At 42.5% G+C, this 119,719-nt stretch overlaps 2 protein-coding genes across 4 annotated transcripts; one reads left to right on the top strand and one right to left on the bottom strand.

Moving 5' to 3' along the window:
- The first annotated feature begins 4,631 nt into the window (after positions 1-4,631).
- Positions 4,632-80,469, top strand: VOPP1 (VOPP1 WW domain binding protein). 3 transcript variants are annotated; one of them, XM_030971365.1, is made up of 6 exons: positions 18,035-18,271; positions 59,470-59,577; positions 62,373-62,431; positions 75,536-75,613; positions 77,626-77,762; positions 80,009-80,469. In XM_030971365.1, exons 2-6 carry the CDS (start codon positions 59,569-59,571, stop codon positions 80,188-80,190), a joined length of 465 nt encoding a protein of 154 aa, XP_030827225.1. In that variant the 5' UTR covers positions 18,035-18,271; positions 59,470-59,568; the 3' UTR covers positions 80,191-80,469. The 3 variants fall into 3 exon arrangements, with proteins under 3 accessions (XP_030827222.1, XP_030827225.1, XP_030827223.1); XM_030971362.1 differs by lacking the exons at positions 18,035-18,271; positions 59,470-59,577 and adding an exon at positions 4,632-4,717; XM_030971363.1 differs by lacking the exon at positions 59,470-59,577.
- Positions 80,470-84,778: 4,309 nt separating this feature from the next.
- On the bottom strand, positions 84,779-117,187 carry LANCL2 (LanC like 2). Its single transcript, XM_030971729.1, has 9 exons — positions 116,920-117,187; positions 106,812-106,929; positions 102,162-102,369; positions 99,822-99,969; positions 99,059-99,205; positions 95,310-95,492; positions 92,908-93,084; positions 89,563-89,635; positions 84,779-87,857 (listed from the first exon to the last, which is right to left on the bottom strand). Exons 1-9 carry the CDS (start codon positions 117,118-117,120, stop codon positions 87,742-87,744), a joined length of 1,371 nt encoding a protein of 456 aa, XP_030827589.1. The 5' UTR covers positions 117,121-117,187; the 3' UTR covers positions 84,779-87,741.
- Positions 117,188-119,719: the final 2,532 nt, after the last annotated feature.

The raw sequence follows: 119,719 nt of genomic DNA on the forward strand, positions 1-119,719 counted from the left end.
TTTGGAATATTTCCAAGACATTGTGGTTTATGGGGTTTTTGTCCTTTTTTTTTTTTTTTTTGAGGCATTACCTGGGGAACGCATTCTTTTGTCCATGCTAAAATTTAAAATTTTAAAATGTGTTGATGTGGGAAGGTAATATTTCCTGTTCCATGGTAACCTGCCAAGATCTGGCAATATGGAAAAAATATTTTTAAAAAACTGTGGAAAAAAGTATTTTAAAAAATCAGAACTGAGTGCTGTCCTTCCCCTGCCAGCTCAAGGGTAACGGGATGTTGTGCTCCGAGAGTAATTGAGCAAATAATTATGTGCTGTTTGTTTGCTGAGACTGCGGTTCAGTTTTCAGGACAAAGCTGGAGGATTTCTGTGTTTCTACACGTGTTCATGTGGCAAAAGTGAAACCAGCTTATTAGATTCTGCTCCCAATGCAATAAGGAAATATTTTCCTTTGAATAAGAACTGCAGGGTTTGGCCTTTGAGTGTGTAACTCAAACCTCTCCGTCTCTAATACAGGATTGTATTTATTTTTGACAGACCTTGGGCAGGAAATAAAAAAATGGAAATCACCTTCCACTCTTCCAGAAAAACACAGCAATTAGACAAAAATAATAATTCCTATAGAATGTCACATGTCCAGGTATTCCTCTGGTTGCAATCATGTGTCATTAGCAATGCAAGTAAAATCTTGTGTTTTCTTCTGTTTGGATCAAGGAACCTAGAAACAGTGACAGTCTATTTATTTCTTTATGGTTGCTGAACCTCTATTAAGAGGTATTATTCACGGTGTTTGATTTTTCTGCCTTTACATCCTCACATCCCCATGGTTACTGTTTGATTAAACTTTGATCAAAGAAAAGACAAATTATGTTGTTAGTTAGTTGACCCTTTGTGGAAAGGGCTCTGTGGGTAAATAAGTCAATTCTAATTCATATGGGCACAAATTCTGAAATATTTTTCAAGTAAAATTCCCACTCATAGAGGAAAAATTAAAGTAGTTTTTAGCAGACTATGCATGATATGGTCTTTTATTTTGTTCCTGGTAAAAACTTGTCATTGCTTGTTTGTTCATCTTTTGACTAGAGCTGCCTGATTGAAAAATGAAAGAACACTACAAGGCTGAAAAAGCACCCTTGTGTTCAATGTTAGTGACATTAGGCAATTGATGCTTGATTAGAAAAGCAAAGCCCCTTCCTTTTCATTCTTTGAAAATGTTTGCTTATTTGCATCTGTTCAGGCTGACCATCAAAGGTGGAATGGGTTGGTTATGTCCCTGCAATGCTGAGCAACTTCAGTGTGCTAGAGCAGAGAGAAGTGACCCCCTGGTAGCAGCAGGGTGTGTGAGCAGCCCGGCACCCTTCATGTGCCCATATATACACATAGTCCATATTGGGCATCTCAGATTGGACCAGCTGAGAAGTGCTCAGATGGATTTGAGCAGCAGCAGCATGTTTTTCTGATCCATGAGGAGCCAGCTCAGGTTCAGAGTTTTGCACTGTTTACAAGGCTTCATCGAGCAGAAGCGCATGTGTCCAACAGCACCAAGTACATGGTCAGGGAGAGATTCCCTGGGGGCTTGGGAGTCCTTCCTCTGAGGAGACCTGTTTGAGTGTTTGGCTGTGCCTTTAGAAGTCCATCTTACAGTGAGACATGGCTGGTTCTTACTGTACAGGGATGAGTGGGGCAGTTTCAGACCAGCCTAGGGAGTGACAGAGGAATTGCGTGCAGTTTAGCAGGCAAATGTAGCTGGAGACAGGCTGTGGAGCTCGGTGTGGGAGTCATGACAAGTTTGGTTTTAGAAGCCTGGGATATTCGTCACAGTATTTTCACTGGCAAGAGGAGAGGAAACTCCTGTAAAAGTAAGGAGTATGGGACTCCATTATAGTCGATGCTGTAAGCACAGGGCTGTGCCAAGCTGGGTGGAAAAGAGGGATTCTCATTTGTTTAATGGTGCCTGAGGAGGCTAGGAAGAAGTGTTAAAATTGGTTAAAACCAGGAAGCTGGCACTCAGAAAAAGCAGAAATAAGAAATTGAGGTAAATACTTCTACTGTGACAAAATTAGTCACAGTCAGGAGGATTGCTTGAAATATAAAGTAATCCTGGAATAAGCATCACAAGCAATTAGGGAAAAGTCCTTAAAAATAATGTGGAAAATGGGACAGAGAAGAAAATAAGTCTTGCTTAAGCTGAGGCAGCTAACAAACTAATAGCAACCCGGCTAGAACTTGGAGCCATGAAATGCACGGGAGTTTTGGAGTTTTATACACATAGATTATTGTGACAATATTAGGAAAACTAGAAACAAACAACCTATTTATCTGCAAGGGGAAAGAGTGAGTGGGGATTTGGAGTCTGCTTAAAAAAAGGAAATTGAGCTAGGACTGTAGGCCTGTGTGAAGTGAGAAAGAACACTTGACAGACAAACAGTTGATCTGGACTTCATTAAAAGTGAAAAATGTACAAAATAGAAATGCACTTGAGAACCATATGGTTTGTGGCAAGTTATGATAGCTCCCTTGATCCTTACACAAATCAGGAAACAAATGCTTTATGCGCTTTTACATAACAAGCTGAGATTCATAAATCATCTTCTCCAACAGCAATAGAAGACAAAAGTATGTTGCAGGTGTCTCAGATGAATTATAGCTGAAATTTGCTATGAATTCAAACACAAGAAAGTTGTTAAGATATGATTTTGATATGGACAGGTGACTCTCGATCTTTCTCCTTTGCTCCTCTGTCCAGATCAGCTATGGATTATTTCCCAGGGATGATAGACAATGGCATTTGATTGCTTAAGAACTAACTTGTGGGGTGACTCAAAAAATTAATCAAGCAAGGCCAAGCCCTCTAGCACCCTCAAACCACTAATTTTTAATACCACATGGGATGTAGTATCCAGTTGTCCGCATGATGAATTTCTCTCTTCATGCAACCAGAGGCAGGGCATTAGGAGGAAGGAGAATACTGCAGCATTTAAAAGGGGGAAAGCCCCCTTAAAGGGGCCATTTTAGTCTAACTCCAGAATACAAATTGAAATGAGTGGAACTTCATAATGTTCAGCTAAGGACAGAAATGTATCATACCAGTTCTATCACTCGTTCTTACTGAACCATTAAAGTAATGCTTTTATCCTCTCTTTCTCCTTTTCCCAAATCTAAGGGCATAAACTTGCTGAACTAACAAAAATGCTGCTCAGTCAAAAGTGTGTCAGAAAGATGTCTGGATTATCTGTGTAGCTACTCACCAGTTCTGGTCATCAGGAACTGAAAGAGGAAGAATAGGATTTAATTTTAGAGACTTTGACTGATGTTAGAACTTCCTGAAATTTTTGTAACTGCAAAGTACTTTATTAAGCCTCTAAGCTTCCCACCCAGGTGTCAGGCAGTTCAGTTGCAGACTCTTACCAGATGGATTTGCAAGTATTTCTTGTTGGTTAGCCAAAGGAAAATGATGGAAGAAGTCAGTTCATAAAAATGGCTTAGGCTGATTGTGCTCTTCCGTTCACGCCATGGAAAAATGTGGGAGAGAGAACAATTGAGAAGTAGTCAGTAAATGATTCTCAATGTCAAATAAGGAGTTGAAATAAAGATAATGAGAATTCTTGGTAATTACTATCCTCTACTCCAAGAGTTTGATGGTTATATGCACCTGGAACTACAAAATATGTACATTCAAAATACACTTACAAGGGCTACTCTTGGCTCTCTGGACCATGGCCTCCTCCTGCTTCATTGCTCATCCACTTTTCTCCATCCTCCTAGGAAACTTTTGCGAGTTCCTCCACTTCCCTCTGCCATATCCTGATTCACCTGTGCTTTAACACTACATTTGGGTCTCTACTTCTTTCCAGCATCCTGAAAAGCTTTTGGTCCTTCCTTCCAAGCTCAACACTTGGATATGCTGCTAAAAATACAGAAATGGTCCTTAAGGGGACGTTGCCAACAGCTCCACAGCAGAACCAAAATGCTTTCTTTCTACCTATATCCTAGCTCATGCTACAGCTGGGAGTAGGAACAGCTATATTTACAAATGGTGAAAAAAAGTAATGGAGTTCTTCTGAAAATGAGATAAGACATGTGAGAACTGGGACAGTAAAAGTTGCATATCATCCATGATCAGTAAAGAGAGACTTTCCACCATTAGAAAAAAATGCAAAAAGGCACAAATTGCACCAACTCCTCAGACACTCACAGCATATACATACAGGGCTCACATCCTACCACAAGACCTTTGCCAGTATTGCAAAGAACATTGTAATGGGTTACAAAAAAAAGGGGAACCCCGAATTTACCACAGTGAAAAAAAGCCGCTTGAGAAAGTTTTTATTTTTGCTTACCCATAGTGAAGACTACTGGGTGAAGATTCTAGAAAAAAAAACTTAACAGACTGTAGGAAATCTCAGTGAAAGACCTCAAACATTTCCAGAAAATGGAAAATATTTTGACTTCCTGCAAATGAAAACTGATAATGAAGTGATGGCAGCTCAGATTGAAAGCGGGTATGATAATAAGGAATTCTTTCAGTGAATCCTGAAAGAAATCTTGAAAGAAACCCTGAAAATAGTGGATGTGGATGAAGAACCCAGAAAAGAATCTTCTCTCAGCTATCTGAAGCAAGGTTATATGCAACTGCTGTAACCTGCTGGGTGGTGCTAACACAGGTATGCTCTGGACTGTGGACTACAGCCCACTTATCCCCACCTTGGCTGCAACACAGGTTGGTAAAATCACAAAAAGTTGCAGGATATTAGTTTTGAAAGATAATTAAGATTTGACATGGCTTTCCTAACAGACAAACATCAAGCGATGAGTTTGTACAAGGTTTTTAAATTAAATTTCTTCCCTGTTTTTCAACATAATTTGATTAGAGGAAAGATGTATTTTGGTAAATTTATGGTTGAACTGAGTGAGAGTCTTGAAAAAGCAAGAAATGAGGTTTGATGACTTAGGAGATCCCTTTTAGATTAATGGTTGTAGCCCATACATATTGGTAAACCATGGCACTTAGATAAATGAGTTCTGGTTGATGTATGGAGCCGTGCTAAACCTGACAGTGAGTTGTCTTGAGAGCTCCTTCATTTGGTGGATGATGCACCCTGAAGACCTGTAAGGGCAGACAGCAGGTCTGCTGATGTTTAAAGCGTAAGAGCTGCAGCTTATTTGTCTCATTGGGGCTAATGTGGGGTGCTGTATGTAGAGGTGGCAATGGAGACCTTAGAACCAGAGGCCAAATGGGTGCTCTTTCAGGCCAAACAAGTCCCTTTGTACAGTAAAAACAGCAGGGGCTGGGAGAGTACTGGCTAAGAGCTGACCTAACCAAAGCTGTCTGGGCTGAGGATGACTGGATACAGGTGACTGTGATGGAGAGCAAAGGGCAAGGATGGTGTGACCTCGAGAGGGAGCAGAGAATTTCTTGTTCTCAGCATTGATGGAGTGATAATCAGTTGTGACACCAAGCACACGAGAGGAGGCAACTTTTTCTGCTTTGCTCTGGAAAGCGATCTTGGCATGCAGGGTTGCAATAAGACTAGATTGAGAATACTTCTGTCAGGTAGAAATCTGTTCCTTCAGGTCCATCCCCATGACACCCATATGGAGTGGCTAACCACATTCAGGTGAAATGAGGCAACAGCGCCTTTCATGTGTACCCAGACTACAAAACTATATATTTTTTGATGACTATATTTCTCTGTTAGAGATGAAAATCTAAAAAGTGTGACACATACTGTGTTTGGCTGCCAGGACATGGTGAAATTTTCTCTGCGGTGCCCCTCATGTGGTTTCCACATAATTTCTCTGGAGAGTGTGTCCCCTCACAGAGACAGATTGCAGGAGCTGAATACCTTATGAAGCCTCAGCAGAGCACCAAGCATCTTTCTAATTACTTCACTGCGTACATAATAATTACTGCAAAGAAGAATGAAAGCCCAAATGAAGTACAGAGGCCCTTGAAAAAATGTCACCAGGTAAAACACTGCTGCCATCTCCTTTTCCTGTTGACCTGTCCTTTCATCTCAGCATTAAATGTCCACTTCCTTTAAACAGCTTTTTATCCTAACCAACTCTCGTAATTCACAAAGCTTCTTGAAATTCATTTTTGTTGACTGCCTGCAGCAGAAAGCTTTAATGTTTCATTCCTTATAACTAAGCTTTCTGTATTCTTCTTGCATTGTGTTAAGCAGTCAGGCAATGGTCACCTGCCCTGGCAATGCTAAATTGGCATCTTCAGCCAGAAACAAAACAGACTCCATGAGTTTTGGGTGTAAGAATTGTGAAGAATAGTCACAGTAAGACATGGTCTGTAAGGGAGAGGGCATTTCAGTAAACACAAACAGGGAGAATTTTGCCTCATCTATCTGCAGACTGAGAAAGCTGCTTGATATTCTCCCTCCTCAGCAACAAATGACAGCACAAAAAGTGATCATGTTATTAATTCAGATGAATAGCACCACACATCCCTGCATTATATAATTATTTCATTAAAGTGAAGGATCAGTTTAAAACATCATTAAAATCTAACCAGCCGAAAATAATATGATTCCACTGACTTTTGATTTAATTAAAATCTGAAAGTTAGGAATATTGCAATAAGTATTAGCTCCAGAGAGTCTCTGGAAGAAGCAGCATCAGGTACCTTACACGTTCTTCTCGGAGAGCAGGGAGTAGAAGAAGGAGCCAGGAGTTCTTGGGGAGCCCAACTCAGCAAAGATCAGTGAAGCCACCATTAGAGGTGGGCTGCGCACAGTTTTTCTAAACATCCTCAAGTCAGTCAAGCAGGCTTTCCAGATTATCAGAGTAAGTATTACTCATTCAATTCAGTCTCAAGAGTCAAAGAACCAAATTGATTCTCTGAACTGCGAGAAACAACTGCTCCAAGCCAAGCCTGCTGAAACCAAGACAAAGATCCCCCGCTGAGTTCAATAGCTTGCTGGATCTCACCCAATGCAAGTAATTCCCTTTTTCTTTCTAAAGTGAGTTTCTTTTTCCTGTGGCAGCTTCACACAATATTTCCACTGTGGCTAGCTTTATTCAAACACTGCTCTTCTCTTACTTACAAGTTCAGATTTGTATTGTTTCCAATACTTATAATTTTACATTGTCGGGATACTTTTCTCCATGGTTTCAGAGAGTGAACTGACCTAGTTAAAATTAAAGGTTGCCAGCATAAATTAGATTAGGATGGTCTAGTGGTCTGAAAAAGTGCTGCAACATGTTGTGCTTGTCTTCATTTCCTTCAGTAAGAACAGCTGGGTGAAAAGAGTTATTAGAGTTACTTGGTTTACACTGTTAAAATTGCAAGTCTGATGATATCCTATTAGGATGCAACAAGATCAAATTATCAACTATTTCAACTGGAAATATAATAATTTGGTTTTAGTTTTAGCTATCAGATTTCACATTTCATTTGAAATGCATATTAATCTAGTTAGTTATAAAGTAATATTGCTTACTGGCATCAAGAATATTTCTACCTTCTTATGACTTTTTATACTGGAAACTCTCAAACCTGAGATAAAAAATATCTTATCCCAAGCTCTGGAGATCGCAAGCAGTGGATAACTTGCTCACCATATCTTAGCACAGGCTCAAGGTCTCTGTCAATGAACTATGAATACAGCAGACATCAAAGAGTGATTAATGTTACCAGCCTCATCTCCCAAAAACATCTTAAGTCTGACTCTTTCTAGGCACAGTGCAAACAGTTTGATGCTGAGCTACTGCTGGAATACCATCTGGCTCAGACTTCTTATGCTTGCTCTTAAACCTGTGCAGATTTTTGTACAGTGAAAGGCAGACTAATGTCTCCCTAAGAAGGATATTGTCTCCTGTCAGTCCTATTGTTCCTGTAAATACCTCTCATCACTACTAAAAAAAGGACAAGAGGATAATGGATATGCACCCTGAATGGAGCCCAGAAGCACTTCACCCTGGGAGCTGCATCACTCTGCAGGCAGAATCCCTGCAAATGTCAAAGCCAGTACTATTAACAATAATGCATAGATAATAATTAGTGAATAATTGATGTTGACATTGACATTTGATGCTATGTATGGCTCTGCTGTGTGTATGGCAGCTGAGTGGTTGGCTCCTCTGGTAAAAGCTGCATTGCTCTTTGGCCTGTTGATATCCAGCTGTCTGTCACTCCAATATCTAATGGATGGGTGTGTAGTGATTGTTGTGCTGAGCTGCAGAATGCCGACACTTCTCTGATATGTGGGAGCAATTCCCCACAACTCTATATGAGACCAGAACTCTTTCTAATCAAGTCAATTTTTAACAGAGCTGCAGCCTGAAGAGACTCTTTGGATCCATTTTTCAATGTGTAAACTGCTATTGTTTTAAACCTATTTTCTGCTCTTTTGCATGCTTTGCTGTTTGTTACTAAGAATTCAATCTATTGCTCAAAAATGCACCTCAGGATGGTTTTTGCATGGATTGTGGGATGGTTTTGTTATTTTGGGGGCTATGGCTGCATCTTAAAGGTATATTTGGGACACTTCAGATCTGTTATTCTGTTCCTTCCTGGTGTATGGTCAGCTGCTGTTTTGAAAAGAGAGTAGGGAGAAAGGGATGGGATGAGTGAGGATGGAAAGGCTTGTGCCAGTGAACAGGGAAGTAGTTTTTCTTGCTTTTTCTTTTGAAGCAACCAATCTTGTGTTTGTACCATTTCTATATGGCTGCAGAAGAAAGTTTCTGCTTCTCTGTACATTATGTATGTATCATCTTGGGTTTCTGCCTCAAGTGTTCCATGAATTTATGCTCCTGGGATATCTCTGTGTGAATGCCATGTAGTTCTTACTATCAGAGAAAAGCACTAATGAGCTACTCATCCCTCTTAGCATCCGGCATTGTGGAAGAGCAGTTGCTACCGAGTGCCTAGTAAGATTATCAGCTTCCCTTGGCTTTTGGAAGGACCATTTTGTTTTCATGCCCCTATCCCAGCAGTGCTATTTATCCCCACCATGTTCCGTCCCTTATGCTCCAGAGCTTGGTTTCTAGCGATGAACACAAATTTCCTCTTCTTCAATACAGCAAGCCTAGAAAATCCAAGTCTTCTTCCCTAAAACGCAAAGACACCCTGAAGCATGCTCACAGAAGGGTTTCTCAAGCTGGGCTAGCTGGGAAAGGAAGCATTACAAGATATGTGTATGGGAGCACAAATACAGATTTTAATGAGGGGACTTGAAATTGACTAAGGGTCGGGCAAACGTGTGCTAACACAAGGCAAGTTGAGAAATCTAACATAGGTGAAAATAGAACAGCTTGAAAGTTATTTAACAATGCAGAGCACACTGCAGCGGTTCAGAACAGCCAGGAAGGAGTGTCTGAGATAATAAATGCTGTAGTGGAGTTTAGGTAGGTGTGAGATATTTGTCCGTGCTGAATAGCATTAGCAGCTTGTTAAGGCCAAGCAAAAAATAAATCACTGACTTCAACAGACTTTATTGTTTACTAAATCCTTACATTTAGATTTACACAGGGAACCAGACTGCCAGAGTGCATCTTGAGTTAGTGAGCTGGTGCTCCTCAGCTGAAGGAATTGTCTTGATTTATGTGATAAGCAGTATGCACTCCCAAAGAAAACCAAGGTAGTTTCCTCATGCAGGGCCTTACAAGGGTCAGTGCCTGCACACACATTCCCTTTTGCACTTTTGCCAGGGGGGAATTCTTGGCTCTGGCCCTCAAGTTTCCTGAAGAAGTTATAACAGATGGGTTGGAGTTATTTATTCCTTTTAAGGGTGAAAAAATCATACTATCTAGTATTTCCACTGAAGAGATGTTACACCTACTGAGTCTACAATCCTTAGGGCTTCTTTCTTCACTCTTGACATAGAAACCTCGCTGTTCATATTCCAGAAAACCCAAAACCTTCTTGTCCACAGCCTCTCAGGATCCATTTAGACAGTGAGACCTATGCCAGCACTCATATCAGTATTGCATTTTGTGCTTGAATGGTTTAGCACTATGAAACTTCACTCTGAGACAAGTACTTGAATACTCTGCCCAAGGGACAAAGCCTACATTCAACCTCCTGCATTCCACATTTGCCTTCCTTGACTTATCATCTCTTCTGAAAATTTCCTTGCCTGTCAGTTTATTACCTCACACAAGCATATGGTGGATAACCCTGTACAGAGTTTAAAGAACATGAGTCATGACTCTGCTGTACCTCATGCTGTCTATGTCAGCCAGCTTTGCAGATCTGTCTGCCCTAAATTTTTATTTAAGCTATGCCATCAAGACTGCTTTACAACTTTGGTCGGTAGTTAGATTTTGTATTATTGAAGGTCTCAGGGTCACCCCATGGGCACGCTTGCAGACCATCACTCGAGTGAGGAGGAAAGTTTATTCGTCTACCACCAGCAACTTTCTGTCTTCTATTATAGTCCCTGAGGATTTTTCAGGAGGGCAGGAGATACACTTGATCCCCTCTTTTGGATTTGTATGCAACTGTGGTAGTGGAGCTGATAGAATTAGAAGTAGTAAAACATGGGAGCATATGGGCATAGAGATGGCACTGGGGTACCAGTAAGACAAGTATTTCCTGCCTAGCCATGGTAAGTGTGTGTATGTGTGGGGGCTGTAGATGGAGACAGCACATCTCCAAGAAGGCTGATGAAAGGTTAAATAATCTTTCTTTTAATAATGGCCCTCGTGAGGCTCTCTACAGTTACTACACCAGACTAAGTGAACAACATCATTGCACGGTTCTTTTAACAACCCTTGTATTTTCCATCACTGAAAATTATTTGTTTTACAGGTCAGATGCCCTATTAGTATTAGTATTTCTTGTCATTCTGACATCAATTGCATTTTATCCCTTGTGATTTCTAGAATATATTTAGTGTTGATTTTATTTTCGGTACAGCAACAGCTTAATCCTCTTGCTATCTCATTACAGTATGAGAAAATTGAGATTGCTTGGAGGACATTAGTTAATAAACTTGTTGCCTATAATTCCCAGACCGTTGATGCATTTTTCCATCTTTATTTAATGGGATGCTCTTTTTCACATTGAAATATCCAGGCTCTAGCAGTGAAGAAATGCTACAGATACATTCACACTGAAGGAGAAAAAAATCCATCCAGAAATGGTTACTATTTTAAATGAAGAAAAAACCCCTCACTAGGCAACTTCATCTTTTTGTTTGACTTAAAGCTGAAATCTAAAACCTGATTCTTCACTTGCACTAGTTTTATATTTGTCTCATTGACTTCAGTGGAATTAATCCTAATTTACACTGGTATGAGAAAAATTGGATTGCTGAGGTTTCACTATTCCAGACTGTAACCAATGACCTCAGGGAGCTTTTAATTTTCTAGCTAGGGGGATGCTGTAAGAGTTGAGAGGTTGTTTGTTGCATGGACAGGAAGATAAGACAAAGCAAAATAAAGTGTTTTAGACTATCTCATTCCAGAGGTCTTGTCATCATGGGCCACAGGGGATGGCTTTACATTTCCATTAAGCCACCATATTCTTGGAACTGCATTTCCCAGGCATTTTCTCCAGAGTGCTAAGAGAGCTCACGGTCAGAGTCCAGATGCACAACATACTCCTGACAGTGATCAGTTCTTGTTCTTAGTCTCTGCCAACATCCCTTTCCTCTCCTCATCCCTTTTATTTTAACACTCAGGGAGGATAACAATGTTTTTAAATCAAGTGGCTTCTCTGCAGAAGAAATTAGTGGTGAGCAATGCAGGAAGCCAGCAAGCAATGATGGGGACATATACACATTCAGCCAGACCATCCTTTTTTCCATTTGCAGTTTACTGTGCAGATTGACAAAGACTCTGGAACAAAAAGCAGCTTGGTATATGACATATTTTCATATAAATTACAGCTGGCTATTCCACTGCAGTGATGGCAGGTGGTAGCTCTTGGCTCTGTCCTTGGCCATAATGGGAGAAGCACTATCTCCTCTTCCCCTGCTCTGCATGGGAATGTGAATTCTCACTCTGAATGTGAGAGCAGGCTCTCACATTCCCAAGAGAAGACACAAAGTGCATTTATCTGCCCCACACCACTGTCTCTCTAGGGCTTGGAGGCCCTCAGTGGTACACATATCACCACAAGGAATCTCTGTCTCAGTCCTTTTCCACCCTTGTCCACCACCACTCTTCTTATGTTCACTGTGCTCTGTTGCGCCGTGTATTCCTCTTCACAGTCCCACCCTGCTCTGTCTCATCCTCTCACAGCTTTCAGATCCTCCTGACAAAATTTTACTTGATTTCTGTCTCTGATTCTACCTGGCCAAAGGCAGGTTTCTTCATCTGATCTCCCTGTCCCTATATGTGCAGCTCAGCCCTTTCCTCCTCTCCTGGCAGGTCTGATCGCCTGCCCAGACGATCTTTTTCTTCAGTCTCCTTACAAACTGTCTGCAGGTGGGTTGGAAAGTTACTGCTCTAATTAAACAGTGTTTGGTACTCACCATGCTCAGGTCTGAGGTGGTGCGCACTACACCTAGATTCAACAGCATGTGTTTAGACTTCCAACTATCCACTGAAATCTATAACAGGAGCCCAAAAAGGAATTCAAAGCCTAAGTGTTTCATTGGCGATGAGCTTTGGTGCTGTAATGATGCTCTGAATGAACTTAACCTTCCTTAATCCTTCCAGCAAGCACGTTTGTCATCTCACCATGGATTGCAAACAAAGAGTTTGCATTTACAAATGATCCATCTTCCAGGAAAAACATAATTCCCCTCAGCTCCTGAGTTCTCTAAAACAAAGCATTAATATCTTTGCTGAGGGGATAAAATTCCGTTCTTTATTGAGAAAATGGAACAAAACCGCATTTGATCTGATTGACACAGCTATTCTGGTTGAATTGGGTAGTATGTTTAATCAATAAACTTTGCCCTTCAGAATACTAATGCTTATCTTGTAGTTGCTGCTTCTCAAAATACTGTTCCCTATAGAATTATTTTTTTAATATGATGGACAAATATTTGACTCCCTCAAGAAAGCCTGAAAGTCACAGTGTGTGACAGTGGGGCTGCTCTTTGGGAGCCCAGGTAGAACAGCTTACAGAGAACCACTCCACCTTCATTTCTCAGCATATCTGTTAAATGTGTTATATTTTCTTTCAAATGGACATAGACTTCCAATGTAGTAGTGACTATGGCTACTGTGGACTTTTATTTAGAGGTCTCAAAGCATAATCCAGTAAGCAGCCATTCTGTTTCAGTTCAGGGAGGTGTACTTAATGTCATTAGTTATGGAAAAGTGACTTCTACATGCAGTTTTCAGATATTAATGAAGATCAATGGATGTAATAGAATCCTAAAATACGAATCAGGCACTTTTTTTTTAATCAGTGCCAGGTAGCTCAGTAATAGCCTTCCACACAAAAAATAAGTTGTAGGAGGTATAAACTCTTACATTAGCACTGGTAAGAGGGCTACTACATCTGGATCATCTCTCTAAATCTCCACAGACTCTTACTGGAATATAATTATTGAAGATAGAGGCACTGGTATCAATATGCTACTGAATTTGGAGTAGGTTGTTGAAACTTCAACAAGTCCTGAGTCATATTCCCTTAAAGTTTCATTTAAAGTCAATCACAATGATTAATTACTGGTGCAAACGATGAAAAAAATTAGCCTTTATTCTGGGAAATTGGACTATAACTATTATTCTGCCAAGAAACTACACCTTTGCATAAGCTGCTTGTTAGTTAGAAAACAATGGTGGTGGTTTTTTTTTCTTTAAACACACCCTGTATAAACAAATTGCTTTGAACAAGATATGGAAACTGCAGAAATATAATGCTGTGTTTGTCTTGGCTGGCTATTGCTGCATTCATGAATATTTTTCCTACCTTTTTTTTAATGAATAATGCTAGTGTAGGTTCTTAAAAGATACCAGTGATAATTTTCAAAGGCTTTAGACATTTACTGAATATTTTATGCATTTTAAAAGGGGTTTCTTTAACTTACTGATAAAGGCTATTGGCATTTACATAATCATAAAAAAACCTCCAAACTCTCAAAATATATTTAAGGTGATCCTACACTTAAAATAGAGAGTTTGGAAAACAATTAAAGATTTGGCTAATTTTTAACAGCACCTGTGAAGAAGGTAGTGAAATATTTTAAATACAAAATTGTAGAGGTACATAATTATTTACAGCTCATACAGGGAAGCAAATGAAAAGAATGTATTTGTTTGTTCATAATAAAGTGGTTACCTGCTTCACACACAGCCCTTGTGGAATTGAATATTTCTCAACAGTATTAGAAACAACACAACTGTTTCAACAGAAACAAGGAAGTGTTCAATATAACCAGTTTATTTTTTACTTATTTAAAAATATTCAAATGTTCACAATAAATAAGGTCTACAAAATACACATATCCATATGCACTATGAGTGCCCCCTAGGAATTTTTATACCTGTTACTCAGTTTGAAAAAGAAAAATTGACAAAGCAGTGGCAGTCTCAAAAAATAATGTATGCTCTTATGTTTCAGGAAAGAGAGGTAGCTGAGTAAAAGAAACATGTTAATATTGGCAACCGCTGGTGAGAGAATTATGGCAATATTATTGAGGAACACCTAAGATTCCACAGAGAAGCAGCATATTATGAATATATCAGCTGCAGTACAAGCCTCAATCAGGTAAAATAAAGCTTTGTTACTGTTGCTGCTCCTGAAACAATTTTATTTCATTGTAAAGTATAAACTTTTGTTTCTATACAGAGATTCTGTAAGCTCTGGAGTTTTAAGCTTTTTGGACACAGTAACTGAAGAGACACTTGAATCAGGATGTGAAAGAAGGGGCTGGTTTTTTTTAGCTAGGCACCTTGCCTCCCACAAAAGCCTTATCTTGTTTCTCTGTTGTGTCAAGCTGCAGCAGTGTGGAGGGAAAGTGTTCATTTCTCGCCTAGACAAGCTCTAAGGGGCTGTGCTGCAGCTCACACTTCTGTTGAGAAAATGCCACATGCTGAGCCAAGCTCATTTGTATTTGAACTCCACTGAAGCTAATGGGCTTTCCCTGGGGATGTAGATGGCTTCTTGAAGCTAGGTATAAATGAAAGAAGACATCACTAAGGGGAGCTGAGTTATGATTGAAACAGAACATGAAACTGTTTCTTTTGAGGCCAAGAGATGTTTTTCCTTTTTCAGCTTATGTTGGCCTGGAAAGAATTTTATAGCATGGAACATCCATACGTTTATCTAGGCTGGATAATAAACTATGCACTGGGAAGCACATGCTTCCACACTGGGCAGCTTCCTCTTCCTCCAGCCCACTGCTTCTCCAATCTCACTCTTGCTAATCTGTCTATTGATTAAAAGCTGTTAATTATTTCAGCCTTTCTTGCCTTAGCTGAAATCTTTTTTCAAGAAAAAAAAATTCTAACCCTTTATTAGTTCTCAAACTAAAGTCAGTAGTTATATGTGTATTAATAATTAACTGAAATGCATTTTAGAGCTTGCTCTTGCCCAGGCACATTTGATAGTGGGTCATCAGCTGAAAATTTTGGCAGGGTCAGCCTCCAAGGGTGGTAGTGTCTTAAGCTGCAAGACTCCAGACTTCTTTCTGAAGTTTTATTTATGTCTTAGTACTTTCTCAGTTCTCCCAGAATTTGTGCTGTCAGGATTTCTGCCTGTCTCTGGACTGCCAGAGAACCCTTGGAAACACAGCAGCAGCACAGAACACTTGTGCTCAGCACGGACATTCAGATTAATTTGATGTCCCTAAACATCTTTATGCTCTTCTCTATCTTCTCTATGAAGAGTCATTGAGTGTCTCCAAAACACTGTCTCCTAGGTCATGCAACACAGAAATTAGGAATGGGAAGAGAGTTTAGGGTTAGCCACACGTCAGGACAGAGCTCTGAAAGCCATCCTTTTCAAACTTCTATAAATTGGAGCCTTTTTGAAGTGATGCCTGACTTTGAATTGTTATGTTGAGACAATATAAGCTGATCCCTCTGAGGTGATACCCAGTGTAGAATGTGTCTTTCTCAATATGCCAGATGTAAGAAAGTGTAACCTTTCAACTGAGATTATATAGACACCTGTGTGTATAATTTCCTTATTCAGATTTCACTATTGGACAAAGCGATGGCCATGACATTTCCTTAGGGACTTTCCAGCAAATTGAACTAGAGACGTAAGCATTCATCTGAAAAAGCCATCTCACAGCTTCTGATTGGTTGGCATCCAACAGAGACAAAAATAAGTATCAAAATGAGTGGCCACTTGTGCAGGCTGCCTCTGAGTACACAATGTCATACAGTGTGCAGGAACCTGTACACAGTTACTCCTTACTTACGGCATATGACCCAGGCCTGAGAGCACGTATGATTAATGGTGCCAGCTGGAAGACACTCGTAAACTCACCCAAAGTTCACTGTATGGAAAAAATAACCAGCTGATGATGTATTGCTGCAATGTGGCATCAGGAGATGGCAAGTTTCCTGCTTGAATACTACAATGACAGGGAAGCGGCAAACAAAGGAGTTGTGACTTATGAGGATGCGCTAGTAGTTTTTTAACAGGTAATCCACAAAGGACAGTGAGAGGTGTATCTCCTTCAGAAATGCTACTGGGAAATGTCTGCCATTCAAAGGGAAATGGGGCAGTTCTTCCCCTTATCTATTTTGATTTTCCTCTGAGTACTAAGTTGCTAGCTTACCTACAAAGCAAGAGCAAGAGACCACTAATCCTCCTAAACTCAGAGAAGACCTGTGCCTTCCCTTCCTCCAACTGCACGCAGTGTCCACCTGTGGTAAGGGTGCAAAGGGCTTGGAACAGGAGGCTCAAAGCACCAGGACAAGATGGTCACGGCGAAGGAAACACCCAAGGCATAACTACACCAACCACCTGCAGCTGGAGAGATCAGCACTGGAGTTGGAGAGTATCTCCACTCCAGTTTAGGATTTGTCATGAGATCTTTACAGGTAGATATCCCAGGGCTGTTACCAAGCATACTGAGGAAATGAAGGACCAGAACTCTTCTCTGAAATGCCAAAGGTTACCGCATGGGCACACAACTCATGTTCCCACTCGCCAGGCTGGCAGAGGAAACACCTTATAGAATCACAGAACCACAGAATTATTTGAGTCGGAAAGGACTCTCAAAGATTATTCCATGGGGAGGGACACCTTCCACAAGACCAGCTTACTCAAAGTGCCATCCAACCCAGCTTTGAACATTTCCAGAGACAGGGCATCCACAACCTCCTGGGCAATCTGGTTCCAGTGTCTCACCAAACTCATAGCAAAAAACTTCTTCCATGTCCAACGTAAATTGACTCTCCTTCAGTTTCAAATCATTGCCCGTTGGGCTATCGCTACAGCTAAAAAATCCTTCCTTATCTTGCCTATAACCCCCCTTTAGGTACCAGATGGCTGCTTTAAAGTGTCCCCAGAACCTTCTCTTCTCCGGGCCGAAGAGCTCCAACTCTTTTGATGTTCGTAGCAGAGATTCTCCAGCCCTCTGGGCATCTTTGTTGCCTCCTCTGGATTCACTCCAGCAGATCGCTCTTCCGGGGAAGGGGTGGCGTGGTCACGGGCGACCCGCGAACAGGTGCGGGGGCGGTGGCAGGGGAGATGGGGGCAGGGGCGGATGCGGGGGCGGTGGCAGGGGCAGGGGGAGATGCGGGGCAGGGGGAGAAGCGGGGGCGGTGACAGGGGCAGGGGGAGATGCGGGGCCCGGGGCAGGTGCGGGACCAAACGCGGGGTCACGGATCCGCCACCACCGCCCCCTCCCGGCGGGGCGGGGCCGCGGGGCGGGCCGCTCCTCTGCCCGCCCTCAGTGGCGGTGGTGGCGGGTGGCGGCGGCGTTCGGCCTCTTTGTGCCGCCTTCCCCAGCACCCCGTGGTCGCTGCCTCGCCTCGCCTCGCCTCGCCTCGCCCCGACCCTGCTTCGCTGGGCTCCGGCCGCCGCCGCTGTCGCTGAGGGGATCGGCGGGTCAGCCCGCCCTCGCCCCGCTGCGGGGCTTCCCCGCCTCCCTCCCCGCCCCGCCGCCGCTCTACCCCGCCTCATCCCTCTACCCCGCCTCATCCCTCTGCCCCGCCTCATCCCTCTGCCCCCGGTGCGGGCTACTCGCGACCGCCTCCCCCGGCTGCTGTGAGCCCGCCGTGCGCGCTGCCGCCGGAGCTCCCCGCCGTCGGGGATGGCGCGGCTGGCAGCGCCCGTGCGCGCCTGAGGCGGAGGGGCGAGCCCGCCGCCGCCGCGGGAGGAGGAGGAACAGGAGGAGGAGGAGAGATGAAGCGCTTCCACCCTGGGGTCGCGCTGCTGCTCTCGCTGCTGTGGGAGGTGAGGTGGGCCGTGAGGGGAGCGCTGCCCTGCCCTGCCCTGCCCTGCCCTGCCCAGCGGCGCCTGCGGCAGCCCCGGGTTCACCCGCGGGGTTCCGCCCTCGGTCGCGACCTGGAGCTGCGCGGCTGGCGAGGGGAGCTGCAGCCCGCACCGGCCGGGGGCCGTGCGTGGGAGGCGATTTATTTCGGGGTTAATGTCTTTGCCGAACGAGCTCGGCTCCACAGGCGGTGCGCGGTCAGGAGTGCGGGGGAGCTGCGGGAACGGGCTGGGCGAGACCCGGCGCGGCTGCGGGCGCGGCGCTCACGGGCGTTCGCGACGGCCGGGCTCGCCGGGTGTCCGGGATCTCACTGCTGGGGCACAGGATTATTATTATTATCCGCGGTGTGATGGAACAGAGTAACACGGGACCTGTACGCGGGGGCACGAGCTGCTGGAAGCTGCCCATTCCCAGCAGACTGTCAGACTGTCCAGGGGACGCAAAGCCTGCCCCTGTCAGTAAGGGTTAGACGGAAGACTCCTCTCTTATTTTCATTATCCTCTTATTTTCATTTCGTGGGCGAAGTGTCCATTGCGAGGTAGGTAGAGGTGCGGCGACATCAGCTCACGGGGAGCCGTGGCGGCACCGTGCAGCGTGGTTAAACTTCTGGGAAAACCTGGATAGCGCAGCTTTCGGACTTACAACAACCAAACAAGCAGTGAATTAGGAGCTTTCATTAATTGGAGGGGGGATTTGTGCCACGCAGTTCTAGAATAATGGAATAGTTTGGATTGGAAGACACCTTAAAGATCGCCTAGTTTAAACCTCCCTCCGGTGGGCTGGGATGACACTGGATCAGGGGGTTGGGAAGGCAGCTCTTTATTTCAGCGGGCGGATGGGCAGATGTTTTCTGGGGGCGAGCTGTCTCTCGGTGTGTGGTTTACCCTTGGGGCTGGGGGCGGGCAGGGGGGCAGCAGTGTCCCGCGGGACAGAGCCGTACGGGCGCGCTGCCATGTGCCGCTCCCGGTGGCAGCTTTGGCAGCTTGCGGGGGTCACTGCCGCCACTCCTGCGGTGGCAGCGTGCCGGGGTGACTTCGGAAACACCCGTGGGCTTGTCTTAGGCACATCTCCACGTTCTTAAAGCCCAGAGGCAACGTAGCTGAAAGTGTCAGAGAGGTGAAAGAGCTGTGCTGCGTCTGTGATAGAGGAGTTTAGACAGGAAATTAATTAATTTTTTTTTTTAAAAACGGCATGCCGCCAAACCCATACATGGAAACAGGAGTGCTCGCTGTGTAGTTACTGCTTTTGGTAATGGATATAATTAATGCAAATGATGTTTACTACATGTTTATGCCACCTACGTAGATGAATCGTTTCTGGTGTGTTGCCCACTGTGCCATCCAGCATCATGCCATTAAAACACTCAGATCAAAATCATTGCTTAATGTAAATAAGCGTAACTCTTTACAGGTTAATTGATTTGCATCTCTTTTCCCTGGCCGTAAACCTGGCCTTGGTTCTAGTCCTCAACTGCTCTTGACTCCACAGCAGCTCTTCAGAAAGCAGGAATAGCAAAATGTCGATTAAATGAAACAAACACCACCATTTCCCTGAGGGATTGTGTTCATCTGAGACGCTGAAAGGTTTCACCCCTCCAGGATCTCTTTGATTAGATGTGTCTGCTCTCTTAACGTGTATTCTGCTGAAAAAGATCATTCGTGCCTGAAAAAAGTAATTTGCATAAATCCTCATTGGATCTAGCCAGCGTTGCTGTTATTTAAGCTTTTCTAGTGGTTTTAATTGTGGGGTGTCCCCCCCCCCCTTTTCCTTTAATCTTGAATGCTTGTTTTGCCATCTGGTTTTGTGGATTTTTTTTTTTTTTCTGTCTTGGGAGTTCTTAGGTTGCCTATTAAAATGAGATGGCTGTGTAAATAAGGCAGTATTCTACATGCCCAGAAACAGAATGCTGGGGGTTTAAATAACTTAATTGGAGACATCTGGTTGTTTTGAAGGTTTTTGGTGCATGAAACTTTCGCTGTCTTCTGTACAAAGTTCTGTGCTGGATATTATCTGAAATAACATTGTTGCAATTGTTTTAAATTTGTTTGCAGCTTCAGCATGACCTTAGTTATTATTGAACAGCGCGTGAGCTGAGAAATAAGGTTTTCATTCATCATTTTGCAAAAGGCTCTGACTATTACCCAGGTACTATGGGGAGGAACCCATTTAGTCTGTCAGAGCACTCTGTGCTGGTGTTACTGGTTCTAGCTAGGTTTTCCTTGGGTAGATTACCCAAAATACTTGTTGTAAAATGTTTGTGTATTGCAAAACCACTATTTCTGGTTATGTTGATGAGAGGAATGAACTCCTTCACGGTTAAGTATACACCAGGTTCATGGTGGGTGTGAGTTTGGATGTGGGCAGTGTGTGTGTTGGTGGCTTTCAGGCTGAAGCCTAGTCAGTAGCTGGCTGTGGCAGTCTCCCACGAGCAAGTGAGAGTTTGCTGTTCCTGATGTAGAGGCAGAAGATGCAGAAGAGGGTCTTGAGGGGCAGGGGAAGGAGCTTCCATGTGCTGGTGGCTGGTTTCATGAAGGTGACTAAAGGCATCACCATTGAAGCAGGATTTACACATAAGAAATTGCTGGCTCTTGGTGCTAAAATGCCTCTCCTTGTTCTAGACAAGCTTGAGATGTGCTAATTACAGAAACACACTCAGAGCACTGTGATGGTGGGAGAAGGGAATTAATTTTGAGTTTTCTTGCGTGACAAGGGTTTTTTCACTGCAACCACAAAGACCATGGTGGAAGAAAAATCTCCAACCCCAGGACCCTGAAAGCTCTGCTCTGTGAAGACATTATTAGGGGAGAAAAGCTAAAGATGTCATGTGTTTTGCTCATGACTTAATTGCAGTTGAACAGTTTAGCAAGTAAGGTAAAATGAGGTGGACAATTTGGCAGGTAATTTTGGTTCTCGTAGGATGAAATGAAGACTGTTGAATCGTTATCTGTCTTTTTCAAATTAATTTGGCTACTTGGAGCTAGCAGTGTGTTATTAACTGCAGTTGCTTGAAATGCCCTTTTTCACCAGGAGCCTGGATGACTTGGATACCCACAGTACTGGGCTGTATGGTTTCTGCACTCACAAATAACCAGTAGTCTTGCTTGCTAGCTTGGCTCGTGGTTCTGACAACAGGACTGTATTTTGTCTCAGTTGGCTCTCAGTTTTATAGAAAGATTTGAAGAGGTCCTTGAAGTGATGACTGTTTGGGGCATATATGTCAAAATTTTTTGCTTCTCTTTTATCAGTGATCCCAAGGGCTTTGGTTGTCTGAGCTTAAATGTGACTTTAATGAATAGTGATATCTTTGGAATGGGGAAAAAATAAAACTAAACAGGCAGTCCCCCCAACCCCTGATGAAGCAAGCTTATTTTCAGCCTGAATGAGGGCACCAGTGTCTCTGTGGGGCTTACTTCTCAGACTGAGTGCTTGCTTTCTCTCTCACAAGCTGTGGAAGTGCTGGATGGAGGAGAGCTCAGTAGCTGAAGCTCAGCTCAAGGATGGGGAAGCTGAACAGAGCTGTTGCAGGCTGACAGAGGACCCTGTCTGTGCTGCAGTGGTAATATTGGTGTTTTATTGTTGCTGCTGCAGAGAAGCTTGCTGGGTAGCCTCAACTTTCAAAACTGTCAAGTAATTTTAGATGCCTAAACCTCTGATTGGCCTCTATATTGTATCCAGGAGAATCTAGTGATCAGTAGAGTCCTCTTGTTAATTTGTCAGATGAAAGATACTATGAAAGAGTCAAGGGCCTTTTTTAAAAAGAACAAGAAAATGGACATGTCATAGGAACAGCGAAATGTGTTATCTTGAAAGAAAATTCAAATACTCCCGACAGTCTGTCATACAAGATTTGTTTAAGTAAAAGCAAAGTTGGCTGGTACTCCTCAGTTGGTTAACTGCTGTGTTGAGCTTTTTAGTATTATTTTTGTAAGTGGGCTTCAACAGGAGAGATTTTATCAAATCAGAGAAACCAAAAAATTCTGTCCTTTTGAAGAGGTTTGTTTCTAGTTTTAGTTTGATTGTTTGTGTTTTGGGTTTTGGGTTTTTTTTTCTTTTGTTTGGGTTTTGTTTTTTTAATCTTTGTAGGAACAAGAACATTAAGATGAGGAAAGCCACCAGTCTTAAAGAAAAAACCTACACATTTTAATCATGGTAGGCACAGGTGGAGTTCAAGAATTTGTGAGGATTATGGGGATCACTACATCCTCCCCTTCCCCCTGTTTCTGGTATTTTTTTCTATCCATTAGTGGTCAGGTTTTCCTTTATATAAAGGACTATAAGAGTGTATGCACCCTTGGACGTACAAATGTGCATGCACACCAGTGTTGTTGTCTCTGAGCTGTCCTTCCCTGTTGATGTTTTAGCTCGTGTTCTTTCAGTGGTGTCACTGTCATGTTTTCTGAAAAGTCCCTTCGCCAAGATTTCTTCTCCTGGGAAGCTGAGAAGCCTCAGATAGAAATGAAAGCAATAATTATCTGATTGCTTCTCCTGTGTTTGCTGCTTTGGAATGTGGTCCGGAGATTGTTTACCAACTGGTCATTGTTTGATTGGTTTCATGTGAATTGTTTTAACTTAATGACCAATCATGTTCAGCTGTGTTGGCACTCTGAAGGCAGTCACGAATTTTTCATTATTATTCTTGCTAAGCCTTCTGTAAGATCCTTTCTCTATTCCTTAGTATAGTTTTAGTATAGCATTTATTTAATATAATATAATATAGTATCATAAAATAATCAATTAGCCTTCTAAGAACATGTAGTCAAATTCATCAATTCCTCCTTTGTCCTGGGGACCCCAGCAAATACCACACCATGGGGGCTGGGGGGAATAAGGGAAAAAATCTATCCCAAAAATTCTGCTACAGTTGTTAGTGTAGATGTGGCCACTAACCCTCTCCTCCTTTTTGGTTTTGGTTACATAACGGATTTAACAGCTTAAACAATTTCTGGTGTGTTTTTTTCCTTACCCTCCTGCAGCTGGTTGCAAAGCAGCTATTGCATTGCTGAGTGAAGGCAGGAAAGAGCTTTCTTAGGATTTATAGTTTGGAGATCCAACTGGTGCTGGCAAGCCTCTCCTGCCTCTTGACAGCAGCGAGATGGGCTGTGATTTCCAGGCGGCAGGACTGAGCTCACACACTTTTCTCACTTTGCTCCTGCTGAGGAGGAGACAGATTCGTGTTGGTGGTGGGTAGGAAATGGGTGGCCGACTGCCATTTGCATCCTCTAAGAGGAGGTGCAAATGGGGTTTTTTGGGCTTGGTTGGTGTGGGGTTTTTTTGTTTAAATTAGAAGAAGCATCTGTAAAATCTGTTTATGTTTTCTTACGGCAGTCAAAAATATTTAGTACTTTCCGTTATGCTTTCTTCATAAAAGGGAAGTTGTCTGACTGTTTTTCCTCTTGCTACTTGCCACTCAGCTAGTGCAGGTGGCTGGAAGGTTAAACTTGGCCAAAGCAAGCCCTTAGACTTCAGGTGCTCTTTTGAAATGGATTTAACTAAAATCAGTAAAAAAAAGGGGTCAATTGAAGCTCTTTGGTTTAATACAAATTCATTTTGGTTTTCTCCAGTAAGAAGAGGCTTAGAAAAACTGCAATGAGTATGCCCATATAGAGGCTTGATCTGGTCATCATTGTGCGCTGAATTACAGGCAGAAAGAGATTAATGCTTAGGCTTATGCTACAGAATTTAAAATAAATAAATTTTAAAAAAATTAAAAAATATCTCTTACTGGGGCAAGGTGGCTACAAATTTACTTCAAATTTGTTGTGACATCAAAAGTAAAATCCATATGAAAAACCATTACATATTTTACTTTTTTGGTCTAATTTTTGACAGCACTGTGTTGCTTTGTATGCTCAGGAATGCAGCTGAGTTTGTTTTGCTGAAGGTTTTGTTGAAATCCTGTTAGAGTTTGTTATGGCACATATAAACTCTCCTTTGGACTAGCAAGAGGCAAAGCCTTTCTAAAAGCTTTCTTTTATTTGCTTGAATAGTGGTTTTTGGGAAATGAATCTTAGGTTTGTCTGAAGTCTGGGGACGCAGCCTGGGATCTTGGGCATTAAATAGCAGTTTAAAGACAAGAAAGCTAAGGTCTTAAATAGTGGATATTATCACTTTCCTGATACCAGAACAGTAAGATATGAGATGAAATGCCATGCCTAATATTTCAGAAGGGCATGAGAGGACAATCTGGGTTTTTTGAATCTTTTCTTCCTTTTTGAGAACAATATATCTTGACAGGTTTCTCACATATTATATGGAAGAGTTATCACTGCTGAGTTAAAAATGTCTTTCTTCAGAAGTGTGTCTTCAACTTCATGCTAAATAGGTGTTAGCTACACCTGTGTTTCAAATAGCTCAACTAAAAATCTCTTCCTTCTTTCTCAATGACTCAGCTTTCAGTCTGGTAAACTTTTTAAAGGACAGGTACTAGCAAGAAGTGGTTTCTCATCTGTATCTCATGCCGTGAAAGTGTGGTTGTTACTGGCAAGGGTGGTCTCTAATCCTTGGTTTTGGCAGCTCCTGCAGCTCTAGTAACCCTGGGACCACTAAAGGATCATATCAACCCACTGATGCCATGAATGACTAAAGCCACAAAAAAGGGTCTGGGGGAGAAAAGTGAGAGGATATCGTTTTCCATTGGCTCAGCAGAGGTTTGTGCCTTGGTATAGCATCATGGAACTTGCTGCAAGGGAGGAGACAGAATGTATGGCTTGGAGCAGGACTGCTCATTTTGGTTGCACACTTCTTGTTTCCATACATTAGGTATCTCCTAATGGGAATCATAAAATCCTTTTGGTTGGAAAAGACCTTTAAGGTCATTGAGTCCAATGGTAAACTTAAAACAGCCACATCCACTGATAAATGGTGTCCCTAGATGATGCTGCATTTGTACTGGAATGAAAGGCAATCATAGAAACCTCTTCTGTGCACTGCTAAAAGGGGAAACAAACAGAGTGTGATTTTTTTCTTATCTTTGCCTGAAAGACGCCATTAGATACTATTTGGAAAAAATTAGTCTTACCATTTTCTCAGATCACCTGCCACATGTCTCTTAGAGCAGAAGTGCTCAACCAGGAGCTGATGGCTTCCCCAATCTTTTCCATCTGTGGGGCAGGAGAGGGTCATGGATGGAGACTGTACTTCTGAGGAAGGTTCAGCATCAGTTGCAACATGGAGGGACTGTTGTCCACAAGTCCTGCCAAGGGTAACTACAAACACAGCACTCCTCTGCTGCACCCTTCACTCCACCACTCTCATTTGGAGGTCTAAACAAACCTTGGCCTTTCATTGAAAGTGACTGTGAAGTGATGTGGGCCTCAGTTTCCAGGTTCAGAGGAACTTTCCAGAGGAGTGGAAAGTGGCCATTTGTGAAGGGTGATGAAGCAGGGTGATGGGAGCATACTTAGACTCCAGTCCTGGCTACACACGAGCCCTCTGTAAGGCAGCTCACTGTTTCCAGCTGGAGTAGGAAAGATGCTGTGCCAGCTGGCTTGGTCTCCCACCTCTGACATTGGTAGGCATCAGGCAACTAAAGAGCTGGCAATAGTTTTGAGGATGGATCCTTCCTTCCAAGGTCTTGTGCTGCTGGAATAAGATGGGAGGGCTGTGGACTCCAGGAATGTAGCCAATACCTCTAAAGATTTGTCCTTCTAAGGTAATTACATTTTATGTTTTCTTGTGTCTTTCTAGTTACATGCATTCCAGTCTGTTTGGATCTTCCCTGGGAGTGTGAAGAAGTGGAGAATCCTGAAATGAAATTAGTATGAGAGGAATATGAGCGTGTGGGAAGGTGGCAGGGGTCTCACAGATAGCAGGCTGAAGGCGATGGGTAGCACATGTTATACTTGATGTGAAAGGAGAGTTTTGTTGTGCATGTTCATCTTTGTGGGCCTCAGTCAGTGGCACTAACACCCAAGGGAGCATGATGCTTTTGGAGGCCTACTCTGCTTAGCTTGGTCTTGCCAGCAGTGTACTTAGAGTGATAGGCTTGTGCTGCTGTGGGGTTAAGAGCAGGTGTGCCTGTGATCCAGAGGGTTTGGTTGGCAATAAATTAGGAGCTCTGTCAGGGAACATATACTAGCAAAAAAAAAAAAAATCAATGAGTGTAGTAGCAAAGATTGTCTTCTTTTGAATTGCTGCAGACTTGGGGTGTTTTGGCTGGCACAGTTGTGTCTTGCTGCATGCACGTCTGATGGCTGTAGGTACACCAACAAAATTCTTCTGTGTGTCCTGGTCTGACTCAGTTTTTCTCCCCTTCTGGACAAGAGATGCTCCTTGTCTAACTAGAAAAGGCCAGGTGTTTATACCTTGCTGGTTTTGGTACAGTCCCTTTAGTGTCAACACAGGAGATTGATATCCAACTGTGCAGCACTGTTTAGACATAGTGATACAACAACAGACAGGTCTGTACCTGGGCAATTGCTCAGGTGTTGCTCAGTGTTTTGTTTCGCCCAGTTTTGTTAAATCTCTTCACTAAAGTGGATAGAAAACCTGTTAACTTAGTGAATTCTTTTCTGATTTCCTCATTATATCTGTAAGTGTAAATTATATCTGTAAGAGTGGTATTTCTCAGTCTGGTTGGTGGGTGACTGTAAGTGCTTCAGCTTTTGATGTAAAAACCAGGCAAGGATGAGTCAAGCAAGTGTTTTCTTTCATTTCTGCTCCTTGGAGGGGAAAATACATTGCTCTTTGCTACAGATAATTCTCTCAATACTGGTGTAAGTGAGATCCAGGAATTTGCTGCTGGCTCTCTTACAGTGTGAGTTCCCAGCTCAGGGCCTTATTTCCCTGCTGCAATTGGAGGCAGGGGTTTAACCTATTACAGGAAGGGTAATGGGTGTAAAAGTCCACCTTCAGTTGTTCAAGTGCCATTAAGTTTGGCAGAATCTCAGTCCAAAAGAGAGGACACATGATCTCTGAACATGCTGCTTTCAAATGGTCAGACAATTGTCTAACCTAGAAAAAAAAAGTGGGGGAGGATGGGTGGGTAAGAAGTTTTAAATCTACTTTTTCGAGGTCTGCTTTTCTTTTTCAGGCTGACATTAGATCCTCCTACCTTGAGTGCTGTCTTGCCTATCCCAAATGTTTATCAGTAAAGATAAGCATGATTTTCAATGTTTTGAGCAGCAGTGGTGCAGAGGATGCCTGCTGATCCTGAACTATCAAGCAGTGCTGCCATGATGGTCTGCACCCTGTGCAGTGGGTTTTGCATCAGGGACTCCAGTTCTGCTCTGATCTGCTTCTTGACTAAAGTAATTCACATCTCTCGGCTGTGATACAGAAATACTAATAGCGTATGGGATTAGGTTTAAACTCTTCAGAACTGGGTCATCCTGCTGTTTGAGATAGCATAAGATAATGTTAGACGTTAGGCTGCTTCATTTCTTTTTGTTTCTGTAGCTGAAACGATAGCGGTCTCTGTTCCTAAACTTGTGTGCATGTGTCCCTGCATCAAGTATGTTACAGTGCTACTCTAAGGCTGCATATGTTTGCCTGCATATTTCTTAGGATGACCTGTATTTCTAGGGAAGCTAGGGAGCAGGAGAGGCGCAAGTGCCTAATAATAGCGAGCTACTACAAGTTGCATAATGTTGAGGAAAACCTAAGGCAGTTTGGGGCTTTCACATAATGCCAGCACCATGCAACCAGCTGAACTTAGTACTGAACTTGCAGCATGGTGATAGAAAAGTGTTTCAGAATCTGCAGGTGATCTGTAGATCTTGGAGCTTCTGTTTTCTGAAATCCAGGTCTTAGATTTGTTTTTTCATGTGCTGTGGGTAATACGTCTGACGCTGACTCCTTAAAGCCCAGGGTGAATATTAACAAGTTGGGTCTCGCTATACCGTGTATGTGGCAATCATTTGAACAGCTATCTTCAGTGTTCCTAGAAGGCATTGCATGGGATCCTGAAAATGTTGTAGGAGACACATTTGAATATGCCCAAAACCTGGCTGCTGAAACTTCCTGGCATGGCTGTGCTGACCCACACTGCCAGCTCTGTGTGCACGTGTGCCTGTCACAAGGCATCCTGTGGGAACACGTTTATGTTGCAGCTTCACCTGGTTTTCCTTGTGGACAAAAACCATGGGCACAGCTGTGGCACAAAGCCAGGGGGATTTGGATTAAGCTTGTTTTAATTCTGTAGTAATCTTGACTTCCTATTTTTATTAAAGCCCTAATCCTGGACTCCATCCAAAGGCCATTAAAAGTCAATGGAGACATCCCACTTGCTTCCAGTGAGTGCTGGGATAGGCTGCCTAGAGGGTGCTGGGTGCCTTTGGATTTGCTGTCTGAACCAGCCTGAGGTGCAGGTGGCCTTTGCTCTGTGCAGCTTGTGGAGCCCTGTGGGCAGGGATGGTGGTGTCTGCCCCGGGCTGAAGGCACACAGACTGAAAAGTTTGGTTGCCTTGAAGCAGCCCTTGGTGTCACTCCTCTGAGCACCTGCACTGTGCAGCACTGTGTCCACCCACGGAGCTGCTGCTGCAGCTCTCCTTGGGGAAGCAGCAGCTGCTTCAGCCAGCCACGGCCACTGTCCATGTTGCATAAGGAGAAAAGCATCATAGTGATTATATAAAAGAGATTATGTAACTGGGTAATTTGGTAATTGCCTCTCTGGTGAACGCTAAGAATAGCTTGTGAATATGCATTTATTTCTGTGATAGCCATCCACAGTGATGAGGCGCTGGGAGAAGTGGGTGCTGGGCAGTGGCGCAGGGTGAAAGACTTGTGCCTGCTGTGTGTGTTTGCAGAGACTTTGCAGCTCTGTCACTCCTGTGCTGCTGTGGTGAGACACACCAGCTGCTGGTCCCCCTGCCCCCATGTTGTGGTGTGACCTGCTCCACAGGTGCAGTGAAGGTGTCCAACTGCTTTTGATAAGCCTGTGCCACCTGCCTGTGGCATCTGTACGAGGCTGTGCAATGCATAGGCAGAACAGATGATGGAGGAAGGAGCGCATGTTGCTTCTCCGTGAATTGGGGCTGTTTTTGCTTTCTTTCACTTCCCAGAGCTGTCTGATTTTCATGCTGAAGTTGCCAGTACCTCTTCCCCCCACCCCACCCTAAGAAGTGTCTGGGAGGTGCTGGACAATTTCCAGGATCCTGGTGAGGAGCAAGAAGGCTCATTGCCTGCTTTGAGACAACTGAGAAGACCATGTGTGCTTCAACCCCACTCTTTACTTTAATCATGTTCATGGGTTTATTCCTCCTCTCTTGCAGAAGGGAAGGTGACTCATAAAAAAAAAAATCAGATGCTGCCAAAGCCAATGAGAGCTCTCTGATGCTAATTGAAGTCAAGGGAGAAACTGTGAGGGAGATGGGTGCTGTTCCTTGTAGTCTCTTAGTCATGAGAAGGCTGTGCAGGGGTGAGCTCAGGATAGCTTGGGAGAAGGCAGGAAGCTGGATGAAAGGCTGTGGCGAGCAAAAGAAGTTCTCTAAGCACCAGTGGTTCATTTGGGAGCATCGGTCCTGGCTCCAAAAATGTTCCTGCAGTTTTCAGATCAGCTTCTGGAGTCTGGGTGGCTGCTGCCTTTTTGTTGTGGGTGTGGGGTTATTTTTAAGTTTTCTTATGTGTGGTTTCAGTTTGCCTTCCCATTCACTGTCCTGAAGGTACAGTTTGCCACCTTTTCTCATTGCTACAGCTACGTCTTCTCTACCTTGAATTGCTTTTTCATCTCCTCCTCTCTTGCTGCCTGAAGCTCAAGCTCTTTAACCTTATCATCAAGCTGCCACATAATCTTCTCTCCACCTACGGCTCTGACCTGGTTTTCTCCTCCTCCTCCCAGCCTTGCTCTGGACTGCTGTTCCACCCTTCTTGGCTTAGGATGGCTTTCCTCTCTCTTTTCTGCGTTATTGATTTCATGATTCACAATAGTTTCCAGTTCCCTGGCTGCTGCATTCCTGTTCTCTTTTTAAAATGTTTTTTTTTTCCTGTGCTTTCCTTTTTTATTTCTTTTCTAGGCATTCTTCAGTTCCATCTATGATTCAGCCCTGGCACAACCACTTCCCATGTGGGTTTTGCCTCTCCTGTCATTTCTTTACTTTTCCCCACTTGCAGAAGGAAAGGCTGTACCATCTGCCCTTAAAAGTGCCTTATAAATCCATTTTCCACATATTGCAGTGAGGTGTTGGATGCAGATTAAAAAAATAAATTAAAATCCTTTTCCCTTGAAAGAAATGCAGCTTTCCATCCTGTACCTTTTGCCTGAATATCTGTTTCCTAGCATGTTTTTTCTCATTTTTGTATGTTAGGCTAGAGATTTGAGGGCTCAGTTTGCAGCTTCACCCCAAAATTCCCTTCGTGGAGTGGGTGATTCCTTGTTGCAGTTGGCTGTCTTGTGCAGAACCCTTCTCCTTGGTATTTATGCCTTCTCCTTTTAGTGGAGTATCAGCCCTGGAATATGCTGCTGCTGTTGTTGTCAGGACAAAAGCCTGTTAGGGGAATGTTCTTAATAAAATATGGTTGTTGCTTAATGTAGATGGAAAGTAGGCAGAGGAGACTGCATGTGCAGCGCCCTGTGAACTGTAGAGGACAAGGGCATGCACAGACCATGGATAATATGAAATTATTTTGATGCCATGTAAATTCTGAGATGTTTAATGGACTTAATTTTTCAGTCTCAAATCACACATCTGGGAAAAAATGTGACTAAAGTTGAGAGTTTTTGTGCAAAAGAATGTAAGGATGTGTTAGAGCTGTTATGGGAACTTTTGTAAAGTGAGAAGTGTTTAATTTGTAACTGTACAGATGCATTAAGAATAATCCTATCTGGACTGATAGGCAAGTGTCAAGTAGTGAAAAGATAAGGAAGCCAAAATTCATGTACTATGTTAACTTTTTAAAACCAGTGAAACTGAAATGGTATCTCATTTGCATCAATTGTAATGAAAGGTATGTATGTAAATTCCTGCCTAGGATCAAAGAAAACCATTAATTCTTAGTTTCATGTGGATAAGATGGTTCAAGGTGTATAAGTACTGTATAAAAAGGTATGAAGGCTGTCTTTACATTTGGTGCAGAGACACCATACAAGATTTTGCTGTAGTTTTGTCTGCTTTGCCAGTGTCATGTGCAGCATGTATAATCTGATTGATTTTAGTAGTAATGTTACCTTCCTTGTTCTGGAACCTCCAGGTGCAGGCTTTCACCATGTGGGTTGTTAGTGTGTGACAGAGACCCTGGGGTTCCTCTGGAGCATACCAGTTGTACTGGATGTGAAGGCAGAGCTCTCACTGGTAGGAAGGAGCAGAACAGGCTCCATGTTTTGGAGTTTGAACTCCAATCCTAATTGGTCCCTTTGAAGAAAATAGGCTGCGAAGATACTAAATTTCTTACGGAGATCCAAGTTCAGTTAAATAGATTCAGTTAAAGATATTTCCAAAAGCAAGTCCAATGGAGGAAAAAAAATGAGCAGTGTCTGCAAATATCCCGCTGTCAGGAAGTGCCTGATGGAGACAAATTAATAACTTTAAGAAGTTCCCCTTTGAAATGTTCCTGCAGCAAGCTTTTAAAAAAGATCTAGAGAGGCTTGAAAGCAGGAACCCTTTGTAAAAGGTCTTTCCTTCAAGCAAGAATATTTTGACATGACATGAAGCAAGGTTACGAAGGGACAATTAGTACTGGGTTTCCTGATACTGCCTAGAGAAAACTTGCCAGCCTTTTTCCTGTGGTAGGGATATGCTTAGGGATACACTTGTAATCTCAGTGTCAGTATTTGCAAGTGTTACTTTAGCCCTGCTGGTGACTCCCTCGACGTCTCTCTGAAGGTGACTGCTTCCTTGTGTGCGAGGGTTATAAACATCCAGATCTTGAGGAAGGACTGAGGTCTGACTCTGAAGCCATCTGCAGGAACAAGTGACTCTTCCAAGGGAATTGATCTCATGTCTATGCCAGATGTGTCTGGATCTGACTCTCCCTCAGCCTGACAGGTGTTTTTGCAGCCGTTTGATGACAGGGATGTAGCACCTTTGTGCCTGTGACACTAGTATGCTGATGACAGCTGGCAGGGCTGGCATTTTGCAGGGCTGGATGCAGCTCCTGCCCGCCCGCTCTGCCTGCTCCTGCAGGGACAGAGGTGCTCACACTTGCATGCTTGTTCCTAGAACATGGGCTGAAGGTGGCAAAACTGCATCATGTGCCTGACTTTGATACCTGGCTCTTCAGCTGCTGAAAAAAAATCACCGTTCTTTTCTCTTTCAGTGCTTTGTGTTGTTCTGGAGGAGAAATTCTTTCTTAATGCTGTCCTAGACTGATATATGTTCTGTATTCATGGTAACAGCTTCTCCAACTATCCATCTTCCAAATTAGATTAAATCCATTTGTACATTTATGGTATTTCTTCATGCTTTATTCAAACACAAGTAATCAAATAAAGAACAATTCATGCTGTTATGCTTCAGAAGTCCTTGCCAGTACTTAGATTTTTATGGGAAGACAGAATTTTGCAATTGATTGTAATGGCAAAAAGTGTGCTTGTCTGCCATCTCTCACAGAAGGATTTCATAGTACTTAAGCAATATTAAATGTCATAGCATGTTCCAGTCACATCCAGTCCAGATGTGTAGCCTTGTAACAGATGAGTAAGTGGGCAGAAAGTATTGAAAATGTTGTGCAGGGTGTTTATAGTAGAATTAGAAACTTAAGATTTCTGATTCCTGGTTTCCTAGCCCAGTTCAGTATAAGGCAACTGCTTTGACTTTGCTATAAAGACTTTGCAACAAGCCCTTCTTTTTCATGAAGTTATAAACATTGGATTTTTTGGACGTTCCAAGCAAGGCATCTTGTCAATGGCATGAATCTCTACAGGCGTGTGAGTGGTCTGGAGGAAAATTTCCTGGATTGGACTTTTCTCTATGTGGAATTAGTAAATTGTAACCATTGTGTTTATTCGGTGTGTCCTGTTAGTAGTGAATCTGAGATCAATAGATGGCTCCAGATTCTTACCCTTAGTCTTTTGTTTTATGCATTTGCACATTTACCACTCAACTGTACTTGTATTGGGATTGTCTTCTAGACTTAATGACTTTCTCATGATCTAATTAACCTCAGCCTGATAGTGATGCCAATATTTATTTGTGTAGAAAATGAATTAATGAAAGTGTCCACCTGCATCTCACCTCTTTGGATAGCTGACTAAATCTGTTTAACTTATTGTTGTCTTCATAGTGCTGCACTCTGAAATACCACAGAAACTAATGCTTGTATGGGGTTCTTTGTTTTCCCCTTTTTTTTTTCTCTTTAACCATTCATTGACAATGCAGTCCCAAGACACTCTAATATTTTACAAACTTGGGTCAATGCCACTGAGTAGATTAGGTCAAAATAGAAATAAAAGCACATCAAAACAGTATCAAACTTCCAAAGGCTGTTTTTGTTTAAGCACTTCCAAAAGCTAGGGAATTGAAAGTCCAGGTTTACAATATGTGATGTGAGTGGAACTTCTCAGAAAAGCTTGGCATTCGCCCAGGGTGTGGGAGGCCAATTTTGTCTCCATTGTGTTCTCTGGATGAGTCCTTGAAAGAGTTCCTACCCTAGATGGGGTATACTAGAATTGATATATGTCAATTGTTGACATTATCTCTCTTTTCCACTTATAAAGGAAATATGTGCTAAGCTACGTGGAAAGCTTCACCATCACTCAGTGGTTTAGATGCTCTTTGAAGAGACACCTGTGTTTGCAGCATTTATTCCAATTATACCCCTTCAGAGACTGAATATAGAAACTGAAAGACAGAAAAGGGTAAGACATTAGGTCTGTTGGTTGCAATAACACAGCATGGCCTTGTCTTGCGAGTGCTTACATAGGGAATTTGAGGCATCTGCTTGTGTGTGTTGGAGAAAGGGATAATTCTGTCCTTGCTGCTTTTTTACACAGTATCCCAAAAAATGTTGCTCCTATCTCCTGATAGAGATAGGATGCTGGTGAAAATAGATCTTTGTACCTATATTTATGCATTTCATGCAAATGCATAGTGTGCATAAATATATGCACTCTGTTTCAATGTTGAAAAGAAATGCTGCCAGCACAAAAGTTTGAGGTTCTGTCTCCTCCAATTGCCTGAAGTTAAATTTTGTTCACTTCCAGGAGAGTGAGAGAGGCTCGAGCCCTTATGAGTGGGAGATTAGAAAACAGACTTGCATATCCTGGCAGAACACATTAGCTGGCCTGGGTGGATCTTGACTGCAATTGCTACTGCACCCTTCCCCTTATACCTCTCTGTTCAGCAGATCTGTCCTTTTGGACACCTAACAGATGCAGAAAACCCCAAAGGAACATGTCGCCGGTTGGCCACAAGGTTTTCGGGGTGAAGGAAGAGACGAGATGGGCTCCATGATCAGAAGGCTTGATTTATTAAGTTATGATATATACATCTATTATAACTATACTAAAAAGAAAAAGAAAAGGAGAGTTTCCAGAAGCTGCTAACTACCTAAGAATAGAAAGTAAAGAATGATCCACAAACCTTGCTCTCTCGGACTGTGTCCGAGAGAGCTCAGTTCCGGATTGGCCATTACCTCCAAACACTCAATCTGGGCCAATCCAGAACTGACCTGCTGCATTCCACAGAAGCAGATAACCTATTGTTTATGTCTGGTTGCTGAACTTCTCAGCTTCAGCAGGAAAATCCTAAGAGAGGATTTTTCATAAAAGAAATATCTGTGACAGGAACATTTTTGTTTTGTTTTTGCTTTAGGAATGCAGGAAGCACCATGTCAGGATCTGAAAAGTACAGTTCTGTGCCCAGCCCCCTAATATGAGAGGGCTCTCCAAAGATTTCTCTAAAAGTTGCATATCAAGCTGGCCCTATCTGGAGTTTACCTGCTGCTACATATGTAATTCATATAATGACATGAAATATTTGTATTTAATAAACAGCTCATAAGAACCATCTTCCCTCCTTTTTGTATTGAGAGCATCTCATGGCAGTGTCCGGAATGTTGCACATCCAGGCAAGGACTGTGGCAGTACTGGAGAGATACATTTCAAATAATCACCATTCCTCTCCAGTAGCTAGGGACATGGGCAGGTGGTGCAGTGCAGGATGCAGAGAGGGCAATGCCTGGTGTACCTTTTCCAGCCTTACAGACTGTTCTAAAACAGATCCATACAACATTTAGGCTGAGAGTATTGGTGGTATCTTTTCTAAGCGTCAGATTTTTTGCAGGGCTGTTGTATTCCTGACATTGCTGTGCCAGTTCATGGTACCTTCCTCAGCTCCTTTCTGTCTGACAGGGACTAGGTTAGGGAATTCATGCTGAGGCTGGTTTTGCTGCTGTCCCTTTCCTTTAATGAACATCTTAAGGCAGTCATAGATACTTATTTCAAATTTTATTTATGTGAACTGATGAAATGTCCATGGAACTGGATGTTTGCTACATTAAGTGGTGAGTTTATATATTTCTAAGTCCGTCTTATGTCTGCTGCTCTAATTTGCTTTATTTGGGTTTTTTTTCCTGAATATTTTTAAATAATCCAATGATTTAAATTTTTTTTCTTGATAGTTCAATTTTCCAATTTTATGTTTCTATGGCTGGTGACAGGGCTGGCAAATCCAGATTGATTTAACACTTGCCACCTCTTTTGGTAAGAAAGATCAATCAAGTGCTCTATGCAGTGAAACCAAAAGAAAAAAAGATGAAGAGTTTTCAAATAAAAGCATGCATATCAGCAGCATCAGTCCTGCAGTTCCTTCTACCAATGTGTAGAATTGGCAGTCGGGGTTTCTTGTTGCACACTGTGGATTTAAGCTTGGAGGAAACCCTGCATCTTGAGCCTCTGATCACAATTTTATGTGCATAAATAGTGCTGGATTTTATAGTGTCCCACAAGAATTCTCTGTTCTGCTATCAGGCAGTCTCAAAACAAGCTGCCTACATGTGTGCCTTGCAAATAAGCCTCAAACCTGACCTGGAGGGAATACATCTGTGGGTGGATGCACAGCCCAAGCTCCCCACCTCCTCAGAGCTCTGCCCCTCAGATAAGGCTGTTGGCAAAGTTGATTATGAATCCTGGTGATGAGGATGACTTTCTGTTTGATGCAGAAGAACTCAGTTTTTACTGTCGCTAGAAAAAAACCCCTTAGCTCTTTAGAGCTTGTCTTATGTTAGAAATAATCAGTTTCCTCATTTGTGACTTTATGTATTTAAAGATATTTTTCCATCCAGTGTGTTTTTGTGATCTACTTTACTCTATAGGATGCAGTATAAAAGTATGGCCTCATGGCTAAAGGCAGCATAACTTAGAAAAGTGGGATTCTGCTGTTGGCTCTCCTGTCAGGCATGTTTCTTTGTGATTTTTGTCCCATGTTCTTCTTTTAGTTTAAGGAATTATAACTTCTATTCATAGCTAGTCTTGGAAGCTGTGGAGTAAAGCCATTGATTAAAAGCCATAGGAAAGACAGGTTTCAGTAGATTGAATTAAGCAGATCCCACCATTAACAGAGATGAGGAAGAGGGATATCTGATATCCTTTTACTGAGTACTAAGGGTCATGACCAAGTACCACAGAATTATCTCTTGCCATGTAACATGTTTCTCACATTGCGCAATGCTCACTCTGACTATGAGCTGGGGGCCCTCAGTCTGTAGTAGTTCATAGTCAGGAGGGGGTTTTTAGCTAGTGAACTTAAGGCCTTCAATAAAAAAAAGATCTGGATATCAGTTTCACTCCCTCTATTGAGAAAGATTAACTTCTGGGATTCTTTTTTCTGCTTTGTTTAATGGCCTTGATCACATCTACTTTCCTCTTGGCCTGAGAAGCCTTAGGCAGTGCTTGACTTGTGATACAGTTGCCCTTGTACCTTAACGAGCCACAGACATTGCCATTGTGTAGTGTTAAACTTTCATCCATTATTTGCCAGAGCTGGGCTATCCTCTTCCTCCTGCACCTTGATTCTGGAACCTGGGTACATAATTTTGCAGTGAATAAGTAAGTTCTATTTAAATCTATGCAGTTTTGATCTGAGATTTGTCTTCAAATGAATTGTAACTCCAAGCAAAGTTTTCTAGAAATGTTATCACGTTATCTAGAAATTATGGATTCAGCATGGTTTTCCAGGTGTTTGCCTAAGTTTGTCAGAAAATGTTATGAATGAGAGATATCTTCCAGAGGTTTTTATTTGTCTGAAAGCCACAAAAAGTGTTTTCCACGGTTCAGCCCTAGCTGGCAGCTCAACACCACACAGCTACTTTCTCACCCTCTCCTGATGGCATGGGGAAGAGAATCAGAAGTGTAAAAGCTGGAAAACTCCTGGTTGGGATAAAGACAGCTTAATGGGGAAAGCAAAGTGAGGAATTTCACTGCTTCCCCTGGACAGGCAGGTGTTTAGCCATTCCCAGCCTCCATCACACATAACAGTTACTTGGGAAGACAAATGCCATCACTCTGAGTATCTTCCCTTAGTCCTTCTTCCCACAGAAGGGATATTCTGAGCATGACACAATATAGTATGGAATATGCCTTTGGTCACTTGAAGACAGTTGTTCTGGCTCTGTCCTCTCCCTGCTTCTTGTGCATCACCAGTGTCCTTCCTGCTGAGAAAGTGTGAGGCACAGAAAAGGCCTTGGCTCCATGCAAGCACTGCTCAGCAATAACTGAAACATTCCTGTGTTATCAACAGTGTTTTCAGCCCAAATTCCAAACATAGCCCCATAGCAGCTACTGTGAATCAAATTAATGCTACCCCAGCTAAAACCAGCACATTCTGTACTGCTGATTCCATCACATTTACATCATGCTAGGTCCCACACTATCCAATACATCCTCATTAACCCCCACCACCCTTCACTCACATCCTTTGGTATAATATGTAGATATCATTCCATTAGTCAATGAACTTTGCGTTCATTTAGTCCACGACTTAGGCGTTCCATCTCTTATAGGGGGCACTCAGGACGGGAGAGATGGTGTGGAGTTACTTGCATGGAATTCCTGGGCCCCACAACCAGCTCAGGTCAGGTCACTGCTGCATTGCACTGTTTCCTGTAAGGTTTGTTCTCTGTTGGTTCAGGGGGTTTCTGCAGTTGTAATTCCCATAACATAATTCTGGTCCTTTTGGACCAGATCTTGGGGTTTAATAGTGCAGTGAACTTGACCCTGCTACAGCTTGGATTTATCCATGGACTGCAGTTCCTTAGGATTGTACTTGCTCCAGGTGGAGCCTTATCTGTGAGCCAGGGTCCTGCTGTGGCATGGACATATCCATGGGCAGAGTTGCTTTGAGATGTGCCTGTTCCAGCCTGGCCTTTTATCCATTGGCCACAATCCCTGTGGAGGTACACCTGCTGCAGCCCAGACATAAGCACAGCCCAGTACCTGCTCTGGCATGGGCTTATCTGCAGCCACAGGCGCTCTGGAGAGTTCTGCTCCGGTGTGGACTCATCCACAGGTGACAATCCCTTTGACTAGGGTCAGACTGGAATTCCAGCCGGTCCAGCACAGCAGTGACGCTCTGGTCATCTGCCAGCCCAGGCACATGGCCACAGCTGTTATCAGGATGTTCCAGGCACAGCAGGGTAGGATGATAAGAGCACAGCACTACAGGAAGCAGTGAGAGCAAAGAGCAGCCAGTGATGAGCACCAGACCCTGACATACAGTAAGGCAAGCAAGCCGTGCAGGCACAGGGTCCTGCTGATTAATGGCCAAACAGCAATAATTGTATCTAGAATTCCATCTAGCCTCTTCCAATCTAACCTGTTGCTATCTCCAAATGTTCAAACCCCAGACTACCAACCAAAAATGGCTGTGGTTTAACTCCAGCCAGCAACAAGGCACCACACAGCCTCTTCTTCACTCTCACCCAGTGGAATGGGGAAGGGAATCAGTGGCAGAAGTCAGAAAAAAGCATGGGTTGAGGTAAAAGTTGTTGAACCAAAGGTTGGGCACACAAACAGAGCAAAATGAGGAATACATGCACAGCTTCCTGTGGGCTGGCAGGTGTTCAGCCATCCCCAGGAAGTCAGGGCTCCATCACACATAGTGGTTGTGTGGGAAGATAACTGTCATCACTCTGAACATCCCCCTCTCCTTCTTCCCCCAGCTTTAAAAGCTCATCATGACTCTGTATGATGTGGAATATCCCTTTAGACAGTCCTGACTGTATCTTCCCAACTTTTTGTGCGTCCTCAGCCTTCTTCACTGGCATGGTGGTACAAGAAGCAGAAAAGGCCTTTTGAGGCAGTGTAAGCACAGCTCAGCAATAACTAAAACATCCCTATGGTATCAGCACTGTTTCCAACACAAACCCAAACTAGCTACTGTGAAGAAAATTAACTCTACCCCAGCCAAACTCAGCACATTTTTTCATGATGCTATCAGGAAAAGCACCCTCAGTAAACTACCATACAGATCCATCCATGCTTGCTCTTTGGGAGGTGTTGGTCAAAATGGAACACCTTCCTGAATCCTCATCTAGCCAGCTCTCAGGCCATAAAGTTCAGTGGGACATTTGCAGGGGTGAGAGGAGATGCTCTTCCTACTTGTCATGGTTTTGTGTTTGATTGGATGGTCTGTGTCTTGCAGGCATATGATGATCTTAGTGTTTGTTTATGGTTTTATAAATCTGCAGAATCATGGGGTTTGCATTCTTTGGCTGCAGCTATACAGAGGAAGTCTGAATATTTAATGGAGTATTGAATACTGCATAACTTTGCCATGTATGAGCTTGGAGAAGGTGTTTTGATGGATTGATTGGTTTGCTTTTAAACTCTGTAGGGTCAGAGATCATGTGTCTGAAATGTTTTATAGATCTTGTGTAGGTTTTAGGTAATTAATATTTCATGCTTGCCCCCAGATATGTGGTAGTGGTTAAAACTCAATTAAGTGGTGGTTATACAGAATGATGAATATTTCATTTATTTAATATGAAATAGGAAAAAAGTTATGGACCACTTGGATCAGAGATATTAGGGTGTAGCTCCCTTTTTACTGGGTTTAATTGCTGGTTTGGATCTGCCTTCCATGGATTTGTCTAGTTCCTTTTGAATCTGTCATCTTCTGCAGTTTCCTGCAGCAACAGATTTCAGATTTTGTCTGTGTGCTGTGTAAAAAAGTACTTCTTAATGAATTTCCTGCTAGGAAAAGGGACATTCATTGAAACTATTGTTAAAGGGCTTGGCAAATAATAGTTCTGTACTTGGCCTCATTTAGCTGTGCATTCAACCTTGCTTTTCCTCATCCCCCAGGCATCTGTTTTCCAAGTTGAAGGCTCCCAAACCTTTTAAACCCTTCTTGAAAGGCAGCTGCTTCATTTGATTATTCATTGTAGTTTTCCCTCCCTGTATGTCTGATTTCTAGCTACAAGCACTCCTTGGAAAGCAGAAATAAGAAATAAGTGATGCGCTTTAAAATAGGGGAGAAATTGGTGACTAGTATCTGCTGAAAATTTGGGATTCACCTCCTGTAGGGAAAAAGAGCTCAAACTGATCTTTAAAATACAGCTAATTTTAATTTCTAAGCTTTTAAGGAACTGTAAGGAAAGTAACTCATTGTTTTGAGTTGGATTCCAGTAGCGTTACTGACTTTTAATTGCCCTTATTCTGCAAGGAGTTATTAGTGGAGTAAAGAACTTTTCAACAGAGAGCTAAAGAGCATGAAACCTTCCAGAAAAGCATGTATTGGCTAGTGCCTCCTGAAGCTTCACTGCTTTTGATGGGGCTGGCTGAGGGGGAAATTATTATGTGCTCACCTCCTCTGAGAGAAACTAGTCTAGTTGAATTTTCAAAATTCAGTGCTCAGAGGCTTGCTGGAGTGTACCTGTAGGAGGAGATGGACAGATTTTAGCCTGAAGGAGTGTGGATAAGTGCAGCTGTCAGAAGACAGTTGGAATACACGTCCTGCTTCTGCAGCCAACGCTCAGCTCCCTTCTGCAGCATGGGCATAAAGGCTGCTCATCATCACAGCTGGCTCTTTAGAGCTGTGTTACATAATGGAAGTTTGATTATGTGGTTTGTAGCTATTATTTAGGATTAAGTTTTGTCCCATATAGCTGTCCTGTCACTGCTGTGGTGGTGTCTTCTTGTGTAACAAACAGCATGGCCAATATCTGTTCTGGGTCCTCTTCCAGTGAGCTGAGTAGATTTTCATATAAGAGGCTCAGTTTCGTATCCTATGAAACTTTGTTGTAGACAAAGGAGAGAAAGTAGGATTTGTTTTGTTATGTTTGAGGTGGAGAGTGTGTGTGGGAGTTTGGGGGGACTCAGGATGAGGTGTTGGTCTTCTTTTCTATCTTTTAGCCTGTGTTGTTGAGGGAGTACAGTTTGATGCTTGGTGCCTGTTGGTTTTTCTGAGCCACTGATGCCTTTATGGTATATCAGAAACATCTGTTAGTGGCACAGCTGGACTGAGAGATGGCAAAGGCACCCATGCCATGACACAGGCCACAAGATGAAGTTGGGACTTCCAAGCTATTAGTGTCTCTTAATTGTGCTCTGCCCTTGAGATGGTAGGCAAATTTGACCACTTGTGGATGTATATTGCGAGTCAGAGATTAATGGGAAATCCTCAAAACACATTCCACTCTGCATTTTGCCTTCCTTCTCTAACGCTGTCATCCCAGTAGTGCCACTGTGGTCAGAGTGGTGAGATGCAGAGGGAACTGAAAATTCTGCAGGTTCTTAACATTCATATCCATGTCATTTTCATCCATTCCAGTGTGGCTGTAAATAAAGAAAATAGATTGATCCTTTTGAGCATTAATTTGGTTATCTGGACTCAAACTGCTGGTGAAGGAACTGGATTGTATGCTTTGTTCTGTGTTGTAGCAGTGAGATTACATAGTTGGGCTGTTAACAGCTGATGCTTGAGTGTGTTTTACATTAAATACTGCAAGTCAAATTCAGCTGCTATGGATCTTACCTGGTGGGTTTGGTTGCTTTTTTTTCAGGTGCGGGCCTATAGTAACTCTAAGTTTGTTTATCAACACAGAGGTTTTTTGATAAATCATATGCCCGTGATTTTAATGTTCCTTATGGAAAACGACAAGGACTTTGGGTGCTGCTTTCTCAGAGACATGTTGCTTCTCTGATTTGCCCTTTCTTTTTCAAGTCAAATGCATGCAGCCTGGTTCACATAGGTCTTTGTACCTTTTAGTGTTACTACATTTTGCTGATGTATGGCTAGTCTTTTGGGTTTTTTTGAGAAAGGCAGTTTTAAGCACATCTGATACTTGGAGTTGGTGATCTGTGCTTTCTATGTCATATCAATGAATAGTGGCTTAATGCTGTCCCTTAGACCTGAGCTGGTTGAATGAATGGCATTTGAAATTCAAGCACAGTAATCTTGGTTCAGTTACAGCTCTAAATTCTTCTGAGAATTTGAACCATTGGTACACGTACTCTTTTTATTTTGCTGTGAATGGAAAATAGTATTATACCACCAACTGTCTTCTTAGTTCCTAGGTTTCTTCAAAATTGTTCTACAAATTCAAGGATGTTACTTAATAGAGCTTAAAAAAAAGAAGAGGAGAAATTATTATGTGACAACCTGATGCTAAAATAATGTTCTCTTTACATGGGGCCAGAAAATCAAGTTGCAAACCTGTCAGTGTAGACAGAATATAAAAAAAAAAAAAATTAAAAAATAAAATTTGCTGTTCTTGTAGGAATGTGAGCAGTGACTTGTTGAGAATGAAATCCCAAATAAAATATTTGTAGGCATGCAAGGCTAATGCAATTACTGTGGGTACATAGTATTTCTTGACTCGACACTCCAAGGAAGACTTGCAGAAACACAGGGACATGAACAGTTTAGTTTGGTTGTTTGCAAAAGAAACGGGTGTGAGATTCCTTGATACATCTGATGGTTTCCTTGATGTTCATGATGCTGTAAGATGGTCTTGCTTTGCTCCTTGGATGAAAATATAAATAGGAAGTCAAAACAAGACTTTTTGCATCTGTGTACTATTGTCCTGTTCCTAGTGTTTTCTTCCTAAATCCAACCTAGCCTTCAAATAAATCTGTGAAATTCTTGATAAGCCTCCTTCATCCTGCCTTTTTCCCAAACACTGGGGGAGGCTTTCAGTAAACACCTGCAGTTTCCTCCCTTGTTTATCTGCAGCTCCTGCCATGGACTCCCTGCCATGAATGCAAAACATGGCAGCAGTTAAGTGGCTGTATCGAGACCAGTTGCTGTCAGGACAAGAAATATTGCTTCATTGCTTGCTTTTACCCTCTCTTTGCATCGTGCTTTCTGTTGTGTCTTTTGTTTTATACTTTGATAGTCCCTATTCCTTTTCTGTGTAGTGATTGTGCAGCCATGTCCTGGTTCCTGATATGGGCTTCTGGATGCAGCCAATGTAAATGTGCAATAGCAGTCACCCTGGCATACTTTCTGTCAAACTCTACTTCTGGTGAATTTATTTCCCTTTTTTTTTTTTTTTTTTTTGCTGTGGTGCTAAGAACAGCAAGCAGCTGTCTACCAGCAGAAACTCTGGAGAACCAACTTTCCCACTGTTGATTTTTCCTTCAGTCCATATGGATTTCTCCTTTAGAGTGAGGGGCAGATGTACTTTGCCTGCTCAGTTGTGTAACACACCATTGGTTGCTTTTCTGCCCTGAACTCATAATGAAGTAACCTAAATGATTATAAAAGCTTTAGTATCAGCCTCATTTCATTTTAATAGACCAATAAAAGCAACCAGTGTGCAAGCTGCTGGCTCCAGTACTCCTGCATAAACCATTAGCAAAACAATATTACTGGCTCTCGACAAAAGAAAACAGCAGTGACAAATCCAAGAATTTGCTCTGAAAAGAAGTCAACCAAGTGCCAGTGAATGCAGAGAGCCACTCATATACACACTGGCTGCTGTGAGCTCTTTGTTTGAGGTTGAGGAGTCGGCACTTTCTCATAATTTGTTTTACATTCTGGCTTTGTCTTCTGTAAATATCCTTTGCAGTGTTTCCAGCAATGCTGGCAGCTGCCTATGCACCAGAGGAGCTTTCCCAGTTAGCTTGCAAGCACAGAGTTCTGATGAGTTTTGCATTTTATGCATGAGACTGGCTCATCTGGCTGCCTCCTAAGCTCTCCCCCTGCAATGCTAGCAGATTATGTATTTGCAGCACTATGCCTCATGTGCCAGGTATGGTATGTTGGCTTTGAAAAGCAGGAGTCTTCCCCACAGGGCCAAAGGAGCCTCAGGATGTCTCTGCTAGAAAGCCTCTCTGGTTACCTCACTGGTTGTGGGAGTTGGGAAAATGAACATCTCATGGGACCCAACACATGGAGCTTTTGGTACTGAGCAACAACATCAACAGCAAAAATCCTGTGAGCCTTCTATTCACCTAACGTTTGTAAAGTGTGCCTTGAAGGATGCCTATACAGTTGTTATACTGTGTATTTCAAAGTATGCAGAATCTTTAAGACTACCTACAAACCCTCAACAGACAAAAACTAGTACCATAGTACCATCTGCTTATATACTATCCTCTAGTGTTTTGCTGTGCCAGATAAAGAAAAGCACTGCTCACGTTTGGTTACCTGCATGGGCAGACAGTGGTCTGGTTTCAGACACAGCTACCTGCGAGGGTGGCTGCACCCTGGCACTTTCCATTGAATGGTAAACCTCATAGCTGGGCAGGTCAGAAGGCCTCTGCTCTGCTGACACCCTTTTTCTGGGTGCTTTATGTTTGGCCTTTGCCTGAGACCTCTGCAAAAGGAGTATAAAATTCTGAGAACTTTGGTCTCCTCTTTGTGGTCTCTTGCTTTGTTTTCCTTCTTTAAAGCTGAAAACAAAAAAAACCTCTGCCTTTTTAATTTTACTTGCTGAATTTAAAGATGTCATGATCATTCTTTTCCAGGAAGAACTCTCAGCCCCTCAAACTTTCTTAAGATGTAGACTGAGTGTGGGTGCTCCCCAAAACCGCCTGGTCAACTGAAACAATGTTAAAATGTAGTACCAGCTAGAACAAGTGAGTGTGGGTGCTCCCCAAAACGCCTGGTCAACTGAAACAATGTTAAAATGTAGTACCAGCTAGAACAAGACAGATGCTGGATGAGGGATGTAGATGACCTCAGGGACAGTGACAGGACAGGAGAGAGGATTAAATTTTCCTAAAAGAGAGCTCAGAAACGATTAATCTCTCTCTGTTATGTGCTATGTTCTGGTAGTTGTGCATTAAGTGTAATAAGGGGACTGAGGCTTCTTTCTGTGCCCCTGTAAGCCAGAGGAGCACTTATTAAGTTCATATGGACTTTTCCTTTACATCTTTCTGCATTTGCAGAAGTGGGTGAACAGCACAGCATCATCACCTTTCTTGCTTGTCCAGATATAATTTCTCTCTTAGGATTTGTTTCACTGTCCCTGTAGCACATCTCCCAGTCATCTAGATGGATGTGGTTGCATGTATATATTTTTTAAATGTAATTATTCTTTGGTTCATTTATGTTCATCAGTGTCATTGGCTGCAGTCTGAGAGTTCATGGTCTGGTGTCCTGTGCTTCTCTTCTTGCTTCCTTTGATGGATCTTTGTATTTCTTCTATTATACTCTGAAGAATGTTTGTCTTGTTGTTTCCAGTCTCCTGATATCTGTTCTGGTTTAAAGCAGATGTTTCTAACCCATTAAGAATGCCTTTACTGTGATACCTAGGCTTAAATTTGCAGAGCTGATCTGAAATAGAACAAGATATTCCAAATGATCATCCTTAGTGTCTTGGTGCATTGTGGGTTTGTTATTTTTAGTAATCTTTGCCATTTAGTTGTCAGTGTCACATTGGTGATCTTCCTTTCCACTGTCAAGATCAGCTGCTGGAGTCAGGGGGTTATGATTGCTCTAACAAATGAGCAGGGAGCTTTGTAGTCTCATGGTTGCAGACAAAAAAGTTTGATATTTCATTCTCTTTGAAGAGAGTTACGGAAAGTCAACACAAAAACATATAAAGGATTTCAACAGTATATCACTGCAAAGCCCTGTTGATTTCAGTTTCAAAGTGAAAAGTTTCAACTGATGATGTTTTCTTTCTTCTTGTTTAAATGGACATTGTACTGTTCTAAGAGAAGTCCATATGGAAGTCATGGAATCATCTCACAGATACAGTAATTCTGGATGTAGAGTTTCATTTTGGCTTTTCCCCTGCAGTGAGGTGTGTTTTATTTTCTGTCTTTTTTTCCCTACCATTTCTCCTACTGCTCAAAAGGAAACACAGTTAGTCCTTTAGTAGTTACCTGGTGATGTAATTGCAAGCCCTGAAATCTCACTGGAAGCTTCTGGCTGGATGAGGTTTGAAGTGTGAAGCACATCCTCTAGTCCCTTGGTTTCCAAACTGTCATACAAGCACTACTTGTGCATGTTCATACTGGTGTAATGCCAGCTAAGTTCTCTTTCCAAACCCTCTATATTAAGTGGTTTGTCAGCGATGAACAGGGTCTTGTTTCACCCATTCCACACATCACCTTCATGTTGCAGAGTGTGCACGAGCATTGCTAAGGTGCCAGGTGTGTGATTCTCTGTTTCTGGAGGTTTCTTCAGTTTCCCTTATTTCATCTAGTTTTGCAATTTCTCTGTGGCCAGGTAGTTGCTCACTCTGCTGGTAGCTTTAAGACTAGATTTGAAAGCTGAATAAAATAACTTCTGTGATCTAGTTTCTTTCTTTGTAGAGAAAATGAAATATGTCAGGAAGCTGATACCTTCTCAGAGAATATACAGTAAATGATCCCTATCAGGGACCTCTGAGTAGCAGCCACTCCTGCTTCAAACAATGAAGGCTCTGTCTTTTATGGCTGGGGACTATATCCTGGCAGGTCTGTACCTGGCTGGATAGGTGCCTGTATGCCTTGATGCATTTACTGTCCTGTGATGTGACCTATTATGTGCAAATATCATCTGTCATGGGAGCAGCCATACGTGCAGGGACTGAGCTGTGGACAGCCAGAGCAAGTATCTAACATGAATAACGAGTTCAACCGTGTCACTGCTGTCTCTGTGGGCACCAGAGGCATATGGCTTTGCTCTGTTAAACAGCAGGGGGAAGGGATCAGGAAGGACACTTTCTATGTGCAGGATGAACTCAAAAGCCTGGGGAACAGCTGGACACCAAGCTCTCTCCAATGGGTTCTCCATAGCTCTCACCATTGCTTTGTCCCTTTGCAGAAAACTCCCCCAAATCCAGCTGGTTGCTGCTCTGCACCCTGGGCTGAGGGCAGGAGCACAGTGCTGCTGGCCCTGGGTGCTTGCTCCACCTGCCTTCAGGCGCTCCGTCACAGACATGTTTTATGAAAAATCCTTTTGTTAGGGTTTTTTCTCCTGAGAAGCTGAGAGGCCTCAGGAACAAAATGTAAACAATGATTATCTGCTGCTGTGGAATGCAACAGGTGCATCTGTGATTGGTCCATGTTGGTTGTTTTTGATTATGGCCAATCACAGTCAGCTGGCTTGGACTCTCTGAGAGTCACGAGCTTTTGTTATGATTTCACTTCTTTGCTTGCTAGCCTTCTGATGAAATCCTTCCTTCTATTCTTTTAGTATAGTTTTAATATAATATATATCATAAAATAATAAATCAGCCTTCTAAAACATGGAGTCAGATTCTCATTTCTTCCTCGTCCTGGGACCCCTGCAAACCATCACAGTGCTCAGCAGTGATGGCTTTGCCACATCTGCACTGTCAATTGCCTTTTTAAACGGGATTTAAGCTAATCCCATTCTTTACCTGCAGGAAGGCATGGGGCTATGTGTGAAACTATTATTTATGTCTGCTTTTCAACCCAACCAGGCTGTTTTCTTCCCCATTTCAGCAGTTTATTCATATAGAGCTACCTGAACCCAAGTCTCTGATCTGTTGAGTGCTGGATTGAGCCTTTGCTTTTGTGATTGTTGGGGCCTTTTTGTTCTCTCCCTTGAGTAGATTAAAATCATATCTGAGCATAATAGAAGGCTCTTGGCAATGTTACAAGCTTTGACTTACTTTAAAATTTCTATTTCGCCCCTCTTTTAAAACTGTAATTTATCATGTTTTAAATTTTACTTTGTCAGTGAGCCCTTAACAAGAGGAGAATAATTTTTTTTTCCACTAGATATTAAGTCCTAAATGCTTTGGCTTTATGACCTCTAACTGTGCCTTTTTGCATGGCAACGAAGCAAATGAAGCCCAACAAGATGGAAACTCTGTATTTCCAGGAATAATCAGCTGTTTCCCAATTTCCTTGTCACTTCTGAGCTTTTGAATGTTAATCCTATACATAAAGTCTTAATTTTTCTTTTGTACTTCATTGCTGTTGTGTGTGAATTTATAGGCATTGTCTCTGTGCTAATTCTGCTCAGCCTGGTTTGTGAGTGGGTATGCATGAGAAGATGCTTAGCAACTGAAGGCAGAGCTTCAAGAGGTGTAACTAAGAAAGCATTTCTGCTGCATCTGACTTCAGTGTTTCAAAAGTGGTTTTAGTATTTAGATTCTCCTTGCCAAACTTAAGATACATGTTTTGTTTAATTTCTTTTCTTCTACAAATACCAAGTTCTTTATTGCTTTGTTCTGTATGAAATTTGGGAAATCCACTCATCCAGACCATACACAAGTTGGTTTATTCAGGGAGATAAGTGAGCAAAGCTTCCCTGTGTAAATCATTTCACACCAGAAACACCATATATTTAAAATAGAATAATCAGCTCTTCAGCTGTAAAAATGTTCTCCACTTCATGAATTTTTATTAGACACATTTTTTTCCTGCTAAGTGTGCTAGTAAGTCTGCAAGCCTGGTCTATCCAGCTAGGGAGTCAACTAATAGCATTAAATGAGAAACAAAAAGGTGGAAAAAATGTTTGGTGTGGACATCCAGTGGTTTACATCGTGTCCTCCTTCCATTTCTCTACTTGCTGTAGTCATTGACTTGCCTTTGGCATTCACATCAACTAAAATATCTGCCTGCTGCTCAGATAGCCTTGTGCCAGGACTGAAACTGGAGCATATTGTTCCATCATTAAACAGGCAACGTTGAATACTTTGGAAATTAACAACAGCTGCAAGTTCTTCAGCTATTTTTGTTTGTACTGTGGCTCTAATTTTTCTAGTGTGTTTGTGCTGAAGTCAGAAGAGGAAAGGAAAATAGATCCCCCAAGAGGCTGATTTTTTGTTTTTAATTAAAAAAAGGGCAGTGCCTAACAAAAGCATCCATAAAACAAATAGTACCAAGGGTTGCCTAGCAGTTTTCTCGGTGTTGTGTGGGCCCCTTAGTGTGGTTGCTGGTACGAATTTCTGAGGACTTTAGTGGCACCTTAGTGCATGGTGAGGTAATTGGCACTTTCCATAGTCAGCCCTCTCCTTTAAAAGTCCTGCTACTAATAGCATCTGTCTTAGGCTTTAGAAAAGATTGCTGGCAGCAATTTTCCATTTTATTTATGTTTTATGCTCCTAGTCAGAGATATAAGCCTCAGTCCCCAAAAGCCACTCCGTTTGGTGGTCTTGGATGAGGCCCTGAAGTCAAGCTAGGAAAGCTTTAGAGGATGATTGTTAAACAGGATTTCTTAAGTATCCTTCAAGAGTACAGTGGCTTGAATTTCTTCCCATAAGTCTCATGATCATGTGTCAGGAATGACAAGGCAGAGCCTTAGCCTTTCTGAAAGTTCAAGAAAATGCTCCTTAGAGCAACTGTAGGAACCAGGCATGAGTGCATTGTTTCTTTATTTGAAAAGCGATTTAGCAAAAATATATTTTTTCCCTTTGACTGAAGAGAGAGGTGGTCCAGTTCTTTGCTCTGGTTATGTGACCTAACTCATGGCCAGAAATCTTTTCATTGGGCTGGACATCATTTTAGAAAACTGCATACCACTATGGGTATTCATAGGCATTCCTTTAAAAATGTTGAATATGTGTTGGTATTTTTCTGGATTTGAGTGGAAATTAATAAAGGCAGTGGTTTGCTGTTCATATCCAGTAACTTAAAACTTTAGGGGAGAGCTAAACCTGTTCCCCCTAACATGGGTCCACTGTGAATAGTAAAAAGAGTCTTCTTTTTATATGGAGCCCTATTGACATATTTGAAGGACTCAGCCTTTGTTCAGTATCTGGTGTCTGATTTGGGAGTCTCTAAACTGGTGAAAATTTCTGCTATTTTAGGTGAAAGTGGCTTTATTGACAGGAGTTAGCACCCTTGCATCTGAGCTATTAGAAGTTTTCGTCTTCTCATTGAAGAAGAACAATGGCAAGCATGAGCCAAAGGCAAGCAACCTCTCAATGGTGAGGTGCTAGGCTTTTCCTTTCCCAAATTAGAGACTAAGAACGCTACACAGAAAATGAATTTTTTTTTTTTTGCCTTGTGCTGTGGGAAGGTCATAAAAAGATTTCTGCCCTGGACTTGCACAAGGAGCTGTAGCTAATTCATGGTGTCATGCTTTTGTGTCGGAAAGGGCTCAAGGTACAAAACTTGGTTGGAGGTAAAAAATTGGAGCTGCTGCCTTGCATGGAGGAGAGGTGCACCAGGTATCTGTCTGTAGTATAAAAATGACAAAGCCAGTGGAGTTGTCCCTTTATCAGTACCTTTGCAAGTTGTTGTCATTCCTATATAGCGGCCAGTAATTCAGGGACTACCTCTGTGATTTCTTTGGCTGCCACCCTGCTGGTTTCTGTCCTCTGAAGCCTATTGGGAAACATGCTGGGAAGAAGGTTTGGCTGTGGCTCAGTCAGTGCCATTTATTCCAGTTAGCCCTAGATTTTATTCCACTTCATATTTTTCTGGTTTTCATGGGCATATCATTCTCTTCTTTGCTTCTCTGCCCTGCTGCTCCTATTCTTTCTTTCTTTCTCTCATCCACGAGTTTGCATTTGTAGTTACAGTATAAAGGCTCCTTTGCCTGAGCAGAATTGCCCTGGAGAAATGTAGGAGCATTAATGCCTTTGTACTGCAGTGCTCTTTCCCCACTGAGATGAACCCAGCACTTGGAAGAGCAGCTGGCAGGCCTGTGAAGAGAGGGGCAGCAAGCCAAGCCATATCCTGTGAAAGCAGAAGCAATGCCCTTGAAATCTCTGGAATTGCCCACTACATGCACAGGGATTAAATTTTCTCAGAAAGTTCAGTTTATGCAACATTATCAACACTGACCAAAATATGCAAGTATGTCTGTGCTCATGTCTGAGCTCTTGGTGCTATTTCCATCTCTTAGTGTGGGCAGACACTATTAAAATCCTCAGCACTTTCAGTCTAGATGAATAATTTTCTAGCTGCTAGGTTTATAAATTAAACATTTATGGCCATATCTCATGCTATTATCCATCCATAGCAATACCTCCAGGCAAGGATCTTGAGCTTTTTTGGAGTGCAGGCCATGTGTTAAAGAAGAGAGAATGTTTCATTTATGCCTCATCTTACTCTTGCACTTCTCAGTTGCAGAACATCCCTGAGGTAACCTCAGATATTTCTTGGGAGGAAATAACCTTAGTAAGAAGATTTTTGATGTCTGTGTTGTCTGTGTCAAAGGAAAGAGCAGAGTTCACTGCAGCATCCCTAATTTTTTTTATGTATTTTCAAGTAACTTCCCAACACACAAATATGATCTATCATCTGCAAGCTGGAAAAAAGAAAAGCATCACATGAACCACAGACCACAAGGGTGGTAGCAAGAGGTCCAGCAGTGATAACTAGGACATTTGCATTTTAACTGTTATTAATGGAAGCTGAAAGCCTGATGGTGTCCCAGAAAAATCCGTGTATATGGACAGATGTTTGAACGAGGGGCATGCACTGGTTAACAGAGAGAGGAGGCATGTAAAAGCTACCCACATCGTGCATGTCCTTCATCAAGTTGTGAAGGGAGTGGTTTGAAGGGTGAAGGGAAGTGAGAGCCAAGTTGTGGCTTCTATACATAACCAAAGAGGTTGTGCAAATTTGTCTGGTTGTGTGTATCCAGTATCTCTTTCTAAACAGTCATCTTAAGAATATATATATTTTTTTCTTCTTCTTCTTCCAGGAAGCTATTTTGAGTGTGATAAAACTCAGGTGATAACTCAAAGCAAGGAAATTATCCATTTAGAAAAATGCTGAAGCTTGTGTACTTTTGGTTTAAATGAAGAGCTTTGTCACGCTCTTAGTGGTTTATGTTGAAATTGGACAGTCTGGGACATTGTAGATTTTTGTTTAGGTACATTTAGACTCCTAATAAAAGAAAAGCAAATATTAAGGTCTTATGTAGGAAGTTAATTAATTTGGAAGAATGCTTTGCCATCAGTAGTCATTGTTACTTGCCTGAAAGGATTATCTCTTTATTTGCTATTTTGGTCCTTTAACAGGAAATACTTCAAGGACAAATGTTTAGTATTTCTTCCTGCTCAAATAAGTAGTTCTGGGGTACAGCTGTTAGATTTGTCTCACTGGAATTTAATAATCTTATGCTATTGCTATGGTAGTGTATATTGGACTGTCTGAATAGACATCCATTTAGGTTCTTATTGTAAATTAAAAGGCATTGATGTTTCAGTCTACCTGGTGAGTGTCTACCTAAAAGTCACAACACAGCATCTCCCAAAAAGCTTGAATTGACTTATTAAACAAGTACAAATTACATTGAGTTAACTCTTATGCTGTGTGTTCCTGTGAGGAGGGTTTTGGCTTGAGACAGAGATGTGTTTGCCGCTGATCAGTAGGAACTTCAAGAGACTGTGTGCAAGAACAGAAAAATGTGATTATTAGCCTGGATGAACCCAAGCCCATACTCCTCCCCATGCACCAGTGACTGAGTCCCAGAGCAAATGGGTTTCTGGACTGTGACATGGAGATGATTGTATGACAGCCCTGTTTGGTGAGCCAGCCTTGCAGACCAGACCATGCCTGCCTTTGCTGTGTTGCTATCTGAGTACCAGCATTTACTGCAAGGTAGTTAGTCTAATGTAGCTGGAACAAATGAACTAAAGTTTCCTTTAGAACTGTTTCTCCAGTCCCGGTATGGTCATTAAGCCAGATTGGACCTGTACAATCAATTATACATCGTTGCTCTTCCCTTGAGAGACTGAGTGGCCTTGTGAGGGCGTGAAGGACACAGTATTGATGGCTGTTATTTAAGTGTGTAGGTAATAATTGACTTCACTGGTAAGCAGGTGGGAGTTGTCCAAGTATGAAGCTTCCCCCAACAAAGCATTCAAGTCGATGCTTCTTCTCAAAGAAGTACCTGGATTCTCACTTGGCAGGGTTTTTTAGAAACTGCTTTTCAAATATTAGAATGTTTCCAAGGTAACCTCTTTAATCTCCACTGTGTCCAAATGCTTACTAATTTAATATACACATGATGTGTGTAATCTGATTTAAAATTAACAGATGCTCCTAAAAATAATCCAACACTAAACATGATGAGGTTCTAGAATAACCTCTTCAAGGTGAGAACTTGCCTTGGCATTTCTTACCTTCCAGGTTATAGGAACAGTACTTAGATAATATTTCATTATTATTGATTTCTTTTGTTCTCTGCACCACTGGGTGTGTGATTGCTCATGGACTCTGCATCTTTTTTTTTTTCTTTTTTTTTTTGAGGCTGGAGATTTGATGTCTTCGGTGTTACAGATGTTTTCAGGACTTCTAAGCACAAAGCATTTCTTGATCCAGTATTTGCAGTTTTGGAATAAATACCTCAGAAAACTGAAAAGATAAGAGTCTTAGTTGAATAAAAAAATGTTTTGTTTCCCAATAACTCCTCATAAGAGGGATCTGAGGAAGGTGTGTGTCCCTGGATTAAATGTCAAGAATGAAAAATAAGGGTATTAGGGTGGAGAGCAAGAGTTGCCGTGATTATGCAGCTGCACTCTGTCCTCTCAGCTTGCGCTGTCTCTGTGGGACAAATGAGCACCTGGAGACTGCATAACATCAACAGAACAGAGCCTGGGAACTCCCAAAGCAGCTGTCCTATGTCCTAGGGACCATCCAAGAAATCAGTTTTCCTACATCCTTTGAAGAGCTGTCATAACTTAACTAACCAGCATCTGTAGTGCAGTGCTTTTAAGCGCCTTTGTCTTGTCTGCACCGCAGATGGCTAAGAAAATTGAGTCTGAATTCATCTTCTTTTGCTCAGTCTTTCTTTGCTTTGGTTGTATTAGTTTGGTAGATGAAAGACACCCCCTGAGGATTTAAGTACTAGGTAATTTAAGGGCTGTTTTCATTCTTGGGGTGGTAAAGTGGAAGAACAAAATGCATGTAGGAAACAGGCAAATTTGCCAGTTCAGCATGGACTGGAGTCATTTTAGATAAAAACTGGAGGAACCTAAAACTGGACTTTTCTCTTAGTAGTGCTCTAAGTAGCATCAGTTCCCTTCAGCAGGAAGTACCCATTCAGGGTCGAGGCTGGAGATGGACCAAACTTCCAGTTCTTACGCAAAGGAAAGTCGGTTGGTGTCTGTGTTCATAGTGCTCATTAGAGGCATAAAAGTAAAAACATTGTATCAACAAAAATTTCATGAAGGTTGAAAAGTTTCATTTAGGTTTGTTTCATTTTTAAAGAGACTGAGGGTGGAAACAGTGATGTCCCCACTCTTGGCATGGTCTTCCTTTCAGTTCCTGACAAGCGATCCCTTCCTCCCATGCACCCTACTTTGTGGGTTGTTTTATGATGTGACTTGTTCTGTAGTTAAAGAATGCAAATAATAGTACCCTTGGTTTTATTTCTCGTGCACGTATAAAAGGAAAAAGAGTAATTGCAGAAGCTAAATTCAATTTTGGAGCTGTGGAAGCTGTCCAGTACCATTTGGAATGGATCAACCTCTGCAAGTGGAGTTGGTAAAATGTTACATCTGTTTCCTTGCAGTTGGAACAAAAAAAGTCTGCCACTACCCCCTGGAAGCTGCAGAGACTCCAGTGGAATGCAAAGTCTGTTTTGCTTTTCTTGGCTGAAAATGCCTTCAGTATGTGGCATGGCTCATTCTTTCTTGCAGATCTAACATTAAAACTTTCAGTGCAAGGTCAATTCCACCAGGAAGGTTTAAATGCCCCCACTCCCCACCTTTTATGTTTGTGCAATTATTGCTGCATTCATGAGTGTAGAAATGAAAGAAAGAAGGTAAAGCAAGTCCTAAACCTCTCTGATATTGAGGCTCTCTTGGCACTTTTGTAAGCATCTGGTTTGACATTCTGAGGTAGAACTGAGCTGGCTATTTCACACAACTATGACAACTCTCATAACTATGCTTTCCAAACAGTTTGAAAAAGACTGAGTACAGCTGTTCCATCCAGGGCAATCTGATGGTGGTTTGGGTTGATGTGAAGTTGGATATGAGTCAGCAGTATGCCCTGGAAGCCAAAAGGGCCAGCTGTGTCCTGAATGCATCAAGTACAGCAGTGGCAGCTGGTCCAATATCCTGCACTGCATTGAAAGGTGTGGCTCCACCTGGAGTCCCGTGGGCAGTTTTGGGTGCCACAATATTAGAAGAACATGAAATTATTGGAGAGCGTCAAGAGGAGGGTGACTGAGGTGGTGAAAGACCTTGAGGGCAAGACTTAATGAGAAGCAACTGGGATCACTGTTTTGGTGGACCGTGGAGAAAAGAAGGCTGAGGGGTGATCTCATGTCTCTAACTTCCTCAAGAGAAGTAGTGGATGGGAGGTACTAATCTCTCTCTGGTGACCAGCAGTAAAATATGAGGGGATGGAATGAAGTTGCATTGGCAGAAGTTCAGACTGGACATTAGGAAAAAGTTCCTCTCTGAGAAGATTGCTGGAACAGCCCATCCAGGGAAGTGGTTGTGGCACCAAGCCTGTCAGAGTTCAAGGAGCATCTGGATGATGCTCTCAGCCATATGGTGTAATGTTAGATGGTCCTGTGAGGAACAGAGACCTGGATTGAATGATTTTCATGGGGCCCTTCCAAGTTGCGATGTTCCGTGATTCTATGGTAGTTGTGCTTATTAATTTCTCATACAAGTGCTCCCACATGCAAAGAGACAATTGGTAGGTGTGGCTACTGTTAGCAGGTGTAGGTGAGAACGGAGAGGGAGGTGGGAACTGTGAGAGGTGGTGTGTGTGGGTGAGGTTTGGTACAGGTGATTTATTGCCCCGGCCGGGCTGTGGGGAAGGTGCAGCGGCACCGGGGCACTGCCGGCAGGGAGGACGCTGTCCGCGGTGCTGAGCGCCCACCCCGCACCCTCCCTGGCGTGGGCTCTGAAAAATATGGGTGCCTCGCTTTGCCTTTTATTTCTTCCTTTTTCCCTTGTATATGGATGAAGGAATTATATTCAATTGAAATTGTATTGTTCTGGGACCGAAGCGCATTTGCAATTTGCTGCATAATGTCAAAAAAAAAAGCCAACAAAAAAGCAAAAGAAAATGAAACAAATAAATGAGTCAGGTTCCTGAAATGAAATGGTAAAATGGAACACAAGGGATATTTGTATTTCCTCTCTGGGAAAGGTTAATAGATCTAAATGTAAAATAATTCTTTGTGATGGGAAACTATCTAATGCTAAACTCACATTAAATCTAAGTAAAAATATGATAATTAATACATGTGCTCTGAACAGCACAAAAAGTAATAAGAATTAGATGCTTGTGCTGAAATTTTTTGCTGTTGCAAAACACACACTGATTAATTCAAGGTGGAAAAGTTGTTTCTTTTATGAATCCTATTATCAGAAATATTGTCTTCTTAGAGAACAGACAAAAAGTCTAACCAAAACCAATTGGCTTAACCAAAAAGTTTTAAGCAAAACCGTTTAATTTCCTTATGAAATATATGAAAATCATTATTTATACTGTGAGTATGTATAATCATTATTTATACTTTGTAATCTTGGTGTTGGTGAAAGAGATGTATAGCCGAAATAGTATTTGTTCTGTTTACTGTTAAATGGGAGGGAATGCTTGATAAAGGATTGGCATCCTTTTATACAAGAGCTTCCCGATGTGTTGTCATTACTTCATTAAATAAAAATACCTTAACATAATCCTGAGTTTTAGTAAAAGTTGCTCCTGTCTTTCGCAACAAGGGTATATGCTGAAATCACTGGTAACATGGCTTGCTAGCTCAGTGTCTTGGAATAGTTTTGCAGATGGGCAACTTTCACCCTCAGCTGTTAGCATCACCAGGGAAGAAGTAGGGATGAATTTTGATGGATTCAGGCATGGCTAAAACAAAATATGTTTTCTCTAGCTAACTGTTTTCACCCTTAGGCTGCACTTTCCAGATTCAGGATATGCTGTCTCTTACTTTAATGGATAGTTTGCCCTTTTCTTGGCAATAGAAGAACAGGATGCCTCATATTCTTGTGTCTGCACAAACAGTCTTTCAAACTTTCAGCCACAAGTTTCTTCTGATACAGCCCAGCTTGTATCTCATAATGCTTCCAGCTCTTGTCTAGGCACTGAAAGGGATAGTGTTCTGAAAACTGATGTAGTTTTAAAGGTCAGATCCCATAAAACATTGTGATTCGTAGCCAATAATGTGCCTTCTGGAACTGCTTATTTAGTCTGGAATTGCATTGTAGACTTTATCTTCATTTTGTCTGGGCTTCATCAAGTATTTGCCACATGCAGTGACCAATAAAACCAGGGAAGAGCTGAATTTTGCAAGTGGCCTTCTGTAAGAGAGGCAGCAGGTATAGATAGTTGTTTCTCAGATGCTGTGGAGCCCTATGGTGAGAAAGGTGTTGTCCTTCCCATTTTATCAGATTTTAGTTTGATCCAGCAGTATGGAAGACAGAGTTCTGGCTGTTGGAATAAGATTGTGTGATGCTCAGAAACAATAAGATACTTCTCGCATTATACTTGTCCAAGATACTTCTAACTCTTTCTTCCTGTTCATCTGTGTATTAATCCAAGCAGAGCCTCAGAGGCTGTAGCCACAGAACTGGCATGTGGATGGATCATCTTGAACCCTAATGAGGTATAACATGTACCCAGCTAAGTGGTAGGTCACAGCCACTAAGCAGGTCACCCCAGAATACCAGGTCACTGATAAATACCTAGTTTTGTTCTTCTGAATCGACCTTGGATCCTTGTAAGCGTAATACATAATGGAAGAGAAAGGCTCACCCTCAGTTGCTGGTAACTGATAGGTTTTCATTGGCCTTGTGACTGATAGCAGCCTCCTACAGAATCTGGCTTTGAGCAGATGTCACCAATTCTCTCTGGATGTCCCTTCAGCATACAGGTAGCAATCGCCCTCCATCTGCCCTCCACAGGCATGGCTGTCCACAGCAGGCTGCTTTTTCCATTGGTACCCATAACAGAAATGGACTGTACTCATGCTGGAATATGCACATGGGGCTTTATTTGCTTTTACTTTTTTGTTATTAATTTCCAAACCTCCACTGAAGGCCCTCGCTGTGAATCCCTTGATTACAAAGAGTAATTAATTGATCAAATCTATTTTCTTTTTGTTGTCCTGTGGGCTGAGAGATAATGATGTGCAATGTGAAGGATATTCCTGCTAGAGATAGGATTTGCAGAAATACTATCTGTGGAGTACCACCTGACATTCAGTGAGCAGCCTGCCTGCTCTAGCATCCCCCACACCATGTGCATACATATGTATTTTGTGTTCTGTATTTTATGATGTGATCAAGACCAGTCTTTGGATAATGTTTTAGGAACTCCTATTTCTCATTGTTCTTACTAGCAGCCATAACATTTGCAATATCAATCTGTGGCAGGAAGCAGGTGTCCTTTTTAAAAGGAAATCTGTAATAATTTAGAGGCCACAGAAAAGGACAGCTTGCAATTCGCATTGCTACAGTCCTGCAGAGAAAACAGGCTACAAGACAGATGCTGATTTATTTAAAATCAAACGAACAAAAAAACAAGTCTTGTGTTTTTTCTCTTTCTCTCCTTTTCTTTGCAGACTTAAGCAATGTATTCAAGCATCTGGCTAATTCACATGCCATTAATTCTCTAAAGATTACATATGCACACCTAATTAGACCTGCATAATTTGTTTTAAAAATGAATGTACTCTCATATTTATATTTTATAGCTGTGCCAAATTCTTAAAGGGCATAGAAGGGAAAATTTTATAAGAGAAATGTGCAGTAATCCTTTCCCTAGAAAAGCTGGAAGTATCAGTAGGGCTGTACCTAATCTTAGTTGCAATACCGTAGACACACTGTTTTGGGTATTAGTGAATGAGTAAATGGCTTTTTAAATACATGAATGAGTGCTTGTAAGAAAGTCTGAGATACAGCCTGTCTTCATATGGGAGCTGGCAGAGTGGGCACCCCTCCTGATGTGTGAGGTCCTATTGTATGGCAGCAATATGACTAATCTTCCCTTTGCGTTTAGTTTGTGGTCTGCAGCGAGTTCCTGCCAGCTGTGCTTTCTTGAGGATTTAATAGTCTCAAACAGCTACAAGGACATGGCTCTCCAAAGGCTGAGAGTCCGATGCTGATGGTATGTGTCTCCTCTTACTCTTGTGTGGCTCTCTACCAGCTTAGCTCTTGAGGCCAATACCACTCAGAAGAATAATTTGGGTCTTGGCAGGCGGTGGATTATCATAGCCTTCTTCAGAGGATGGATGTGGGATGGCAAAAGCTAATGTGTTCCCTGACCCCCGTTCATCTCTCTGGGGCCTGAGTGCTAAAGGCACTCGAATCCTTAGCAGCAGTGACATTCTCCACTTATTCTCAGCAGTGAATTCCTGCAAAGTCTGCTAACCAGCAGTAGAGAGGGTGGTTAGTAGCCGCCTGCTTTGTGTCAGGCTTTCCTGGAGTAGAGTTGCCATGGAGATGGGTGGGAGTTTAACAGAGCAGGGAGCTCGGCGCTTTGCCCTTGTGCGTGTAAATCTGTCTGACATGTCATGTGCATCAGATTTGGCTCTGATGCTCACATTTGAGGTCCACTGGATTTTTTTGCCCAATTCCCATGTAGGAGAGCTGAATAACTGCCATGCAGTATTTGTAGCACTGTGATATTAAAAAAAGGCAGAACTGGGATTGGTGTCTGCTCTTCCAGGGCCAATTTAAAACTAAATCTGGACACCAAAGGATGTTTAGAGCAGGTATCTGAGCTCTGTAAGCTGGAAGGAACTTTCCCAGGCTGGAGCCTTTCTTGTGGCAGCAGTAAGCATATTGGCCATCTGAAAAAGAGAATTATTTAGAGGCAGAAACAGAAATCCTACAGTTAGGGGAGATGTTGGAAGGTGGAATCTTTACAATTAATTTTAGAACTTGTGAAGCAGATTAAAATATGGGGGGAGAGTACTGAATATAAATGTCTGCTTTACACTTACAAAGGGTGTGCAGGCTCCACGTACTCAGAAACATTTCTGGGAAAACATCAATTAAAATGCTTGAGACTCACAAAAGGCTTCCAGGCTGTTGAGGTAAATGGTGACTCATACTGGCCGAGAAGCAGGAAGGAAAAACATTTAATGGCAGCACCACCCCAAGCTGTACTCTGAAATGAGGCTTCCCAGTGGGGTGACCTGCAGACACTGGATTTTAGCCAATGTCTGCTGATCTACAGCCTTCAAAGGTGAAGAGCAAATGTATTTTTGAGTGACTTGGCAGCATGCCTACTGGGTTTTTCAATGCATGTAGGTTTGCATGGTGTTATGGAGAGAAACTTGACAGATTTCTAATTTTAGAATAAGAGGAAACAGCCGGGTGGTGAAAATATTTGGAAGGAAGGGTTAAAAAGTTGGAAACTTCGAAGGAAGGGGATAAAGAGTGAATTGGGTAAATACAGAGATGGATCACTTGCTTCAGTAGAAGCTAAAGAGTCCTCCTGAATATGCTGCCCAGGCCATGGCATCAGTTTGAGAGGGGAACAAGATTTCTTCTGTGTTTATCCTAGGCAAAGAGGACTGGTCCTTCCAGCATAAGCTAAAGCTTGTGTATCTCGGAGACTGGTGTGAGCCTGTTGTGTTACTGGAAGAAGGCCTCAACACATGCTTCAAAAGCATCTCCTCCTCCTCCCCCAATCTCCTGTACCACTCTTAACAATTTAATCCATAGCAGTTTGTCTTCACAGGCTGTAATTGATCTGTCTGTGATTTAGCTCATCAGACACTCATTAAAGAGTTTGCAGCCTTTTTTATTCATGAAGAATGAGACTCAAGGATCTAAAACCACCTTGTCTTTGTCTTAACTGGATTCATTTAGTATTCTGGGATTTGGGAAGGCTAATAAACTTAAACGAGCTATTATTTAAAGGTGAACTGCCAAGTGAACATGAAGAATGATCCAAATGCTGGCAGTGTGCCAATGGCTCTCTGTTGTCAGGTGTGAGCAGCAGAGGGAATTGTTGCTAAAACCCCAGATATTCCTCACTGCTCTGCAGTGGGTGTCCCACAATGCCCTGCCCATGAGTGATGGGATGATACAGCTTGCAGGGGAGCTGCTGGAGCTGTGTCTGCAGTGAAGATGGCATTTTGTGCTAGTGATGTCAGTGGGATACACAGACATATTTTGTGCATTGTGTAGAGTTTGAGCTTGACATCTGGTTTTCTTTATTAGGGGCTGCTATTGTTCCGAGCTGCCGCCTGTGCTCTGGCAGTGCCCGTAAGGATGAGCACTTCTCACGTCGCTGGCACACACGTGCTGAGGAAATGCCTGTCCCTGTCCTTTTGCAGGGATACACTGGCAATCTGAAAAGAGAACAATATCTCTGAGCTGCAGAAAACAGTTTCCTTTCCCCACTACTTTAATGGACACTTGAGACATTTCCAAGCTGTGGGAAGAGGAGATTCCGCTCCTTCCTAAGCCTGGCTCCACATGCCATGCACTTCCAGAAAGATGAATAATTCCCTGTAACTGTTGAATTTACTGTGCAGTCATGTGTGTAGTATCATCCAATTGCTTGTGCCTTGGATGTCACGAAAGGGACTATGACCGCCATGGGCTCTTAAGTTGTCCATGGTTTTAAGGCAGCAGGTCTGCCAGGGAACACATGCAGCTGGATCCTGGGTCTGTGCCAAATGTGCTGACCTGTTTGGGAACTGTGGGAAGCTGGTGGGGCCCCGCAGACAAAGCCCTGTGTGAGGGATCTGAATCCTGGCAGGACACGCTGCCATTTACGTGAACTGACTTCCCGCTTGCTGTGCGTATCTGGATTGGGAAATCTTTAGGATTATAAACCTCTCCTAACTGCTTGGAGTCACAGTATTTATAAATACTCCAAGCTTGTGTTTATAGCTATAAGTCATCCTATGTAAATATTAATACCATATTTTTCTTTCTTTGTAGTGTACAGAGGCCAAAAAGCATTGCTGGTACTTTGAAGGATTATATCCTACATATTATATGTAAGTAGTCATTACTTTTCTTTTTCAAAAGAGAATTAGATTTTGTAGGCTCTTAGACTGTTACTCTGTTACTAATTGTACTTTTTCTATAACTCATCTGAGACTTTTGCTAATTCAGAAATGAAGATGCAGTAAACTTTCATTTCCCTCCTTCCCTGTAACCCCTTTCCCTTTTTCCTTATTGAAAAAAGTACAGATCTATTTTGCACACACCCCAGATGACCTTTCCAACTGAAAACAAAACTCAAGTACTTGAACAGCTCTTATTTCAGAACACTGAAAGGAAACATAAGTAGACCAATGTGAAGACAGTTCTCCCTTTGTTTTGAACAAGGACAGGTAATCAGACAGAATACCAAGAATGCTTTGAAAGTAACTTTGTCCCTGTGCTAGTACTCTTGTTTAATTTAGAGAGTTGAGATCATTTGTTATCCATGGCATAATTGTCTTTTTGATGAGTGGCATCTACATTCACATCAAGCTTGAGTATGAACCAAATATCAGTGACCTGTAGGTATATGACTGAGGATCTCTCTAATTGCAGTTTTCTGTTTCATATTGCCCACAGCAATGGCAAAAAAAGTGGAGGAAATATGTGGAGGGGAGGTACATTCATTGTGGGTTTGGGGGCAGAAAGGAGATAAATGTAGTAAACTTTCTACCTGGTTGTATAACTTTATAATTGCAAACAACTGTAAACAGTTAAAAAAAAAAGCAGGGTGGAAAAGCATTAGGTTATCTGTTCCCCGAGCAAGCTCTTTCTTGCTGAAGGATTGGAAATTACTGTAATCCTTATGCTACCCAAGAAGTTCCCTCCCTTTTCTTTTCCACCTCCACTTCATCTGCCAGAAGCAGGAGAGAAATGCTAGAGACAAAAAGCAGCCTGGAAACCAGTTGCAAAACAAAGCCCACAGAAAGAATGAAACACCATGATTTCATCATCTGCGATCCTGGATATTAGCTGCTTAGGAAGTGTTTGTGCCTAGAACTGTCCTTTTTTCAGATGACTGAAATGAGGAGAATTACTCATAAATGGTTGGCCAAAACAGATGGGGAATTTAAATAAGTTAATTTTCTTTGCATGCTTATAACAATGGGACTTTGGTTCCACCTACATTTTATTTTGCTTTTCTGCAATGTGGGAAAGAAGCTGGGATGTCACAAAATTACAAAAATCCCACTGTACCTTGACATTCAGGAGTGTGTTATTCATCATCACCTTGGTATTTTGCTTATGTTTCTGCCCACGTGCTTTCACAGATAGCGTTTGTCTCCCTTGGCAATACAAAGGGGTGGCTACTTGGAGATTGGGTATTCAGAGATTGGGTTCAGACCCTTTGTGTACATACAGATTCCTGCAAAAGAAAGGACTACAAAAAAAATCCTGTTCTATATTGACATTGTCAAGTCAATCAGAAGACTGTCACTAGTCATCATGTGTTTTGTGGTAGTTACTGCAGCACCATGTTAGCCAAGTCATTGCATGAAAGTGTCGTGGTTGCCACTCTCCTGAATAGTGAAAGTCAATGGAAAAAGGAAGGGGGAAGGGGCAGGATGTGTGTGCTCAGCAATTGTCCCAGTGGTGATGAGTGTCACGTTAATGCTAATGTTGTTGTGCTTATGAGTTTAAGTGGGCAAGAAGAAACACTAGGGAAAGGCGATAAGGATTTGGGGATGGTAAAGCTCGGAGGACAGATACTATGTGTGACAAGTGAAGGAGTAGGGAGAGGGTATTTGAGTGCCCAGGAGCCCAGCAGGGTTAAAGGAGGGATGCATCAAAGCAGGAGGAAGGTCGTGCATATCTGCGGTGCCTGGCCTGTTCTACTTTGTTACTTCTGCAATGTCAGTTTCTGTTGTTCAGGGTCCCCAGCTGCCTCCTACCTGTGCTGTCTTTTCGCACCTCTATGGTGGAGGAGAGCCACAACTCCAATCTCAATATCTTAGGGCGAAGTCCCATTGCTTCAGCATTTGTTTGACCCTTCACTGAATTAATTCAATTTGCTAATCCCACAGAAAGTTGTTCATTTTAGCACATTCGAGTCAGTGTTGAATCAGCTTGGTACAGTTTTTGGCAAACACTGGTGAAATGGGAGGAAGGGAGTATTCTGCATATTGTGGGGGAGGAGGCATGAATAGCATCGTCTCCATCAGCATATGGTTGCATGTTAAATTATCTAAAAGCATCATACATAACTTTGTCCTGGGAGTGCCTCCTCTGTACGAATCTAGATCTGGGATGTGCCCTAGTGAAACAGGTTTTATTTTATCTTACCATTTCTGTAGCAACAGTCCATACCAAGCAGATATATTTAGATTTATATTTAAAGGAGTTTGCAGTAGATTCCACTTGTTTCTATCACTGATTTTGTGAGCAGACTTTTTTCTCCCCAGTTAATATATGTAGTCTCTCCTTTCGTCTTGAGACTATCTTTGGAGACTTAGGAAACCCAGCAATGCAATCCTTTTTAATGATTTTCCTGTGATTTCAGTCCCATGCTGGCACTATGTCACATCTCCAACGGAGACAGTTGGTATTATAAAGAAAAGGTTGGCATGTCAGCTCAGAAATGCCAAGTGCTCTGTCTATTCACAAATGCAGTGTGGGATGCTGGGACCAAGGTATCCCTGAACTGGCCCATCTACAGCCTTATCACTTCTGGGTAGGCACACCCTCCTGGAAGGTGCCTGCCTCTCTTTAAATTACCCAGAGTAATAAAGTCTGGCGGACTGTCATACAAAGTGGTGGCTTGCTTTTCTCAGAAGTTTAAAGGCAAGATAGCTGAGTTAATCTTTCCTGTAAAGGCTCTACTTCAGCCATCCAAAGACAGATAAGAATGTGTCTGCTAAGCCAGAGGAACAGTGTTCCAAAGAAGTGTTCTGGAAATTCAGCTAGATTTGGGTGCCTAAAACTTGCAGTTATATGACAGTTCCTCTTTTGGAGCTTAAGTTTTTTTAGTATTTTTTTTAATTCAATCTGCCTTGCAGTATAATAATTTTAAAAAGAAAAATCTGTTAGAGATATTGTTCAAAACTTTCTTGAATGTGTCTTTTATGCTTTCCATCTTAACAGCTAGGGCAAAGGTTGAAGATCACAGTTCCAGAACTAATGATACATCTTTCTGTCCAATTATTTAATGGTATTAGTATATTTTAAAAATATTTTTTCCAATGGAAATAGTTATTCTATCCTTCATATATCATCAATAAGCTTTAGTTTAATTCAAGCATGTTTCTTCCAAAGGTAGTTCCATTTCTTAAGGCTAGACTGAGAAACTGATAATTTTCCAAAATCTTTTCCCTCTACTGTGGGAGTTAGGTACAGCTTATTTCAGACCAGAAGTGAACATGGAAAGTTTACCAAGAATTTGAGAGACATGTGCTGATCTTCTGTCAGACAATTTCCAAGACTGCTCTTAACTTATTTCCCTAACCCATCCAACCATTTCTCCATGTCCTTGTCGCCTGAGCCACCGGAGACTGTTGTCAGTTAGATATTTTTCTACTACTTCAGCAAAATGTTTTTTTAATATGACTTAGAAAAATAAGTAAGCAAATATGAAGTAGAGAAAAGAATTAGTAATTGGAGTCTAATTCTTATCCTTTGGAAAAGCAGGGAGCCAAGTTATTCCTGAGTTTGCTTAAAGAATTAGATCATACATCTCCTTGTGTGGATGCACAGAAAGTGATTCAGAATTTAAAGCTGTCTCAAGAGACTCAACTGATGCTCTACAAGCATCCTTATCCCACTCTCACTTAAGTAAGCCAGCTCAGCTTTATCTCAGATTTGCTGATGGTTGGCAGAAGAAACAGTCAAGGTACTTTTGATGTGAATAGTAATGTACAGAATGCATTAGATTGCAAAACCACCTTCCCTGTAGGCAGATGCCAGCAGCACTTAAGATACTCCAGTTGTTTTTCCATTTCTAAGTTGGGCATGAATAGGAGAGGAAGGCTGCCTTATGTTTTGCTGATGAGTAGTAGTTTGATTGCAATGATTGTGGATGTGCCCCTCACTGCAGAGTCAAGTGTATTTCCTAGTATGACTGACCAGTCCCATAGGTCTTTTCTGTTTATATTTCCTTCAGTTGTTAGCTACCATCATACTGGGGCTTTTAATGAGGTGATAAATTCCAGATGCATGTTTCTAATCCTCTCCTTGCCAGGCTTCATGGCATATTTATAAAACAGCAGGAATGTTTTTGAGTGTGAGTGGTAGGCATGTGTCCATAGCAATAGATATGCCATGGCTGGTGCCACTGGGTCAGTGAAGGACTCACCCATAGGGAGGGGTACTCATTATCCCCTGCCCTCTGAGCCTCACCATGGTGTTTCTGTTTGTTTGGGATTTTTTAACACATTTAGCTGCCTGCCTGTCCAGGCTGTAAGGTGTACACCTGGTTATGAGAATGTTAAGGGAGACAGTGTGGAAAGCCGTGCTGAAGCTGGGGTAAATGACATCTCCCACCCTCTGATTAATCCACAGATGGCTTCCACTGCCAGTGTAGCAGTGGAAGCTCTTCTTGCTACACTTGGTGTCCCTTCCAGCTACTAGGTGTAGGTGAGATTTGGCTTTTCTAACATCACACCTACTTGTGTATGTGATGATTTCTAAATGCCTCCTTGGTAGCCTCTATCATCCTCTACCTCCTAAACACTGACTTTTGCATCTGAGTTCTGCCCTGGGTTCCTTGTCTTAGGTAGGTCTTGACTTCTCAAAGGTATGCTACTAGGTGAAAAGCCTCCAGAAAGAAACATGAACATTTTCTCTGGAAGGAAGTGTTAACCATTGCTGTTGGTAGTTATGTGAAGAACAGAACAGAGAGGACTGGTATCTCTTATTATCTTCTATTTCTTATCCAAAGCAGAACCTGAATTAATTTGAAAGCAGGTGGAAGTGCTATATTTTTAGGCTAGTATATTTTGGCCATAGAAACCAGTTTACTGCATACAGCAGACAACTGCACACATACACATTTGTATTGATGAAATCTGTTTAATTTTTCATTTAGATTTAGTATAAGAACACTAACTGACACCTAAAAAATAAAAAATTCTTCATGTTTAAGAGATGTTCCTACCCTGTATGGGAAAAGTAATTTATTTTTCTTATTGTAGAGAAGAATGAGGAATATGTTAAATTTGTGGCTTTTCATGGGTTTTGAAATAATTTCGTTGTGCATTTTCACATGCTTCTCTTACTTTGCTGATTAAGTTTTGTTGTATTTATCACATAGCCATATTCATCTGGGTTTTGAATGTGAGTCCTTTTGTTCTTTGTGATCAGTCCATAATAATTCTGTACATTATCAAGAACCTGCAAAATGTCCCAGGTGAAAACATTAAAAAGGTGGTTTTCTCTTGCTGTTACTCAGACAGCTCAGAGGGCACTTCTTCCATCAACATGTGTCCAAGAGGCTGGGAAATCACCCCAATCCAGACACTGGGTTTGTTGCATGATGGTAGCTATTGTCTGTGCTCCACATCCTGTTATGTTTACTGCTGTTAATTAAGTTGGCTTTCCTGATGGTACACTTAGCTTTCCACTGCAATTACAGCTGCATGAAGTGTCAGCAGGTATGTGCTTAGGGAGGTAATATAGCTGCTGATTTATCCTTCCATTTGATTTGAAGCCACCAGGGAGGAGGGAGAGGGGAGGCAGTGTAATAGTTTTGCATGCTTGCAGGCACCTTGAATAGCTGGCACTGTACAGACACAGGGACCTGGATTCACCCCAGGGCTCCCTTTTGCAGTGAGCAGCCCCTGGAAGGGCCTGTTTGCAGATGTAGTTCATTGCAAGAATGTAAGGGCACAGTTTGTGTCAAGAAGGAAGACAGCAGTAATCATCAGACCACCTGAATAAAAGGCAACAGAATCCCACCACAACAGCTCAGTCCTCTGTGGCCTTAAACAATAGTGATGCAAAAAGGCAAAGCTTCAAAAGTCAGTGCCCTTGGAGGGGCTTACTCCTTGCTCCAAATAAGAGTTACCCAGCAGGTAGATGCCTTGCCACAAACTGGAATTTCCTTCAGTGGATCAATTATCTAAGGCAATCTGGGATGAATTAGGCTGCCAAATTAACACCCAGCTCAACTTGCTAGGAGTAGATCCTGGAGAGGGGTTTAGTATATCAACCTTCACAAGCCATCAAATGGGTGATGGACCTAATTTCAGATTTAAAAGATGATTTTGGAGTTGGAGGCTGACCAGGTATAGGCAGCTAATTCTGAGAAGGTGAGGAAAGAGGAAAAGAGGACATCCTCTGTCTTCTAGTGGAGTACTCCTCTGAGACCAGACCTTCCCCTGGCTGAGGTGGAGCAGAGAACCCAGTCCCATCCCCTTCTCATTTCCAGAGGATGTGATAACCACAGTTGTGACTTACTGTGAGTGAGCCTCACTTTTCCCTGTGGAAGGTGTTTGATTTGAAATACTCATCAGGTCTTAATTCTTCCATGTCCCAGGCAAGAACCCTAATGAGAGACTGAGAATAAGTTTCTTCTGGCTTCCTGTCAGTGGGACAGGAAAAGTTGCACCTGGTTTGAGCTTCAGTGGACAGTGTCAGAGTGCATTTGACACCTGAGTGATCTTGAAGTTCTAACCCTTTCTAAGTAGGGAGACCCCGAATTAAGGTTTTGAAAGACTTGATGGCACTTAACAGCTGGCCATTACTACCCAGTCCGTCTCTGCATTTGATCATGCAGTGACTTGGTGCAGGAAAAAAGGGTTTACTATGCTTTAGTATTTTAAATTGAGGCAGACAGCAAATTCCTGGATACCCATTGCCCCCTGCCAGCAGACTTATGCTTCCTCAAAGCAGGGATGAGATGCAGTAGGACTGCCTGCCCACTGGGAGCAGCTTGAGATACGAAGAGCTAATCATCTATTTAATAAGGGGCCTGATGGTTAGCTAGAATTCTTCATTCCTGTTGATACAAGAAATCTACAATTCCACCTCCAGAAAATTCAACTCGTCATACACGTTATCTGTGGCTTACTTTTGTCAGAGCCTTAAGCAATGCTGTTTCTCTGCTTTGTTCTGTGAAAGAAAAGCCTGCAGCCTGTGTTGAAAAATGGCTCTTTAAGGCTCCATATACTGCCAAAGCCCAAACCACCGCAATTCTTGCTAGGTTCTGCCACAAGGGGAGCAGAGAAAATTTCTAGAAGGATATGTGCTGGCCAGAAAGCCATGTAGTGGTACTTTACAGACTACAAAGAGAGTTCCTCTGCAGGGTGGTTTTCTTCTTGGGATCTGGAAAGAGAGGCTGGGGTTATGGTAAACCTTTGGGTAGCAGAAGGTTGTGAGAAGGATTGGTTTGATAGGAGCATCTGAGCAAATACTTCTCATCCCATCAGAAGTGGGGGAGGATTTACTGTATTCTGCTGAGTTCTTGCACAGAGATGGTATTTATAAGCTCTTCACCTAAAGAGTGATTGAGAAATGAGCTCTTTTTCAGCTGTTGCCTACTCTAGTTTTTCATGTCTGTGTGAAGGACAGGAGCCAAGTATCTTGTCTTGTAGGAGATTTTAGTTGTGTCAAAGCAGGCAGGACTCTAATCTGAGCAAATACTCTTCTGTCTCAGTTGTTTCTACTCTGTAGAAAAAAATACCTGACAGCCCTTTTCCTTTGTTTTTGGCTTACATTTTCTTACATAAGGGCTGTGTGATTTACTAAGTACCTGGATAACTATCTCTCTAGTGCTCTCTTTAATACCAGTACAGATGTGCACTGGGGTCACAGCTCCATTCATCTATGAAGCAGCTGTATTCATTATAATAAACTTATCTATTCATACTTATCAGACCTTTGTTTGACAAGGCACTGTTATTGCATATGCTGAGAGATCACCTTTGCTATTTATAAGAAGATAAATGCTTTTGGGTGCATTTAGAACCTGTAACTGCAGGCATCTGCTGAAAATTAGGCCAAGGAGACACAAATGACCCTAAGACCAAGGCTGGAATGCACATGTTACCTACAGCCAAAGACCTTGCCTGTCTTACTGCTCCTCAAGCACCCAAGTGAATGCCAGTGGAAGGATGTGGCCTTTGTGTTGCAGCATCTTTCTGGAGAGAGATTGAACAATTTTGGGACTTTCTGAGCCCATGCTCTGACTCCTGAGTTCAGAGTTGGACTCTGTTTCTATTTCCATGTTCTGTGGGCACCTGTAGCAAAACAGATTCCTTGGGATAACCCCTCCATTGTGTGGTGGTTTTCCCCACGTCTGCCCATAGTCTGTGTCTTTCCTTAGACAGCAGTACAGGCAATGGGTTTGATTTGAGGGCTGCTTTTTATGGAAAGATGGAAATGCACTTACAAAATGTCTGAAATGAATAAAAGTTCCAGTAAACTTGGTAGAAAAAGAACTCTTTCTCAATTACATGGTACACCTTCAGTTATCTTCCCCATTTTTTGTCTGTCAGGTCTAAGTCTTGTGGCAGTGTACCTCAGTGACATCACTCCTCATAGATAGCACAGCCATGACTCAGAGCTTCATCAGAATTGTTTCTGATAGTCACTTTGTGGTGATTGCCTGCTTTTTCTTTTTGTTTCAAGACTTATTTGTTTTTTCTCTGTTCCTGACAGCTGAGTTACAAGCAGATTAGATTATTTTATTTTTAAAACTTCCTTTGTCCTAGAACAAGTAAATGTGTGTGCACACTTCAGCTGTCTGCTGGCATCAGTTCCATGGGAGCAGATCTGAACCTTCTGACTTTGAGGGCTCAGCATTGAATCTGCCTGGAGATGACCCAGCCTCAGCAGTTCATCCCTTGCAGTTCTTATGAAGACTCCTTCTGGTCTTTTGCCTGTGCCAATATTAGGGCTGCATCTGTCGCTTCCTTAGCTTCATCTAATGTTACTACCAACCCCCAAAATATTTCCTTTGTGTTCTTAACTTTGCTCTACTGCTGTATTTTCATTTACACCATTCCCTGACTCCCTTCAGTTTTCTTGTCCCCCACTCCAAAACTGCCAGTGCTTCTTGTGTTTCAATGAATTCCAGTTTGTATCATAGAATTTACAGATATCAGCAGCAATCATTTAACCTTTGACTGGTATGCAGCCTTTTTTTGGAATTCATGTCAGGCTTTTCTTCAGAACAAGATGAGGTTAGAGATGATGCAGTTTACTGTATCTGGTGGTTGATGTGGGGTTGTGGTTTTATTTCACCCGCTCATCCTCTGGCTTTGTGTCTACAGTAGTGTTTCTGCCACTACATGTGGATTGACAATTTTGTTTTCACTCTTCCAAAATGCATTACTAATTAAACATCTTAAATGTTAAATCAGATTTTGGCCCATATGATGCAAAACCTCTAAAGAAAAAAACCTAAGAATACTACAGCTTCCATTTCAAAGATGTGGTGGTGGTAGGGAATGCAGCTCTTTGCTGCAGCAGCTCTGCTAGGAAGGGAATTGTTCAGCTGTGTAGATGCAGGTATAATTGGAGAGGAGCTGTTGGACCGTATTGTTGAGCAGCTATTATCCACAGAACACATGCAAGTAAAGAGTTGGTTTGTAAGGTTTGGGTCATACCATAATTCTTTATGAGAAACTCTGCTTTGCTTGTCCATAAAGGAAGGAAGTTCAGTGCCATGATTTAAGTGTGAACCCAGAGAAAAAATATATCCCTGTGATCTGACACGCTGTGTAACTTTGTTCTGTGACACAGCACTTCCTTGGTGTGCCAGCAGTTCAAGACATTGGACATGCACAGACAGTCCTTTTATTCCACCGAATTATGAATGAAAATATGTACCTTCTAAATCATAAATCCCATTGCACACAGTTTTTGAAAGAGAGACTCTATTCTCGGTGAAGTTGCAGATTAGCAAAGCAACTAATTGTGTCTTATCCTGTGTCAAAGGTTAACTTCAGATCAATGAAATGAACGTTGCCCTAGGGAAATGCAGTTCTTGAAATCACCACTGATCTGTGAAAGAGGGAAATTGACTTTAGAAAAGTCTTCTGGAGATGGATTCAGTCCACTTGTGATTGTTAGTAAGGGTCATTCTGCTTCAACTGGCTTTAGGCACATTGGTCCTTCCTTGTAAAGCAAAGCCAAAATATGGGTTCAATTTAAAGAAAATGCATGCCATTCAATAAATATATGTACATGTGCTTTATTATGGTTTTTTTAATGAACCAGGGTCTTAATTCTGCTGTGATTTGCCGTCAGGCAGTGAGAGATAGTACATCAAAGACTGATTATACTTAAGCTTGCATGTTAGTCCATTAATAAGCTGATTTTGTTGTTGACTTTTGCAGGCTAATAAATATGGCTTTTGTAAGTAAGTTAATTGTCTTTTAATTGGGATGAATATTGTCAGGAGTTGTTTTGTTTTTCCACAGCGCATAGAATCAAGAACAAGAGATCAGCAGAGCTTTTGCTGTAGCCTGATGGCAGTATCAGCAAATGGAATATTCACTCTTCCAGTCCTTTTTAGTGCTACTGTCAAGTGGTGGGGAGTACAGACAGCAGGTTGGCATCATCCTTGATTCCAGCCTTGATTCCATGCACTTAGATGTGGGTACATGTGTCCATTCTCACAGGCACACAGAATAAAGCACCTTTTTGGTTTTATGGGTAAAAAGTGACAAGGTTACCAGTGTCAGATCTCAAAGGGTTGTGAGGGTTGTAGTACTGGTTTCCTTTCACAGATCCACCCAGCAAATGCAGTGGTCAGCCTGGGATGAGCTGGCTGAGCTTACTGGCTTTTACAGTAAGAAAGCTTACTGACTGCCAGGAATTGGAGCCACCATGAGAGACTCCTCCATCCTTTGCATTATTGTTTTCAACTTTCATTTGAAAGTTCAGTCACCTGAAACTTCTCTTGATGACCTGTTTGTTTGTCAGTCAGTGGTCTCAGGAGCTACATAAATATTCAGCAGTGTAGCCTTTCTGCCTTCCAGCTGGTGCTTTAGCCTTCTTTTGCAGGAATAAAAGCTAAGCCTTTGACACTTTAAAATGGTGCTGACTTGTAACCTGGATAACTTAAAGATAAAAAACAGATTGAGGTACTAAATTCCTCTACAGATGCTCCTTTAATCTTGGTGGTTTGAATGACCATAATTATGTATTTTAAAATAGCCATTTCCTATCTTTTCTGGCTCTGGAGAAAACAAGTGCAAAATAAGCAAGGCAAGGGTGGGCATGGGGGAGGTGTGTGTGCAGTCTCTGTGACATCTCTAAGTTTTATTACAGGTGAAGCTCTTGGGCCTCTGGGAAGTGGTGCCTCCACTCCCCATCCTGTGTGTGGTCAGATGTAGGAGTCTGGACTGACAGAGCTAGTGTGTGGAGGCAGAGATAAAGACTGCTCACATTCCTAAAATCCTTCTTTTTATTTTTGTCCTGATGGACTCAAGAAGGGTTTCTAGATTTATGGGCTCAGTTTCTTCTCAGCTTTTCTGGCCTAACAAAATGGTTGCTGTGCAGCATCAGCCAAGGGAGCAAGTACCCATCACCATGGATTAAGTGCTCCAACCAAAGCATGTTGAAGAGCTAAAGGGGTACCATGAGCACTGGTGTAACAGAAGACAGCAGCTCCCAGCCCATTTTGTAAGGAACCTGACTCTGTCCTTTACTTCAACATGTCTTGAAAGCTCCTGTTGGGTTGAACAACTGTGGAAACATGGAGGAATACTTAATTTCTTGGTCCCAAGGGGACTGAAGTTAATGTTGATTTGCTAAGTCTTGTTAGTAGTTATGTGAGATTTGGTAGCTTTGAGTATGAGTAGTTGTCAGGGTCTTGGGAAGCTTTAAAGAAGGAAAATTGCAGATGGGTCACTTTCATGTTCAATGGCAGCAAAGCAGGGGTTTTCTCTTTTGGCATGAGCAACTTCCTTGGCCTGAGTCTCAAACTGGGTGCCTGAGTCTCTTAATGAACCTTGCCATGATGATCATGTCAGATCCTCCAGCTTGCCTGAATAAATCCTACTTATTTTTCATCAGAAGAGCATGTAACTGTTTTCACTTGCAAAACAACTGATTTTGTATCCATAGAGCATCCTCCTCTGGCCCCAGTTAGAGGCTGAACTCTATGTGACAATGTATTTTCTGAGCGAAGCCTTGTTAATTGAGCATGTAAATGTGTAATTGTCTGTACAATTATTCAGTTGACATGGTTTTAGTTTGCATACAAATATGGGAGCACAGTCATGCAGTTGAGCAAATTGTCCAAGATCAGATGCTTAAATAAATATATGCATTCTGCACACAGATGTGAACACCCTTAAAAAGATCAATCCAGTTGTGGTCACCTCCTCTTTTCTTTTTGTATGTGGGTATGATAATCTTATTGCTATATGCTTATTTTCATTCAAGTCTGTAACATACCACAGATTCTGTGTTAACTTGGTCCTTTTCCCTGCTAAGTAGGTTTCACTGGTGTGGGAATAGGAGTTACCACAGGAATTGTTCAGAGGTTGCCCTTAATGTATGTGCTTGCTTTTTGTGCAGTGGTACCTCGTGCTCACAATGACTGGGGATGGAATACCTTTGAAAATGTTCTGTGCATACAAAATATTAATTTGAAGTGTGGGGGTTTTTTAGAGGAAAGGCTGCTTTAATAATGGGACTGCTGGCAGTTGTAGTCCAGTGCAACTTCTGAGAAGAAAAAAGGGCATAAAATTTGCAAATAATGGTACAATTGGAATTTTCTCTGCACTCAGTGGCTTCTCTGCTTGGAAGGTGCTTATTTCAAAGAAAGGGTGATCTGGCAGTTTCATTTTGGCAGTTCTTGTCCCTGTGAATAAAACTCCAAAGATCTGTTGGGGGTCCGCAGTATTCATTTACTTTGAAAGAAAACGCAGTGATACTGCTTTTTCTTATAACTTGTCCTTTTTTTATATAGAACTGAACACCATATTTGGTCTTTTAGAGGTGGTTTGAGATTAAGTATATAGGAAGTTAGTTTCAATAACAGGGGAAAAGTTCCTGAATAGGGATAGAACTGTGCCGTGCATATGAATGACAGCTTTATCCAGCCAAGGGTAGTCTGTTCTTAAAACAATACTTTGGTTGGGGGTGTGAATGGTGTCAGGGTTGGGGATGCCATTTCAATCTGAGTGACAACCACTCAACATCCCTGTGTCTTTGTTTCTCCACAGATGTCGCTCCTATGAGGATTGCTGTGGCTCAAGATGCTGTGTAAGAGCTCTCTCTATCCAGCGACTATGGTATTTTTGGTAGGTGCAGGGCATTTGGGAATTTTGTGTTTCTCCTCATCTTGTTGGTCAGACTTAAATCAGGATATTGCCAGCCCTGGTATTTTAAAGTACAGTAGGTGCAAGTATGTAGGAAGGTATGTGTGTACATAGAAATGCACAGATTTTGTTTCTTTCTTATAAAATTCTCCTGATGTAGTAAGAAAACACTGAGAAAGGAGGTTAATCATGTCAGGCTGACCTTTCCTGCTTCTGCATCCTGCTGCTTTGTACAAGCAGCGGTTCCACTTTTATCCAGAATCGCTGAATTCTTTATGCCTGTCCCAGCTACTACCAAACAGCAACATTCTTCCTGGTTTTTGGGCACTCAGTTTTAAAAATGGATCCTATAAGCAGGATTGTGCTTTTAGGCAGGATTTAATATATTCCTGCCAGCTGAATTGAGGCTTCAATTAAAAAGGAAGAGAAGTACATTTATGACTATGAGGATTTCACTGGAGATGACAGCAAAGGAAAAGAAGGCAGAAGGACTGAGCTTGTGAAACCAGCAGCTCAGTAATCTGGATAAAGCTTAAACTAATCACTCTTATATGCATAATGAAAAAATAAGGTAAGTTCCTTTTGGAGTGGAATTTAAGAAAGCACCTGAATAAAACCTTCTCATTACAGTTGAGAGAAAGAAAAGGCTCCCTAGAAAACCTTTTTTCAGGCATTTTAATGTGGAATTTGAAGATTGATTTTTAAAAAAGCCTTCAAAACTGAAACAAATAAACAGTGAGAAATAGAAGCCTGATGTATACTATAATACAGAGATTTCCCAGAGCTGACTGTGGGATTTCAATGTACAATCCTTACTGATATAAGTGAAGAGCTCTCTATCTCAATCCCTGGGGTAACATCGTAAATCTCTGTTTTTCTGTTCAGAAAAAAATCCTCTGCAGGAACACTGCCAAAGGGGAATGTATAAATATTGGCTCAGGGAAAAAGAACCTCCTTCTGCTCTCATTTCTGATGTAGAAACAAGAACAGAGTTTGAGCCTTTGCATGAAGTAACTCTTGCTGCCATTCTGTGCCACAATCTTCCTCTCAGCCACCTGGGAATTTTCCAGAGATAAGCATGATGTGTAGGCTTGCCTCTGGCCAACTTCCTTGCCTTCCAAAAAAGCACAGTTGTCATTGTCTTCCAGTAAAAGGCCATGAAACAAGGTGGCAATTACAGGCAGAAGAACCATTCCAATGTACAAGAGCTTTTATGAGTCACTGGAGTGTCTGGTAACTGATCAAGGAAACACAGTGAAAGCTGCTGTCTAAAGACCAAAACCTGATGTGCCCTTGCTGCATGTTCCTGTTTCCACCACAGCAGGGCAAGGAAATGATGAGGACAGTTTAATTAGGTTGGAAAAGATGCTGAGAGAAGGAGAATGGTGGCTAAATAATGTCCTTTTTTAATGGAGAATGTAATATCCCATATAGGAAGCACAAAGCAAAGTTTGTCACCATCAATAATGAATGCTTCAGTCTTCTGGCTTGAGCTTCAGTGCCAGCTACTGTATTTCCAATGGGAGATGAAATTAAAATGTTGAGTTAATTTAAGAATATCTAAGATTCTTCTTTTAATGGCAAATGCAGAACAGTATTCCTCTCTGTACTCCACCAACATCCTGAGCAGCATAGATGCTGTAAGCCTGGGGCCTGCATCCAAGATGTGCAGCTTGAAACAGTCCTGGAATTTCAGTTTAGGGTCTCAGCAGCCAAGGTCACGTGTGAACCTGAACTTTTGAAAAGTTCAAGTGTGTTTTACTTTTGGGTTACATGCCAGAGAACACTGACAATAGTACTAATCACTGAAGATGTCCATAATACATCCATGAGTGCTCCATGAGTGCTATCCCAAATGATAGACCTGCTCTCAAGAGGCAAACTGTTTGAGAAATCCTGTTAAAAATTGTAGGCTGATGTATTCTCAGTGAACAGTCTGGATTTAAATGCTGCCTGAATGTGCAGGTTTTGACTTCCCTCTTCTTTTTGCCTAGGTTCCTATTGATGATGGGAGTTCTGTTCTGTTGTGGAGCTGGTTTCTTTATCCGAAGGCGGATGTACCCTCCTCCATTAGTAGAAGAACCTACTTTTAATGTGTCTTATACCAGACAACCAGTCAACACTGCATCAGGTCAGAGACTGCTCATAACAAGTTTCTTACTTTGGCCAAGGCACTAAAAAAGGGTGGGTTTTGAGCTTTTGCTTCACTGGTTTTTGGACACTGTGTGATTTGTACAAGGGATTGCACTGCACTCAGACATGCATCCACCTCCTGAGTGATGTCCTCAGCATTTCCAACAGCATAATTCAGCTGCAGTGTACAGAAGTGGTGTTGAAACACAGGATGACAGAAGTTTCAGTTCTCTTTCAGTTCCTAATACCTTTACAGGAGTGTGTCCATGCATGGAAGGAGGCTAGCAAGCTCTCCCTTTGCAGTGTAGACAAAATGATAGGTGTCCAAATTCAACAGTCCCAGAAAGAAAGAGTTTTAAATACAATTGATAACGGCTGGCTGAAGAAAGAGCTGAAGGAAAGCCTAGCATTTTCTTCTACAATCTGGCCATCTTGCAGTTTTTTTTGATTTGCCTTCAGTGTTCTCTCCTGCAGTCTTTCTGTGCCAAAGTGGTCTTTTTCCCCTTGTTAGTCTGATTGCTGTGTCTCTAGTAAGTAAATACTGTGAGCATCAGGAGAACCTACCTAGTGAGGGCTCCTCTGCCAAAATTGCTTTCTAAGTTTGTAATTTCTTCCTTTCTTGTAGCTAGTTCTGGTTGGGAACACTCCTAGGCCTAAATGGTTAAAAAGATGTTGCAGACACAAACTGACACTTCTTTGTTTAAATTCTAAGGGTTTTTAGGGCTCCCATTCCGCATCTGTTTTTCTCCTTATCTGAACAGAGTGTATTTTGCAGCTGGGGGAGAGCCAGTCCAACTAGACTAATATTTTTAAGCCTGAAAAATAGCCTGAAATTTATGTGAACAGGGAATGTCTTTGGCTGAACTGATAAACACCAGATTTAAATTTAGAGCACAGTTTTACTCTTTCATGGCGCTTCATGGAACATTAATTGTGGGCAAATATAAAATAAGCACAAGCTCTTTGATGACCTGATTATGGCACCTGCTTCCAGACTGTTACTACTGTTACTTAAAAGCTTAGTTCTGAGCTAACCCCACAGTTTATTTTATTTTTTATTTTTAGTTTTTTCCACTGTTCTAGAAATATTTAACAGCAAAAGCAATGAGAATTAGTATTCAAGCAAGTTCCCATTTTCCAGTAATTACTCTTCTGGGTTTGGTACCAGTAGCCAACTCACTGTTGAGGTGGAGCCCTCAAAATGTGGCTCATTGCCTATCTCCTTCCTTCCCTGCAGAGATAGCAGCAGCATCTTTTGCCATTCCAGCAGTATCTGCTGGGAGTGCTCTTCTGGGAGCCTGACTGGGAGAATGGAAGGGGAAGATCTCTTAGAAGCTGTGTCATTATAGGAAACACAGACTGGCAACAAAAGAATAAAACCTGTTGCTCAGCCATGACTTTTTTTCCCAGTCCATCTTTATTTAAACAGACAGAGAGAAAGAAAATTAAAAAAACTAACTTAGATCTTGAGATATTCTGTGACTTCTGTTGCATTAAGTCATCTTCCACCACCCACTGTGATATCTGAGGAGGGTTACACACCAGCTTTGTTCTTATGGCAGCAATCTCTGTTACTCCTTATGTGTCACAGCCAAGGAATTTTGTGTTTGGCCATATATTTCCTTTCCTTGTCCCTGCAGGCTCCAACATCATTTCCTAAATTGAATCTATGCAAAGCAATCCTGTCCCATTGTGTTAGCCAAGAGTAACTGACTGCAGCTTGGCTCTTTGCTTCATACAGGTTCACCTCTAAACTGTGGGAGGGAAATTATCCATCTGAGCTTCACTCTGGCTTATCAGCAGATCCAGGACACCACAAAACAATCTCTGAAGTCCTTTTGTAGAACTTGACACCTGAATCAGGGCCACAGTAGAGAATCCTTTGTCCATCTGGGATCTCACACCTCTCCTCTCCGCAGACAGAAAAGCTTTTCTGTCAGAGCAACTGAACAGGGCTTGCTGTTTCCCCTTTGAAATGGTAGTTGCTTGGGGCAGTGGTGCCCTTTGCTTCACTAAGTGATATCCACTGGATCAAAACGGAAACTTTTTGGTAGTATCTGAAGAGGTGAATGCAATCCTGACAGCTTGTTTTTTTTTTTCTGGAAGGGAGGAAGACTTCTTGTCTTTGTTCTGATGTGTACTTTGAAAAACCTTGTCTGAGTACGCAGAGCACAGGCCCTGGCAGAGCACAACCTGATGCCTGTGCTGTTGCTGATACCTTTTCTCTCCTTTTCTTTCTTTCAGGGTCACAACAACCTGGAGTGCCGTATTACACAGATCCAGGCGGACCTGTGATGAATCCCATGGCTATGGCTTTCCACGTCCAGCCCAATTCCCCACAAGGAAACCCGGTTTACCCACCCCCACCTTCCTATTGCAACACACCACCTCCCCCATATGAGCAGGTGGTGAAATCCTCCACATGAGGACTCTGGCTCTCTGACCTGACTGTGTGAGAAGAAGGTGCAGTTGCAAAATGACCAAGATGAAGGGCACCTGCCCTTTTGAACACTTGCTAATTCTCCAAGTCCTCTCTCCTTCCCTTCCCTGCACCTTTCCTCATTACAGTTACTTGCAAAAGGGTGATTTTTAAATTTTTTTTCTTTTTTTTTTCTTTTAGTAGAAGTGGATTTTTTCTTTTTCTTCAAAATGAGAGAAGTTGTCTTTGTAATGCTTTTAATGGAAACCTATATTTAAAACCTGTATGTCTTTCTCTTTATTTATTGTTTGTTTCAATTGAGGTTTTAATTGCGTTGTGGCAGGTTACTGATAGCAATTCTTGTGACCCCAGAGTGATGTGCAGCCTCCTAAGATCCCGCAGCAGAAATGTCCTCAGCCAAGGGAAATGACAGACAAAGAAGATAAAGGTAGAAGCAGCAAGGCAATGATTTTACCAGAAATTGTGACTACCATCTTTCGCTTTTACTATTTTCTTTTACAGTTCAGTTCTGATATATAACAAAATGATGCTCTGATAAAATCACTGTGACTAGAGTACCAGTATTGGTTGAGTTGTGGCAGGGGCTCTGCCAAGTGCCCTAGAAAAGAGGGAGTTGTTACTTTAAATGATGCATCCAGAATTAAGGACTGGGACTTGAGTGTTTCTTGCCCATCATGTGAATTTCATCTGTGTGATCGGCATCTTGGCTTCCCTTGTTTTACCAGCACTGAGATTGTATGAAACAGATAGTGACCTACATGTTGGCACGAGAGGAAGGTGTTACAGCCTCAGAGCTACTTGTGCCTCTTGACAGAACAGTGAGAAACACTGAAATAGATAAGTTTTCTTCCCTAAATTGGAAAATATTTACAGTAAGAAGGGATGGGAGCATAGGTACAAGTTTACTCCATTTGGCATTGATGGGAGTTTAGTCCCTGAGAAATAGTATCTTCCATTACAGTCTTACTGCTGCCACAAAGAGTACCAAGTAAAGCTGTCATCTTAAGTGATAGACCTGTAAATCTGCTCTCCTCTCTAAGTCAGAAAAGTAATAACTTTTTGGGATGGGTTCTTAATAGCATTCTTTGACCTGATGCACGGGTGGTTTGGCTTTCAATATCTCTTAGCTCTTCATGTATTTTGTTGTGAGTGCTCATGGCAAATCCTCTGAGTGACCACAAGTGAACATCTTCGAATAAACACAGAGGTCCTTTTACTTTGAGGGCTCTCACACCCATCCATGTCTAGCAAAAATCTGAAGTTGCTCTGAAACATGACTTTGTACTAATGGGACCTTCTCCCTGTGTGCATATTCAGTCACGTCCCTGAGCAGTGACAAAAAAGAGATGCCATTGCCTCCTGCTGCTGAAGGACCTGCAAAATAAGCGCTGAGGGTTAAGAGTCCCATGTGGTCTTTTGGGTACCAGGTGAATGCTCCTGTGTGACACCAGCCAGGGCACAGAGGTTTCACTGTGGTAGTTTGGAGTCATCTGAAGACCTGTGTTGCACAGGGAGCCAAAGCTTTATTGTGCTCTTGTTCTGTGCCAGTGGCTTTTGAACTGGTTTCTAGGTGTCAAGCTGGATTTGCAAAACATCCCTTTTTCAGTGAATATGAGTGTCTAACAGAAAAACTTGTAAGGGCCGCTGTTTCTGCTGGTGGAATCAGTAGCCATCTGGAGCAGAGCTAGCACTGGAGGAGTTCATTCCTGCATACCTGACTTGTGTGAAATTGTAGCCAAGGCTCTCCCTTACTGTGCATCATAATAAGGGACAAAGCAAAATACTTCTGTGTGTGCAGTCTTAGCTTGAGGGACACTTCAGACAACAAAAAAGTACATTTTGTAGATGAATACAAGGTCCATCTGCACATCACAACTGTATATATTTTCTAAATTAGCTTACACTTGAAATGTGAAAGCTGTGTATGTCACTGAGTATGATTGTGTTTACAGAACATATTTTTTTTAAAGCAATTCCAACCTTTTTCTGTCAATAGAAATTACAGACCTCATTTTAATAGATAGGTGTTGTTAAGTCCTTTTATATTATAAAATGTATCTGTGACAGCTGGCTTTGTCCTGGACACACCGAATAGAAGCCTTTGTACAGTGAAATTCAACTTCAGGTGTTCTTCTGAAGTCTGGCTCGTTTATTTCCTAGTGTTGATGGATGACACTACCTCGTACAACACAGGGAATTCTCTGCTAGCAAACTTGCTGGTCTTTTCTGGAAAACACAGCACCCATGTGGGCATCCATAGGCGTTAATTGCAGATTGTTTACATGCCTTCCCTCCAGTTGCCTCACCAAGTTCAACAGGATTTTACTTGGCACTGGCCATGCCCTAGGAGCTGCCAGCTGCTGCAGCTACTGCATCCTCTCTCAAACACTAGAGAGGTTTTGGTGCCTCCCCGAGGCAGGGTGGTGTTTTGACTGCAAAATAAGGTTGGTTTTCATGGCTGGGAGCCCTGGGGATCTGTGGGGCACTCCCGTGCCCCTTCCCAGAGGCACTGGGCCAGTATGCAGCTGCCTCCCAGCCAGCCTTTGAGATCTACCTCAGGAAGGTGATTTTTGTGTCTTGTGCCTGTCTGTCTCCTGGTTCTTGCAGTGAGGTTTGATCCAGGGGGGTTAAACCCCTTGACAGGGCTTGCTGGACAGCAGCAGAAGGGAGCTGCTTACTGGAGCCACTGAACCTGGGTGGGGAGCCAGGAGCATGAACAATGTAACCCCTCGAGTCCTTTCTCCAGCTCTGCATCCCCAAAATGTGTCTGGTGTACCTCTGAGGAGGCAGGGACCAGGCAGAGAAGGACACCTTTGTGGGCTCTGCCCCTGTGACCCGGCAGCAGGAAGAATGAGAAGAGGGTCAGTGCCCCTCTGCTGAAATCTCCAACTACGCTGCTTCATGAGAAGAGGCACCACCAGGGACTCTTGGTTCACCTTGCCTGTAGCTCTGGTGGGGCCATGTGTTTCATCACTTTGGGAAGTGATAATGTAGTGACAACGTTTTATGGTTTGTGGGTGTTTTTTGTTTTTTTTTTCCTTTGGAGCCTCTGTGACAGCTTACACTGCTGTAACAACAAACAGCTGGAACTATATTTTACAAAAAGGTATTCAGACCATGTGAAGAAGCAAAGGAGGTTTTCTTTCTTCCTTGCTTTAAAAAACCCAACTCCAAAACCTCAGAAAGGTTAGCTCCATATACATATATCCAAAACGTCACTTTTTGGCACACAGGTCAGCCAAGAAGCCATAACACTTTTTCAGATAGTGAAGCCTGTCTTCTTTTTCTGATCTGACATTGCTAATTGAGTAGGTGGAACAGGATGCCTTTGTAGGCCCTGTGGCTGTGGGAACCCTCCCCCTCTGATGCCCTGTCACCAGGAGCTGAGCTGCCTTGCAGTCTGTACTATTTGGCAGGGAAATGACTACAGAGACACCACACAGGGCAAGATCCAGCATGATCTTGCTTTTACAAAGCAACTGCTAGATAATAAGGCAATTAAAGATGAGAGGTGCAACTGGCAGCCACTGTTCCAAGCTGCCATGTGCTGCAAGGTGAATGTGACAGCAGAGAAGGCAGAGGGAACAGTAACAAATTAAGCAGCCCTGCCTTCCTGCACCAATCTGTTATTTTAGCTTTATGCAGTGAGGAGTCACAAGGATAGATGTCTCTTACCTGTCCCACGCTGCTTCTCTCCTGCTGCCTAACCCTATCTTACCTAATAGCTACAAGCTGGATTTACCACAATCCACTTGTAGAATCAAGGAGAAGCAAGCAGTGGTTTAAAGTCAGCTCCCCGTGCACAAATCACATTGGCCCTGACTGTGAATCGACATGAAACCAATGGAAACATATGGGAAAAAGTGAACAGTTTCAGTAGGAAAGGCTGCTCCATCAAACACCCTGCTGGGCAGGGCTCAGGCAGCACAGTGGTGACGCTACCCTAGCTGTGAGGTGACACACAGCACACATGCTTCTTTCCATGCATCTCTCATGTGCTGTTTAGATGTTAGAGATCTGCTGTGGTAGAGATCAGGTGCCATTATAACCTACACTTGAATTTGTACAGATTGTCTACAGACCAGAACTGACCCTCTCCCTCCAAAAAAAGCAGCAGTTTCTCTTGGTGGCCAAGATGGCCATGAGTGGCACAAGGGGCATTGTGAAACAGAAATACTGCCCTTGGCCTGCAGCATATTTGATGTTTCCTTCTGTTAAAGCCTAGCTAGAGGAACATTTCATACTTCCTCAAAGGTGGGAAACAGCTTTCACTCAGCTGGACAAGGAGATTTCATACATGTGTTTAAAAACCAGTTCATACTGAGTCTGGCTTTAGCTGCAAACTCTTCAACAGGATCTGTGTGGCCACAAAGGAAAGCAGAGCTTTGCACTAAGTAACATACACTAAAAATCATCTGGGAGCAGCAGCAGGAAAGGCACCTGCAGCTGTTTTCATCCTGCAGACTATGAGATAGGGAAGCAGCTCAACAGTCAGATCAGTGGGACAGCTATCACCAGAGTGCTGGAGGGAAGGAAGGAGAACCATAATGAAGAAAAAACCAGACTCACACAAATTACCACCACATAGCTTAATCTTTACTAATAAAGCCAAAGAACAAAACATCAGCATTTTTTCCTCTTTTTCTGCCCAAAGAGCATTTCCATTTTTAACACTACTGCTTTTTGCAACAGGTGGACTATCACACACAGACAAAGCAAACCAGGGAATATTAAGACATTTTCTACATTTGTAGTTTGATGTCATTTCTGAAGACAATGCCTTGGTGAAATGCACTTTTTCACCTTCACATTGTATCTTTCCTTAAGGGGCCACCTAGATACCTCAATGCTGTGACAAACAGAAAGGAGGAGCCACAGGGAAAGTCACGTCAGGAAGATGAGGCAGATGCACTGCCAAGACACTTCCCAGCTCCATACACTTCCACTCTTACTGGGTTCTGCAGAGGAAGATGGTGCCAGGCCCCACATGGCAGAAGGCTGGCTGTGGTACAGAAGAGCAGGTAGCTGACTTGTTCATTAGCTTGACAGGTACACTCCAGCATCCTGGGGATCTGCTCAGCATTCAGCTCTTCTTAGTGTGCATTTTAAAAACTACCGGGTTTTAATTCCCTTTAGGCTCCAGCCAGCCAAACTCACCTCCCACAGGAGCCATTCCAAGCACAGTAGCCAAGACCAATATGCAGATAATCACTGAATGAAAAACCTGCCAGCTGACCCCCAAGTTAAACAGTCCATACAACAGAGGCTTGGGATTTGCCAGGCTGGCCAGTGTTTGCAGGCAGTTCCTGTAAATGTGGTGAGCCCTTTCCCTGTTAACACACCCAACATGCTCTGCACCCACAGTGGAGGGGAAGGAACAAAGAGGTGGGGGTGATGTGAAACAGGATCAGAGCTGCCATCTACCTCTGTTAGTATTTCTCTGAGACTTCCTGGGCAAGTTTCCTTCCTGGCTTTTCTATGGGCAGGATCAGGGATCCACAGGCTGAAGAAAGAAACAGAATTAGCTCTTGGCATTCTTGGCATGGAGGAATCCCTCATCAAGATGTCTCTGTTGGTACACAATGCATTGCCTCCATGATCTTCCAGCTCTTCCTGTTCCTCACTGATCCCCTACATTGATAACTCCCTCTGTTCCTCTGCTCTGCTCCTGTTTGCTTCAGCCCAGTTGCTTGCCATGCAGCATTCCCCACTCCCACTGCCTTTCAGCATTTTCCCCAATCTCTGGCTGTAGAGATGCAGCTGGGTTTATTGCTCCCACCTCACCTTCTGCCTTTGCCAGAGGGGTGGAGAAGTCTCTTGGGCTGCTCCCATGTTTTAATCCTCCCTGACAAATCAGCAGAGAAGCTGCTACACTGTGACATTAAGCTGTTTGTGCACTTACATTGCTGCTGCTGTCCAGCAGAACTGAATGAAGAAATTATTAACACTGCAAGGGATTTGGCAAGGGGCACTGGAACGTGCTCAAGGAGGTCACCTTCAAGGTGACAAATCAAGACTGATTTATGCAGGAGCAACAATGCATCTCCAAGCCCAATCACAGACAATGGCACTCAGCAGATGGCCCACAGGTCACAGATATCCTGATGTGTGCCCAAAAGGTCAAACTGTGCCATCTGTCACACTCGCACCTGACAGCAGACACCAATTAAAATCAGCACCTGAGTGACAGAGCACAAGGAGACCTGGGGGAGATGACCACAGAGCCTGAGTGACTGGGAGTGCACTACACTTCAGGTACTGCCTGACACATAAGCCTGCTCTAAGAGTACTCAAAGTATGTACCACTTCTCCCAAACCAATGGCCTGATACTGAGGAGCACCTGGAGGCAGGTCTGGTATTTCAAAACCCCACTGCACGGGAAGCAAAGCACTAGCAGCAGTTAAGGCTATGGGAAAAGAGCTTTTTCTGTATGGATTTGAAGATGAATTATATTTCAATTGCAGCCACTAGCAATGGCTTCATATTGCTCAATAATCCTCTGAAGCTTCCAAAAGCAACTGGTACTTATCACTCCTGTACTACTACATGGCAGGGGAGGGCCAGAACAAATCACCAGTTTGGTTCCAAAGTAACAACCATCCTGAGCTACCTGTATGGGAGGCTTGCCCTCCTTGCTCATCTGTATACGAGATGCTGCAGGAGAGGTTTATTCCAAATCGAGGTCTAGGAAAGGAGAAGCAGTTATGCTGTCCAGGCTCTGCTGTTGGTGGCAGAGGGAGGTTAGTCTGAGTGACTCCACCTGCAGTTTAAGCTCATGGCATGGGATGGAGCTTTGCAGCAGTGGGGAGAAGCATCTCCACCCTGCTATAAGCACCTAACACACTAACCAGCTGCAGGTACCAAAGGGAACCTCTCTTCCAGCCTTTCAAAGAAGCCTCCCACAACAGCAGCAAAAGACAAGTCAGATCCCTTCCAACCTGCTAACTTCCTGAAAACAGAAATGGCCTCACGCCTCTTCAACAAAACAGGCTGATCTCCACTAGCTTAGCTGGTAAGGACTGTGGAGAAAAAGGCAGAAAAAAATGAACACAGAAACGTTTTTCATCTCTTTGTAGACCTGCCAGCACACCAGGGAAGCTGGGCACTGTCCTGCAGCGAGCTCTCCCTGCGGGTAACCACGCTGCAGAAAGCAACACTGCTCTTGTGAGTCATGCACAGAGGTACAGGACAGAGATTCACACGGAGACCAGCTTGTGGCTAACAACAAAAGACTCGGATCAACACACAACACCAATAAACGTGCAGAGCATGGCAAAGACCTGAAGAGACAAATACAACAGAAAAGAGAAAGTTCAAAACTTGACTTCTCTGGTCCTACATCTGAAGGTGTCACTTTAACAGAACTTAAGTGTGGCTTCTCCTGTTCATGCTCTAATGACTTCATGGTCCTTTGGAGCAGAAGGGGTGAGAAAAGGGCTTTATCCATCTGTTGGTTCAGCGTCAAGTTCATTCACTATCAGAGGCACGAAACAGTCTCGTCTCTTTTGGCATCAGTTTCCTTTCAAAATGATGCTTTTAGCTGTCCTGTTCCACTTTGTTTACCTTCTTTTGAGGTCTAAGTTCAAATGCTGGAAACTGCGAAGTCTCCGGTACTGAAATGTCTGAGAGGAAGTGAATAGCTCCAGCCATGCCTAAAACATAACGAGAAGGAGATCATTGTGCACATTAAAACAGCACCTCCATCACTGGCATAGTTTTTAAAAGAGGTGAACTTAGGCCCTACAGAAAGGCAAGTTCATCTATACTTTGCCCAGGAAACCAAAGTTTATTTGAAAATATCAAAGGCAAGAACCAAGATGTCTCTGCTAACATCTCTTCAACTGAACAACCTAAATGCTATTTCAAATTAAGAAAAAGTTAATCCAAGCTTGGACTGTCCTTCACAGTTTGAGCAGCTCTTGCTTCTCATTTCACTGGTTAAAGGAAAAAGCCAGAACTTTATTGCCCTTGTGAAGTACAGATTCATTTCCTCACTATCCACAAAGAGGCCATCCAGACCCCAAAGTGCATCACCCAGCAGAACTCTTAGGGTGACAGACAGGAGAGGCACAACAAGGAAATCATACAAATACAAGTTCAGTTTTATGATCAAGCTAAAATCCTATTTCATAAACAGCTATGCATTTATATGAACGAACCTTTCTGTATTACAGTATCTGATCAAAACAAAATACATAGGACAATTCCATAAGATGCACATGCAACTTTTGTTCAAAGCATGCATGTACAGGCAGAATTGGACAACTGCAAGCATGATTTTGGCTACAAAAAGAAACAAAGCCCCAATTTAAGAGGTTTTTCCATCTCAAATATGAGGCTTCTGTATTTTTCTTTTAAAAATACAGACAATTAAAAACCAAAATAAAAGCTGTATGTCAGCATTCAAGCACAAATCATCCAGCTCTTTGCATTGTTTCACCTTCTCAACAAATTTCGAAGTTTTATACAACAGATTGTATGCATGCTCTTTTCCCTCCCTGCAAGAGCTCTCACGAATAGGAATACTTATGCTTTTCTCCTTTAAGCATTAAGACAATAACTCTGTATTTAGAAGGGCCGCATATAAACTCCTGCTCTCTTGTGTTCATTCACGCCCTGGATTGTTAATTTGCAAATATTCCCGCTCGGCTGCTGTAATTTCAAGTATCTGCGGCAGGTGGCACACGAGGCTCGCTGTTCAGGCAGCAGCCGCAGTGCTACCTTAAATCCTACTTGGATCTGTAATTCCTTGCTACTGATTCTGGAACATGAGGATGATACAAGGAATAGAAAATAAGCTATATTTAAAAAAATACAAAGCTCTAGGAAAGTATCTGGTAACATCTTGGAACTCATAGATAAGCCCCTAAGAACTCTGCACTGCTTTCCTGTTCAAGTGATTTGGGTTCATATTAAAACTACCTTTTCCTTGGTTGTGTATAGCAGCAGAGAATGCCTAGTTCTGACAGCTAGCAGCTAGCTGGAGACCCCCTACCCACAGCTGCTCCTCTGCCCAGTCCCTCTGAAAAACCACCTGTGACAAAACTGTTGCCTGAACTTCTGTTTGCTTTAAGCCAAGCTGCATCAGCACAGTAGAATTTTATTCTGGAGTAACACTGCCACTGGTTTTACATTCGAGCTGCTGAAATGAAAGCAGGAGTGAGAGCTGTGACAGTGAATGATTTTTCTTTGTCCTTTTCTACCCCCTGCCTTCTTTTAGGCAGAGATGATGGTATAGGGGTGTTTAATAGTGGAGGAACCCACCAAGGACCCACCCAACTCCTATGCATGTGCCAAATTTGCAAGGATGCCCCTCTTTCCTGTAGTACAAGACCATTTGCAACACCAGTACTTTACCTTCAAAGAGGGAATAAGGTCGGTCAGGAATACGACATCCATGTGCACCATACTCCAAACACCATTCAGCAAACTGGGGAACACATTAAAAATATATTTTTATTCAACACTTAAATGCAAGCTTGAGCATCTGAATATCATTAATAGGTACAAAATGTGAAGCAGTGTAAGCAGACACAAAACACATAAATCACTGAGATCAATTTGTCCTCCTTCAACCATGACAAGGCCTGCAATCAGGTTTTAAAATATGTATTTGCATAGAGTGAGTTTCAGTTTCATAACAATATAATGGTGGACTAGACATCTGCTTTTTGTAAATCAACCCTGCTACATGCCAAGGAAAAATGATGTAAGAACGGATAAACTCAGTCAAAATTTTACTAATATTGTATCAGTCTCTTATCGCTCTTGGTGCTTAATTTATCCACAAACTGAGGACTTATAGCTGTTAATTGCATTTTGGTTTTCTTTCATTTCTGTGCACCAATTTAGAGTATTCAATCTTCAGCTGTCATTAATTAGTTTCATTTATTTGCTCTCCCCAAGCCTTATGAAAAATCATTATAAATACAGTTAGATAATTATGGTCATCAATGTTTTGTTGCAGGAGATGGATTACCATTAAAAAGAGTTAACAGTTAAGTGTCTTCCTCACATTTGATCAGCACTGCTGCAGTAGCAACATTAGACATACATGGCTTATGAACCACACCTGGATCAATTCAGTAACAACCAGCTACTTCCCCTTTATGGCTCCCCAGAGCATTAGGGGGGCACATACTCCCCTGGCATTTCTGTGCTTGGATGCAAACCACTGCTTGTTCGAAATACATGCACAGATTCCCGCAAAGCAAACAACTGAGAGGTCTCTCCCTGCTTCCCCTGCAGTTTGGCCTACCTGCTAGCAAACACATCAGCCTAACTAGAGGGTGTCCCTGCCCTAGAGCTGGGCTTTTTGGGGTCTAAGCATGATTCCAGAGCCATCAGTCTGTTCATTAGAAGGAAAGGGGTGGTATCTCCTCTCTCCCTCCCCTCTCCCTCTGTTCTGTTTAAATATTTAGTGGAGGATGATGGTCTTCTCTTGACAGAGGTATGTGCATATGTGTGTGTCTTCAGGAAACACAAGGAAAAAACCACAAACACTGTGATTCACACTGTTATTAAGAACTGATTAAACATTTCTGGGCACCCTCTGGGTATAGATCTCCAAACTATGGTTTAATTCTCCCATGTAATCCTGTCTTATATGTGAGGACCAAACATGTTTATGACATGTTTCTAAGCTACAACCAATTCTTGCAACATCCACATCTGATTGCACACTAGCCTTGATTATTACTTCCAGCCTGGGAACTGCAACAGAAATTTAAAAAATGCATCTTAGGCTACTGAAAAAAAACCATCACTTGCAAGTTCATAGCTTCAGCACAACTGGGATCCAGTAAGCCACAGGATCTTTGTTTAACTGGTGGGGGAGAAGAGGGAGAAGAAACAATATCTTAGGAAGACATCTGACATTATTTGTCACACAGACTGGCATGCTTGCCACCAACAGTGGCAATCACAAGGCTGAACAGCACAGGGCTCAATGCTCTGCTACCCGGAGCCCAGGATGCCACAGCCCCTGTCTCCTCTTACACACAGGCCAGCTATGAGTGCCTGAGCTCCTGACAACTGAGAGAAAAGCTGTGAAGATAAAATGTGAAGCACAAAAAAGGGGTCTCCTCTATTCAAGTTCTTGTGGTTCATTTGTGAAACAGTTTCATGGCTTTTGTGAGGTAAGCAGGTATTCCAGGCAAGACGCCTTCCCCTGGGCTTGATGTTTTCGGTGTGAAGAAGCACCCCTGGGAGGGCAGCCATCTCATTCTCTCAGTTACATGCCTCTAGGTACCAACATAACTGCATGTTTGCTTCCCTACACACTCTGGCTCAGAAAGAAAAGATTCCAAGAATGCCAGACAAGCAAATTCCTCTGCCTGTTTCCCCTTACTCTGCCTGTTGTCTCCCCACTCTCCCACTTAGCATCCCCAAGGGGATGCTGGAGAGGCTGAGCGGCAGAGTGGCAGCAAATCCACTGCCTGACTATGGTGGGCAGCTCCAGCAAGCAGTCCTTGGGCACTGCATCACAACCTCCTTCTTAAAGGGATTTCAGGTACGTAACAGAGTCTCTGCCTTTTCTGGCTTTGAGACAGATATGTTAGCTTTTCTCTAGATAGGTGTGGACAAACACCAGGGCTCTCTTGGGCCAGAAATGCAGCACCACCAGGAGCTGCCAATGCTGCCCAGAGCTGCAGAAGGTGTGCTAGCATGGAGGATGATAGGGAGAGTTGACAGCCAAGCTGCCAGCAATGCCTGCAGGGTGCTGTGGCTCACACATCAGCAGTGGCTGACTCCATGTGTAACAAAGTCACACATTTGCTGTGGGAGTACTAGGGTTTTATTTCAATCTCTAGGATGCAGGTATGTCTACAGGTGTCCTCACAGCACGATGCTTTGGTAAATGTGAGACAGGCAGCATATTTTTAAAAGTTCTGCGCTGACAGAGGACAGGCTGACTGCAGAGATGAATACAGTAACTTTACATATGGCAAATATTCACTACAAAGAACCCAGGAAGCAACTCATCAAATTTCATTTGCAATACTGTGTAAAAGGCTTCAGCTAAAAAGCTGTGTACACAATATGAAACCTCATGTCAGTGAATTCAACTGGAAAAAAAATCAACAAACCAAACCAAGGTCTTACAAGGTAAGGAAACAGGCAAAGAAAGCCTTCTCCTTCAGTAAGTGCTAGCACAGTCAGGAGCTGAGAGCAGAACTTGGACAATTCCAGTGAAAAAATTCTGAGTGTGTCTTTCTCCGCAATTTGTATTAATAAAAAAACTCTAAGTGAGCAATTTAATAACTGCAATTCAGAGCTCTAAAAGCCCCAAACAGGCACTAGTCTGAAAACAAATAATTACAAAATACAAATACAAACAGATCGAGGACCTGAGGAGGACAGTGAAACTCTCAATGGAATAATTAGCACCACATAACATCAGTCTGTGATTGCTCAGGCAGGCTAATTTTCAGGCTCTGATTTTCTTCTGAATACATTTAGTCCCTCCCCTCTTACAATAATTTGTCTGTTTCACTCTGCTTATTAAGACAGTGCCTGCCCCACACACACAGTTGAAGTCGTCTAGCCAAAGTGAGTGAAGTGGAGCAAGTGATGGGCCCTGTTATCCCACCCAGTGTCCCAGCCAGCCCCAGGGCACATCGGCCCACCCCCACCCCAGTTTGTACAGGCACTGGGATGTGAAAGGGAGCAGTGATTTTGCTGGGATGCTGCAGAGCTCACCTTGCAAGCTCGGTAGAGGTACTTTCTGTCCTGAGTTAGGTTATAGAGAGACAAGAAGGAGTAGCCATTGCCAGCAGTACCATGGCAGATCCCATACCCTTTTCTCAATAAACCTCTCTGCCAGATGACATCACTGCAATCCATAGCATCTTTCAGGTATTTATCCTCTTTAAAAGTCTGTGGAATAAAAACAGAATAAACACACATCAATTGAAGTATTAATGAAAACAAAAGGAAGCTGCTCCTGACAGATGTTTTGCTGTTTGCAATCTATTTTTCATAGACTTCTCTTTCTTTTCTTAGTAGGTTGTTTCTCCTTTTCCTGCAGGGTAAAAGAAAAAACTTTTCTGGTTTTTGTTTTCAAAATCAGAACTCCCAAAGAAAAAATTCAAGTTCAAGGCCTTTGGTTCTATAACCTACAATCTATTTGTAGGTTATGTGGTCCTTTTTTCTTCATTTTCTATTCCCAAACCAGAATTTGAAAATACAAAAATGTGATGCTGCCTCCAAGAAATGTAAAACAGAATAATGGATATCAAATCTGGTCCTAAATTGCTGGTCTGGTCTTCATGACTAATTCTTCCTGGTTGCTCATTGTCTGCCTTCAATTCCATGTAAAAAACGCCCAAGAATATCTCTTTGTGTAGCACGGGACTCTTTTCTCTGTCACAAATACAAGCAGGAACCCCACATTTCCTTTATGAGTACTTGTACTAGTATATTTGTGTAGTATATACTCAGAAGCAGTATTGAGTTTGAGCAAAGGAACACTTTTGCAAAGTTTACTGCAACTGTTATACATTTTAAACATAGAGGGCTCATGCAGAAAGAAGCAAACAAAAGCAAGTAATTTAGCTGATTAATACCAGAATTCCACCTTTATAAAGCCACTTTGTTGCTCACCTTTGCCTAAATCACTTTACAGATCAACAAACAAAGAAAAAAACCCAAACCACCAACAACAAAAACCCCTACCAAAATAACCCCAACAAAACAAACCTGATGCACTACTGTAAACCTAGTCCTTTAGAGATGGTATCCCCTGCCAAACTATTTAGTAAGATAACAGAAGCAACTAACATGCATGATTCTTAAATTCACTAGCTTGATTCAGGAAGTGCCTCTCTCTGAACAGGGTTTGCCAGCTGCTTAGCCATAACATTTTGAATTAGGGCCTGGCGACAGCACTGGATTTCCAGGACAAACACTGCTGTCTGTTATCACAAGTCCTGTGCCTGGTATGAAAGCATAGCCAGCAAACATGTGCCATTTTTTTCTTTCAGTACTTCAAAAAGAAGAAGAATAATAGAAAAACATATGTTTCATCACAGAAAGGGGCCAAAAAGGAGACTGCTAATCAGAACTTGGTCCTATCCCTCTCACCTCTTGCAAAACATTTTGTGCTGGGGAAAGCACATTGACAAAGAAGGAGAGAGTGGATAAGTGTTAAGTCAATCTCCTACAACAGTCCAAAGAAAAAGCAACTGCAGCTGCTGTTACATGCAGCAATGCTGTAAGAAATTTAAAGTTCACATTTCAGGCAGCAGCATGAGTAATTATTCCATAAACCAAGCCTGCTTTTCATCAGCCCACCCAGATGCCAACCAGGGAATCTGTCAAGGAGGGCTGTCAAAAGCAAGAATCGATTTGCATAAATTTAATTAAACTGCATACTTTCAAATGTCACGCAAATCAGAAGCAACAAAAAGTCAGGTAGCAAACCTAGCTAAGAATGGAGAAGGGCAAACAGCAGGCTTGTGGTAGCTCAGCAGTTTTATTTATGCCCTGGAAGGGGCCTGGGATCTTAGCTCTGACGTTAAGTTCTCGAGAGTTATATCTTAATAAAGGAGTAATTTATGGAAGACATTCTTTGGCAAGGCACATAAACCTATATTTTTGAAAACCAACATTATTGTTAAAACTCTTAGGATGAAGATTCAAAGAATTTAGGTCAAAGTTCTCACACCCAGGATTCTGATGCCAAACTCTTTAAATATATGTCTCTTTTCCAAGAAAGCTTAGTAACTGCTAGCGCTCTAAGAAGAAATTTTACCCACTCACTTTCTCTTTAAAACATACTAAGTAAGTATGTATTCTGAGATTTTTAGGTGTCTTGCTTGGGGTTCTTGTTCAAAAGCCTACAACTAGAAAGATACTATATAAAGTCTTGCAAACAAACAGGCCTGCATATAAGTCTCTCTGTAAAGACAGAGGTATATATACATACATATGTGTATATATATACAAATATCTAAGAGCTTGGTGCTAATTACACCAAGGCTGTGGCTTTGATCCCTGCTTAGACCACAGACTTAAGGGCTGGACTCGATGATCACTGTGGGTCCCCTCCAACCCAGAATATTCTGTGAATCTGTGAAATCTATGAACACAGAATGATTTACCTTATAAGCTTGCATGAGCATGTGGATGACTCCAGGGGCACCATGGCACCAGTGAACCAGCCGGTCAGTCTCATTGCTCAGTGACGATGGGTAATTCCCAGATCGGAATTTTTTATGACGCACGTAGTCAATGCTTGGTTTCACCAGCTCTGTCAGGGTCTCCGGGTCCACATTTGCAATTGGCTGAGGAAAACATTAAAATAAACATCACTAAATACATCAACAGAAGTAGTAACAAATTGTGTATCAACACTTAATTCTACAATCTGTTTTCAAGTATCCTACATAAGTGCCCTTGATCCAAATACTGTGAATCACATCCTACACATTTAATTAATGCCTGCTTATTACACCCTTGCTAAGAGCATTTTTACAGTCATTGCAGAGACAAAGAAATTGGGGCACCAAGTTGTTACCTGTCTTAATGGAGGTGACACAGAAAGATTATGGAAGAACTGAGAACAGAGTATGATGACTCCCAGACCTCTCTTTGTAACTTAAAATAGGAAGAACACTTACAGGAGAAAGACATTTTTGTACACATGGTGCTCACATAGTACACACTTCCAACATACTGGGTTACACATTTTGTTTTAAAAACAACTATTTCCCAACAAATGAAGGAAAGTGTATATAGCAGCACACCTGGCAAGAGATTTATGAAGGCTGAAGTTTTCCATCATAAACAAAGCTCCCTGAAGCTATGGGCTATAAATCTGCATTTCCAATTTCAGAAGCAATAGCTACCTCACCAAATATCTAAACATCTTTGTACTACAAAATCATTGTTCAGTTGCTCTTAGGAATTTCCTTTCCAATATTTTTATTTAATTTACATCCTTGTCAAATGGAGAATACATCCATCATCCTGCATGTTCCGTGTAACTAAAGGTTTAGAAGCCAAGTAACTTGCATCTGCAGTTGGTCTTGGCTGGCATTCCCTCCACTACTAGCCCATTTTCCACCATTTTAACAGCAGAGCTCTATTTTGACACAATCTATATGATTTTTGGAACTTCTGCAAGCTGTGGGAACAACCACAGGCACTGGAGCCTATAACAGCCTAATAAGTGAGCTTATTTTTTAAAATAATTTTATTACTGATTCCACTGTTTCCCACCAGTTCCAGCACATTTGTATTCAACAGGTGAGCACACTCCTAGAATTCAAAGTCTGACAGCCAAATTCAATAGCTATATTTTGAGTAACCTGAAGAAACGAGAAGCCTCTATTTCCCCTCAGACAGAATTCTATCCACCAGGTCCCTCAAGCAGACTGTTTTTGCTGCTCATCAGAAGTACACCTGAATACAGAGCAGCTTGTCATGAAAAATACCCCAAAGCTAATCAGCCGTCACTCAGAACCCTCCCTGTGTGGCAGGGAGGCTTCATAGGAATGTTTGTTTTGGGGCTCTTGATTTCACAAGGCAATCCTGCAGAAGAAGGCAAAGAGGATGGGGACCAACAATAAACGCCTTCAGTCGTGAGCTGTGCAAGGCAGGCCCAGCCCAGCTCAGAAATCCTTAGGAGGTAAATCCAAGAAGACCAGAGCTCTTTACAAACCTCCTTACCTTGTGCTTCCAAGAACATTTGAGTACAAGTGAGTTTTTTGCCCAAGCTGCTGAAGGTCCCAGCACTTACTTCAAACAGCTAAAGAGTAACCTACAGACAGGTGTGTGTCCTAACTTTCTGGCCAAGAGCAATGGTATGCAAACAGACACTTCTGTTTCAGGGTTAGTGAAAGGATCTTGGAGTAGAGACTTCCTAGCAAGCACTTCAGAATTCCCCCTCTACCTCCTGGATGAGTTATTTAACATGACTGATTAAGCTCTTATTCTTCTAGCAGCCTGTAAATAACTCCAGCAATACATGTTTTCTCCAGTTTTAGAAGTGTTTGGACAACACTCTGGGAACGTGGTATGATTCTTGGGGTGTTCTATGCAGGGCCTGGAGTTGGACTTGATGATTTTGATGTGTCCTTTCCAACTCGGCATATTCTGTGATTGTATGATATAGGTGTTGTATAGGAATTACTCTCAGTATCCTTCACATCCCAGGTGCAATGTTCAATGCCTTTTTTTTGTTATCAAATAACCACTCAACAAACCATCTCTTGAATTCTTTGATGCAAATACAGCAAAATTCACCCCATTTGGCGTGGGAGAGATGAGGAAAGGATGGGACTCTGATATGCCATCTTCTTCTGCAGTGGATGACTCAACTTTGCATGACTCACAATATTTAACATACAGTGAAAATATGGTAATCTAATGCTGCATAAACAATGGCTTTCTGGTAATTCTTAAAAGCAGCAATTACATGTAAAGGAAAAATAACTAGGATTTTAACATGTAGACAGAGTAGCTTCTGCTCAAACCAAAAAGCAATGTGCAATGATTTCTGCTATCAACCCTAAATAGTAAATGAAGGACGGAGCCTTTAAAGAGCCTTCTTTAGAAGACTAGATGTTTCTCCGAAAATCTAGCACTACCAGGGAAAGAAAAAGAGAAGCCAGAAAGCTGAAGGAAGCAGAAGAGGGTGGACAACCTTGTTGAAGAAAGCAGTAGGTAAAGACAGGAGCAGGGTAAATCAGAGCAGCCTGAGGCCCCAGTGGGATGGTCACTGCAGAAAATGGGTGTAGTGAGGTTAAGACACACTTCAGATAGCAGAGCAGTAGCTACTTCTATAGCAAAGTCAGCTGCTTTAACCAGAACTGCTGGTGGAAATGGCGTAAGGTAATCTGAAACGCAGCATTTTTTCTAAGCAAGGAATGGCTGAGCAGTGGCAGCACCAAATACCAGCTCAATCACTTCTGTAGTGAACATTGGTACACAGCTGCAGACTCTGAGGATGTACAGTCCTTCCATTTGCCTGAAGAAAACTCATTCTGCATGAGCTGGCAAGGAAATTGATATTTACAGAGAGGTACAGACTGGCAGCAGCACCTTCAAAAACCAGAAACAGATCCATTAAAGTTTTGCAGCTCTATGGCAGCCGTCTACAATGAATCTTAAGGCTCTTTTCCCAGTCTGTAGAACAGAAATAATCATAATCCTATTGCAAATCTATGGCAGGGGGGAATTGATTTAAGTATGGGAAAGAGGAGGTTTACAGAAGAGAGGAATCTCACTAAGGAAAACAGAAAGAGGAAAGCAGGGGTCATAAATACACTAAAGAACATCTGAATTTTGTGTGAGAAATAGGGGAGCTAAGGAAGAAGAAAAACATCTAAATAATAAAAGCATACTGAAGACTAACATGTCATTAAGGATAGTCTTCCAAAAGCACCAACACTGTGGGGGGACAAAAAAATCACTACAGAAAAGAGGGAAGGGCATGGAGGACAGGAGGCATCAGCGGTGCAATAATTTAAAAATAGCAAAAAATTGAAGAGTGATGGATAGTAAGTGAATTTTTAGCTGTTCTAACTGCAGGCACCAGAAGAAGCATGAAGATGAGAGAAAGCACTTCACTGTCTTTGCTGAGGACAAGAAACCAGATCCTGAAAAGCTGGTGCTCTGAACCACAGCTCAAGAGTTAATTCATTCTAAAGTGATCCTACCCTAGTTACAGTTTTCTTCTATCAAACCCTTAGGCAGCACCTCAGCACAGTTCTGTGCTGCAGTCTAACTCCAAATTGTGAGACCCCGATCCAGCACAACACTGCACATGCATGAAAGCTGAAGATAAGATCCCTCTGATCAAAAAAATCCCTGCTACTTCACCCCAGCCAAGAGAAGATGCTCTTACCTGCATGAGCATGTAATAGATGCCAGCCACTCCATGGGCTGCTCCAACATACTGCTTCCTGTGCCACTGGTACAGCAGAGGACAGCGGTCTGTCTTCCGCTCCTCCTTGGAGAAGTTCTTCCCCGACTCAATAATAGCATCTATTACCTAAGAAAAAGAACACACCCTGATCACCTGAGTTGATTACTTCAATTCAGAGGGTTTTGCTTCTGCATGACTAAACTCACAACAAACAATAAGCCACAATACAGTGGCAGGACAACAATATTCAATTCATTTGCATTTGAGTGCTGAGAGAGAAAAGGTATTTTCCTTAATGATGAACTCAATTATATTTTAAGAATAAAAATTTAATCTATCAATATTTCTAATTACTTTTTTTCCAGCCCTGGCTTCTCTGGTTCTGGTATCTGCAAAACAGTCATGCATGCTCCCCACGCTACATTTCCTTTCTTTTAACTTAAAATACTTTCACACTTCTGTTTTAAGATTTTTTTTTTGTAACAATGTCTCAAGTGGTCAAAACTAGTTACATATTGACTTATTTCCTTGGCTGGACACAGACCCACCCACACTGGCCTGTCCCAGCCTCAGCTGGGCAAAAGGGAAAGGGGGAAGAGATGAATGAGATGAGACTGGGTTTCCAGCTCTAGGCCCCTCTTCTCTCCAGCATCCCTCTCTTAAATTGCTTGAAATATGTATGAGAGTGATCCCAGTTCAACCTCAGTGATACTGTGATGCTGGAGAGAGAAAAGTGTCCTACCTCTTTGATAACAGACTGCGGCACAGTGTCTGGACCAATTTCAGTGTTCAGGTACAGCAAGGCATACAGGTAACCTGCTCTGCCATAGAGCAGCTCATCTGGAAGTTCAGAATCTGTGCTGATGACTGTCCTCTGGAGTTGCAACAACCTGCATCAGACAAGGAAGGGGAGAGAGTTATCTTCTGTAGAGACCACACCGCATTGTACAAGCCATCAATCCAACCAGAAGCAGAACAAATGGTGAAGCCCCACCAGCCCTCTTCAACTACTCCCAGTCCAGCTGGCTGCTGGGTTTATAGCAGGAGCTCTGCACACCTGCCATCTTGGAGATGGGAAACTGAGCTAGAGCCAGGTCAGTATAAGCACAGCTGTCAGGATTCTGTGCAGACAGAAACAGATGCAGGGTAGGAGATGGAGAAGCCCAGAGAGCTACTCCAGCAAAGACAGAAACCTCCTGGAACCTCTGGGAATTTCACCAAAGTGAAGAACACTAAATTGTACACGTTTAAGACAGAAAAAACCAAACACGCAAAAAACCCCAATATCACCATTTGTCATTCCCTCTACTAAGAAAACACATTGTCTCAAGCATTTAGCATCTCGGTTTTGAAAAGGACACTGCTACAATGCACAAGTGTTTTGCTTGCCTTTAGCAGTGAAAAAACAAGAAACAAGAAGTGCTGGCTATGGTAATTCTCATTTTCTCCAGAATGACTCTCTACTAATACTCTACCAGTCTGTATTAGCACCGAGGTGGATCAGAGATTTGTTTTATGGCCACTCCCTCCCTCCCTCTTCCGATCTTTTCTGATTAAATTGATATTTAGATGAAACCATGGTGATGATCCCATTTTAAATTGGGGGAGGGGTAACAACAATCAGGATTAAGACCAAATTCAATTCTCAGATTCTTCCAGCTATTATTTCTCAGGAGAAATGTTAGCATTAATATCATGCCATAGCAAAACCACTGACCTCAATCATGTGTTTACGCTGTCCCTGCTTAATACTAGAGAAAAGGTACTAAAAAACCCCAGTTTTATATCTCCTTTCTCATAACTATGCTTTGGGTTTAGAATTAAATTATTTTCTTCTAAATTGTCCACTATTAACTTTTATTGTTGAACTCATACAACTGGACAAGGCAAGAAGTTACAAGTGAAATCACAGATTACGTTTTGACATCTATAATGTACCACTCCGCTGGTGTCATGTATATATTTGTAAACAAAAAGTTATACATAAACAATAATCAAACTAAACTCCTTTTCAGTACTCCTCATAGAAATTACTTTCCTGGGAGAGGCAACACTAAAAGATTTACCGCTAATCTCATTCTGCTATACTCATGCTTTTTGCCTTACAGCAAGCAATGCTGCTTTCTGATCTGCATTCAAAATAACATGCCCAAGCTGACTGCCAGTTGTAAAAGTAAAAAACCCCAAACCTAACACTCACTTCAAAACTGAAATATTCATTCAGGAACAGCAGCAGAGGTTAATCACACTAGGATTCTAGAATAGAAAGAGACCAATTACAATTCCAAACATAAACTAGAATGGAGATGAGGACATAAGCCTCTTTGCAAATTCTGCCAGCCTGAGGTGTGCTGCTGGACAGCTATCAGATGGACTGTGGTGCTGAATGCAAACCCCACAGGGTTCTAGGGCTTCCAGCCCTTCCTGGGATAGCAGTCAACTCTGTATCAGCAAAGGCACAGTCAGCTCTCTAACGAAGCTACATCTAAATGGGATTTCTTGAGACATTTATTCCATTTAGATTACTTTGAAAACGGGCTGGAATTTTTTCAGGCCACCCTTCATATGCTCTGACCTAATTAAATTCTTTGCCTTTACAAATCTGCTCCTGCAAATACTTCCTCTTTGATATATTAAATTTTTGTTATGTATCAATCCAATACACCATGTTTCTATCTGCCTGCATCCAGATCCAGTGCATCTGTTTTGTAATGAATCTACAATTAAGACCCACTCTTTACAGAAAGCATCACATACTGCACAAGCACTACATATTGCTGATGACAAGAGCGTGGCTTTTGTTAAATGTCACTTCAATGTGACAAAATCAGAATGTGTGTGCACTACAGATATGCCCAGGACATCCTGTCCTAACAGCGATAGAGGACTCAAGATAACCGACTAAATATGAATCAAGCAAGCCAGCTTTAAAAAGCCTATTTTGTATTCCTGTACCGCAACCTGATCAGGAGAGAAAGTGTCCATTCTTTAACCCTGTCCTCTAGAATTTCACTTGCAAAGTAACTGAACCAATGCTCTCTACAAATGAAGGGCATGACATTTCCCATCATCAACCACTTACTTGGCAACACAATCTTGAGATTCACTGCTGTTTTTCAGCTTGTGGTAAACCACTGCACCCACTGCCAATGGCCCAGCATCACCACAGAGAAAAGTAACTCTTCTGCCATTCAGATTGCGAAGGATTCTCTTCACGTAATCAAGAGATCGCTGCAAGTGGCTCTGGTTTTTCGTGACGCGGTATAGTTGCAGATATAATAGGGCAATACCTGAAATGAACACATGAAAAAGAGAGAGTTTCACTTACTTTTCTTTCTAAGTGTATCCTATTCCCCTCTTTGGTGCCTCTGAACCAGTAACTCAAATGTGAACAGGTATTTTGGCAATAAAAACATGTCAGTCAAAGGTCCTAGCTTACGCAGTGTGAAGGCACTGGGCCACTATATGGATGTCATTTCAATGGGATGGTGGGAAAAATAAAAATTATCCGACTGAAGCCCAATGGTAGAGTCTCAATTTCCAAAAAAAGAAGAAAACTCATGACCCGGGCCTCAACACTTGGCAAACTGTATTGGGTTTGCATAACCAAGCCTTGGTAGTGGGGGGCTACAGGCTTCTGTGAGAAACTGCTGGAAGCTTCCTTCATGTCTGGCAGAGCCAATCCCTGGTGGCTCCAAAGGCTGATGTGCCACTGGTCAAGACTGGGAAATTAGAAATAGTGGTAATACCTCTGTAATAACAGATTTGGGAAGAAAAGGAGAAAAAGTTATTGTGCAGCTGTAATTGTGGCCAGAGAAGACTGGAGTGAGAATGTGTGAGAGGAACAACTCTGCTGACACTAGGGTCAGTGAAGAGGAAAAGGGAGGAGGTGCTCCAGGCACTGGAGCTGAGATTCTCCTGCAGGCTATGGTGCAGATCACGGTGAGACTGTACCCCTGCAGCCCATGGAGGACCATGGGGATGCAGACATTCATCTGCAGCCCCTGGAAAAGACTCATGGAGCACGCCAAAGCAGGCATGCCAGCCTAAGGTGAGGTTGTGACCTATTGGAAGGAGGCTGTAACCCCTGAGGGGAGAGGAGCCCACACTGGAGCAGCTTGTGCTTGAAGGACTGCACCCCATGGAGAAGTGACCCATGCTGCAGGTTTGCAGAGAGCTGTTGCTCGTGAGATGGACTCACAGAGAACTGTCTCTTTTAGGAGGGACCCCATGGGGGAGCAGGGGAATGACTCTTCCCCCTGAGCAGTGGGCGAAACCATGGGTGATGAACTGACCATAACCACCATTTCCGGTCTCTCTGTGCTGCTGGGGGAAGATGTAGAGCTGGGAGGAAGGGAAGAAGGTGTTTTGAAGGTCTTATTTTACTTCTCACAATCCTGCTCTGATTTTGCTAGAAATAAATTCAATTAATATGTTTAATTCTAGCCTGTTTTGCCCATGATGGTATTCAGTGAGTGATCTCTCCTGGTCCTTATCTCAACCCATGCAGCCTTTGTTATATTTTTCTCTTCACTGTCCAGCTGTGGAGGGGAGTGAGAGAGAGGCTTTGTGCCCTGGGTGTGCAGGGTGCCCTGCACTCAGCTGGCATCACCCACTACACAAAGAGATCACTGAAGATTCAAAAATTTGAGTTAACAAACACGTGTGACTGAGTATACTAATTGTACAATTCTCATCTATTATATGCAAGAAGTGGCTTCCCTTTTGATTTGTAAAAGGATATTTTGATGAGTTTTTGGATTCAAGCTGCCAAGTTCTTCACACCCCCTAAAAGTATTTCACAACAAGATTACAAGCTTGTACAAGTCAAGCAGGTTTATAAAAGCCAGAAGTCAAATCAGGGCTCTAAGAATGTGAGGAGGTACTATAAAGCTTCACTCCATTGAACTCATTACATAGTTTTCCATTCAAACAAACCAAAACCTTAGAAATAACAACAATGTAGGCTGAAGGAAGTGAAACAAATCCATCTAAGTGGATGCCTATTGGCCAATCACTTATCTACAGACCACACTGTAACCCAAACCTATTTCAGAATGGAGAGAGCACTCTCCTGGAGCCTCATCCAAAGCCGAGTACACACAAGGCCCTCTCTGAGCTCCCAGAGAGGCTACCTCAGTAGTACAGAACAACAGCACCACAAGAGTGCTGGTACATCCTCACATGTTCCCTGGGCAGGCTCTGAGTGAGCCTTTCTAGGTGAATCTAAGAAAAAAGCTGCAGAGTTTAGGTAGCCCAGTTCAGCATCATGGGAACTTGTGGGCTATTTACAGGGATTTGTGGAACCCTTTTTTATGCTGCAACAAATGTGTAAATACCTTGGCTTGACCAAAGGATGATTAGAAATATAGCCACAAAGTCCACTTCATCTCATCCTTCCTAGTGTTTCTCAGTGCAACACCCTTAAAATGGTTCCTCCAAGAGGTCTGGCCAAAAAGTACAAGAAGTCAAGTAAAAAAGTACTTGTATAAGTAAGATGGACTCTTACATGCGTCCCATGATTGCTACATGCCAACAGCAGGTGTTCCAAGATTTTAAAGATGTTTCACAAAATGCAAGCCAATGCTCATGACTGCGCTGCCACTAAGATTTGTCTAGACTTGGTACATAAAAAGCAGGGCAGTCGTTTACAGCATTACTTTCACCTTCTGATTTGCACACTAGCAAAATGCAGCAAAGAGCAAATTTTGGGAAAAAGTATCTGCATTAAGCATTTTAAAAACCAGATCATTAAACACTTTTATTCAGAACCATATCCACAGGAGCCTTGAAAGAAGTTAACAGCTTGGAATAGATGTAAATGGCAATCCTTCTACAGGATGGAAAAATCCCACACTCATTAGACAACGTCACTTGTTCATCTATATTCCCGTTTCAGCTAATGATGGCTGTTACTTTTACCTTATGACTCATTTTCAGTATGCTCTGGTTTATCAGCCATAATTTCAGCTGTCAGTCACTGTGCCAGAACACAGCTCCCCAGGAGCCATTCCGTACTGTCAGCACGAGAAAGCCCACCACTGGAGATCTGCATGCACTCAGCAGCCAGTCACTTTCAGACCCTGAAACACATCTATCTTTTAAGCCTGAGTTGTCTAAAAGTTCCCCACCCATCCACCCACAGCACCATCTGTACCAAAACATCAAGAAAAAAGCAAAGAAATTTTACCCTTTAATTGCCAGATTTAAGCCTAAGGATGGATGAAGGCTAGAGAGCTTTTCCAAGCTACTCCCCCCTCATGACAGAGATAAAATAATAGATCTCCTCAGGCCACATTTCAAACATGTGGTGCTAAAAGTTTAAGTATGCCTGAAGCTTGAGCTAGAAGAGCAGGAACAGAATATGCCAGTCTATCCAGCAAAGTCATACTTAACAGGCCTAGATGGACATGTCCTGGCAACTTGAAGAACAGTGGCCACATCAGACATGAAAACTGAAGGCTCTGCTTAAAGGATCAGTGTCCTGGTTTCAGTTAGGATATAGTTAATTTTCTTCTCTGTAGCTACAGTGCTGTGGTTTGGATTTAGTGTGACAATAACACTGATAGCACACTGATGGATTACCTGTTGCTGAGCAGTGCTTACCCTAAGTCACAGACTTTCCATTTTCTCATGCTCTGCCAGGGAGCAGGTGCACAAGATGCTGGGAGGGACCATGGCCAGGACAACAGACACGAACTGGCCAAAGGGATATCCCCCTACCACAGGACAGCATGCTGGGTACATAAACTGGGAGGAGCTGGCTGGAAGCCACCAATCTCTGCTCAGGCATGGGCTGGACTTTGGTGAGCAGGTGGTGAGCAAAGGCACTCTGCATCACTCATTTCTCTTGCATTTTATCCCTCTCCCCTTTTCATTACAATTGTAGTTATTATTGTTGGCTCCATTACTATTATTATTTTACTTTATTTCAATTATTAAACTGTTCTGATGTCAGCCTATGGGTTTTATCTTTTTTTTTCAAATCCCTTCCCTATGCAACTATGGCAGAAGGGATGTAGGAGAGGCAGGGTGTGAGCGCTCAGCTGTGTGACATTTAGTTGCCAGGTGAGGTTAAATCACACCAATTAGAAGAGCTCATTTACATCTGGACAGCATCAGTGATGCCATGCTAAATGAAAAATGGTCCCAAGCAATAACCATCACCTGCATATGCCTAATTTTCCTCATGATCTTCTGTCTTATATCCTTACCTCCACACTCCCCCTCCTCACACAATCATTTTACCATTTTTGTACAGACAGAACAAGAATAGCCAAACTACCCAAATTCCAGATTTGAAGGCTACAAGCTTCTGGCCACAGAACATATTCCCCCCATCTACTCCCAGTGATTACAAAATGCTGTTGCCATTAGAAAACTGCTAACTAGTAGTCTGTCGAACAGAAAAAGGTGAAAAGTAACTCTCTTTTAAAAGCAATTTTAAAGAAACAAGAGATAAGGTAAAAGAGCAGCCTTAGAAAATCCACTCCTTTTGCAAAACTATGATCTCCATATACAAAAGTCAATTTTCATTCTGTATCTTTGTTTGCTGAAGTCAATGCAAGTTACAGGCATTAGTGACCAAGGTTCCAGAGTTAAAAGAAAAAACAACTCACAAAAATTTCCATAACAGAGGATTTCTGCCACTCCTATGAGGATATCAGAATCTCCTGTGCATAAATCCAATTACATCATTTAACAAATACATTTCACATTCTAGTTTTCTCACCAGTCCAGCCAGTATAGGCAGAGCAGTCATGTGGATCTGCCGTCTTCAGCCCTTCCTCCATTTGTTGCAGAAGGTCCTTGATTTTTGCCTGGATCCGTTTTGAGAACCGAGCATTGACCTGAAAGCAGGAGACAGGAAACAAGCCAGAAAAGAAACAAATTAAAGAATGCAAAGTGCCTGATCTACTTTCTTGTTTGGGAAGAAAACCAAACCAAACCAAAACCAATCAAAGAATAACTAGGAAATAAACAACACATACAGCAATCACCAGCATCAAGGTGGTTCATCTTAAGCATGTCTCACGTAAATGCATTCTGACTACCTTTTAGGGTAAGTTACAGGTATCTACATGACAAAAATTACCTATGCATTCTTTAAAGTCACAGAAAAAACAGCTACGGACACTGTGACAGCATGTAATTCTAATCAGGGTCCTGGTACCAAGACCATGTTATAGACAAACAGCACAAGCCCCCCATGTTATAGGTGCTTGCTTTCATCACAAGGAACCTGCACACCCTTTGTAGCACCACAGAGCAGGAAAAAGCCCAAGGAAAAGAAATGTACCAGGTGACCAGTCTTTTTGTACAGAATACTCAAGACAATCAAGCCAAAGAAGGGCAGAAGCAGACAGCATCTTCAGCTCAAGCATGAAGGCAAAGAAACAAGTCTGATTTTACACACTGCTTGCTTTTACTTTTGACCAAAAAGTGCTTATATAGATGAAATACATTATATATATATTACATATATGTAATGATAATTACATATATGTAATAATACATGATATATATATTACATATGTGTTTACCCTTTCCAACATTTCTCTTCATTATGCACACTTTTAGGGAAGATATGTTACTGATTACTCCTTAAAGCCTACGGAACATGGAAATTAGCACAGTAGTACGGTAAGTTCTTGCTTGACTACAGCACATCCCAAAAGTGTGTGGTTTGGGTAAATTACAGGTCCTGGATGCCACGATGCAACCGATTACATAAGACATGCCACATTTTGTACTCTCGTTCAGAGAGAAACTTCAAATGAAAATCAGTGATTTCAAACATCCATCCAACAGATTCAGAAATCAGAAATATTTAAGAATTGCACAAGGCTTCTGACACACCAAAAATCTTCAGGGTGAATAGTTCAAAACCATTTCAGGATATCCATGGTAGGATAGGAAGGGAGAAGGAAATTGTGCCATTATATCTCACATTGAACACATATAATTCTAGAAAGAGAACAAGCTAGAGACACCTTAACTTTCTCCACTATCTCTAAAAATAGCAACTAAATACAGTAGGCATCTGAAGCCTGTTATTCTTCTGCCTTAACATGGTGGTGTTAAGCACTTCTCTGTTAGGGAACTGTACTATGCATCCATATCACCACCACCCCACCACCCTCCCTTTCTGACTAGTTCAGTGAGGTCTCAACACAAAGGAAAACCTTCCTCAAGGGCAGGGCTTCTCTCCTTCAAAAGACAGCTATACCGATACTAAGGCATATGGTGAAACAGCATGAGGATATTCACATGGATGCATCCAGGCACAGAGCTCAGCTTATCTGACAAGAGTGAACTAAGGCTTCAGACTCCCCTACTGCACATCACAAGCACGCTGCTTATCTTTTTGTTCTGACAATACACCTGCAGTTACCAAATCAGGATATTTTATATCAAACACCAGATTAAATTACTTAGAGGTAGGAGGGAAATACTAGGACATCAGGATGCCTGGGGTCTGCATTGAAATCTCAGTCCCATACAAATAATTTAGATCAGGTTGGTAATATCTCTCTCTCTAGAATCTGAATTGTGACTTACTAGTCTTGGTTCAGTGCTTGAAAAAGCACAGATTAAAGGATATTTTTACTAATATTTTTATAATTATCTGTAAGTCCAAACAAAGCTACTCCCAAACTTATGTCAGTGTGAAAAGGTTAAAAGTGGCAACCAAGTTTTCCCCAGCTATCTACTTCTCTCTTTTTTTCTCGTTGCTCTGAAGCTTTCACAAGCAAGCACTGTCACTGATCATTTTATAAGATTCTGTTATAAGCTTGTAACAGATGCTTACATGCACTAGAACAAATTAATTACATGAAGAAATGAATGTTGAAAGGTGACTTTAGAAGATTTAAAAGCTTCCTTCAAGGAATCTTGGGGCAGCATCACAACTGAGCATAACACACACACTTGTGTGGAGCACAGATTGATTTTCATCAGAAGCACATTCATCTCAAGAAGATGTTTCCAGCTGGCATTCAGCCTTTGCTGCAGGTGACTTGTTATTCCTGTAGGGACAAACAAAAACCAGGAAGCCTGATCTCTGATATCCAGTGGCATATTTACTTCTGGTTCACAAAAGACTGGGTAATAGCAGGAACTGAAGGGTATCTTCATTACTCCTCTGCTGCTGCAGAAAGAACAACCATTATCATCCCAAACACTGCTCAAGTTTCATATTGTCAAAACACAAAAACAAGGGTTCATTCCCCATTATACCAAATAGAGCTTTGTGCCATACTGGTTATGGTAAATAAAAAGGTTCATTATCAGCACAAAAGTGATGCAGAAAAACCAAAATATGTTGGTTTAGAAATTATCAGTTTTGTTATTTATTTGAACCATATCACTTTTTCCATTGCAGTGCGAGAGCAGGCAAAGCTATATCCCAATACAAAGTCTTCCAAAGCCAACAAAAATGTAAAGCATGTAAGATGTTACTTATGTAACATCACTCACCTTTGGCACTAATCACAAGATGTCTAAATTATGCTGTCCTTGTTAGCAATACCTGTCTCCCCATCTGCTTTCTTTCATTTGTAGGGTTTCTAAAGAGAATTTAACTCATCTACTTCTGTAAATTCAACACTAGAGCTACATACCTACATTAGAGCACGGTGCTAATAACACCCAGGTCACGGGTTAGATCCCCATGTGGGCCATTCACTTAAGAGTCGGACTCAATTGTTGTTATAGGTTCATTCCAACATAGAATATTCTGTGATTCTGTTATAATAAAATATTTAAAATAAATTATATATATATATATATATTTAAAATTTCTATAATAATGCAAATAAAAATCTCCTAAAAACCCCAAATATTTCACTTGCAGTCAACATTACAATAACATACCAGTTCTTACTGACCATTGCAAAACAGGCCATGGTGTTAAAACAAACCAGAACCAGGGGCAGATGAGGCAATAAGCAGCTGGTATGTATGCATTCTATATCATGATTTCTGGTAGGTAAGAGAAGTCTGTAACTTTAAAGTCTCACATGCACATTTGGACCAAATGTCACAGTGCTGATATAAGTCTGACAATGTAACCCTGAGGCTTCATGGCACTCCTTTTGGCATTAAAAGTAACAGTCTGGTTTGACAGACATGGGATGAGTAATCTCACTTGCAATTGTCAAAGACATTTAGATACCCACGTGTTGTTCAAAAACACCTCCTGGCATTTACTTGCTCATGACATCTATGCTAAGAAGTTGTGCAGAGTCACAGCAGGGCAATGGAGACTTGAGCTCACAACTTCCTCACAAGTTGCCATGTCCCAATCTTACTTGCTACCACCAGCTCCCAAAACAAACATCTTGCTCTTAACCCTATTTTAATTCATCCTGTTTTGGGGGATAGATGCCACATGCAAAACCAGACTGCAAAAGTAAGCAACTGATTCAGCAGAAGTAGAAAGGAGATTACCTATACACACAGTGTTACCTCCCAGACAAGAAGAATATATACTTTTAATTCACCTCATTTTGTTGTTGGTGATGTGTAGAACAGAATACATAACATGGTGCTGTGTTGTCTCTGCTGAAGTGTATTTCAAAGAGAAGAAAATAGAGCTCAAGTAGGTACTGCAGCAAGAACTCATTCAGAAACCAAACTTGCATAGAAGATGGCGGAAAGGACATGACAGACACTGATGAGGAAGAATGTAGTAGGGGAAAACTCACAGTTCTGCTGAAATGAGGAATCCTGGCTGTACAGAAATCATTGGGAACTTTGCCACTGACTGTAAGGGAGCCAGGTTTCACACCCATGCATTGAAGCATGGGTCTACTGAAGCAGGATGAGCTCTCATACTCACCTCCACAAGTTCCTGCAAAAGCAGACAAGAAGGGATGGCAGTAGGATCCCATATGCAGAATCTAGCAAGGTCTGCTAGGAGGTGACCAGTCTTTTTGCACAGAAGAACAAGTTCTACTTTATTTTTACCTAAGTCAAAAGACTCTTACAGCTCCAAGAGCAACACCTTCTTCTCTGAAAATACCAGATACTGTTCAAGCTCATCACTCAGCCTCTGAAACACTCAAACACAGTTCTGTGATATGTCTCAGACAGGTCCTCCAGAAACAAATGCCAGTTCTGCAAAACCACATGCTTAATAAATGCTATGAAACATTACTGTCTGTAGAGCACATTGCACTGTTTTTCAGTGATCTGTCACTTAGTGCCATACATGTGACAATAGGGAAAAAAAGTAAAAAAAAAAAATACAAAAAGAAGGGGGAGAGGAGGAAGGGACAGAGAAATCAATAGCTGTAGGCAAATTCCTACACTGCTACAAATGCCAGCTTATGAATAGGCTTTAAACACAGTCGTGGCCCTGTCTCAGAGGATACAAGGGCATGAAAAGCATCATTAAAAGGCAAACATTCAAGTTATAGAAAGAACTACTTAAGGCATGTGAGAAATAAGAAGACTGTGTCTCTAATGCATTTGTGTGTGAAAGAAGTTATATGTCTCATTGGTTATAGGACAGCAAAAATCCAAAGCTTAAAGACGTAGTTCATCACAAAGAATCAGCAAAGAGCTCCAGATTATTGGTAACCAAAATAAACACAATTAACAGATATCCTGTGTTTTGGGAAATGAAGACTGATAAAGCAAAAGAGCAATACTGAAAATCACTGGTCCTCCAGGTAGCCTAATACCAACATTCAACTTCTTGAAAGCTGAGAAAAGAAGTCTGTTCTGAGTATGATTTAAAGTCACTCACTACACAGAAGTGTCTAGCCCAGCTGTGACATTTTTAGGTGGTCCTCAAGTTTCAAAAAAAGCTAAAACCTCTACCAATTCTAAGTTACCTCAATGCAGAGAGCAGATATATTCCACATATTGAGTTTGACAGCAGATAAGTGCAGTTAGACCCAAATAAAATTTATTTTCACCAGGAAGCAAGTACGTGTTATTGCACTTGCCCACACAACTAGCTGGAGTAACAAGTCATTAACATGCAGGTTTGTAAGATAAATCTAGAAACTGATGAAGAGTGGATGGATGTGAGACAATTTAATCAGAACTTGGGGGGCTGATTTTATGAAGTATTTTCATTCAGAACTGGCTGATTAAAATCAAACAGGCTTAACTCTGTGGTCACCTCCTGAAAAGCAGGAGAGGCTTTCACTACAAAAGCATCAGAAAAGCCCTAAGCAGTGTTCAGTGCTGCCTATGCTGTAGGAAAGAAACAGCAGCTCTTCCTTTCAGGCTGTGCACAACTGCCAGGAGTTAGTGAGGGACAATGAAGTCCAACAGACTGATTTTCAGGCTCAGTTTTGACCAAGAGTCTCAAAAAGCAAAACAAACTTTCCTTCTGAAGAATCACAGAGAATACTGCAAACCTTGTTTGTTTCAGAGTCCCCTATGAAAATAGCACCTGCCTGAGTTGGACAGCCAGGAAATGGTCAAAAAAGTAACAAGCTCAAGATCCCAACTACCTCATCCCACATCTCTGGAAAAAAGTGGGAAGAATTATTTAGTGGCTTCGGAGCTTGAATTTTGCCTCCAATGCAATAAGTTGTATAATTCCCACTAGTATAAGTTGTTGCTGAGTCAGTCCCAAGACACAGAGAAATTGCTGTTCCCAGTGAGATATCTAAAATGCCCAGTGAGACACCCCCCAAAAAATTTTAAAAATAAAACAAAAATCAAAAACAAACAAAAACCAACCAATAAAAAAACCAACAAAACCAAAAACAAAGTGAAAAGACAAGTGAGGCTATGACAAAAATCCATATACAGATATATATATATGTATGTATGTATATCCATTTAAAAATATATTTTACAGGAGGAGGAAGACTGAAAGCCACATAAGGGCATTATCAGAAGTAACACGATACTGAGAAAGCATTAGGAAACTAAACACTACTAAATCACCCAAATGATAAATCTAAGTAAATATTCTATATCGCCATTAATAGGTACTTGCCAACGAGCACCATTATTTTTGAACATGTTCCCTGTAAGAAGTCCCCTGCAAAGCCTAATAAGGCATTGTATACATTTCTGAGAATATACCACTTTTTTCTAAAATTCTTAGAACATCATAGCAAGTCAGGAAAAAACATATAAAGAAAGAATTTGCCTAAAAAAGCAGTTAAAAGTTTGGGCACTCTAGTGACCAATCCATGAAGTCTGAATCTAATTTAGCTTCTGTCTTGTGATTCCACAACAAATCCAGACAATCTTAATGGAAGGGCTGGGATCATGTTAATTTCTTGATGACAAGGATGCTTTTTTTTTTGTACAACCACAAAAAGCAGATCATTGTCTAGGCTTCCACCTTCCCCTGGCTGAGCAGATAATATCAGGCTGCCTTTTTTCCCCATGTCATGGGCCTGTAGTCAGTGTGAAGGAGAATCCCCAATCACACCTGACCATACTGCAAATGTAGCCAGAGGGCTGTGGTGACTCTGAGGACAGGAGCCAATAGATCCTTGAACAAGCCATCACCACCCCTCAGGAGCAAGCTCTCCTCACCCTTTTCCTTCCCAGGAAATCCTTTAGAGCTGTGTAACTCTCTACCACACTAGGGAACTAAGAACTAGGGAGTGCTCTTTGTTATGAGTGCATTAATTTCTCTGCCTCCCCCAGCCATCTACATTTCCATTTTGAAAACTTTTGGACTGACCACTTCGAGATAATATCTACAGGTACATTTCTAGGTTAAGGTATTTCTGTGGGGCCCAAACAAAAAAGAAAAAGGCTACAGGATGTGTGTTTGATTGAAATATTAGACATCACTTATTAAACAAAGGTTTACACTTAAAATTATGTTTCTTGTTAATCTAGAATTAATGCTGTCTGATGAATTATTACCTTGGCTTTCTCAGACAAGTTACAGAAGCAATTTAAGTCCAAGATACTTTAATGATGAAGAGCAGAGCCCACATAGATAGCTGCATTGTTTACTGTGGCTAATAAGGAAGCAAATCAGCAACCTCAAATTCTGTTCTCCTACTCCCATACCTTCAAGATTTCTGAACAATATTTTACCCACGCACACTTCCATATGGAGATTGTTGTCCCAATTGTCTCACCTTCCAGACAACGCCTTGAAGAGCTTCTTGTACTTTTATCAAGCAGGTGAATTTTAGATGGCAATCATGACAGACTAAGAAATCGAATGGATTAATAATGCATTGCCTTCCATGACAACAGCAGAGCCCTGCACACCTCAGGCTGTCATTACGTGAGTCACTCAGTGCTCCTCACTCCACTCAGCAGCAGATGGGAGAGGAAGGAATTATGCACTGCACTGAGGCCTTCTGAAAGATGCCCTCATTTTTAGGAAACCTGTGTGCTTGTGCACCGAAGTTTACAGAACAGACTTCCTACCCTGCGCAAAGTCCTTTTGTCTTCACTGGGGCTTTAGGCAAGCAAAGACATTTCTCCGATGGAATGGGAGTCATTAAATGCAAAAATAAAACACTAAAACATGAACTGAAAATCACAACAACAACAAAAGCACCCCAAAAGTACCCATCATGAAATGTCACAAAAAGATAGTACTAAGAGTGACAGCATGCAAATACTTCAAAGAATATAAATACACATAAATATTCTCACAGCTATATTCTAGTCCAGAAACACATGACTCCTGAGATTTTGCAGATGCAAAAACAAAAGAAAATGTACACTTGCTTCTGCCTTCTCCTATGAAATACACAGAATTGCTGTAGTTACATGGTTTTAAGGCAGTACAGAAGATTTTTTTTTCTCAGAGGCACTTCATCCACCTGAACAGAGCCCAGACACCATCTTTTATCAAATACAAGACTACTCAGGTGCTCTAACATATTTTCTGAACACACCTGCACAAATAGCTGCTGACTGCCACTTTCTAAAAAGGAATGTCATCCACCATTGATGCTGGGAAAAAACACATGCATGCACTGTAAAACACCATTCTCATGCACAGGAGACCCTAACAGGCATTCCTAATGTGAACACAGGGCCAGAAATTCTTGACTAACTCATTTCAGTTCTGCCACAGAACAACATCTCTCAATTTGGATTCATTCAAGAATCAAATCTGAAGTAAATTAGAGTTGAACTATTCTGCAATAGAGCTAGTATACTCTGGAATTTATAGATGTTAATCTAAGGATGTAGCGTTCATCTTCAAGGATGTTCATCTTCTTTTGATATCTCACCATTCTTCTGGTTAACTCACTTGAGAAAGCTTTAGTCCATCTGGATCAGCAGTAAATGAAGGAGTGTTTTCTCTTTTAAAATATGGACATGAAGTGTAGGGTTTAAAGCAGGTACACAAGATGACTGGCCTACAAGGGACTCAGTATGTTTTTTACCAATTTAACAACAATATATAGCTATAGTGGTTCTGCCATCTCCTCTCTGCCTTTATAATTCAACTCATCATACTTGGATGACTTTTATAGACTAAGCCAGATACAAAAGAACAAAGAAATAACAGTTCTCTTCCACAGGGAAAAAAAATTAGTTTTACCAACACTCAGCATACTGCCAGGCAGCTGTATACAAAACAAATCAGATTTCACTTTTGAACCTACTCTTGCTTTTTAAACCTTCTCAAATGCTTTGCTTTTGATAGCTGCAATTAACTGCAGCAGTTAGACACTGAAGCCCCAAAGCATTCTCTTTTGTGCACTCTGCTTAGCCACATACAACTTCATAAACCTCAGTCATAAACAACTTGGTGAAACCTTTCACTGCCTAGGACTGATGGTGAGCTGATGGTGTCCTGCAGGTACTTACAGTGGTCAGAGCAAATGTCCCTCCCACTGCTGGGCATCACCATCCCTGTCTCACTCTATCAGTAAGTCAAGGTAATTCCATATTGCCACAAGCTGGAAAATACAGAGCTGGTATCAACAGCTCTTTCCTTTATTCATCCCAGCATACAATCAAGAGAGTTAGGAAGCTAACTTTCCACCTTCAATGCACCTGTGCTTATAGCAGTGTCACCATGCAGTGTTTTCCATGCAAAAGATGACAAAGCTGCACAGTATTGAAGGACAAGGCTGCAGAGGGGCTAAATGACAGAAAGTCCATACTCTGGCATTCCTTCCGCAGATTAATCCAGCCTGCATGTTAACAGGCCAGGCCAGAGCAGCTTCTCTACCTAAAACCTAAGACACTCAACACTATACCAAACAGCAGCACATGGCATCAAGGAGATAAACAGAGCAGGAAGACTGCAAACCTTGTGTGACCAGTCCTACCAGGCAAACCTTCTGCAAGCATGAACCAACTTGCCAGGTGCCTATCATGGTGCACCTGAACCTATAAAAGTGCACGTCAGTAAATAAACATGTGAGAACAGTCTAGCTTCACCTAGTGAGTGAGCGTTGCTGTTACCCGAGAATAAACTCTCCATTTCTAGATGGGCGTTCATCTTTTCCATTCCTTTATGCATTTTCTCTGGTGAAACTCGGTCAACTTCTGCTGACAACTTCTTTTGAGACACCAAACCACCGTGGTATGAGCAGCTATAGCTGTTCTGCGATACAGCGTTCAGCTGGGGCACCGCGTTCATTCCCGTACCGGAGTAAAACAAACAGCCCGAATTCAGAGCCGCTGCTGCCGGGCTGAGCTCCCGCTCCTTCCCTCAGTTCACCCCGCCGCTCCCTCCCCTCGGGCGCCCCGAGGCCGCGGGCAGCCCCACCGCCCCCACCGCCGGGCCCGCTCCCCGCCGGGGCCGCCCGGGGAGGAACCCACAGCCGCCCGCACCGCGGGGCCGCCGACGCCAGCGAGCAACCCACGGGTGAGGCCGGGCCCAGGGTCCGGGACGCGGCGCCTGCCCGCCGCCCGGGACTCACCTTCCCATCGGCGCCGAAGGGGAGGGAGTCCTCCTCCGCCAGCGGCTGCAGCGCCCTTTCCCGGTGGGCGTCCGCCGCGCTGGGGGCTGCCACGGCTCCCTGGGGCTGGTAGTCGGGGTAGGGGTTGGCGAAAGCCCGCTCCTCCATCTCCGCTTCACCGCCCAGCTGCAGCTTCAGCCTCTTGGACATGCTCTCTCCCATCTCAGCCGGCCCCCGGCCCGCCTCCCCGCACGGCGAGCCGGCGGGGACACACTCCGCCCCGCAGAGCGGCTTTGCAGCAACGCGAGCGCCGCGGCCGCCCCCGGCTACAGCTGCCCCCGGCTACAGCGGCCGTGCCGCGGGCGCGGGGCTGCCTCAGGAGGGCGGCTGCGGTGACAGGGTCTGCGGCCGCGGGCCCATCGGGGCCGCTCCAGGGCGGAGGCGCTGCCGCCGCGACCCCGAACCACCGAAGCCCAACTTTGGAAGGCGAAAGGGAAAGCTGCGAGGCCGCGGCTCTGCTCGGCGTGTCTGTCACCCGAGGCGGGGGAGCGGCGAGCGCGGCGGCATCACAGCCTGTACAGGGGCACAGCGCGGCCGGGACCGCGGCCGGGCCCCCCCGCGGGAAGAGGCAGCCCGCCCGCCGGCGCAGGCTGGGTGGCGCGGCTGCAAAGCTCGTTCCAGCTCGTCCTCATCCTCCCCCGCCGGGGCGTCAGTGCCTCGGGCTGCTGCTGCCGCCGGCCGCACGCCGGGCGGAGAAGCGGGGCTGCCGCCGGCTCCTCCCGCCCGTCCCCCCGCGGCGGGGGCGAGCCGCCGCCCGGCGCATCTCAGAGGAGCGGCAGCAGCAGCAGGAGGGGCACGGACAGCCCCAGCAGCAGGCAGTACGCCACCAGCTCCTTCGCCCGGCTCATCCGCAGCCGCCGCCGGGCCGCGCTCATCCGCCGGCAGCCCCCGCGCCCGGCGCGCCGGTCCCCGGCCAGCCCCGGCGGGAGGGAGGGACGCGCTCCGCGGCCACCGCCCCTCAGCCGGCGAGAGGAGGCAGCTCCACGGGGGAAAGGGGGGTGGTCTCCTTCTCTCGGCCCGCCCCCGGGCTGTAATGTTGGCCTGGCTGCGCTCACCGTTCCGCCGACGGGGAGTCCGCTCCAGCAAGCCAAAACGTACTAGAAAAATAGCCCCAAGCCCCCCTGAAAGACATCTGGAAACCTCACAGCCCTGAAGGGGGCTGGCGGCTGTGGGTAGGGAAGGCCCTCAGCGATCGGCGGTGGCGGCTGGACGTGAGGGTGGGATCGCATCCCACCTGGGGAGGAGCAGCGTCTGGATCCCGTGTGAATCGCGCGGTTGTGTCTCGGATCTAGTCCTGCGAGGGGGGAGAGGCTGAATGCCAGGGCACTGTGTCACCATAAATTTAGCCCCTTGTCTTATGACATCTCCACTTCAAGCTAGGAGAAGAGCTCCAGATGAGAGGGCACTGTACAATCACTGAGGATAAATCTTTTCTATTCACAAATAAATGGTACGTGCTGTCGATGTAGTCAGCCGTCAGGAATTGATACTGCGTACTGAAACATCGTTGTGTAGAATGAACCGGCAGAAAGCCTGCAATCCGGCCAAACGCTGCACACAGCATTGTGTCAAAATACAGGCACGGGAGACCTCATTATCCCACGAAATATTTACTCCCAACTATGCCATTCCTTTTTGCCAGTAGTTGTGGGTCAGACAGACCATAAAGCATTAATTCAATAACTGGGCACTGTGCAGACTTATTGATCTTTAGTTTTATGCATTGGGTAATTTTATTGCTATCAAAATACATATTCAGTCCGTAAGATTAAATATAGGTGACATCTATCCTGGCACTGGCTTCAGTTTACAGTTTCTTGTAGCAATATACATGTGAATAAATGGGACATTTCTGCCACCTTGTCACAGAATGTGAATACTTGCTTCATTTTATTTATTTTTATAAATTAAGCTGATTACAAAGCAGAAATTCCAAGCAACCTGTCTGACAAAAAGTACCTTGTATTTGCTCTGGAAGCAAATATAACGAGTCACTTAAAAATCAGAGTAATCTATAAAATATCCTCTTCTTTGATAATTAAAAAATCACTTTATGCATCATGTCTTCTTTAATGGGTAAGTCTTTTGTGCTGTATTGCAGTGCCTGAAAAGGTAAATTCAGAACCTTTTTTAAACATCTCTTGCCTCTGAGTAAATATTTTAAATAACATGTTTTCATCTAGGATAGTTTCCTACCTTTAGTGGAGATTGGCTGCATCAGCACAGGTAATGGCATTCCCATAATGAAGATGAGAGTTAAGCCTTTAAAATGAGCGTGTGTGGTTTCTGTTTTCTTACACCTTCTACTCTTCTTGAATCAAAATTATGGAAATATAAAAGCAGCATCATACCAATTGGTACCTGCTCAAGGCCTACAGGTAAGGAGAAAAGATGCTCCCTGGTACCTTGCAACAGCAGGTTCTTCCCTTCTTCTGGAGCTGTGGGTTTGTGGGTTGCTGGGTTGGCATCTCTCCTCTTTTGCATCATTGCACTGTTTGATTACCTGCACGCTGCTGTGTTTAACAACCTGTTTTCTGGAGCACTTCTTTCATGTTCACTGTTCTTCACATTTGTTCCAATGTGGTATGTTAATTTCCAGCATACAAGGCCTTCTTTTGTTCTTAGCAGGTGCGATGGAGTTCAAAAGACTTTCAGGCTTCTTTTCAGTGTTTTTTCCTTTTATTCTTTTACCCTTGATGCATGTAGAGCTCCCACAGCTCAAATGGGAATCATGGATTCATCACAGAAGGAGAAAGAAAAA

Source organism: Camarhynchus parvulus, chromosome 2 (assembly GCF_901933205.1).
Source record: "Camarhynchus parvulus chromosome 2, STF_HiC, whole genome shotgun sequence".
Lineage (NCBI taxonomy): Eukaryota > Metazoa > Chordata > Aves > Passeriformes > Thraupidae > Camarhynchus > Camarhynchus parvulus.

What these genes read in the sequence shown, in the direction of transcription:
- LANCL2 (XM_030971729.1), bottom strand. Translation starts at nt 117,120, where the DNA reads ATGGGAGAGAGCATGTCCAAGAGGCTGAAGCTGCAGCTGGGCGGTGAA. An exon ending in CCTTCGGCGCCGATGGGAAG is followed by an intron (nt 106,930 to 116,919) that starts GTGAGTCCCGGG and finishes TCCTGCTTTCAG; the next exon opens with GTCAATGCTCGGTTCTCAAA. An exon ending in TCTATTACATGCTCATGCAG is followed by an intron (nt 95,493 to 99,058) that starts GTAAGAGCATCT and finishes TGTTTTCCTCAG; the next exon opens with CCAATTGCAAATGTGGACCC.
- VOPP1 (XM_030971362.1), top strand. Translation starts at nt 4,664, where the DNA reads ATGCTCTGGACTGTGGACTACAGCCCACTTATCCCCACCTTGGCTGCA. An exon ending in CCACCTTGGCTGCAACACAG is followed by an intron (nt 4,718 to 62,372) that starts GTTGGTAAAATC and finishes CTTTCTTTGTAG; the next exon opens with TGTACAGAGGCCAAAAAGCA. An exon ending in CAGCGACTATGGTATTTTTG is followed by an intron (nt 75,614 to 77,625) that starts GTAGGTGCAGGG and finishes CTTTTTGCCTAG; the next exon opens with GTTCCTATTGATGATGGGAG.